This window comes from Gallinula chloropus (genome assembly GCF_964237585.1).
Source record: "Gallinula chloropus genome assembly, chromosome: 4".
NCBI lineage: Eukaryota > Metazoa > Chordata > Aves > Gruiformes > Rallidae > Gallinula > Gallinula chloropus.
This window is the reverse complement of record NC_140088.1, coordinates 29,794,062-29,938,240: the sequence shown is the minus strand read 5'-3', so window position 1 is coordinate 29,938,240 and position 144,179 is coordinate 29,794,062. Positions and strand designations below refer to the sequence as shown.

The 144,179-nt window shown below is 39.6% G+C and overlaps 3 protein-coding genes across 3 annotated transcripts; 2 read left to right on the top strand and 1 right to left on the bottom strand.

The window, feature by feature from the left end:
• Positions 1 to 37,297: 37,297 nt before the first annotated feature.
• Positions 37,298 to 38,366, top strand: PTH (parathyroid hormone; the record flags this gene model as incomplete). Its single annotated transcript, XM_084263756.1, has 2 exons — positions 37,298 to 37,383; positions 38,093 to 38,366. The coding sequence occupies 2 exons, from the start codon at positions 37,298 to 37,300 to the stop codon at positions 38,364 to 38,366; spliced, it is 360 nt and encodes a 119-aa protein (XP_084119882.1).
• Positions 38,367 to 43,430: 5,064 nt separating this feature from the next.
• On the top strand, positions 43,431 to 72,682 carry BTBD10 (BTB domain containing 10). Its single transcript, XM_084263518.1, has 11 exons — positions 43,431 to 43,457; positions 44,282 to 44,332; positions 47,395 to 47,437; positions 50,504 to 50,662; positions 63,383 to 63,567; positions 64,204 to 64,489; positions 66,688 to 66,790; positions 67,455 to 67,575; positions 68,613 to 68,810; positions 70,157 to 70,267; positions 71,593 to 72,682. Exons 4-11 carry the CDS (start codon positions 50,562 to 50,564, stop codon positions 71,901 to 71,903), a joined length of 1,416 nt encoding a protein of 471 aa, XP_084119644.1. The 5' UTR covers positions 43,431 to 43,457; positions 44,282 to 44,332; positions 47,395 to 47,437; positions 50,504 to 50,561; the 3' UTR covers positions 71,904 to 72,682.
• A 219-nt stretch (positions 72,683 to 72,901) lies between these two features.
• On the bottom strand, positions 72,902 to 98,761 carry BMAL1 (basic helix-loop-helix ARNT like 1). The gene is made up of 18 exons (XM_084264146.1): positions 98,723 to 98,761; positions 97,974 to 98,121; positions 94,917 to 94,937; positions 93,908 to 93,946; positions 93,553 to 93,594; positions 92,490 to 92,647; positions 91,277 to 91,356; positions 90,188 to 90,280; positions 89,174 to 89,291; positions 86,946 to 87,095; positions 85,392 to 85,638; positions 80,876 to 80,982; positions 80,394 to 80,544; positions 79,755 to 79,843; positions 77,754 to 77,862; positions 75,866 to 75,959; positions 74,169 to 74,271; positions 72,902 to 73,585 (listed from the first exon to the last, which is right to left on the bottom strand). The coding sequence occupies exons 2-18, from the start codon at positions 98,111 to 98,113 to the stop codon at positions 73,425 to 73,427; spliced, it is 1,902 nt and encodes a 633-aa protein (XP_084120272.1). The 5' UTR covers positions 98,114 to 98,121; positions 98,723 to 98,761; the 3' UTR covers positions 72,902 to 73,424.
• Between the last annotated feature and the right edge of the window lie 45,418 nt (positions 98,762 to 144,179).

Here is a 144,179-nt window from a genome sequence, read left to right as displayed (position 1 = left end):
CCTGTCACCTGGAGTCCATTGCAACAGAGAGATGCAGGTGCAGAACTGAAGTCAGTACACATCAACTCTTCAGAAAACTTATTTTTAAAATTCTCTATTGGGTATATGCATCCCAGGGTCCTGAAGGAGCTGGCTGATGTGGTTGCTGAGCTGCTCTCCATCATATTTGAAAAGTCATGGCTGTCAGGAGAGGTCCCTGGGGACTGGAAAAAAGGTCACGTCACTCCCATTTATAAGAAAGGGAGTGAGGAAGACCCAGGGAATTACAGGCCCAGGGAATTACAGCCTCACCTCTGTGCCTGGGAAGATCATGGAACAGATCCTCCTGGATGACATGTTGAAGCACATGAGGGAAGAGCATGTGATCCAGGACAGCCAGCACGGCTTCACCAAAGGAAGGACGTGCCTTACCAATCTGGTGACCTATGATGGAGTGACAGCATCAGTAGATAAAGGGAAGGCAACAGATGTCATCTACCTGGACTTGTGCAAGGCCTTTGACACAGTCCCCCATCACATCCTTATCTCTAAACTGGAGAGATGTGGATTTGATGGGTGGACCATCCAGTGGATAAGAAACTGGTTAACAGACCGTAGCCAAAGGGTGGTGGTCAATGGGTCTATGTCCAGGTGGAGGCCGGTGACAAGCGGTGTCCCCCGGGGGTCTGTCTTGGGACTGGTTCTCTTTAACATCTTTATCAATGACATCGATGATGGAATTGAGTGCACCCTCAGCAAGTTTGCGGATGACACCAAGCTGAGTGGTGTGGTCGAAACCCTGGAAAGAAAGGAAGCCATCCAGAGGGATCTTGACAGGCTGGAAAGATGGGCCTGGGGGAATCTAATGAGGTTCAACACTGCCAAGTGTAAGGTGTTGCACTTGGGACGGAAGAATCCCAGACACAGATACAGACTGGGAGAAGAGCTCCTTGAGAGTAGCCCTGTTGAGAAGAACTTGGGGATTCTGGTGGATGAGAAACTGAACATGAGGCAGCAGTGTGCTCTTGCAGCTCGCAAGGCCAATGGTATCCTGGGCTCCATTAGAAGAGGGGTGGCCAGCAGGAACAGGGAGGTGATTGTCCCTCTCTACTCTGCCCTCGTGAGGCCCCATCTGGAGTACTGTGTCCAGATCTGGGGCCCCCAATACAAGAAGGATGTGGAACTGTTGGAGAGGGTTCAGAGGAGGGCCACGAAGATGATTAGAGGGCTGGAGCACCTGCCCTACGAAGAGAGGCTGAGGGAGCTGGGCTTGTTCAGCCTGGAGAAGAGAAGGCTGCGGGGAGACCTCATTGCAGCCTTCCAGTACCTGAAGGGAGCATGTAAACAGGAGGGGATTCAACTTTTTAAAAGAGTAGACAATGAAAGGACAAGGGGGAATGGGTTAAAACTAAAGGAAGGAAGGTTTAGGTTAGGTATTAGGAGAAAGTTTTTTACAGAAAGAGTGGTGAGGGGCTGGAACAGGCTGCCCAGAGAGGTAGTGGATGTCCCATCCCTGGAGGTGTTCAAGGCCAGGTTGGATGGGGCTCTGGGCAACCTTGTGTAGACCCAGGCCTGAGGTTGGTGGCCCTGCCTGTGGCAGGGGGGTTGGAGCTCTATGATCCTTGGGGTCCCTTCCAACCCATGCCATTCTATGATTCTATGATTCTATGCAAATTAAAGTTTTCCAGACTGTTCCAGGAGTTAAATTTGGGGTGCATTTTTCAGCAGTCACTTTATAAAATGTGCCTGTCACACCTAATGGAAGTAATGGGGAAGATACCAGTAATGCTTGAATGTGAGCACAGCAGCGTATTTTGCGCAGTGTCATTTCTGAAAACGGCTAAAAAAATGGTGGGGCTTTAAAGGTTGTCTATAACAAACGTTGTATTGTCCAATGGATGTCATAGCTCATTAATGGTAAGTTATAATGTGCATTAACTGATGCATTTGGTATAATTTGTTCTTTTATAACAAGAATTAGGATGTTTCAGTATCAGGATTTTAAAGCTATTTTCTTGGCAGAATAGGGGAAAGCCAGAAAAATACATGTAAAAGTTAATGAATATGTATTCTCTAGGCTGAAAATAGCTACTCAGTGTGGTCTGCAACTGAGTGGCAAAGTACAGCATGAAAGTCACAGGTTTACTTTTTTGTGGGTTCTACAACATTTGTACCTCTGATGAAAAGATCATTGAGCCATCGTCATACATACATCAAATATGTGCATTGCCACAAGCACAGCAGAGCACAGTATCACAAAATTACTTCTGATGTCATCAGGACATTAAATATATTCAGAGCACAATGTGGTTTGTGCTGATCATCGGTGCAGTCAGTGCACGGTGCTGTTAGTGGACTCAAAGAATCAACATGCTGCAACGTACTATCATCTGTGTCAATCAGTCTTATTCTGCACTAGGACAAACTGTCTTGATAAAGCAGAGTATTGCAATGGTAAAGCATGAGTTCACAATGCCGTAAAACTTCTTCAGAATCTCAAGAGCCTCAGAAATTGTGGGGATACTGTGAGACATAATGACCTGATTTCTTTCCAGATTACTTTTTCAAAATTGCAATTAATTTATCCCTCTTAAATTATTTATCTGCAGGAAAACATCATAGTGACTTGGTATCACAATGTATTTGCATTTTAATGTAGTAACATATGGTTGCTTCTCTAAGAACCTACCAAACAAGTTATTCAAGGTAGCATTGTGAATTTTTCATCACAGGAAAAACTGAGAAGATATCAAGACAAATATGCTCTAGTCTGGGAACGCTGAATGGATTATTTTGCAAACCCTATAGACTTGCATTAGCTAAGACCTTTTTTTTTAAAGTATTTTAAATTCTATCACCCAACACAAAGAGGTCGTGTTGCACAAGGTTATAGAAATCTATAGGTAAATAACTACAAGTGTCTGCAAGGCCAAAAGTGGTTTGTTATCTGTGAGAGTATGAAGCAAACACCTACATACTCATAATCAGAAAAAACCCAGAGAGATCCAGTTCATGTCTTTAAATTTGTACATGTTTCTAAGCAATGCCAGCAACTGATTTCATTCACAGGAGTCTTGCAGAGATTACTTCATTGCGTCTCTCCAATTTTAAGCAAGGTCAACAGTTCTAAGAACTTTGTGCTTTTATTGACCAACTCAATTTCATCCATTGCCTGCACCAGGTTCCTCAGTCTCCCTGCACTGGAAACTGAAAGTGTGTCTCTGGCAGAAGTGAGAGGGGGGCAAGTTCCAAATCAAAACCATGAAATGACAGCCATGCTACAGGAACACAGTGTTCATATGGAAACTGTTTCTCTCTGCATAACTTCATAACTATGTACATCAGAAATAGAGCTATTTTTATGCAAAAATGTATATTCCAGTTGACTGTAGACATAATATGAAGAGCGGGGGATTCTGCATAAACTGCAGCATGTATTTAATAAGGTGGCTACTTGTGAGGGCTGTGTGGATGCTCACTTCTATTAAATACAACCCATTTAATGAAAAGATCAGTCAACAAAAATTTTACTTTCTGTGCTGCCAACAGTATGTGCATGAGCAGATTCTGTTTGGCAAACTCACACTTTGAAATATTTCATTTGTGTTCATGCTGATAGGAGTTAACAGCCATATCTATAGAAAGCGTTTGTAAAGGGTGTATTTTTGAAGTTATGAGCATCAACAACTCATATCCTCGAGTTACAGTGCAATCCAGTCACAGTAACATAGGCTGGAATTTGCAAACATACTTCTGTACATGATGCACAGAAGATACAGTTCAACAGGAGCTCAAAACCAGGGCTTTGTATGAGCGGTAACCGAGACAGTTAAAACTATTTGTTTTCTAGTTTGAGGTACTATGTATGGTTCAAAGATAAGGGTCTCACCAAAACTAGTTAAACCAGTTTAGAAGTCCAGGAACTTATTGTCACCTGTGTGTTAAAGCTAGTTAGAATGTTTGAAGATATCTTTGGATTCACAACAGAGCAAAGACCTTGTGAGAGGAAACAGTTTTACTCTCCAAAGAAGTACCATAGCTTTTGGTCAAGTGCTGCTTTTGTCTTTTAATAACAAATCAATTGATTGAACGTATTTATTTAGCAGTCTGGGTGGGTTTAAAATTTAATCCTGAAAAAATTTAATGCATATTAGGTATAGATGTACAAATCGGATGGGTAACGAATATATTGTTTATGATTGAATGCATTGTGCTACCTTCTGTATGTTTTCCATGCTAATATGTTAATTCCTTGGTCTTCAATAGCTACTGTTAAGATTACAATGTATGTTCAGAAAAGATTACTAAATCACTTAATCATAGAATGGAAGGAACTCTAGAGTTCATCTAGTCCCACCCCCCATGCTCAAAGCAGGACCACCTAGAATAGGTTCATCAGTGCTGTGCCCAGTTGGGTTTTGAGTATGCCAAACTGTGCACCTTCTCTAGGCAACCTCTGCCAGTGTTTGACCACCTTCACAGTATAAAAAAACCCAGGGGTTTTCTTTGGTGTAAATGGAATTCCCTGTACTGACATGTATAGCCTCTTGTCCAACAGGGCATGACTGAGAAGAGCCTGGCTCCATCTCCTTCCTTCCCCCTAACCAGGTGCTTGTATACACTGAGAAGATCCCCCTGACCCTTCTCTTCTTGAGGCTGAACAGTTCCAGATCTCTCAGCCTGTCCCTGCATGACAAATGGTCCAGTCACTTAATCACCTCTGTGTTGCTTTGCTGGACTCGCTCCAGTAAGCCCTGGTTACTCTTGTACTGGAACCCTAGAAATGTCTCTGCAGTGCTGAGTAGTCAACTCCCTTGACCTGCTGGCTGTGCTTTTCCTGATGCAGTCCAGAGGGCTGTCAGCCTTCTTTGCCAAGGGGGCACATAGCTGACCCATGGCCAATGTGCTGTCCACCCAGATCCCCAGGGCTTTTTCTACAAAGCCGCTTTCTACCTGGTTGGTCCCTGGTCTGTACTGGTGCATTGAGTTATTCCTTCTCAGCGCAGGGTTTTGCAGTTGTTGAACTTTATAAGGTTCTTGTTGACTGGTTTTTACCTGTTGCTGCATGACTACACTTCGATATATTTCCTCTTTTGTATTCTTGCTGTATCACTTAAAAGCAGCAGAAACACCTGACGTGAGATACAAAGTATGAAAACTAGTTTCATACTCCTTACTTTGAAAAAAACTGATTAAAACACCTCTTAACTGTTCTGGCTAGAGTCCTGTTAGCTTGATAGTAGTATTATTTGCACTTGATATTTTCTCTGTTCATTGTTATTGGAATTTTCTGATATAACTACATCTTGGCATATCAGTCCATTTAATTGCATTTTAGTACATTGAGTATATCGATACACCACTGGGTAGTAGGAACAGTAACTATGAATGGCTGATAGCTGTCAGAAGTGCTGTAGCATGAACTGATCTTTTAAGAGGAAGGATGGACCTTAGTTACAACTTGATCATGTGAGGCTTAGGTCATCGTACCATTTAAGAAATACATCTGTCTGGATCATATGATGAAAATAAAGCAGCTCAGTAAAGAACAAATTTTGTACAGGCTAGACTTGTTGAAAGGAACGAGATACTAAAGTCGTGAAAGTTACTCAATTGCACTTGCCTATTTATCCAATAATCCATTCCCACAGTGATACATCTGTAGAGAGCAATCTTAGCCCATTTCAACTTTGATCTTATTGGGCTAGAATTAGACTATCTGTTGTGTAGAGAATCTCTTTCTTAATCATTCCAGGAGCTCATCTTATCAAATATTTCAGATTAAATTTGTAATTTTATACAATATTCCAGATGAAGTTTCATTGAGATTGCACACAACAAAAGTATTTTCATACCTCTACTGAAGCCAGATCTCTTTATACCAGCTTAAACTTACATTTGTTTTTCTCATTACTACCTCAGGTCAGCAGTTCATAAAAAGTGTGACGTTCATGAGTATATTTTTATTTCATCTCCTGTCATGTAAAACTGTTGGGGTTTTAACACATAGTGTTGTTATTTGTTCCCAAGCACAAAACCACACATTACTATATAAATTTAATTTTTTCTTATTTCTATTAGTCTAGACTCTAGGCTATTTTAGTATTATTTCTAATTGGTAATAATCACTTATGTTGATGATATTTCTTGACTGAATTTCCTTAGCATATATCCACATGTCAACATCACTTAGAGAAATTTCCTTTTGTGTCAACCCATGTCATATTTCACTTTTCCTCTGTATCTTATTTATTAGTTTTCCATATCCAAATGTTGAAATCTGCTCTAGTTCCTCCACTTAGTAATGTCATAACATACCCTGGGATTTGATACCTTTGAATTCATGGTCCATTCTCCCTTGTATTTTAGTAACCTTTTTCTTGCATAAGCTTTATAATTTGTCCTCAAAGACTGATTGCACACAAGCAACTTCTAGCTCATATAAACAAGAGCAGTCATTTCTGTATAATTATATAAACAATACAAGTTTTTGTGCTATTGTTCACAATTATTGCTTTATAATTTTTGCTGTTGTTCTATTAAGCAGTTTAATGATATCCTTTAATATAAGCAGAACATCCTGCCTCAATGGTGATTTCTTTTTAGCTTAGAGTTTCTGATTTTTTAGGTTCTAAATAATTCATGTATTTCCTTCTGTTCAAAATAAGCCATTTCATGCTTTCAGCTGTGAAACAAAATAATGCCTCTTCCTCGATCATATAATCACTGTTTCAGAAGTTTGCGGTTTGTGGTGTTTATTGGATCTTTTATCCTTTGATTGATATGTTGCGTTATATTTATTGCAACTCATCATGACAGGGGCTGATCAGAAGTCTGAAGCCATTAGTGCTGAGACCCCTCTTCATCATAGGAATATTCAGAGGTGAGAAAAGCAAGCCTGTCAGATTCAAGGCACTGTTTTGTTGCCTGTGGTCTCCATCCCCACAGTGTCCAAGTTCTGAAGAAAAGGCTTCAATATGGGAAGAAATAGGTCAGAGCTATTTCTGCCTTGACTGTCTGATGAGGGGGATGAGTGAAGTCAAGTTCTGAAAATGACAGCCTACCTGCTAGTGATAAGTTTCCTCTATGCCATTGCCAGCATGGTGACCTGAGACCATGTCTCCTATGAAGTCTGCTGTAGATGCCTGTAGTAGGGCAGTGCAGCGTGGTAAGAGGCATCTGCAGGAAGAGGAGAAAGAACAAAGAATTCAGATCCCCTATTTTTTTTCAGCCTGCACTGAATGAAGAGTGGGTCAAAATGCTCCTGGTTCTTCAGTTGGGTTCAGAAGTAGTTTGCTCATACAAAGCTACTGCTTGTACAAACGCTGTGCTGATGGGATATTGAACTATGGATAGCTGTGAACATGGCAGAAGCAAGTAGATAAAGCACACCAAAAAGAAGAACAGCAATAAAATAAAGAAGGGCAACAGCAAGGGGTGAATGGCAACAGAAAGCAGGGCAGGGAAAAGGATCTCAAACATGAAGATGTATAGATGAATGAGGAAGAGCTGATGACTGGCCATCAATAGCAAATGGAGTTGTTGACATAACTCTTGAATGGGTTTGTGATGTGCTATTGACTTTTCAGTATAGCTGGAGAAAGGTGCTTGGGCAAGCCATCAGGCATGGAAATGAAGAACTGTGGAAACATTTGAGGAAAAATACCTGTCTTACATCACAACTGCATTCTCAGCACTCATGTGATGGGCAAACTTTTGTTACTCCCCCATCGAGATTTTCAGGCTGTCCTAACACAAATAGCCCATAACAACAGCCCCACACTTAAGCAAATCACAGCTTTAATAGATCCTAGAATCATTTAGGTTGGAAAAGACATTTAAGATAATCGATTCCAACCATTAACACTGCAAAATCCATCACTAAACCATGTCCCTAAGCACCGCATCTACACATCTTTTAAATACCTCCAGGCGAGGTGACTCAACCACTTCCCTGGGCAGCCTGTTCCAGTGCTTGGCAACCTTTGCAGCAAAGACATTTTTCCCAATATCCCATTTAAACCTCCCCTGGTGCAACTTGAGGATGTTTCCTCTCATCCTATTGCTTGTTGCTTGAGAGAAAAGATCAACACCCACCTGGCTACAGCCTGAGGTCTCCCCTCAGCCTCTTTTCCTCCAGACTAAACAACCCCAGTTTCCTCAGCCACTCCTCATCAGGCTTGTACTCTAGCCCCTTCAAGAGTTTGTTGTTGTTCTTCAGGTGCACTCCATCACCTCAGTGTAATTCTTGTAGTGAGGCACCCAAAAATGAACATGATACTTGAGGTGCAAGCTCACCAGTGCCAAGTACAGGTGGACAATCACTTCCCTAGTCTTGCTGGCCACACCATTTCTGACGCAAGCCAGGATGCTGTTTGCATTCTTGGCCACCTGGGCACATTGCTAGCTCATATTCAGCTGTCTACCAACCAGCACCCCCAGGTCTTCATCCATCAGGCAGCTTTCCAGCCACTCTTCCCCAAGCCTGTGGTGTTGCGTGGTGTTGTGTGAGCCAAGTGCAGGACCTGGAACTTGGCCTTGTTGAACCTCATACAGTTGGCCACAGCCCATCTCTCCAGCCTGTTCAGATCCTCCTGTAGACTCTACCCACCCTCAAGCAGCTCAACACTCCCACCCAACTCAGTGTTGTCTGCAAACATACTGAGAGTGCCCTCAAATCCCTTATCCAGTCCCTTGATAAAGATATTAAAGAGAACTAGCCCCAGTACTGAGTCACATGTAACACCACTTGTGACCAGCTGCCAACTGGATTTATCTCAATTCACCACAATTCTCTGGGCCTAGCTGTCCAACCAGCTTTTTAACCAGCAGACTATACTCATCCAAGCCATGAGCCACCAGTTTCTCATGGAGAATGCTGTGGGAAATGATGTCAAAAGCACTACTAATGTCTAGATAGACAACATCCATAGCCTTTCCTTCATCTACTAAGGGGGTCACCTTGTTTAGTCAAGCAGGACCTGCCTTTCATAAAACAATGCTGGCTGAGTCTGATCACCTGTTTGTCCTGTATGTGCCATGTGATGGCACTCAAGGTGATCTGCTCCGTAACCGTTCCCTGGCATCAAGGTCAAGCAAACAGACAATGGGAACAAGATCCCCAATAAAGATACTAGGTTTTAACACACATTAAAATATGTACAAATGCAAATCCTAACTTAGGAAACTACCTCATGATGAAAAGAATATTATATTGAAGTGATTCCTATTGCTATTTTGAAATGCTTACTTTGCCAGCATCTCTGGCCAGAGCCTGGAATCTATCCCTAAATAATACTGCAGCAGATAAAGCAGCACAAAGAATAAAGGACTCATCTTGTATGTGTTTATCCTTTGGCTCTTAGATGTGGTCCCAGTACCCATTCTGAGATCTTTTACTTTATTTCCACCTGCCAAAGACTGACTGTAGAAGCTCATGTGAGTCATTGAGTGATATGATTGGAAATGAAAAAGTAGAAAAATAGTGGTGGCAGTAGGAGAGAGATCACATTCAGAAACCGTGTAACTTCCAGTAATTAATTTATTTATTCATATAGAGCCACAGGTCATGGCCCTGAATACTGATCGTAAGAGCAGTGTCTTGTAATTTAACCGTGTATGACATATTCTTTTACCTGAATTTTACTTTATGCCATCAGTTGTACAGAGCAGGGACCATATATGGTTTAAAATACTATGTGATTCTAATACAATATTTGACACTGATTTAAAGCCACCACCAAAATGCAATATGCAATTTCCTGATTATTTATGACATGCAAGTAGCCCTGGAAGACAGAAATTTAATATCAAGCAGAGCAATACCATGCCTTTGTTTCTTATACTCTGTTTCCTTAAGTGTCTACTACTGGCCATACTTAGGGTAACATTGAGAAACAACAATATTGACTCACTTTAGTAGTCATTATCTTCACTAATATCCAGTGAACATATTTAAAACAATTGAGCAATGTAATATTAAGTTTATGATGCTGGTTGCAAGATGCTATGATATGGAGACACATCAAGATTAATTTCTCATCAAGCAATGAACTATATGTATTCTAACACCAAAAAAATGCATTGTTCAGATACGGTCAGTTTAGCTACATACTAGACAGTTTCTTCATCTTTACCTTTACAGTAGCCATATTAGACCATGACATTATTTGTCAGCAACACAGTAAACTTATAAACTTCACCAAATGCACTGTTGTAACAATTGCATAAAATTATTTCTTCTTAAGAAACTTGAATTTATAGTCTATGGTTTATGTTTTAATTGCAGCTGTAGTATTGCTATAAGATTGCTGCAACCTGCAACAGGACTTGAGTTTTAAAGCACAGTGATCAGATCTTCAAGTTCCCTAGGTTCCTATTCCCTAGGATACAGCCTTTTTTTGCAGAAAATTTTACTGGTCTGTAGTTGCTGAAGGTAGTTCCAGTTTCATCACTTCTGCACCTTCCTTGATTTCATCGAAGTTCACACTTCATTAGTCTGGATAATTCTTACAGTAATACCATTTTTATGGCATGTAACAATCATAGTAGGGATGACATGCAGTATCATGTAGCAATTACCATCATACAATTTAAATAATTGGCTGTTCTTACTCAAAGTCAAACCCATTTGAGGTTCACATTGAACTCCCCCATCCTTTGCATCACCCAGCAAGTACACCCTGGTCCTTTAGCAAAAGCAACCCCATGGATGGATTTGCCATTTCCCCAGTCAGGAATAACTCAGACTGTCTTCCCCAACATATTCTTCATGTGCATTACAGGGACAGTGTGTGGAAACTTTGATTGGGCAGGGCCAACTCAATTGGTGCACCCTCTAGTGTTAACTAACCAAGTGGCCTTTGCTAAATGTGTATCCAACGTTTGAGGGTCCCACCACCCATTGCTTTCAGTGCAGTCTTTAGCAGTCAATGTGTTCATTTTTCCCAGAGGCTGGTGTTTGACAGGGGATGTGATGCACCTACTCAGTGCCATGCTTTTTGGCCCAGGTATCTTTGAAGGTGTTTCAGAAATGAGTCCCATTGTCTGACTCAGTTCTTTCTGGGGTGCCATGTCACCACAGGACGTGTTTTTCATGGCTCAGGATAGTGTTCTGGGTAGTGGTGTGGGGCACAGGATAGGTTTCCTGTGATTGCTTCCACCATTGTAAGTACATAGTGCTTGCCTTGACAGGTTTGTGGGAGTGTGATATAATCTGCCAGGGCTCTCTATAGTTATATTTCAGCCATCGTCCTCCATACCACAGAGGGTTTACCTGCTTGGCTTGTTTGATTGCAGCACTTTTCACATTCATGGATAACTTGTGCATTAGTGCCCGTGGTTAAGTCCACCTCTCAAGTACAAGTCCATCTATGTGTTGCATCTCTTCCTTGGCAGCCTGAGGTGCATTGACTCACTGAGCCATAAATAATTCACCCTTACATTGCCAGTCCAAATTCACCTGAGCCGCTTCAATCTGAGCAGCCTAATCCACTTGCTGATTGTTTTCATGTTCCTCAGTGGCCCAACCCTTGGGTACATGGGCTTCTATAGTATGTAAAATACCTTGCCGCAGTGGTACAGCCCAGATCAGTTTGGCTCTACACTGCCAGTTTCTCTGCTTCTGTTGCTGTAACCTCCCCTACAGGGCATCTGTCACCATCCATGAGTCGGTATAGTTAGAGCACCAGCCAGTTTTCTCATTCAGCAATATCTAAAGCCAGCTGAATGGCTTTCACCTCTGCCAACTGGCTCCATTCACCTTGTCCTTTAGCAGCTTTTGCAACTTGTCGTATAGGATTCCACACAGGAGCCTTCCACTTCTGATGTTTCCCCACAATGTAACTGGACCCATTAGTGGGTCCAGGACATACTGCTTCCAAATTGTCTGGCAGTTTATTATATGTTGGGGCCTCTTTAGCACATGTCATTTCCTCTTCTGACAACATTCCAAAATCTTTGCCTTCTGTCCAGTGCATGATCACTCCCAAGATTTCTGGGAAACTGGGGTTTCCTATTTGACATGTGTGATCAGTGTGGCACACATCAAGCAACTGTAGCATCAGTTGCATGATGTGTAGAGGGGACCCTCCCTTTGAACATCCAGTGCAGCATCAGCTGTTGGGGTGCCAGGAAGAGCTGGGCTTCATGCCAACTACTTCTGAAGAAGCTCGAGCCCTTTCATATGCTGCCAATATCTCTTTTTCAGCTGGAGTATAGCAGGCTTTGGATGCTCTGTATCCCTGACTCCAAAACCTCAGGGGTTGACTGCAAGTCTATCCTGGTGCTTTTTACCAGAAACTCCAGGTAGGGTCACTCTCCCAGGCTTCAGTGTAGAGCACATTTTTTTTACATCTGGTCCTGCCCAGACTGGTCCAAGGACTACTGCATGGACTATTTCCTGTTTGATTTGTTCAAAGGCTAGTTGATGCTCAGGGCCCCGTTTGAATTTGTTCTCCTTATGAGTCACCTGATAGAGAGGGCTCACAATCAGGCTGAAATTTGGAATGTGCATTCACAAGAAACCCACAATGCCTAAGAAAACTTTTTGCCTTTTAGTATTTGGTGGAGACATAGCTGTTATGTTGTTGATCACATCTACTGGGACCTGCCCATCTTGCCACATGCAAAAAAACCCCTGATGCCCAGTCTGTTTCCAAGCAGCAATTATACCTCCCAGCTGGTTTCCCCAGTTATGTACAGAGCACAATGCTGCATGGTAGGAAATACTAGTGGTAATTCTTTTTCCCAAGGTCCTTGAGAGTGACCATGAGAGCAGGCTGCTGTACACCCTCAGTGTCAATCTTCTTTAATCTCTTACTTGCACTGTTTTGCTTTATATAATATATTCTTCAGAACAGGGATGTGGGTGAGATACAGAATGTGGATGAGAAAATAAATTCCTCCTCCTAACTAGTATCCCCCTAAGAAGGAAAACAGTTCATATTCTCCTAAGGAGAGAAGCAGATTTCTGTTATTTGTGGTGTAAATTACATATCTATGCTCTTAGCAGGACCAACTAGCAGGATTATACTTGAATGCATTGCTTAGAAAGCCAGGGTTTGCAATCAGGAGCTGAAACAGTCAGATGCCTAGGAGTTAAAAACCTTTACACCTTACTCAGATCGATTTGGTTTTACTTCTGTGAGACATTTTAACAGCTGTTTTTATTTGAAAATGGGTGAGGATCTCTGGTCTTCAGCCATACTCTGGATCTGACATTTGGGGCATAGTTGGAATTTTTTTCTTTCTTTTTTTTTCTTCTACTTAATGCAGAATGAGTTTTTGCTGAAAGTATTGTGGCCTAAAATATTATTTTGTACTGTGAATTAGTTCTACTGAATCCTGATTTCCCAAGTATTATATCAACTGCATTTAGCTTAACTATTTCCATTAGCTAAATGTCTTCACATTCCTTGGTATTTAATGGGAATGAAAACTATAGCAATTGGTTCCATTAATTATGCCTGAAGTATAGCATTCTGTTTGGTAGATAGAATTTGAAAGAAATCAAGCCTCCATATTGTCTTAGACAGACTAAACTTTTCTTTCATTTACTCCATTTCCTTTTCTTATTTCCTTACTCAACTCCTCCTCACCTTACTAGAGTGGGTGCTACAATCTCTTGGAAACTCTTGGAATCATAGAATCACAGAAAAATTTTAGTTGGAATGGACGTTGTCTGGTCTGACCCCCCCCACTCAAAGCAGAGCCAACTCCAAGGCTCAACCAACTTCAAAGATAAATCTGGCTCCTCTGGCTGCAAACCCCTCTCCTTCTATTACTTGAATTTGCACTAATCGCTATTGTTTCTATAACATATGCTTATGGATGTGGATGTGTTGGAATTAATCTAAACACACTATAAGCACTATAAGCACAGAGCTTGGGCGTTTCATTTTGTTCTTTGCCATGGTGTGTAGGTGGTGAGTTCTGCCATGCCTCTGTGAACAAGGTATCATGTACAACCACACCACTGTAGGGCTCTATAATTTCCAAACCCTAAATTACAATGCAGGTAAGTGCACCCACCAGTAATTTAGGACAAAATACACTACAGAGGTCTTGAAATTAATTGTCAATCCAAGTATTACAAAACAAGAAAGTTCAGAACAAAGGCTACCTTGAAATGAAAATCAAACTATGTCAGGATAGAGCAACGCAACTCTGGCACTCGGTGGTGATATTAGGCAGAAATTATGGGAGTGGCAGGTAAAGACATTTTAGGATTTGTGATCTCAGTTTAAATTTCATGTAGTAGCATGAAGTGTCTCCACTTGTCTGTTACATTGCTGACAAGAAGATAAGGATGCCTTTCTCAAAGCATAGCAACAGCACTGACCTAGTGGGGGTTTTACCGGGATCAGATGCTTGTCATTGAATTCAGAGAATAGGAGTCAGCTATGCTGAGAGCTACAAGCAGATCAGTATCTATTCCTTCCCCTTAGAAATGTCATTAAATGGAGCTATGCCTCCAGTTGAAGGCACAGGCAACCTTGTGCTCTTCTTGCACTTCTTCTTAGAGGCCTTTTCCTTTTCCAAGGCACTAAACAATCATCCAGGGTTGTTGTCTGCTCAGGGCCTGACAGCACCCCACAGGAGGTATCATGCAAAGATGCCTCAGCAAACTCCCAGCAGGCTAACAGAGACACATGTCCCAGAAGCAAGCACAGTGCAGACATCTAGCTTAAGCTATAATACATTACAAACTACACAGCAAGCTGGAAAAGGCCTATCTCTCATCACCCAGCTAATTAATTTGAGTGCAGTACCATGAGGATGCAGTGATACTGATTCCAGTTCCGGGGTTAGCACAGCCAGCTGAGTTATCTGATACCTCAGTAGTCTGGGTTAGACACACATATAGTTGACACTGGCCTCCTTTATTCAGTCAAAGGAGTACCTTTTGTCTGAAAGTCTGAAAAATCTTCAAGATTTTGGCTATCTTTTAATTGTGAATGCTGCAGCAGGAAAAAAAATGTTGCACTTCCAAAAGGCTATCCTCTCAACAAAGTCACTTAAACATGACAAAATCTAGAAAACCACAGATGACAGAGAACGAAGCACTAAGAAACAGTGCTAGGCTTTCTCCACTGATCAAACTTGCTGCCTTCTGGACATACAGAAGGTTTGGCCAGTGCTTATTCTTTATGTGTAGTTTGATGGTCTGGGAAGTCTTTTGGGCTCACAAATATATACAAGAGATCTACCTCTACCCTGATTCCACATCAGTGTGAGACTTGACTATACATTATCACTTCTGTCCTTTTCTATCATGTCTTGGTTTGCATTGCAATAAAATCAGGGGCTGTGCATTAGAAAGAGGCTGGGGTACTCATTCGCTTCTTTATCTATACAGTCAGGGAACCGTGACTCTGAGTTCTATCACATGTCTTTTTACAGCTTTTCTTCCTAGAGAGAAGCTCCTTTCTAGAATTTTTTACTGATTTCCAGTTTTCCAGAGTAGTTATGGGTCCTGGTTTCAGCTGAGAGTTAATTTTCTTCACAGTAGCTTGTATGGGGCTGTGTTTTGTATTTGTGCTGAAAACAGTGTTTTGATAACACAGGGATGTTTTTGTTATTGTTGGGCAGTGCTTACTCAGAGCCAGCAGTGCTTACTTCTGCTTCTCACACCACCCTGTCAGCAGGATGGCTGGGGGTGCACAAGGAGTTGGGAGGGGACACAGCCAGGACAGCTGGCTTCAACTGACCAAAGGGATATTCTATACCATATGATGCCATGCTTATAATATAAGGAGCTTGGGGGAAGAAGGGGTGGGGGAAGGGGTGGGGTGACGGTGTTCAGAACAGTGACGGTTGTCTTCTCAAGTAATAGGTAATGTGTGATGGAGCCCTGCTTTCCTGGAGATGGCTGAACACCTGCCTGCTGATGGGAAGTGGTGAAGGAATTCCTTGGCTTGTTTGCTTGAGTGCATGGCTTTTGATTTACTGATTAAACTGTCTTTGTCTCAACCCACGAGTTTTCTCACTTTCACTTTTTCGGTTCTCTCCCCCATCCCACCAGGGTGGTGAGCGAGTGTCTGCGTGGGGCTTAGCTGCCAGCTGGAATAAACCCCATCATTATGAAAGCCTATTTCCAGTCTTCATGCACCCAAAATTCATCCAACTATGAAACAGAGTATGTGTTTTTCTCTTCCCTTGTTTATACATATAGGGCCATTTTTTCAACATGAAAGAATTTATTCTTAGCCCTACTCTAATGCAAAAGACATGGAGTGTCTGTTACAAGGCTTCAGCTTGTCCAGGGTAAGAAACAGCTGGATTTTTAAATTTTCTCATTTTGTGTTTTGCATGTCAAATGCAACATATGGTTTCACCCATCCTCTTTCATGTACCTCTTTAATCTTCTTTTGGAGGAGCTCACAGTTACTCTTTGTCCCAGTCATCATGGTATTTCTTGAGTGTTTTCTGTTCCCCTCTTGTCAAAGTTGTTACTGCTTTTTGGTTGTACATTACTTTTTGACAGGCTAATCTTGTTTATAATTTATGCCCGGGGCCATATACTAATTCTTCATTTCTGCAAAATTTAGCAGATTACCCAAATTGCCAACACTTACGGCTTCATTTACTCCAGATTCTGAAGGAATCTTGCCACACACATTAGTATCCCCTGTCCTTTCCTCAACCGTCATCCTCAGTTTCTCCATGATACGACATTATTTTGGAGCTGAGTCTTCCTGTCTGCATTTCATGCTTTCTTACATACTGTCTTTTAACAAGTGCTATAGGTTGATTATTCTAGGCATACTCACTCCTCTAGTTCTTCAGACACATTTAGCACACCCTGGAGCTTTCTCCAGAATACTTTATTTATAAAACCACTTCATTTGCAGCTCCTGAACCCTTTACTATTGTGGTTTCCTTGTGACAGGAAATATGGTGCTTCTGAGATTCAAGGTCTGTGTTTTTTATTCCCAAGTTATTTCTACTGCCCAGACAGTGGTGGAAGACTTGTGCTCAGATAGAATTTAAAGTTATATAATCCCAACTGAATGCTGAAGGGTTCGTCTTTCAAGTAATAAAATATTTATTTGTTCCCACTGACATTTTAAAATACATTAAAGAAGCATTTATACTGTTTTTCCCATTTTTTAAAGTTTGTGTTGAGGAAACTCATTTCGATCATGTTTAATCTGATGATGGCTTCCTTTAAAACTTGCACAGTGATGGCTCTCCTGTGTGAAATGAACATGACAATAGAAATGGTGTGTTTTGTAAATGATTGTGATAATGATACTTAAATTTGAAAATATATGAGGATTGTTGAAATACTTCAGATGGCTGTTTCTGTCAAATAAAGCACTCCTCCCTTGAAATAGAGGACATTGCTCTTCTCCATGACTATGGAAAGCTGAGTACATTGAAAGGCTGCTGCTGAAAGTCCTACAGCCTTGGAGAGAAGATGCACATAGAAAAAAGAAATATTTATAGCATACTTATAAATCTTCCCAGTTAGAATGACCCTGGGTATTGTGCATTTTGGTGTACCCTGCAGATGTTAGAGTGCACCTGCTATTGAAATATTGGTCTGTATTTACAGTTATATTTGTTCTGATGCACAGCTGGGACTGTGAAGACAGAGTTTGCTTTACTTTAATCTTCGTTCTCTCATATTTGGGGTTAGCACATGGACCAGCAGTACCCAAAATTACATTAGAGGAGCTCTGTGAGTAAAACGGGTGCATCTACAATGATAGCTTTAAACCTTAATTTTTTATCACACTTGCCCCCAAAATTAACTATAGAAGATTAAGATTAATATGAAGAAGCCTAGTAACTTAACTGAATATCTTTGTCACACTGAACTTGTGTGCGCTGAGTGAACATTGAAACATTTTAATAGTATGACCTTAAATCTAAGGACTCGTCTGCAGAGATGGTGCAGCATCTGAGTTGGTTCTGCTCTGTGTGTCTAAAACTGACACTGTGTGTCCTCTCACAAGATGTGTGTTATTCTTTGTTTTGCCTGTCTGAAAGGTGATTCTTTTTGAAAACATTTGCTCTCTCCCAGCAAAGACTGAGAGTGCTGGGCAGCTTTTTTTTTTTCCAGAGAGCAGAAAAGTAGCCAGAATGTCAGTTTTCTTTAACTGATTTTGTTCTGTCTAGTTTATTATTGATAAGTTGTATACCTGATAGAGCCATCCACATAAAGGACTACTGTAAGTCATATTCATCAACGCATTAGTCACAGGTAGAGAAAAGTGTACCTTGTGGACTGTTACTGATGATGAACTCAATACTATGACAATAAATTATGCTCCGTACTACGTACTGATCATAGGAAAATAGAACCCAATGAAATGGCTACCTGAATATCTGTGTGAGTCATGTAAAATACTGACTACTAACAATGTCTTTTTCAAGGAAATTATTAACATCATTCTCAGAAGGGGGAAAAGAAACATCTTTCCATTCACTGAGATGACTCAGAAAATGACTAGGCATATCATAAAGCATGTTCATACAACTCTTAACATGGTTTACAGGCCTCGGCGCCTTCTTTCCTACTGACTTACAATCAACTTGTTAGCCTAACAGCAGTTAACTGCAAGAAACTGCCACTGATGACATGAACCATGCCATCTTTACCTAGATAATTGTATATATTTTGCATAACGTGATACATTAAGGCAAGAAGCTAGAGGAGCAACTCAAGAATGGAGTTTATGCATTAATGTCTCCTCTTCGTATGTCTGCAGGAAGACACAAGGAGTCTGTGTTTACTGTAACTTAAACCTTTAAGTCACCAGTTCGCTTCTGTCTCTCTGGGTTATATATATGAGCTTTATACTTCAGTCCTGTGCTCTTTTTCCCAGCTAGGGAAATGGATTACAGCTGCTGTATGATCGGCTCTGCCCTACTGATTTTGATGGAAGTGTAAATGCAGCAGTACAGAGCTTTCTACTGTCATTTCACTTCTCACCTCTGCTCCCTTTCTTCCTACTAGCTCCCTCTGCACACAGGCTTCTTGCTAGATTAGAAATATGTGACTGGCATTTAACCCTTTCAGCCCATGACATCTGTGTGATTCTCTGCTGCAGCTAAGAGGACAGAGAGGATGTGAAGACAGTGGGATTAATAAAACAGCAACCACTGTTAGAGAACCTATTCTTACTGATGAATAGCACCTCAGGCAGAGCTCTCTCTGGGAAGATACATGGAAGAGGAGTGGTGGACACAAAAAGAGTGAAATGTGGACGTGTTGCACAGCTGTACAAGCTGGTATTGCTGTGATAATCTGTAGTTCTCCTACTTCCCCTACTTAGCTGTGCTCTTACACTACACTCGCTCTCTGTGATGAAGCAGAGCCTAGTCATACTTCCTCCCTAAAAAAGGACATAAAGGAAATCAATAGCTGTGGTCTGCACTTTAAAAGGTAAATGTTAAATCACCTACACACATGCTCTTAGCACAAATTTTAAGACTTTGAGCAAAACAAGAAATCCTTTTGCTTTTGTTTTCCAGTTTGTAATGCTGGACTATTACCTGTTTGAAACTGATATTACTTAACCATGAAGGTATTCTTTAACTAATGCTCAGTACATGGTTTAAAGTTTTATAGAATTTGCACCTTTATATTACAGTATTACGTGGTTTCAATGTTGGTTTTCCCAGAATTAAGATCACTTCCTTATACAATCTGGGAGATGTCAGTTATTTGAAGAGAACATATGGTAACATATGCATTATATCAAGTTTTTTTCCTTGCTCCTTTGAGACAGTTTATGTGGGGTTTGAGGGAATTATGAAATTTGTCATGAAAAAGATGATGGAACTCTTTAATCTCAACGTGAGAGCACCATCTAGAGGCAAGTAAGATGCCCCATACCAGGCTAATTGCACTCAAATTCAGAATAAACTGACATACTGCTTTTGAATTTAATTTTAGAATGTTTTGAGAAAATTATCACAAAAGTTTCTGTATTAAGTGATATTGTTTACCCTACACTGTTTATTATTGTGAAAAGGAATAAATTGGTGTGAAATCTCCAGTGTCCTTTGCAGAGCAAAGAATGTCAAAAATCAACAGACAAAAAAGTATAAGCATTTCATGACACCCATGGTTGAAGAATGATGCAGTCTTTCTTCCAGTTCTCTGGAAGGTTGATTCTATATTCTCTGTATCCTGAAACGTATGCTATTTGTGTGCTCCACCCTGAGACAGGTGTTCATGCAAGGATTTCTTCAAGCAACAGTCCATACTAGAGTACTCCACCAGTAACATCCACCTAAGTGCATTTAGACATCCTTTTGCATGCAGTAAAAAAAAATTGTTTCCATTTTGATCTCTGTGCGATTGTGCTTTATACAGTTAATATCTGATAGAGGATTATTGGAGTTACTAGGTATTACAAGGTTTGACAGATCTTATCAATAGGAAACCAGTTGCAACTTAGTCAAACTGTAAAGTACCTTGGTTTAAAGTGCAATGAATTAAAAATAAAGCAAGTCCCCTGTGTCCAGAGCATCATATTTAGGAAGACTGGACTTGTTTATGACTTCTTAGAGGATTCTGATTTTCCACTGTGAGATATCTTAAGTATTCTATTTTATTTTCAAAATTCTATTCTAGGTGCTCTCAGAATCATGTTCAGTATGCTTTTAATAATTTGCAAACTCTCAAACAATCACATTGCTGTGTAAAATTTGCAATTACCCAATTACCTATGCCTATCCAGCCCAGAGAAAGTGTCATTTTAGTCAGCTGTATTATAGTTAGCTCAAGCCACACTAGCTTGGTTTTGGGTCCCGCCGCAATGAAACTGATGCCACTGGGGCTTCATCATGCTTGCTAGATTAAGTAGCTTAAAAAAAAGAGTTTGGATGTGCCTATCAACATTGCTTTGACAACTTCACATAGCTGTGCAGATATGCCCGAGATAGACATTTTATGGCATTACAGTCTACTTTACAAATTCAGACACAGTCCCCTGATTCCACAGCCCTTTTACTTTCCACTTCTTGCTCTTTCTCATCCTGTAGCTCCATTCCCTTCTACTTCTCTACATGCTTAATTAGGGGTAGATTTCTGTAAGGGACATTTAAAGGTGGCCAGCAAAGGACTTTCTAAACACTGTAATTATTTTTTAATGCATTTGCTAATGGAGAAATAAAAGACCTTTTTTGTACCAACTGAAAGACTTCCTTTCTCCTCCTCTTTCTCCCTGGCACCTCACTAAATTTTACCAACCTTGTCAAGTCTTGCTCAGTTTCTTCCTGGAGAACAGTGTGTTCCCTTTTCTTGATCATGCACCGTACACATGGGCAGTGAGATGACAAATCTCAAACAACTATTTCCTTCTCCAGCTGTTCAATGGTTGCAGTGGTTAAACAGGAGCTAAAAAAAACAACACAAGAATGACCTTTTAATAAAAAAGTACTTTCAATTATTCAGTTCTGTCACTCTCCCTTTTTCTGTTACCATGAAGTTTCCTAGGGTAGATAAGATCTTAATTTTATTGTTAAAATACTTTTTACACTTTGTACTTTTAGTACATCCTTAGTGTTTGCTCAGGAGGATAAAACCTAGGAAGTCAGAGACTACTTTTTTCTTTCAGGTTTATGTCTGGAAATCGTAGCCTGCACACAGCACCTGCATAGGGTCAAAAATGTAGCGTGTGTTCTCTGCAGCTTGATTTGATTTAGCTTCCTGATAGGAACAAATATCACATGACAAAATGTCACAAAGTGCAATTTTGTCTACTCCTTGTAAGTCTAGCAGAGGATAAAGTTAACTTTGAATGTTTGAGCAGAGTGAGAAATTTTCTGGGACTGCAGTTGAAATCTATTTGAAGGACAATTCCAGGTGTAAAGCTACCAGAAGATAATTGAAACCAAGTATACACTAAGGATTGCACTATGGACTTGAGGATATATGTGAATCCCCTTAAGGAATTCAACGTAAAAGATAGGTAAATAAAATTTTATTCTAATTGGAAAACAAGAAACTGTCCCTTCTTTTAGTGTACACCCATTACCCTTTGTCCTATCACTACACTTCCTGACAAAGAGTCACTCTCCCTCCTCCATGCTGGAGGTAATAGGCAGAGTGGGAAAATCACTTTAACGTCAATCAGTGGTTCTCAATTCTTATACGTTGGATCAAATGATATAGCCCAAGTCCTAAAAATGTGAAGGATAAATGTTTTCAGAAGTTTATTAATTACATTTTAAAATTATTTAAAGTTCTATTTCCATGAAAAGCATGCAACAGGTATGAATAAGGAACAGTTCAACAGTTTGTTTTCATAATGAACAGATCTTTGGAGATATGTCATTTTGGAGGCTAAGATTGTATTACTGCACTGGAATACTGATGAAAGTGCTGCTGTGTGAATAAGATGTTGTATGAACCACTATTACTACATTTATCTACTTGTTACTTATACCTGATTTATCTCAAATATCTACACACTTTGTTCAGATAGGTTTAGTATCTGTTGGTTTATTCTGGCTAGAAATCTGACAGTCTTTGCCCTGTAGCTGATTAGAAATGCTCATATGCCTTATTCATGCAGCTCAATATTTGTGTCAGTGACATCTAGCAGGGAGAAGGAGTCAACAAGTAAGGTGGTAACATCCTAGAGCATTCTTTCTACATCTGTAAACATTCATCTGTCAACACTTAAGCTGAACACAAAAATTAGCTACATCACAGTCCTGATCCAACCTTTGCACAGCCACAGCTCATTGACTTAATCATAATTACTGCAAGGTTAACTTAGCCCAGTTTTTCTTGTTAGCAGAGGAGATACCTTGGAAAGGTTCTGTCATATTCTGTAGCGTGTGTAGCAAATTGTTGAAATGTTTTTTCTTGAGAGTAAGCCATTTGGCTATCTGTTTTCTTCTCACACCCATGAGAGCTTTGCTTCTCAATAATATGAATAAGGTATCCCATATTTTTGGTTTCAGTAGCAAAAGCAAATGGGTGCCCACAGTTCAATTAAAGAAACCCTTTCCCTTCTCTGCACGAGGGGGCAGCGTTGCTAATGACATCCTCAGCTGCAGCACTCCCTGCACTCTGATGCTTTGTCCAGCAGTCACTATTTGTTCAGCAGCTTGTGTGTGTAATAAAGAAACGCCTTTGAAGTAAAATACGTCAGAAAATGTTTTCTCTTTATATGTATTTTACAACCTCTCACATCTGCTTATGCTTGATATCGTGCTAATCAGGCCCTGACATACAAAGTGACCTCAAATTTCTAATATATGCAAGAATTGAAGCATATCCCTGTAGAAATTATCAACCATTTCCCCCCAAGCTTCTTATGAGTTTTTCTAATTTCTTAGCAAGAGTAAACCTCTATCCTTGCTGGTAGTACATGAGACACTTGAATCTCTTATTGTGGATGCCATCAAAGGAAACAGATGTAGAAAAGAACGTCCCCAGGTCAAACATAATCTGACATCATGTATCAGAATTGAATTCAAATCAACTTCACTGAGAATAAGCTTCCTGTTGCACCTTCCTACCTTTATAACAGTAAAAGAACTGTCTTTGCTAGTGAATGCCTGGCTGCTTCTCAGAATGGAAAGCTGGTGGGAGCTAGGGAATTTGATCTGTAGGCCAAATTCTCCTCTTAGAATCACTGGCACAAGCGAAGGGAGTTTCCCCAGCAAGAACATTAGGCTTGTAAGAGCAGTGCTCTCTGAGCAGATTTGCATGAAGTTCTGTGCTTGTGAAACTGCACTGATAAAAGAAAAAAAAAGAAACATCCTGGCAGTCTGGTTGCAAGGGCTGCTTAAGAGAATTTGATCCATCTAATTTACACTGGAGGAAGCCACTCCCACTGAACTCTTGAAAGTGTTGTAAGAGCACTTTTGGGTTAGAAAACAAAAATATCAAATATATTATATTCTGTGTGCACACACTGAATGAACAGGAAAACATTATAAAGTGCTTCTTCTCCTTGTTACATGTGTGATTTACAAGTATGATAAGTTCAAATGACACCTCCTCCCACATAGCATTTTGTACCTTTGATTTGTTTTTCTGGTTCTAAGAAAGATATCTGAAGAAATCAATTACCTGTACAGATGTAATGATAACATGAGCCAAGGAAAACGCATGCTAGGCAAAGACTGACCTTTGTGATATATCCACCTCAGCAGATCCACCCTTGATTACAAATATTCCTGACTAATGGTATAGTTTTAATTATAATGGGGCACTTGTTGTTGTGGTGCTGCAAATATAGCAGTTTTTCAAGAACTTTTGTATTTTAGTGTTTTGCCAGTGCTTGCTGAAACCCCTTGAGAGGAAATAATTTTCTGTGAAACTTGCCAAAGCCAAATTGTAGCCAAGATATTGCATAATAAATATCCTAAATGAGGTAAAACACATTTGTTTAAAAAAAAAACAAAAGCCAAACAACAAATCAAATGCACAAGTATTCTATCCTTTCATGTAAATACTTTTTCAGTTTTTCTGGTTTCTTTTTCTGATGAAAACAGAAAGTGAGAGGACAAAATCCTTGTGGGAAACTCATGCACCAGTGGATGATATCTCTTGACATGTGATACAGAATAGAGAAATTATTAAATCAGGTCATTCTCAAAGGCCATTTTGTCGTCTTTATCTACTGCTTTATTAGCATATTCAAGTAATTCTGAGAGATAAGTGAGGTGGGATCTTCTTTGTTTATTTTGGTTAATCTTGTAATTTTTTGTTATTCCATTTAATTATTAAGACAACCAAAGTACCTAAATAAAGCTTACTATTGTATAATATACCAGATCCTCATACACCCCAGTGGCCTTTTTCAAAGACAGATACGACTGGTTCACTGTCATTCAGAACAGAGGCTATTCCTATTGAATGTTTTTCTTGCTTACTGTAAACAAAACTAAAACCTGAAGATCTTTTAACTATCTTACATAACATGTTTCTTTCTCCAGTTACTGTACCACATTCTTTGTAAATTAATGACATTTGAAATGCCTATTTGACCTTCCTTTGTACAGCTATAACTTTGTTATTTTCAATCAACGTCTCTTCATACATCTTTAAATAGAATATATTGGGGTTTTGTTCTTACTTTTTATTTTGCATAAGAAACTGGTATGTAACTACCTCATCCTAGAATTATTTTTTAAAAAATAATTTAAAAATGCTGCAGAGACATGGTGGAAAATGTGATCTAACTTGTCTACCTTGTATGTTTTTTCCTTTGCTTTGAGAAGGATGATTCTGGGAACTACAGGTCAGTTATCCTCACTTTTGTCCCTCTACAATCATAGTTTTGGAAGCTGTTTCTGGGCACATCTAGGGCAAAGAGGCAGGGAATACCCATCAGGGCATTAATCAACCTGATTGCCTTCTATAATGAAATAACTGTGGAATGAGGAGAGAACAGTGGATGTTGTCTACTTGGACTTCGCAGAGATTTTGACACAATCTCCCATAGTATTCTCCTACCAAGATGGGACTGCCTGGATCATAAAGCCGAAAGAACAGTAGTTAATGATTTGTACTTCACTTGGAGGTGGGGGGGTAGGGGGGGGGGGGTGGGGCGTGATTAGAAGTGGAGTTTTTCATAACTGTATCAATGACTCAGAGGATTGGACAGAATGTGTCTTCTGCAGACCTGTCAAGGATACCAACTGGGAGGTACAGTTGATAGCTCAAAGGCAGGTTTGCCATTCAGAAGGAGCTAGCATTAGGTTAGAGGAATGGGATTACAGGAACCTCATGAAATTCAGCAGAAACAAATGCACAGTCCTGCACCTGGGATGGACCTTGCAATAGTGAAGGTCCTTGCAATAGTGAAGATACCTTGCAATAGTGAAGACACCTTGCAATAGTGAAGACTGGGGATTGACTGACTAGAGAGAGCACTGCTGTAAAGGACCTCAGGGTTCTGCTGGCCAGTGAGCAAAAGGTGATTCAGCACTATGCCCTGGCAGCAGCACAGAGTAGCAGCTAATCATCCACAGCACAGCAAGCAGACTGAGAAAAGTGATTGTCCCCTATTACTCTGCACACACTAGATTGCACCTGGAATACTGCATCCAGTTTTGAAGTCCCCAGTACAGAAAAGATGGCCAAGCTGCCCATATCCAACAGAGGACCATCACGATAGCCAGGGCCTTGAAGCAGTTGCCTTATGATGAGAAGCTGAAAAAAAGCTTATTCAGCCCAGAAAAAGCCTAGGAGGGCCTAGTGACAGCCTAATAACAGCCTTCCTGCACCTAAGAGGAGGTTACCAATAAGGCAGAACCAGGCTTTTCACCAAGGTGCATTGTGAGAGAATGAGAGACAATTGTGACATACGAAATGTGAGCTTCTGACTAGGGAAAAAAAGTTTCCCCTTAAAGTCAATTGAACATTGAAACTGGTTGCTTAGAGAGCTTCTGGGATCTTTGTCATTACTGATTTTTAAGACTTAACTGGAAATAACATTGAGAACTTTGGTAAGCCCTTTGTATTGTTTCATGGTCTGTACTCAGAAAATAAAAATGCAAGATATTTCTTCGGAAATGCAAAATATTGGTGTGATATCATCACCTGGTTAGTCTAATGCTATTTACAATGCAGCCACAGAAGCTGAGAGACTTGTTAACACCTGTGTTTCACCATCACAGGAGGACTAGGATGTAAGTAAATGCCTGTAGCAAAGTATTTATCATACTTGTGCAGTGAGATAATACAGAGAAGTGTTTTATTACATGGAGATGGGGTTGGCACTAACAATAACAGCTGTCAGTGTGAGGCTCCCCAGAAATCCAAAAAATTACAACCATTCCATTCAGTGTTCATATTTTTGCAAGGAGCTTTTACTTCATCCTTCAAAAGTATAGCACTATAAACTAAGCAGAACAATACGTATTTGTAATTTTCAAAAATATGGTAGGCAGCACATTGTATGACTGATTGTGAATTAAGACTAAAAATCCATCAGTGAACTACAACAGAGAAGGATAAAATAGTAAAGGTTGATGGAACAAAAATAAGAATGTCTGGAGAGCACAAAACATGAGACACACATAGTGTGAAAAATCTATTAACACCCAAGAAGCTTATTATTTTGTGTAATACCTCTGTGAAGATCGATACCAGGAAGAAAATATGAGATTGTCACCCTAGCAGAGTGGGAAATATATGCTTCTTGCAGGTATTAGATCACTTGTGGCAAAGAGGTTGTAAACATTACATAATACAGAAGTAATATACTCACAGCACTGTGGTCTGTACAGGTGCCTGGAATGCAGGATTTCACATACCAAACAAGCTCAGCTTTTGGTCTCTGCAAACATAATGCTACACAGTGTGAAACACTTTTTTGGGAAAGTATCTCTACTTACATGCAGTGATTCAGGGGCCTCTTGGTGAGATTCTCTATCATTCTAGATAGACTTCAGCTCTGAAATTTGTGGACATAGCTTTTCCTATTTCTGTCTGTTCATCTGTAAAATGCGTAAAGTAACTCTTCCCTCAAAGCTGGTATGAGAATTACCATGAGTGAGAGAGCTATTAGGCATTAGTGATAACACAGCTGTACAGCACTCTGGAAGGATACTGTTCCTCTAAGTATATCCTTGATGTGATGAGGTCATATTTGAGCATGTGTGTCTTCAGATCTTCCCATTCCAATGCAATGCCCTCTCTTTACGTTATTAGGCTGCTAAGCCACTGTAAGAGTGACATATGTGATTGCTCAGCTTGAGAAGGCAGTAACTGGACACAACATTGCATGCATTAAGGACTCCTGTGGTATTTGCAAATACTTCTAATATAAAACTTCAATATAAAAGGTCTTTAGAGTTTTGGGGAGTTAGCAGTTGATCTGTGAATGACATTCCCTCCCACTGGGTCCAGATTTGTGTACAGTTGCTCATTTAAAGGCAGATTTCAGAACTCCAGAATGAGATATTCCCTTTAGTATATGGTACTTGTTAAATACTATTGTTTTCCAGAAGAAGAAACACTTCTCTAGCTCCTGTTGTAACCTTAAATTTAAGGACAGTCTTGCAAATGTGAATGATCTAGTCTGAGTATTTGCTCCCCCTCATATAAGTCAGCCATGTGCATCCACCCTAGTGCACCAAAAATATGCACTATTTTAACATTTTTTGCACTCTTTACCTATTTTAACTTTAGTGTTGTAGTCTGATATTTCTGAATTGTTCTTCTTTCAAAAGCACTTTTAACAAATATCTGCAGCCAAAGTCTAAATCCTTAGATGTTGAAAATTAGCATTTCTCCTTTGAGTTAGTACCACTATGTCAAGTGAATGACTGCCCTGGTGAGTACTGCATGTAAGCTAGAGGGATGCACTAATTTTACTGTGGTGCACAAAGAACCCAATTTGCAGAGTGAATGAGCATGTTTAGAGAACAGAGTTATGTAATTCATCTATTTTTGGGATTAGCCATCCCTGAAGTTCTGAAAAAGGTAACTGGGTTGGGCTATTTATAGAGTCTGTTCCTATAGTTACAGCACAGATGCTAGCATGGAATTAAAAAAAAACATAGCTCAATCCATCTCCTATGTCCACCTTGATAAATTTATACTTTCACCACTGTTTATATGTCTCTGAGATGCAAAGAGATTTGGGATCTAGGATGCTACTATTGCCTCAGCATCTGTTTGCACATTAGTATGCCCTATTTCCTATTAGCTTCTGAGCTTCTGCTTATGCCTTTGTTTTTCAGGTCATTTGTATTACAGAGATATACAGGGACTCCTGTTAAAGGAGTTTTATACTGTATGTGAAAGGAGAAGGGGCACTAATCTTGAATAAACCAATGCAGTGATTGCCTAAATTATTCTGATCCTTATTTTTACATGGCTGGTAGGAATGATGTCTCAGAATCCTTCCTATGATTCTCTGTTTTCTAAGATGCACTTGTAGGATCACTGTAAATCTACGCAGCCCATTGTAACTGCTACAGAATGGTAACCATGCCCAAGAATTTGTGAAAAAATACAATCTGTATTCAAAGAATTCACAATCTTGAGGTCATTTACAAGAAGGAAAGAAATAAACAGCTTGCAGTAGGATAGTATAGGTTTCGGCTGCTTCTTATTTTGGGGTTCTGCTTACTTTTGTCTATATACATATTGTTATATTTTATTAAATATTGAAGAACAGCAAAGGAGAAAAGAGGAGGAAAGTTATCTGGCTAATGAAGAAAGCCTGTTCCTAGCATAGAGGTTTACCACACAAAAAAATCAAGTTAGGGACAGGATTCTATAGGGATGTCCATTTCAGTAAGGACTAAGAAGCACAGAAAATTAAGTTACTTGCTTAGGCAGAATTAGTTAATTCTTACCTTCACTAGCCTATCCTGTGAGACAGGGAGATCCCAATGTAAAACAAAGGGTAGCAGAAAATGAGAGGAGAAAGATAGGATTAGATCCTCCTCTACTCAGTATTCTACATTATCATTCATGTACAGTGCAAGCTAAACAAATTTTGATTTGTTTGTATCCTAGCCCAAATTGCATAGATTAAAATGACAATGTGCAGTGCACAGAAATGAGGATCTGGGCCTTCTACAAAAAGCCTAGAAAATTAAGATTAAGAGTCTGAACTTCATATGGAAGAAGAGACACAGGCTAGAAACAGATTTCAGCAGACAGTAAGCAGAGAACTAAACAGTTTAGCAACAAAAAATTTAAATTTTGTCAGCTTTGTGAGAGAAGAGAAATATGTACTTCAGCAAAGATCTAAAAGATACATCCCAACTAGTATAGTCTAATTCACTGAAACTACCACTATAGTTTATAATAATGCTCTCTTCTCTTGGAGATCATAGTATAAAAAGGCTGGGTGATGACTTGTAGTACCAAACTCCCATTTTTTCTTCTTTTGAAACTCAGTCTGAACATAAGAGACTGAAACACAGAGAAACAAAGAAAGAAAAGCAAATAACTGTTAAGCACTGAGACCTGTGCATGTTACCATAAAGTGCATTTTCTTGTAGACTACATTGTCAAAAGAATGAAGCAAGAAGAACAAGAAGCTACTGATGCTCAAAATGCATACAAAGTCTAGACTTCTTGAAGAACTAGATTGTGAGAATCACTGTAAGAATTTCATGTTAATAATATTTCAGGAAGGTCTAAGAAGAAAAATGTGTTCTGAGAAAATTAATGGTCAACATAGAAGGATGCAAATATATATATATGTATTTATATATAAAAATAAATGTTTTATATATATGTATTTAAAATGTTCGTTGAGTTCTGTAAAATAAAATTACTAACTCAAGAATTTTATTTTGACAACTATTAATAACCCAGCTAACAATTTAGTGAAAAGGATGGATTACATAAAGCAATTAAAAATACAGAAAAAGCACTACTCCCTTTAGAAAATAGTATAAATATATGTACAAATATATTAAGATAATATCGTGAAGAAACTTCAGGTAAAAATATTTAACCACTGACTTAACCTCCAATTAGTCTTTTACTGAGAAGCTATTATTTAAAGTTCCTTATTTCTGGGACAAGGTCTTTAATATATAGCTTAAAACATTTTATGTGCTGTAATTAGTATCTCAAATAATAAAAAGCTTTATATAAAATACAGCACAGCTTTTGGTCCCCTTAGAGAATTTGCATCTTGCATGTTTGCATTGTACCTAGCACAATACCTTTTTTTCAAAACCCAAACAAAACAACTACTTTTGCCAGTTCTCATTGTTTTCAAGTTTTTCAGCTGACTATGAACGAAGATTTCTTCAGGACATTCACTGGATTGAAGGAAAGGTCTGAAATGTCATCATTCATTTGTAAATTATACTCGTCATTCCCATGAGATTTCATCAAGTTCCAGATTGCTTACTTGGATGCTATCTGCTCATCTGCAGTGACTGCAAAAAAATATGGGAATATGAACTTGAAATGTCTTTTCAGAAGAAACGATAGAAAAATATACGGCTACCTGCATAAAACATGCAGACCTTCCTTGATCCATCCTGTATCATCCTGAGTCTTCAAAGTTATTTTATGCAGAGTTAGCACATTCATTCTTATGACAGTTTTGTTAGGTCAAACTGGTACTTGCGGATATCTGCTGCTCCCTACTTCCACTTTCAGGATCAAGTGGACACTAATATTTAATTAATCAATCAAGTTTTAACTGAGGTGTTTCAGATTGGAAAAGGAGAAGGTGTTGGATTTTAAAATCACCTATTTCAGTGTTAGATGCATTTCCCTCTGGGATTATTTGTGCTCTCAAAACTGGTCTCCTTGTGTGGCTTGTTGGTTTCGAGAATGACAAAAAAGATGAGCCCTCATTAAAATGCATGTCATTAAAAGGGAACTCAAATCTGCACAAATTATTTAGAACCAGTAATAGGCCAATAAACACTCTGGCCTACAAGGGACTAGATATATCTGTGTGCATATGTGTATGCATAATTCTATTTGATATTGATCTCCAAAATCCAATGATCCAACAGCACTTGTGAGTACTGTACGCAATTTCTTTCTTCTGGAAAAGGTCACAAAATACTGTGTTGTTCATTATAACAATGAATTCAGCAAAGCATCAACAGCATGGTGTTTCAGTGTTATGAGGGCTAATATCCCACTAAGTAATTACTGACCGTAAAATAATTTACCAGAACTTTTACATCTGAAGTAAAACCTGGACTTTCACACAGAATTCTATATTTAGTTTACAATTCACTAACCATACTTTATAAATACACCGATATGTATGTGTTGAAACCTTGACTCTTCTTATTGATCATGGTACACAATAGGAATTTTTTACTGACCACTGAAATATGTCTCTCTAGAGACTAAAAGGTACCTCATGTTCATGACTTTCCTTAACAACCATTTTAGCATTCCTCCAGGCTGCTCTGGGCTGTTTTATCAAGCTTCAGATTCTTCTCATGAGAGAGAGATGAGGTAAGCAGGGCTCTCCATTTAGGCTTCAAAACAGCCATGTAATGTGAAATTCTATGCAACCATGGTATAGGGTGGCATGCAGAGAGCAAACGCTCATACATTCGTGATCATATCATCAAAGTCTGGTATGTCCATGATGGGTAGATAGACAAATTCCATGATAAACTGGATAGCTCTGTTAGATAACATGGCTAAGGTACACTGAGAGCAAAAGGGGGTGTCCATTCAGACATTCATGTATGTTTCACTTTATCAGTGAAAATTCTAGAAATCATCTGAATCACAATTATCATTACAGTGTCCAGTTGAGCTCCCTAGATAAGCAAATGTACCCAAAGTCAAGTGACTGGCACTAGAATTAATCAACTTCTGTTTTCTTTCTGATCTTTTTCTCAGTGTTCCTTGCATTTACCCTGTCTTTACCGAAATATCCATAACCTAGAATCAAACATCATGAGTATATACTTTCCTCGGAAAGAAATCTGGGAGATTTGGGAACATTGTGATTCTAAGATGAAAGATTTTATGTAACTAGAGAAAAATACATTGGCAAGAAATTATTTCCAAATTCACATTTGCCTGTAGTTGCTAAAAACACATTGTATGAGGCAGATTGGACACAAACTAAAACTATGATAGGTCATCTTTTGATTTTCACATAACTCTGTGCTTTTTTTTTAATCTAATTGGCAACTGGCATGTGGTTGAAGCTTCATCTAGCTGCAAGAACCCAAAAAACACCGGAAGATACCCAACATTGTTTACATAAATTACCAAACACGCTGCTGTGGCATTTGAAAAGCCACAAATCTTGTCAATCAAATGAAGTTCTAAAGAGTTTACTGAGTGTCACTTTGGGTTTTCATTGTGTCAAGGCAGAAACATTCCTTGGACACATTTAGAAAGGTTGCCTCACCAACCATCCAGTGTGTCACCAATTACTTTGTTCCCTTGCTCAATGATCTACTAATATTCTCTTAGCCATAGATGCAGTTAGAAAGCATTTCATCTGGACCTACCCACTGGAACAAGCAAAATGGCAAAAGCCTGGTTTTGTAAATAGCACAGAAATAATTTAACTGCAGTATTTAAGCCTGAGATCTGGAGGCTGAAGAATTCAGTAGGAATATTAATACACTGGATTACATAATTGATTTGTGAAAATATGCTTTAGTCACTTAAGAGCATAATTTTAGAAAGCTTTGTGTCCTCAAATTATATTCCAGTAATGTACTTCAGGATGTGTTAAATTTCAAGATGTGGTATAATATTTTTCCCTAACAAAATGAACTGAACATATAAACTAGATTATAAGGAATCCAGAATTTTTAGAGTATGGGCATTGTACACCTACCTGGCAGTAAAATCTGTCTAATGGCTATCTGCTTGTTTTCAGCCATGGAGTCTGATTGCATTCAATGGCACAAATTCAACGTAAGTGGCACGCCACCTGCAAGCAAAGCAACACAGGTATTTTTTCATGCACAGTTGATTCCAGTATCTGTACAATCTATAAGGGAAGGTCATGGAAGGGTGGTTCTCTGACTGATCAAGAAAAAGTCTTTTGAGAGGAAAAGGCTGTGGTCAGCTCTTCCCTCCCACACCTTGATTTCAGCATCTTCAATTCTTCAGCCCTCTCCCTCATCTTCATAAGTACCATGCCCTTGTTTGATGTCCATAATGCCTCGGGGCATTTTGGGGTATATACCGAAAACATTTAAGGGTTTATAGTTTCCTGACTGCTCTTTTGAGTTGTACCCACCGTTTCATGCATTGGCTCAATCACGGCCTGCTGTTTTCAGAATATGGAAACTCACATTCCATGCCTCCCCTCCTCTTGTTCAAAGAGAAGCAAAAATCATCTCCTGTAGGTCAGCCCTTATTTGTCAGCACTGGAAATGTACCCTCACTAGTAGAAGGCAATTTCTTAAGAAGCCTGGGTTTTTTTCACCTATATTTCAGCATTGTATTTATATTTACAGTCTCATATTTTATTTTTTCTTTCTGTTTTACATCTCTTTTTCATTATAGCGTCTATAAATTTAAACAGTTCCTACTGAACAGCATTTCAGCAAGTGTTAGCCCTGGTTTCTGGGGTTCACCTCTTCCATTAAATAGTACCCAAAAAAGATCTGCATTTTTTAAAGAAGAATTTTTTAAAGAAAAATTTGAAGTTCAGCAAATATAGATGACATGGGATAAGTTATTAGCAGCTGTATGAAAAAAAATAAACAAGAATTTCTAGATGTCAGGGATAATAATCCAAATCAAGTAAGTAATTTTTCTGCGTCTCTAGATAAAGCTATGCCAATTTTGAGCTGCAATTGAAAGTTTCTTTAATTATCATCACAAGTTTCATTTGTTTACAAATACTGTGATATACATTTAATATTTTTGTTATTTTTATTACTTGTGTATCTTCATTTATCTGAGGCAAACAGCTATTCTAATTTGTCTTGTGTATTTTTTCACATGTGAATATTTTTAAAGCATTGAGTTCAGCCATCTTTGAGATTTTAGGTACAACCTATTTAGTACCTTTCAACAAAAATCACAATGAATAAGAAATTTTATTTAGGTGCTGTTTTGAAGGCTAGTTATATGCAAGTAAATTTAAGGGCACCTACACTAACATACTGTAAGTTGTCTGAAGTGACTCAAGTATTTTCAATTGCAACATCATACACTGGTGTTTTTTCTGTCTCCATTTTATTCAAAGCTCCAGCCTGGGGTCTCTTCCAGATTTACTTCTGTGTTGTAAGGGATGCAACTGCAACTAAAAGATTAACATTGGCAACCAAGTCTGCTAACCCTCACTTTGCAATTGTTACTAATGGCTTATTGCCACAGTTTGCTATCAGTTGCTTCCAGTTTATATGAAAGCATGATTTTTTTTTGTATACAGACAGTAAATTTTCTAATGCTCCTCCTTTAGTTAAGGCTTCACTGTCGTATGCTAGAGGTTCTATGTAACATCCAGGCCTCTGCAAAAATTTTGCCCTAAGGCTTTGTGTTAAACGTTTTGTGTATATTTGTTATGGCAAAATATAAAAAATTGAGATTTTAATTGTCAATTCTGTAGAGAATTTTCAAATCCTTCCCTGGCATTCCATGTCCAATGTACATGTTTAGTCACCAAAGACTTCAGGTTAGTATCCCTAGCAGCCACATCAGATACAAATCTCCTAACAAAACATATCAACCCTATACCTCTGTATGCTTTCTTTTTGTGTAGGTGGAAGGATATTGACAACTGACAGAACAATGCTAGAAAGTATTGCTACCCTGTTTTCTTGAACTTAAGTGGATTATTTCTTTACTTCTCAATTTACTATTTAACAATGAGATCTCTTTAGAGATTTTTGGAGTTTCTTGCTCTTCCCTTCCTTTCCCCATGAGAATAGCATCTATGTAAATCAATATTATAAGATATATTTACCTCTTTTTGAAATATAAACGGTGTAAAGTGCTACTGAAAAAGCATCCATGGTAAAAGCAGTCATAGCTTCTAAATGGTTTCCTGAATTGTGCAAACTTTTTTTTTTTTTTTTGAGAAATATTCTGGAACTCATCTTTTGTAGAAAAATATTTTGCAGCCAAAAATATTTTTTCTTCATACATATGGGAAAGTATTGCTAATTTACGTATTTGATTTCTTCAAACGTAGGCAGAGTTCTATATTCCTTTTACAGAACTTATTAAGTACTAATTTATATTGCCTCCCTTTTATCTAACACATTTGAGATTTTCAGGCACATTCATAGGTATAGATACAGATATAACAGAACAGTGAGGGTCTAACACTGTATTTTAACAAGTTTTCAGTACCACCAGCCTGTCATTAAAAACATGATACTCCATCACCTTGGGGTTTCTGCTCCTCTCCAGTATCTTCTTTCACGAAGAAACCCAGTATTTGACATGACTGTTCTTATTTCCCCCAAGTTTATAGATTTTAGCTCTTCAATATTTTGTTTTAATCTTGCATTTTTAGATTACCAACCTCACTGCCTAATTTAAGCTTTACCTGCCTGCATTTAACAACAGAGTTTTCTTTGCAAATCCTTTCAACAGTTTCAGAAATCTGTTATCCTGAGCGCAAATCTATGAGTAATAGACAATCTGAATTTAAAAGTCAAACTTCTTCACAGACACCCAGGACATTTCCTTTTTGCTGAGACCTTTCTTTTCCCTGTAAATACCAGCATCTGAGGGTGGGTACATTGAGGGTCAGGAGGGTGTGTGTTGAGAATGACATCAACTGAGACAATAAAAGGGCTTCTAAGTTACTTAGAAGCTCTATTTTAAAGTTACATTTAAGGGGTCCACTAAACCAATTCCGTAGTCTTTAAATATACTTGACATCAAGAGACAGCCATCTGCCGACATACCCAAACCAGAAATCTCTTTAAGATACTATCTGGTAAGTATGCTCATTTTTATTTCCAAGTTCTCTAGAAGACTTATTTAGAAATTTTTATAATTTATTCTTTATTCATTTTTACATTAGCTTTTCAGACTATCTTAAAATTCAAGGGAACATAACATCAAACTGTTTTATTATCTGAGTCAAATCTTTGAAATTAAAAAATCTGAGACAGTGACTTAGAAATAAAGTGAGGTCAGTTCAACCCCTGAATTTATGATATTAGATTATACAGACTGCTAGGACCACGTTCATGCTGTCAAGTAAGATACTATGTAATGAATACTTTGACCTAGAGTAAAGCTGCAGGAAACAATGCAAAAATGTCATCGTGGTATTTCTTTAATTGCAGTTACTCTGAACCAAATTTTTAAAGCAATAGTAAAAAGATACCATTTTCTGGCTGCCAATACTGAAAAAACATACTGGAAACTGATATTTGGACTCTGTAATTTCTGACTGTTGTAGCATCATCAGTAATAAATTTTTTTCAACTATGTCCTAAGTGGCAGTTTTGCTGATGATATACAAAGCAGAGTGGAATTAATACTGGCAATGCAGGATTATCACCGAAAAAAATAAGGGGCTCAATTCTTATTTCTTCATGTAATTAAACTCAGTAGAGTTATGCCTCTGTGGGGAAATGTCAAGAAAAGTGTCAGCCTCTTCATTCTAAAATATATGCAAAAGAATTAGATAATAGAACAAAACCTTTCACTTGAATAGATATATGCAAAGATTTCAACATACTCGGAGTATATAAATCATATAATATAAACAACAACAACAATCAACACAGTGCTTTTTACCCAATTATCCAAGAGATGGATTTGCAAATTCATCATTTACATTCTTTAACCCATTGCACACACCAAAAAAAAATTCCAAAATCTCTTCTTTGATGTCTTCAAGTTTTTTTCTAAACTACATTTCTTTGGAATTAACAGAAGTTACTTGAAATACAGACTTATACATGTGTTCATTTCTATCTTGTAGATAAAATGACTTCAAAAAAAGTTCTGACCAGGACTGCAATCATTTTATATGCCATATGCTTTTTTACAAGCTCTGATGGAAGACCAATGATGTAAGTACATTATTATACACTTTCAAAGTTTGGTTTGGCTCTATGTAAGCTTCTATGTATCTGAGTCCTTCTGTCCCTGCTTTTTGTATCTGTCCTCTAGATACATCTGTAGGGATCTCAGATGCTCTGAGTTCTTACATATTTTTTTGAAAATAGGCAGCTGAATAGATGGAGAAAAGACATCTAAGTACTCTCTTAGGCATATCATTATGTAAGCGTCATCTCTCATTCAATGCTTGTCAGGGAGGCAGAGGTTCTACACAGGAAACCATCTTCTGTACTGTGTGAAAATCTAGCTGGAACCCACACTTAGACACATCAATCAGCACTGAGACACAAATCCACAGGAAATCATCCTTCCTTAGCTCTACTAGTAACAGAAGAGTACCACTGAATAAATGCCGTATTTTTATTAATCAGTTACCTATTATAATATAAGCCCTAAGCTCATCCACAACAGCTAAACCAAATGATATATAGAGTCAAAAAATTTTGTCACTAAACCGGACTACTTCCCATACTTGATGCCTTCATGCTAATATATCTATTATCAATAACAAACCACTATCCACACTCCTCCTCTCCAGATGCCATTCTATCCCTTGCAAATTAGAAAGGTAGGCTCTACAGCTCTGAGTGAACTGGGGTTTGAGTGATGACCTAGAACTCCAGAAGGGCCCCTAAGAGTCTTTGTTTTTCTTTTGTGCAGGAAAAGATCAGTGAGTGAGATGCAATTAATGCATAACCTTGGAGAGCATCGACATGCTGTGGAGAGACAGGACTGGCTTCAGATGAAACTCCAGGACGTGCACAGTGCCCTTGAGGATGCTAGGACCCAGAGGCCTCGGAACAAGGATGATATCGTCCTGGGAGAGATGAGAAGTCGGAGGCTGCTCCCTGAGCACTTGCGGGCAGCAATGCAGAAGAAATCCACTGATCTGGACAAAGCTTACATGGATGTGCTCTTCAAAGCAAAGCCATAATGAAAAAAGCCAGGTCATTAGGTCTGTTCAAGTAAGCACATGTCTGTATAGCGTTGATCAAGTAGGGCATTTGATTATTATTTATTCAAACTGCAATAAGGATTAAAGGCTCCATTCAATAATGTAGCCCCATTGAGTTAGACATTTCACAAACAAATAATAAAAGGTATTTACAGTCCACCCATGACCATTGCTGCTAATTTCTGGTTATCTCTTAAATGGCTAATGCTTCTTACAAATTTCCAGCATAAAAAGAAACCCAAACCAGTAAGAAAGTTGAAAAATCATTTAAGACCAGTTCTACTACTCTTACATGGACAGCATTTGTATGTAATCATGAGGCCTGCTCATACTGTTAACCAACAATGAACAAATGCAGTAGAACCTGTCTCCAGAATAGGGCACCATTTTGCCTAGGGTTACATTTTGTTTAACTTCGTACTAATGAAAATATGTAAACTTAAATCTACATTTATTTTCAGAATAAGGCCTAAAATCAGATGAACATTGATTACATAGCAAAAAGCTGCATGATAATTTAGGCTTAAAGAGTGCAGACACAATAAATGAAGGTAGGGTGGCAAACTTTAAGATTAAAGTAAAAAATTAAAACAAATTCTGCATGAAATAGAAGAATGAAATTTTGCAAAATGCTGAAATGAAGGGAAGGTTTGATAGCCTATAGGGGAAGGCTATATTAACTGCAGTTAACGGTGGGAGCAGAGGCAGTAGCACGTATCTAAGCATGGCCCTAATTATACAACTGGGAAATGATTATAGACCAGAAAAACACAATTGAAACAAAAATCTTACAATATATAAATTTTTGTCTCTCATTTTCTCTGTAAGCTATCTACCTCTGAATTCCTCTATGTTCTGTTAGGCCTCACCTATACTTTTTTTGTGAGACCAGTGGCTCTCATAGATAGAAATATTCATTTTCACTTGCAATTTTTTGTAGAATTGGGATCTCAGTTTGCCAAATCCCCTAAATGAGAACCATTGAAATTCAGAAATCAATTTGGGAGAGGAACCATTAACTGTAATACATTCAAACCCTAAGCAGGATACAGAAAGAATCAGATACAAGCATAGATGGGAAAAAATCAGTTGTGGCAAGAATAATTTTAAAAAGCAGCAAATGCAAAATTGTTTTGAATTGTATATGCATATACATGCTTAAGACTCTCTCATCATTTATGAGTAATATTTTCTCAGCGGGAATAATGGTGATTGCCTCCAGATTTGTCATTGCCAGGACTCAAACCTAAATGAACAGCTGCTTTAGTCCTGTCTGCCTGTTCCCATATCACTTCTTATTTGTTTGTGTGATATCTAGCACACCTTGGGGAACCTAGTAAAAAAGTCCTAAGTTATTACAAATATACACGCGATCTGCTGGATGTTAGAAAGGTACTTGTTATTAGTGAACTGTAGTTCATAATCTTGGCTGTACTTTTGGTAATGTAAAGGCCCTGATGCTGCAAGCAGATGGTATGCCTGTGCAAATCATGCACCCCACACACAGGCAAGGGTTCCATACCACTTGTGTGTTTGTAGAATTGAGGCCTTAAAGTGCACTTTCTATTTATTCTTTTATCAGACATTTGTGCTAACTTGAAGAAATAAAATGGCATTTTTGTACCTATGTCTCACTCACATATTACCAAATAAAGTGGACCAAAGGCTCTTGGATGTTATTTTAAAGCATAAGAACTGACTGACTTTTAACTGTTCTGATATAATTTAGCATTTGGGACAAGATTACTACAGCAGTATAAATAATAATAATAAAAAAAAAAAACCAGAAAAAAAAAAGAAAAAGAAAGCAATTTCTAGTTTTCCTGTACATAAAATCGTGTTGAAGGTTAAACAAAATGTGCTTACCTAGTGCAAACCCATTTATGTCCCCTTACCATAATGACATGTGCAGAAACTACACAATCTTCAAGCACCAAATTTGTAAACTTTCATTTTGATGTATGCCATGACAAGAGGGAAGAATGCTGCCAATCAATGTGATTGATGAAGCACTTCAACTTTATTGCAAGCACACACTTCCTTTTATACTATTACTACCACATGTCGCACTTATTGTATTTTAATTGGTTCTTAACTAAAAGTTACATTTACACACTCCACCCATCTTGCAGCCTGGGAATCATGTCTCTTGCTCAGTCCCAGGAACGCTGAACCCTTATCACACCTCCTACTCCCACATCTTGTGGCCATGCTGTATGATACACAAGAATATGCTGACCGATTGTTGACCCTTCTGTTCTCACCAAGACAGCGTGGGGCCTATCTTTGCTAAGCTACACAGGTGACTGCTTGAACAACTGCTCCACAGGCTCAAGGCCTTGCTTTTCAAGCCATTCTGCAACAGATGTAAATAAAGAATTCTATTATCTATAAACAACTTGTTCTTCCTAATCTTCAGCTATCCAGTAGATGAAAGGAGCTTACATAAATATTTAAACTTTTTGCACACTTCAAAAAATACTTGCTGCTTACAGAAGGCTTCAGGGTCAGAGGCAAACAATGCAACACTGAGCATCATTTAGCTAGAAAAATGGCCACAGAGGTACTATGCTCAGCACTGCCTCATTCATGGCTAAAATCATGTTTGCTTTGCCCACATACAGTATAACTCTTCAAAAGGACAAAAGACAGCACAGTGGTAGGTAATGCCCATTACAAAAAAAGATGTAATTTGAATTAAATTACTTACTAATGCTAATTATCTAGAAAAGAGATTTGTTACGGCTTTTCAGCTTAAAACTCTGATCAGCATAGCAGCAGTTAAAACACCAAAAAGTTCTATGACATATTACAAAGAGTCATCTTTACCTGGACTAACATGAGCAATTTTGGTAAAACTGGATGGTAAGAAATAGTGCCACTGAAACACTTATATATGGTCACAAATGGTAACAGTCTGAAAATAAAGAGGCATGATAAAGATGTAATGAATGAACAGTACAGATAGATGGTATTGCCTGTCTTTCTAAAAGAACATGGAAACAAAGGGGAGGAATTGAGCTTGTACAAGGCTGAATATGAAGGTTTTAACTAGTATGAGAGAAAAATCTTCTCTCTATTCAGCATCACTGGAGGAGACATTGGCATGACTCTAGGGTATGCTTGAGGTTTTTTCCCATGCATGCATTGGAACGTGTGTTAAGTCTATGGCAGGTTGTGTACTTGGATGTAAATGATGTAATGTCAAGTGAGCCTGCACTTCACAACAGACTCAAACATGCATGTGACTGCCAGAGGAGACTTCCTATGTCCCCTGTTACAGTGAAATATAGTTAGGAAAGTATTAGGTCCATACCCCTTCACATCCACAAGATCAGCTGTCCAAAGAAAGATATGGTGTCTCTAGCAGGTCTCCTTCCTCCCTGGAGAATGTGTTTTCTATGTATGTACTCCCTTTCAAGGCAGAAAGCCTTGCTTTATGATCTGACAAGGGCTTTTTGCTGAGACCTATGTCCTTGCAGACCTATCCTGTGCAGATGGATAACTATGGTACAGACCTGTTTTTATAAAATTCTCTGTGAAAAGAAATATAATCATGTCTCTTACTCATGACTCATTGAAACAAAAAGCACTAATACCAATACCCATCCTCAGTGGAAGTAGAACAGTAGCATGTGAAAAAAAAATCAATTCCATGAAAAATTAGCAAACCCAAAATCACAGGAACTCTAATAAAAAGTAGATAAATTGTAAGATCTGTAGGTAAAACTTACTGCTGGTGTTTGAACTGCTAGTGATTTGGCTTTCTTAGCTGCTTCTAACTTTATCTGCTGCAAATACTACTGTTTAATATTGCTCAGGTCACTGATAAACAGCACATAACATCTGACTCCTCGCCTGGTTAGCACATTCTAACAGCTTTTGTGCGAGCTGCTTGGCCATCATTATTCTACTGGTGGATTTCTAGAACTGTATGGTTTATCTCTGTGGCTATTGTTAAAGGATGGAAGAAAATTCATTTAACAGATTCATGTTTTGCTGTGCATTGTAGCAAAGCTTCTGTCTTCCAGGGGCAATTTGGTATAGCAAAGACACTAATCCTTGCTCTCTTGCCCCCTCTTTGCCCCCCTTTCCCACAGTGCATAAAGATGCACAACTTTTCTATCTAATATTCCCTACCTGAAGCAGTCAGACCTGCGAACGTATCGGGCAAGTTCAGAGAAGTACACTCATTGAATCTTTAGATTAATACTGTCCCTGAAAGAGGAGGATGCTCCCTAAGGTATCTAAGAAGCACCCAAGAGACATATGTTATACAGTTCTGGTCTCTGGAATCCAACAGCAAATTTGCCTAACTCCTCCACCAGAGGTTAAATCAGAAACTCTGCTCAAGATGAATGTCAGTAGCATATAGGTCCGTGTTTCCTTTTACCTGTGTGTTTTTGCTGGGAGGTCTGGTCCAACAGTGGGTTAGAATAGTATTTCATTGAAAAGCCCCCATACATGGTGACTGATCTTCACCGTGTAGCATATTCACTGTGCAACCAGACTAGTGGTCAAAGGAGGCAGCGACTTGCTCCTCGTCCTAAACTCTCTAATTCAAATTTCCTTCAATGCACTTATTGTCTGGAGTTCTACAGTCCTTTCACCTGACATGGAAGTCAAGCTCCACCTGCATTTAATAATGATGCTTTAGATAACGTTTTTAAGAGAGACAAATGTTTGGCTCATCTGCCTCATCCTTTTAATTCTCTCTCCTCGGCGGGCGGTCAGGTGCTGCTCTTCCCGCCGGCGGGAGGCGCTCGCTCTCCAGCACTGCCTGTCAGGCCCTGAGGCAGCACCGGCCTGGCCTGCCGCCGGCCGCCGACACGCCAGCCACGGCCGCCTCACCGTTCCCGCCCGCCCCTAGCAACCGCGTCGCCTCGCGCCGTGCCCCGCCCCGCCTCGCCCGGCCCCCTGCTCCGCAAGTCTCGTGAGACCTCGGCGCCACCGCCTCTTCCTTCTCTGCGCGCTGGGCTCTTCTCGCGAGAGGTGGCGGCGGCGGTGCCGGGCCTGGGTTTGGCGGCCGGTGGCGGCAGGAGACGGCGGTTTGGCTGCGGCGCTGCGCGGGTGAGTGGCGGGCGACGCGGGGAGACAGCTAAGGGCCCGGCCCGGTCTAGTCCGGTCGGGAGGCGCTCTCCGCGGAGGTCGTGTGCCGGGCCGCTTCCTCGCGGACAGGGTGGTTGTCGGGGCGGCCGAGCCGGCGGACGGTGCGGGCGGCGACGTGCCTCCCCGGGCCCGGCTCTTGGCCGTGGCTCCCGGGCTGTCCCATCTCTGGGCTTGCGGGAGGCCGGCCCGTCCGTGTCACTGCCGCGCTGCCGGCCCGGGCGAGACCAAAGCGGTGCCAAAGTGCCTCAGCCGGCCTCCTGAGGCATAGCATCAGTCCGCGGGCCTGGCGTCGGTTTCCCTGTCGCCTGAGACACGTCGTGTGCTGGAGCTTTTATACTTTAAAACCGCGGTGGAAAGAGTAGCTTCGTCTGGTCGCTGTGTCTTGGTAACTCTGTTACGTATGGTGTCATGAGTAGGGTGGACATCACTTAAATTTTAATTCTAACTGTATATTGGTATAAACCTTCAACTGCTATGAGTGCTGTACGGCTTAGGACTGCCTGACAGCAATCACATTATTCCTGAGCATACTTATTTTACATAATCCCTGAGCACTGGTTTACCTACTCAGGTGGTTTCATAATAAGTTCAGATTTTTTTCCCACATAACCATATTAACCATGTTTTATTTGCAGAAAATACCAATTGATGTGTGATAACTCCAGTGTAGTACAATTATTTATTGCAGTTGCCTGTCGTTATGTCTTCTTTAAATTCACTTTAGTTTCCAACTAGTGCTTCTGTGTCTTTTTCTATCACTGATCCCATCAAATATCTCCCTTCAGAAATCTTTTCTTTCAGAATTTGGATCCAGCTCAATCATAGACCTTTTCCAGGTTTGTTTCTGTCACTTACCTGTCCAGAGTACTGGGTGAGCATTGTACCTTGTTCTTTACTGTTGGCTGCCTCTTACAGATTCCAGTACATGCCTAAAACCTGGCTTTTCGGTACTCTTTTGTCTGTCATCTCCGTTCTCTATACTTCCGTTTGCCTTTTGTTTTTGTGAATTATCTTCAGTGATTCATTTAAAGAGTACTTATCTCTGTTGTCACTTCAGATATGGTGAGCCTTTTCCTGAAAGACTCTCCAATTCTTTAATTTGATACTGAATGAGATGATCCAGAAATACAATTCAAATCAAGTTCACGCTATTCACAGTTCATAACCTGATAGTTCAGACTTGTTTTATCTAAACTAAAAATGTGTCTATGCATCATCTTGTCTAGGTTGAATACAAGTACAGTCAAAATAAACTGGATGACTTTTTGTAAACCATTTTTCTGTAGATAAGGAAGACTGCTCCACTGTGTTTATTTTGTGGTCTGTCTGTGGTTTTATCTTTTACTAGGTCTCTTTCTTGAAAATCATCGTATGGATTTTTTTTCTATTGAGACATACAAATCTCTTACCAAAAGCTTTTGCATATTGCTTCTAGATTTGTACCATTTCTGTCTCAAAAACTCATTATGGTCTACTTCTTCCTGCCTGTTGTCATCATTGCTGTCTACCACTGATGCTGTTTGAGACTTAGGAGTGTTTTTCAGCACATTAGTTATTTGTGCTTTTGCCCATTGTGTTAATCTCAGGGAAACAGGGGGTTAAGAAAGAGAAGTTAAAGCAGCTGTTATATCACACGTTTATTCCTTTCTTGAGGCCCAGCTTTCCTTTTAGGTGCTGTTGCATTTGAAAATGGTAAACAGCCGACCTGTGCATGATAGTGGTCATTAACATACAGATGTTATCACCGTAGGTTTTTCTGTCACCTTACTACAATCTAGGAAAGCATACAGTTTGTATGCTTGGTGGTGGGGCTGTTTTGTCCTGCATCCATACATAAAAATCAAAATTTTGTTACCTGCTTTTTGGCACAGCTTTCCTTTAGCAGTGTTACTTACATCAGGGCCCAGTGCCATTGCTTATCAATAGAGTATATAGCTTTTGATTTTATACATATTTTAATTTAGAATTAACTTTAAAATGTGAAAAACTACTTGGGATTTCCTTGCTCACTGAGTTGTATTGTTCCTGCTGAGTATAATCACAGGTATAGCTCTTGCTTGTTTCTCCAAGAAATCCATGCAGTATTGCTGCATGGTCTTTGTCTTGTCACTGTGCTGAGTGTTACGAAGCTCTGCATCTGTCTGCTTTCTTGTTATATTGGAGGGCCACAGGGATGGGGCTAGTAGTAGTGTCAAGAAGCTAGGTTCTGCTCCTTTTTCCTGCAGCCATAGCAACGATTCTGCTTTTGTGTGGGAGAAGTTGCTCTATCCACTGAGCTTTTTACAGGTAGACCTAAGCTGATTTTACACGATGAATCCTAATGCAGAGGGGGAGTTCGGAATCATCTGCCTCTTGTTTTTTAGGCTTCCAAAGCCAGATAGGTGCTCTACTGTCATGTTCCTTTTAGGAATTTTAAAGTTAAAGCTTGCAGATAGTCATTGGATATCTATTGCTCACAGTGCTATGGAAATAGAAATATCTTCAACTTCCTATGACTGCTTGATTTTATAAAATTACTGCTTTTTTTACTTCTTACTCATTAAAAGAAGCTTCAATCCTGATCTACTTTGTTAATGTTGAGACTGTATCATAAAGGATATTTCTTCTCTATTCTTTAATCAGTGTCAGTTTGATAACATTTCAATTATGATAATTTATAAAGCTGCTTGGTGTGGCTGAATTATGGCTGTCTGCACTAGCTTGCAAGAAACTTACTTGGCAGGTGTGGTTTTCCATGATATATGGTGTTAGCATTATGACCACTTGTGCTTTGAACTTTATTTCTTAATTAGGATGTGAGCGATTGTGCTTGCATTCCTAGTAAATCTTAATTGTAAATTAGTTTTTGTTGCTGCTTTTGTGCTTTGACTGGAGGCAGCAAACAGCAGACTGGCACCCCTTATAGAAAGTCTGAATAATCTGAATCATGGATTTTCTGTGTCACAACAAATGCAATGTTTTGTTCTAGCTGGTTACATGGCTATTGCATCTGTCCCATTACCCTGGGTCACCTTTACAGTGTATTTCACGGATGGAGCAGGTTAGAGCAGATGAGCTTCTGAAACCTGCCCTACTTTAGGAATTGCTTAAAGCTGAGCAGCTGCTTGAAGTATTACGTGTTAATTATCTGAATGTTGTCTTCTGTACTGACAGCTGGAGCTGTCAGTTCTTTGTTTCATCTGATGAGCTCGTGTCCAGAAGATGACATCTTGGGCCTCTGACTCAAAACTTCAGGCTATTTAAATAATCTTTTTTTTTTTTTTTTTAAGATTCCAGAGCTTTGCAGATGTACAGGTATTCTCAAAAATACAGTGTGGCCGGCTCGAAAACACACTGATAATGGTTGAGATTAGATTTACTTTCTGAAAGCTTTGCAAATAACACTTCCCCCCACTACCACATGCAGTACCTTAAGAAGTGGAAGTCTTGCATCTCACAAAAGTGTATGTCCACTTTGTCCAGTATCTGATGGTGTCTAAATACTGTTTAATCTGCACATCTTTTGTGCATTGTATTTTGTCGTGGCACAGAACACAGTACGCTTAAGCATTATTTAATATAATCTGTTCTACAGCTATCACAAATTAGTGTATGACACGTCCTTTCATGAGCCCTTCAAGTAGTGGTATAAACATATTAATTACTCTATTTTGCAATGCCTGGAGTGGCTCTACCACATCAACTATTAGCTTCCCAAACCTACTGAATGCCTGTCTTTACAATTTCCTTGTATTTCATAGATTAGTGATGATGCTGGCTTCAAGTTGGTGTTAGCAAATCTGAAGTGTTCTGGCTGTCTGTGTTGAAAGCTTAGAAGAATCAAAGTCTGCTTTCTGATTTTGTATTTTATGCAGTTAATCCCTGTGATAATTCTCTGAGTATTAGCCTTTCATTTCAGGTGCACTTCCTTGATTTCATAGGAGGCATTGAGTAGTATTTGGGTAAGGTACTCTTGCATTTTTTTGTTTTACACCCTGTCCTGGCCAGAATGTTCTGAAAAAAAAAAATGCTTTGTCTGTTGCTGACTGAATCTATAGCAAAAGAAAAAAATTTAAAAAGTCATTTGAGCGACAGTTGAAACATACTCTTCTATTGTAGAAAAAAATTAATTTGCAGAAGTATCTAAAATTAGTCAGGAGGACTAGTTAGTTACTTCACTGAACTTATACAGTATTTGCTAATTAAATCTTATTTTCAACAGAGAATCACGTAAGAAGAAGAATCCTTATTTATAGTCTTACACATTTGTTTAAACCTGAAATAAAACTCTTAAATACTTGTTTATAATCCACACAAAATCATTAGCAACAATGGTTAAGAAGATAAAAAAAACCCCTGCCTACAAATTGTTTCTTGAAGTGTTAGTAGTTAAGATCCTGCTGAAGTGGAGGATGGAGGGAAGAAGACTGTTTCTTGATCATAAGTTCATAGTGTGACATGCTTGGAACTGTATTAGAAGTTTCACAACACATGGCTTTAGATACTTTCAGATGGTTTCTGTTCTGGTTATCACTCTGCTCTATCTAGCTCAGAGTTGTGTGCCAGTCTGGTACTTCAGTGGTTATGCTGCTGGGGTTCCTTGGATGCTTTAAGCTGGGAAAAGGGAATACTGTTGTTTGTGAGGAGCAGTCCTATTCATTTGCATAGCAAAACAGATTGAGGAACTGGTCCTAGCAGATTGAGGAACAGATCCTGCCTAAAACAATCTTTTTCTTTGAATTGTATGTGAACCTATCCTCCTGTTGAACCTGTCACTTCCATTAACTGAAAGATGGAGAGAAGGCAGAAAGTGTCAGACAATTTAAGAAAGTGAGTTTAAATCTCATAAAAACAGCCGCTTTTCCACATCTTTCCAGTGTGTGAAAGCCATATTTAAATACTGATGTCCCACTTCAATGCAGTAAATTGCTGCTGGATTCAACCTGTTTCTCATAAGGCACCTGCTTTGGTCCATACCTGAGAGGGTGAGGTGTTTTATAAGTCTTTTGAGTTGGTTTTAAAAGGAAGGGAGAATGTGTGGAAACAAAAGCGTGAAAAGAAGCATGTGGTGCTGAAGGAGCCCATCACTCTGGTTGGTGCTTCATCAAATGTAGGGGTTGAAGCAGGACCCTGTGTGGTAGTCAGTAGGTGGGAATGATTGCAGAATAGGAACTATGGTGTTCCATAGCCATTACTTTTTTGTTCTAAGCTGTGGTGTTGCCATGAGGAGTAAGGCTTGCTGTGTGTCCTGCTCAGGTGACTAAATATAACTCAATTTGTTTCCATTCAGGATTAAAGGTATCTTTATTTTTGTTGTATTCATTGCTTGTGCATGAAAATGGTACGTTGTAAATTCTGAATGACTGCTGCTGAAGTAACTCATGACTGGATTTATAAACCAGCCTTCCTTTCCTTTGTCTCCGTAATAATGCTTTTTCTGTTCTGAAATAGGTTGTAAGTTTCTCCTTGTTAAGCATCTAAACGCACTCAATCCATGTGTGCAAGTCCTATAACCTTCTATGCTTGTGTAGTATCATCTTTGACCATGCTTTGATAACCTGAATTTCCAGGTAATACATAATGGTCTTTTTTTTTTTTTTTCCCCTGCATGAGAAGTTGAACATTTCTTCTAAGTTTAAATAAAATGTTATTTTTTTTTTCTTTCCTGACTCTGTATGGACACCTGACCATTTGAATCTTCCAAACAAAGTCTGTTTAATTATAGAAACTGTAACAGGGAAAGAAACCAAACCCTGTGGTGGAGAATTATGTATTTGGAATAGAATCTGTTTTCTTCATTAGAAATGAATGTGAAGGAAATGCTTGCATGCAACTAAAATTTTTAAGAATCTCATTTTCTACTGTTCCCCTGTAATACTTTTTGGGGGGTCTAGCTTTAGCTAAAGGAATCTAAATTAGTCAGAAAAGTTTTCTATTTTCTGTGACTAGAAGGACGTTTTAATTAAGAAGCTAACTTGTTTTAAAGAAGTCTCAATTCCTTTGGGACTCACTTCTAAAAAAGGTTTTTTTCTAAAAAAAGTTTCGTTGAATGCAATAGAAATACAACAAAGGGGGTGGGTGGAGCTATGATGTTTCTAATATATTTAGCTTAAAATTTTAGAGAAACATAGTAGCCTTACCTTTCTCTTCCTTAGTAGACTTCTCTATCTGTAATTTGATTTATTTTTTTCCAGATGCTGTACAATCATCAGCTGTTCATACGTGGCTATTTTTTCATTTTGCTTGGTTTTGTTTGTTGGGTTTTTCTTTGTAACCAGGGCATTTTGAACTGTGCCACTCTCTTAACACAAGTGTCACTTGTAGGTATGACTTGAACACCAGTCATTTAAGGTTGGCTATCTTTATTGACAGTGACACAGTTTTTTTTTTTTACCTGAGTGAATTTTAGTGGGAGTTGAATATAATATCTGATTCATCCCGGTCAAGGAAGGGTAGGCTATGATGTCTATTTTTCTATTAATTTTTGTGTGACTTTTCAGCAAAAGTCAGTGAAACTGGGCTGCATTGAATGTTTCTAAGGATTGCGCTTGTTTCCGTTTTGGAGTGAGGACTCAGATATAACTGTTAACCTTAACTCTGTTTTCCTCTTGGGCAGACATAAAAACTGTAAAACTGTTGGTCTTTCTTCTACAGTTGGTATCTTTCTTTGAATTTACTGTGTACAGTTGAAAGAAAGCTATGATGTGTTTGCCCTGTGTTTTATAACCAGTGACTTTTCTGTCTGGACACAGTGAAATTAACTGTGGTAAAATTGAAATTGTCTGCCAACATTTATAGAACTGTATTGTTACAACAACATAATTTTTTTAGTGCAGCTATGTGCAAAACATAGAGAATACTATTGTCGTTCAGAAGCTGTGCTGCAGTATATCCTATTTTCTTTAATCTTTACTTCAAAAAAACCAAAACCTAACAACATTAAATTCTGCATGTCTTTTTTTTTTTTCTTTTTTTTTTTTGATCCTGTGTGACATTATTTAAAGGTAAACACTGCTCTCTTAATGTAGGTTGTGAGTGCTGCATGTGTGCTTTTCAGAGCAGTAGTGTGAGGAAGCTGGCAGTGGAATGGCAGGACGGCCTCATCCTTATGACAGTAACTCCAGTGATCCAGAGAATTGGGATCGGAAATTGCATAATAGACCTCGTAAACTTTGTAAACATTCAAGGTAGGTGCTGTGTACCATCTATTGCATCTCAAAAACTACAATGAAAGTCCATTCTAAAGGCTACTGGATCTGGTTGTGGCAAGTCCTGTCATGTTACAAATTTTGTAGTGCTTCTGAAAAGGAACAGTTTTTAAATCAAAAGATATTTTCTAACATAAATGATTTGTCAGCTTCCCTAATCTGTGCTTAGATATGTTTTGCTGTGGGTGGGACCTTAATCTTTTTTCTGAAAACTAAATCCTTTGTGTGCATATTAAGATGCAGCTGGAGTGACTAAATATAGGAATTTTTTGGAGGTGCTTACTAGGAGTTACTTCCTGTTCATCACTCTTAAGTTGTTGGAATTCTCTGTTGAGAAGGGTAAATAAAATGTGCGCAACTTGTTGACAATGATAACTAATAGTTGCATGCATGCAAGTGTCACTCTTTAGAACGCTTGCTTTGTGAAGCTGTGTGTCAGATCTTGCTTTTGTCTGCATCCCTCATCATAAGAATTTTTTTAATGCTTCTTAATTTGAAGAAGTTAAGTTAATTCATGGGGTTTTTTCCCAGCATATAGTGTTCAAAATTGTTCTAAGCAAAGCAATTAGTCACTTAGCAAATGTTTCTGAAGAGATATGTTACTGGAAATTGAAGATACACTGTATATGATTATATATATATTAAGTACTTTGCCCTTTTAGAAGTGCTAAACATAACTAAAACATCCCTAGCTAAAATTGTTAGTAGTTTAAGCTTTTCCACTTGCAAGATGATAAGAAAGGAGCTAAGGAGCACATTTAGTAACAGTGACTTAATGCACTTTTTTATTGCATAGATTGAGATAAAGTGGACTCGTGTTGCCCAAAGTATTCTATGGGCAATTAATATTGTGGGCTGTTTTCCTGTCATTAAGGCCTGGATAATTGTGAGACATCCAAGAGGGCAGGATAAGACAACACACCAATAATTAAAGGCTCAAGGGAGACCCACGTAATTATAGGCCTATCTGTGATGTGAATAATGGGACTGCTAGCACAGGACCACGGAGGGTGGCTGCTGCTGCTGGTCAGTATAGCCTTATGGACTAGAGCTTTTGGTGATTTTATTAAGATGATGGTATCTGGTAAATTGTTAATCTGTGCTTATTATTTACTGTCAGATGTAGTGCAGTATCAGCAAATGAATAATATAGATATAATAGGGCATTGTATGCAAGTTGAGGACTGTTCACTGTCAGGTCTCGGAGTATAACTGTAAACAGGTGATTCATTGCTGAGTCCAGTTTATATAGTTCATCTCTGATCCCGTGCTGCCTCTCATGAGGGGTCATCTGGAATAAAACCTAAAACTGATATTGATGCAGATGACCCAGTATGGGGAATGTTAAATAATGAAAAGGTTTCGTTAATAGCATGTGACCAGAGTGGTTTGATAAACTGTGTGCAAATTCCCATGCTGCCTTCATATGACTAAATACAAAGCTAAACATTTAGGAGCAAATAATATAGGCCATTTTTGTAGACTACATCAACTTGATTATTGGTAGTATTGACACTGTAAAGAACACTGGCTCAGTGGGTAGTCAGTTGACCATAAGCCTCCCTTGACACCATATGGTCAGAAGGGCTAACACAGCTGTTGGATGTATAGTGAAGTTATTGGAAGTTTGGTATTGGCAGTTCAGGGAAGGTATTTTGATTCGAGGGGATTCTGAAGACATGTATGTTACTGAAATCTTTTGAGACAAGGAAAACTCATAATGATGTCTTCGTCAGTCTCTGAAAATTCTTGCAAAACCAGCATTATGATGATGAGCTGTAGTCAATGAGCAAAGTTGTAATAAAGTGAAATAGCTGGAAGCTGAAGATAGGTAAATGCAGTCCAGAGAAGCAGTGCATGTGTCTTTTCTTGTGTGGTCTGTGCAGCTCTTGAAAGTAAATAGCTGTGCAGCTTTGCAAAAAGTATTTGATGCAGATGAGAATTAAGAAACTCTATGGCCCGTGCTTTTCATAAAGTCTGATGTTGATCACTTTGTAAATCTGAATTCAAGGTTCATGTTGCAGAAGGTACAAACTCTATACCCCTAAAATAAGCCAAGTTGGACACATTTCTGGCAAAACACAATTTGCATTTCCTATGAAATGCTGAACAGCCAGTGTTTTGTGGAAGCTTTTATTGTGTATGGTAGAGTATTGAAGCTAGCTTCTGGTTGGGTTTTTTTTTGCCAAATAACGTAGACCTATTTTGGAAAGCTTTGTGAATGAGAATCTACCTCTTAGATTTGAGGTCATAACAGAACAAGGAATAAATTAAGAAGAAATATTTTGTTACCTTGCTCCTTTGAGATACTCGATTACTTTAGAGAATCCAATTATTGGAAAATAGTGTACTTTATTCAAAAGACTAAACAAAGTAATTGGATTTTGTGTGGCTGATATAGACATATTACTATAATTTCTAACTTAACTTGTCTGAAGAAACACTGTCAATTAAAGTCTGTGTGAAAAATGTGGTTTGAGGGGAGGGAAAAATGCTTTTGGAGACAAGGATTTTAATGGTGTAACCCGAGCAGAACTGCTTCGTTAAAAGGTTTCAGTTCTTCAGTGTTTGTTGTCTTGCACTTTCAAAATATGCCCTGTTACTGTAAGGAAAATAAAATACTTCAGGTCTGGGAAGTGTAGTGGTGAAATAACAACTTTACTCCCTTGTTGAGATTTATTATAATATTTAAGACAGATGCATAGTTTGTCACTTCTTGTTCCTTTGGAGTGTTTAATCTCCAGCCTTAACATTCTTAAAATACCTTAGATTACTTTCTAGACTCATAAAAAACAAAAGCTAGGACTGTGAGCCATCCCATGTGTAAGGCTTATGGGACAGAGCTCTCTTCACTGAGCCATTTGTTTGAGGCAAAGGATGTGTGGAAAAACAGTTGTAAGGGGGTGCATGTGTTAAACAGTTACACAGGTTAGCATTCTATCTTTCTAATTTGGTGAGTGTTTGATTATTTTTTTTAAACCTCTGTCAAGTTGTTGCATTGTATTCTCTCCTTTTTCTCACTTGTTCTGAGATGGGAAATGCAATGGAAATCTCAGAAGGAATGTAATGCAAATTCAGAAAATAAAGACCAAAAATATAATAGAAATGATCTCTGGTCTAAATCTAGAAGTTCTGACAGGATGAAATGAGGTGTTAAATCTGACTGTGAGTAATAATAGTGTTCTTTGTCCAAGCTATTAGATGCTTGTTATTTAAGTACTCAATAAGATGGGAAAAGATTTTCAGGAACCATATGTTGACTAAATGGTGGTGGCTAAGGTTCAAGTAAATGGTCTCTGAAGTCATATTTTCATTACTAGATATTTCTGTTCTGTATTTTCTACCTAGTTTTTCATTGCCTACTGGCTTCCCATCTCTGTAGTGCGGTATTTTGTTGCTGTTGTTAGATGACTTTAATTATGATTCTGTTGTACTAAGTGCTTTCTCTGGAATTGTGGTGAAAAGTCTGTGACTTAAATTTGCCTCTTCCTTAATCCTATTCTGGATTTAACTTTCTAAATTTGTTTCTGATTTAGCCACATTTGATAGTTCCTTGTTTGTTCATTCCATTCAAATGGTACTAGATACAAAGTCCTGCATTGCCCATGCATTAATGAACAAAATGTGACTGCACTGTGCTGCTGCTGTCCTGACTCTTGAAACTCTTGAATCTTTGAAAATCTTTAGCTTCTTTGAAATATTTTCCATAGATGACAAGTTGTTGTGGAGATGCAGAATGCTGAGAAATTTTTTTCCTAATATTATTTTTGCATGCTGGGTGGATGTATTCATGGATTGTGAATGGAAGTGACACTTGCCTCAGTGTTTTGTTAGTGTGTGAAGCATCCCCAGAATGGTCCTTTTCTTATCTCTGGAATGATGTCAGAATGTATAATCTCTTTTCCATTGCAAGGATGAGTTTTATTTCTTTTCTCATAAATTGTGTTTCTGCAGTTGAACGTGGGGCAGGCCTGTGCAATGTACAACATGAAGAGCTGAGCCTGCTTTAACTATGGGCTCAGGTCACAGTCTATGAATTACTGTGCATTATCTGGTTTAAGTTATCTGCAAACATACCTGCTCTTAATCGCAACATGGTGTTGACAGATGAGGATCTATGTTTTATTGGCACTGAGATGTAAAGCCCTCAGACAAAACTGAGATGGGCTGGGAAGAGATGTTCTTGGAATCTAGGGAAGGGGCTGCGCTCAGTGATGACTTTCAAAAACATCAGCCTACCAATGTTTTGTAAGGTATCTGAGATACCATGAGTTGTCTCAGTGGGGTGACAACAAAAGAAAACTGTTTTGTGGGGTGGTTTTTCTTCCTTTTTGAAAACCTTCATTTCTGAAACAGCAGCAGTGAACACTGCAGAGATGGAAAACTTAACTGACTTTCTACCCAAAAGCACACACTAAATCCTCTTCAACTTGGCCGGCACATATATGACCTTTTCTAAATATAATCAGGTAGTATTTGCAGTAGACTTTGGTGTCATGCAGAACTCTATCAGACCCTGACTTCTAATTAAGATGCAAAGCACTTTAGAGGTGAAGCTACTATGTTCAGAACTATTATGCCCTAGACTTTTTTTTGGACAACTCTTCTGCATAGCTGTCTGCTCCTTTCTGCTTTGAGAGTAGAAACAGTAATGGTTAGATACAGGTTCAGTACGTGTTTGGACCCCGTTCTTTTGAATTTGAATTTCTAAAGCTGGTTTGTTGGGTTTTTTTAATAGATGGAGGTACTTTCCAGTTCCAAAGAGAAGACTGTGCCACTGAGTTTCCTAAGCTTTTATTTTTACCTGACATACGTTTTGAAAACAGAGTAGGAATTGGTACCTAAATAAAGGCAGCTTGAGGGAAGTTGTAAGGTCAAAATGTATACCCACCTTACAGTTAATTCCTTGCTACTTGAAAGAATCCCTTAGGCAAATGAACACTCATGGGGTTTCTTTGTCATTTCCTTCCCAAAATGGAGTGAATTACTAAGAAATATATTACTCAGAGCTGAGAAGGCCCACTGAAAACCAAAATTATGTGAATATTTTAGAATTTTGGAGGAGGAAAGTGTTTGCAGAGTTGCTGTGCTGAGCTGAGGGTAGATCCTGTAGGCATTCCTCAATTTAGGCAGAGAATTCTTTTCCAGGGCTTCCTTACTGGAGGTTGAGCCCCAAGTTAAGCATGACTGCTGGACATGTGGTTCTACAAGGTTTTGTTGGATGCATGTCCTGGCCTGAGGGGTAGTTTTGTGGGCGTCAGGAGCTGATACATTGATGACATCGTAAAGAGGAACAAACCAAGCTAATTCTGCTGTGGAATGAAGACCTTGTGTAGGGAGCCAGTGCTGAAAGAACCCTGGTTGCACCTGCACTTTCTTTGCTGCTGGGAAATTTTTCTTTTGCAGGCAAAAAAAAGAATGCCTGAGAGAGAAGGCTTTTGCAGTAAGATTTCTATACAGCTTATTATAGCCATGTCTTCCGTGGCTTATTTTGAGGGAAGAAAAGACTTATGAGACTGTGATGCTTATTCTACCTGTGTGCCATGAGGAGGGTGATTGTGTGAATCCTCACAAGACCCTAAAACCAGGAGAGAATTGACTAGGTCAGGTAACAAACTTCCATTTCAAAAGAGCTGACTCTTCAGTCTGGAACGCCAATGCCCTTGTGCCTATCTAGTCTCTTGTTTGTCCTACTGTCTTCCTCTTTTGCTGAACAATCTCTCTTATTCCTTCAGCTTTCATCATATTTTAATTTCTACTCTACTGCATCTGACATCTTGATTTTTATTTATTGTAAGACTTGCTTTTAAACTATTCCTCCAGTGTATTGTGGCTTCTTAAAACAGCCTACAGACATTCTAAAAAGAATCTTTTAAAGAAAGCTGTAGCATAATGGTTACCTATCCTGTCCCCCCACACACACCCCAAAAAAAGCCTTTAGGAAATTCTATCGTCACGCGTGTATTAATTTGCTTTGTTGCTTTTTGCACTCGGTGGGATTGACTTGCCAAGCATTCAATGACTTACTGATGTGAAGATGCACTACAGCGACGTGGTGAACTGATTTCTGATCAGTAAACATACTGATTAGTATAATTATATGCTAATATTTAAATTGTCACAAAGCATGGTACATTTTTCCTGGCTTAGCCTTGCTGGAAAAAAGGATGTTTGTAGTTGAAAAATGGAGGCTGTGCTGTCCTGTTCTCAAAAGACTGTCACTGTACCTGCTTATGAGCTCAATAAAAGGTGAATTAATTTTAAATATTAATCCGGGGAGACTCTATAGGAACAAATTAACCATCTCCTGAAACTTGCGTGGATTTGTCTGTCTTGAACGATCATGAACCCGAATGAGAGATGTGACAAGAGAAAGTTAGCAATAACCTTTTCAGATGTGGGGTGTGTGTGTGTGTGTGTGTGTGTGTGTGTGTGTGCTGAAACCCGACAAGCTGGCAGGACTAGAAATAGCTTCGCAGATGGTACTTGGCACGATACCGAGCAGCTCTCCTCTCGCACGCTCCCCACCCTGCCTGTCAGTCGCGGTACCCAATGGCTGCTGAGGGATGGGGAAACGGCAAGTATGAATTCAGCTCACAGGAGGCTGCGAGGTCAGACGTCAGGATTGCACTACGCATGGCTGAGTCAGTGACTGTGAGAAATGGAATTGAATTAATATCTGGAGGGGTTTGTGTCTTTGAACACTTAATGGACTGTATAGCTACAATCTCTTATCCTTGAGGGGAAGATGATGGAGGAAAAAGTAAGGCTCGCTGATGGTGCAGTGAACTACTGAAGAAATGATGGAAATATCAAATATGCTGAACTTAACAAGTAATGCCAAAGGATGCTGATCTGGCTTTCAAAGCTGCCTTCTTGGAAGGAACAGAATTCCTTTGTGCTCTGATTTCAAAATTATTTCCATGCTTTTGTGTTTCCTCCCTGATAGATACAAGAGGAAGGTGCGTATCGTTAACAGGAATAATCTGTGGGCATTATTGAGGAGAAGAATGAGGAAAAGTACTGTCCTTTGTGTGCACTGGTCAATTGAAATGTCTGCTGACAAAGAACAGACTTCAGGGGGAGGAAGAGGGGCATAAGCATTGTCATTGTGTAAGTCCTAGCAGTATCAGCAGAACAGATTTCTTTCCTAAAGCCTTGTGACATTATAAATGTAACTCTGTGTATAGATAAAGCTCTATAGCCCTATTCTACAAGAGTTGATTATGTGAATCATCCTAGGAGAGGATCTAAGTCTGTATTTTAAGAAGAGTTAGTTAATGGAAGATAAGGGGAGAAAAAAGGGTAAAATTCTTGGTTAATATTCTGCTGCCGTATCCTTTTAATTTAGATAAGGTTTTTGGGCGGGTTTGGGGGTAATAAGTATATTGGTTTAGCACCATAATTCTGTGTAGACAAAAGACTGTTTTATAAAACAAGTATGTTTATTGGCAGTATTCAGTAGGATGCACATGAAGTTTTTCTATTGGAATACATGATAATTGTTTTGGCAGTAGAATTAATTCAGTTTAATAATTTATTTTAATCATTAGTAATATATTCAGCGCAATATGTTGTTTTGTATAAAGACAAACTGAAGCTCTCCTTCTACAGATGACTCTAAAGCATCATTAAATTGAAGAGCATTTACATTTTTTAAAAGCAGCTCTTCCCTCACTGCAAAATTAGGAAGAATACCAGTATGACAAATGTGCCATTTTTCCTCCTCTCCATCACATTAGATTCACTTAAGTAAAGCCTTGAGTGTGTGTTGGGGTTTTTTGTGAGGCAGCTGCTTTTAAAGAAAATGCCTCTCCCCTTTACAAAGGCAGAGCTTCCTTGATCCCTGACTGAGGGGGAAAATGCATTCTATTGCTGACCTCAAGTTCTTCAATGGGTTTAGTGCTAGTGTCTCAGTGTTCCTTTGGAGACAGGTAAAACTGTGTATTGAATTTGTGATGGTTGTCTACATAAACATTGCGTGTTTCTTTTGGGTTTTTTCTTTTGTTTTGGCTTTGTGGTGTTGGTTGGGGGTTTTCTGTTGGTTCCCCTCCCTCCCCCCGCTGCCGCCTTTCCACACACACCCCCCAAAGTAATTGTTAAAGCAAGACTCTGTTAGCTTTTCTTTATAAACTTTTGGGGTTCTATATGATCTATGTGTGTAGGGTTCTTTCCAGCTTTAGTGAATAAGGTAATGAGACTGTGGGCTTTGTTTTAAGTTAAATGTAATATGCTATTAAACATGCAGGAGAAAATTTTGCTTGTAGGCTGGTGGGGTGTCTCAGTCATTGCCTGTGATTTCACCAGCATAGCTGGTGGTCATGGGCTGGGAATTAATAGAAAGTTGGCACTGCAGATATTTGGTTTCAGAGTGATATAGAGATCTGAAACTACAATGAGTTTCTTGGAGGCCTGAATGTACCGCACTGTGCAGAGCACTATTGACAGTAGTAGGCTAAAATTACAGATGAATATAGTGTGGCAGCCAGGTGCCACGTGAGACCAGTGGCTTCCTGGCAGTTGTAATTATCAGTGGTTTGCTGCTGTTTGAGAAGTGCCCATGTTTTATCTGGTCTCAGTAAAGCTTGTGTGGACCACGGTGCTTCCCAGCAGTTTGTCTGTTCTTGCAAATGGGGCAGCCCTGCTTCTGTCGGTCACTCTTCCAGTGGTGTAGGTGCATCGCTGCAGCGACACAACTGTGAACTCCTGGTCAATGAGAGTCTGGCCTGTCTGCATCACTGGGGACAGGTTTGTAGTTAGTTCTGTCTTCTGCAAACATCTTGAATAAAAAGAGCCACCAAGTCTTAGTTAACAACTTAAGAAATCAGTATTTTAAACCTATGGAGAGAGAGTGGGAATGTTTTGATCTTAACAAGCTTTTCATTGCTGGTATGAAGTGAAAGGGTTTTGTATTTTCCTGTGGAAACAACATCCTGTACCCAATGGCTTTGGGAGGTAAAAATTAGGTTAAGTCCTCCTATCAAATATTTAAAAAGTCAAAATTATTTGGTAGGGCTGTTTTTTTTTTTTTTTTTTGAACACTTGCAACTTCCTCGAAAGTCTCTCTATAGGAAAATAAAAGTCACAGGCTGTCTGTCATAGGTACTGGCCACAGATGTAGCTTCTGTTTCAGGCTGATAGGGCAGTTCAGTGACACAGTTCTAGTCAAATGTTGCTGGGTAAAACCAGTTTCTTCTTTATTTTCTCTTTGTTTGAATTTTAGCTTATTTTAGTTGTATTGTTTGTAGTAGAGCAAAGTTCTATTTCAGTAGTAGTATTTACCTGGGTACACATGCTATTGAACTAATGTAACTTCAGATTTTGTCAGGTATATATGTATCAGATCAAAAAAAACCTATTTTTTTGTGTGTACTGTGACTCAACAATGATGGAATTTAAGATTGACATTTTAAATGGCTGTTACTAAGATGAGTGAAGATTGATGATTCACATGGTGGTGTCTTAAGCCAAACTGCTTGAATTCTCAGAGATCTTGCAATTTTGGCTTGCATCTTGCATCTTGTGATTAGTAGATAATGTGCCAGTCTCACAGTTAGCATTAATCTGTACATTAAAGGGAGAAGAGTACCACATCGAAGCAGAGCAACCGAATGGTGTGGCCAGCTGCAATTTGAACAGCTCTTTGAGGTTATTTACGAATCTATCTGTTTCAGAAACAATTGATATTTAAGGATCCTGCCTCCTCCAGCTGGCAGCCTCTGCCTCTTTCCTAGTGCTGAATTGATGGTTTGTGTGTCCCTGTTCCGAAGGGATGGACATAGCTGGCAGCAGGAGGCAGGTTAATCTGCCTGAGCTGCCTGTCTCCCTCAGGCTTCTGGCTGTATGTAGCAAGGCAGAAGTAGCCCCAGTTCCAACACTGAGAAGGTATAGCTGAACCAGTCATGCCCAGCCTGTTTGGTCCTTCATTCAGATGTGACTAAAGAGGAAGCTTGATGGCAGCTGAATCAGTGTGGCTTCCTGTAGCACCTGTTTTTCTCAACGTCTGTAAAGAGATTATTAACTAGGGTTCACCTTCCTTCAGTGTGAGCTCTCAATCACAGTTTAGAGGGTAATGTGGCTTTAGATGGTTTTCTGGATTAAGAATCACACTTTAATTGCCTTCTCAATTAAAGGGTATTTCATGTCTGCTCGGCCAAAATGCATGATAAGCCTGCACATCCTCTCAGTGCTTGTTTCGTTCTCTAGTGTTTCCCTTATTTAAAGCAACTGGAGCACTTTAGCTATTGAGAGAGTGAGTCATACATTTTGATACTATAAAATGTGGCACCTGCCAAACTCCAGTTTCTTACAGCATGGTTAGAAATATTAGCAGGGTTAGGATCAAAGTGCTGCTTTAACAAAGGCCTGATCACGTGGGGCTTTATTAGGATTTGTGAGATATTTTGTTGCTGGACTGCTATGCCTGTGTTTGAGTAGTACACCCTCACTCACCCATGCCCTTTGTGGGATAGTTAGGATGTGATATACAAATATAAACATGCAGATGCAATAAGAGATTTTTACTGTCTTTTAAAGCCTGACCATTTCTTGGGAAGTTTTGCATAGTAGTAATGAGTATTGTTTAGACAGAGGTCAGACTTTGTTTCAAGCTAGATTTTAAATACAGGCTATAATCCAGATTTCTGATAGTAGGTATAAAATATGTCTACAAATTAAGATGGTTATGGAAGAAAAGTTGCAAAGGTTTTCTTAAATTGTTGATGTTCTTGAAAGGGAGATTTGCAGATCTCACTTTTGCAAAAGTTTACACATCTCACTTTTATAATACAGAATTTACCTTCCTCTAACAGAAGTACAAGGAAAGAAGACACATTAGCCATGATGAAATGCTGTATATCTTAATACACTCAGAATTGCATATGTATCTTAAATTCAGAATTGCAAGAAAAATCTGTTTCCTTTTAATGAAAGTGGTTGGATCTTCTTTGTTTTTGGACTGTGAATCTGAGTGTTTCCAGCCATAAGCAAGGCTTGCAGTTCTTTTACCTTATTCAATAGACCTTTGGCTGACTTCACCTCCTAAAGATGTGTGCCTTGTGCATACTTGCAGCTTGGCAGGAAACAGTATTGCAGTAGATTCTCTCTGCACCAAACTTCTGCTTTATCGGTTAGGAGATCCCTCCCTCATTGAGATGGGGTGGGAGAAGCTTGTGTTCCTTAGCTGAGCAGTGTATTTCTTACTCTTTGCATTGTACAGATGCTCATTTTGTGCCAGTGTAAGCTGCAGAAGATCTATCACAGCCTTTTTGTTCTGATTTCAGCTTCTCTTCTTGTCGGTCACTGAAACCTGAGGCTGAAACATGCTAGATGTTCACTTTTGGATAGTTTTGATTAGTTTTTCTTTTTTTCGGTTATTACTTCTAAGCAATCTAAAAAGAGGACATTCTGCTCAACTTGGTTGTACAGTTCATGCTTTTTAAAATTTGTTGTTCTTATCTAGGTCATTATGCTCACCTATGGCTGTTCTTGAATCCTACAGCATTCCTAGCAGTCGTATTTAAGGTCTCTTGATAAAACTTGTGGGATTTGTAGGCTATGAGCAAGTGGGGCATTGAGGCTTCTGTGGGAAATTATGACCCTTCTTTGTCTGTTGAACCTTGTAGCTGTGCAGACGTTTGTCTTGGTTACTCAGTACCTGAGGCTTTTGGAAAAGTTTTTCAGTTAAACCCATAAATAAGAGTGTTGTCATGCCCACGCTTGTAAGGCAAACAGCCAAGGAACTGATTTAGGAGTTTCAGTGAGGTGCAAGGACACAGATATCTGTGCTGTCCTGATAAAAGAAATTCTGTTTTAAAGAGTACACAACAAACGGCTTAAGTATTTTTAGTAAAATTTAACAGAAGTTGATAGTTAGTTGAGACTTAAGTTTTAGATTTCTGAGAATGATGGATCTTGAAGCTGATGTGTTGGTAGATTTAATAATTAATTGCAAAATGTAACCAGTATTCTAAATTAAGGAACATAGCAACTTAGTCTAAAAAAAAAATCTTAAACTGTTGCATTAGATTTTGGTAGGTAAGAACAAATGTCCTGCTCATTACTGATAGTGCTGTACATCTTGGCTTTAATAATATAGTTCGTGTTTGCTGCCTGGGCTGTGGTGGATTACCATTGTTCCTTCAAAGAGTAACTGAAATTTCAAAACATAATGGGTGGAAGTAAACCTTTGGCTGGTGTGTCTTGATGTATCAACTAGTTTAAGGCTGACCACCTTTGCAAGGGGCAAATCACCAAAAAAGTGAGGTCAGTATTAAATAAGAGCCCGTGTTCTGAGAAGGGTTTTCTAAAACAGGTTTAATTGGAAAAAATGTCCCTTTTAATTTTGTTGTTTGATTGGGACATATAATTTAACAATAAGAATCAAAGTAAAATGTTCAGTTGTATTTGACTTCCCTGACCTGGGTGGGATTTCTGTGATCGTGGGCTCACAGGCAGGTTCAACTGATCAGACTGTTTTCTGTAGATGCCACAGGACCAAAGAGGTAATTCTTGCTGTCTACTCAGTGTTCCAAATCCTTGTTCATGCCTGTAAATATAAACATGAGTAGGACAAAAGAATGGATGCGGATAATATTAGTCTTCAAAACACATAATGGAGTGTGAATGCCTTTAAAACTTAAATGTATGATGTTTCTGAAACTTTTTAATACTGAACACTTCTCTTGTTTCTGTTTCCAGCACCTCATCTCGTATTGCTAACTACACAAAAATGAGCCTCCATGGTGCAAGTGGTGGACACGAGAGATCAAGGGACAGGCGCAGATCAAGTGACAGATCTCGTGACTCATCCCATGAAAGGGCAGAATCTCAGCTAACTCCATGCATCAGGAATGTTACTTCACCAACAAGACAGTATCATTCTGGTGTGTTCAGATCTGTAGCGTTTCAGGACTGAAACTCTTAATTACTATTTTGTTAAAAGAACACAATAAAATGTATTATTTGCTGATGTTGCAACATACAGATTTCTTAGACGTGCCCTGGGCTGGGAGGAACCTTCTTCAGCCTGCACTGTGTTTTCCTACATGATGCTCTCATCTAGTTCAAATCACAAGAACAGTTTAATTTCTTGAAGTTGATAATTAACTAAATGCTTCCCCTTTACTGGTTAGGGTTGAGGTATTTAGAACTATAGGAAGCATTTATTTCTTTCTTTTTTTTAGTGACATAACTTGCACTGCAGCACTAAATGCCAGCTGTGATACATAGCTTCTGTATTCTGTTGAGTCTCTTTCAGTATTAGAACACTAAATTTTTCTTACAAAAGCTATGGAAAGGTGAGGTGGCTTTCATGTCTACGTGGTAGAGACTTCAGGATCTCATACATGGACAGGTTTTTTGGAAGGTTTTTTTAACTAGAATAGATATAATTGGAGGAGTTTGTTCTTAACTTAGCAAGTTGCCATGTTTTGTGCCTGGAAATACGTAAACTGCATAGAGCTCGTGTAAATGTAATTTAATTCCCTGTTTCTTCTCCTTCTGCCTCATCCCCGCTTAAGATCGAGAAAAGGATCACAGCTCCTCTCGACCAAGCAGCCCTCGTCCTCAGAAGACTTCCCCCAACGGCTCTGTTGTGAGCATGGGGAACAGCAGCAGGAACAGCAGCCAGTCGAGCTCGGATGGGAGCTGCAAGGCCGGGGGTGAAATGGTGTTTGTGTATGAAAACGGAAAAGAGGGCGCCCGGAACCTGCGGACTTCTGAACGAGTAACACTTATAGTGGATAACACCAGATTTGTTGTAGACCCTTCCATCTTTACTGCACAGCCTAATACAATGTTGGGAAGGTTTGTATTCTTTCTTTTCTCCTTAACCTCTAAGTAGAAGAGAGCCACAAATGCTTTGTAGATACTAAAGCTATTTAAATAGCTGTTGAATTCATCAGTTTGCAAAGGTCTTGGAAGCAAAAATCCGATGTGTGTTCTCCTCTGTAGTATTTGGTAGAGACAGCAACAGATGTCTGTTACTCAGAGACAAAAGAGCTCATAAGTAAATTAACATTTCATGGTGTACTTACTTCCTTCCATCTTGCTGGGCATCGCTTCTCTATTCGGTCTGCCTTGTTCCATCTCTTGTTTTTTAAAGCTAGTTGCTTCGTAAAACAAAGCAGTGAGTGTAGGTGGCCTCTTTCAAAATAGCAAGCAGGAGAACGTTGGAGAAATTTATTTAGCTTAATGCACCTGCCCTGACAGCACTCAGGCTCAGCATATTTGTCTTCTGAAAAGCTATTTGGCCACAGGAATGTCAGGTAGCCAGTATAACAGATCAGAGCGTTACAGCAGAGACCTAATACCCAAAATAGTCAATAGTTGAAGTTCACAATATGGCCTTAATATTTTCTGTAGGAGCTATAATAAATAACATGTTTAGCAGGTTTGCTTAGTGGGAAAAAAATATCTATACTTCACTTGCTCAAATACTGGCTGGTTTTGCATTATCCAAATAGAAAGCACTGTTTACAGGCTTGCAGCAAGAAAGAAGTGAAGACTCATGTCTCTCTCACTTTGGCTTTTTCATTAAATTGTGGCTTTTTCTAAGCCCAGAAGGATATAATCATACTTGTAATACGTGTAAAGCTATTTGCCAAGGTGCAGGTAATAAGTAGATTAAATAATTTCTGCTTTGTTTAAATGACCACTGTGTGGGATAAACAGCACCTTTGCCCTACTGTGTGAAAAGTCAGGGAAGAGTTACAGAGAAAGCAAAAAGGCTTCTCTGGGCAAACTGTAAGGGGAAATAAATAGAAGTAACAATTAATACAATTAAGTAGTTGATGTAAGACATTTGTATATGTATAATACATGCAAATATCCAAACTAACAAACTGGGAGCGTATCAGTGTGAAGATGTGTGGTCAAATAGCTTTTCTGTGCCCAGCCTCAGAGTAATTGGTGCTGGCTAATGCACTAGATTTATGTGTGCCTTTTGAGTTACTCTGCCTTTGGGATTGGTTCAAGGAACAAGCTTATTTTAGCTTCTGCTAATTCAAAAGTAGGTTAATAAAGATACAGAAATACTGCTCTAAAAGGCAAGTTATTTATAAACCCATTTCCCCCCAGTGTCAGTTCACAGGACGCTAAACAGGAACAGCTTAGCTAGTATGTTCTGGGAGGTAAAAGTGACTGTAATAAGAATGTACTATTTACTTTAAGCCTGTATCCTGTTAGACTACCTTTTGCCTAAGTAGTATTTCTTGTCTGGAAGAGTGGTCAGAAAACACATCAGACCATTAAGCGAAAAAAAGTTCCTTTGTTGCCCATTGTATATGGGTAGGGAACTCTTGTTTCTTGAGTTGTGTGTAGGGATGCAAAGCTTTGCCATCAGCATGTGTGTGTGTAGGGTAGATGGCAGTACTTTCTGCAAGCATAGGATGTAATTCTGTATTAGAGGTGTGGTTTTAAAAGCAGATTACTCTTTGGGGCTTGTAGTTTTCTCCATAGTCTTAACTTTCTTTGTGTAGTAGTGGGGAGAATTATGCTACCCAGGTACCTTCTATCAGAATGTTGTTTTATCTTGTGAATTTACTAATCTTTTAAATGAAATTGAGGTGAGTTGCATGTACTTGAACAGGAAGTTCTGTTCCTACCTCAGATGTCTTTAAATAATGAGAATTCTCCAGCAAACCCTATTCCTCTGCCATATTACCCCACCAATGCCAAAGACATCTTGTTTCAGGTTCCCCCACCTTTGGCACTGACAGGCAATGGCCTGGTGTAACTTTACTTTTGATCAAAGGATGTTGGCAAGTTAAGATTGAAGAGTAAACCCAGACTTTCCTGAGTTACACTACCCTGCTTTCTGTTTTCTAGTAGTCTTGCTGAACATAAACCAAACTGAGCAGTCTACATGCGTACAAGATAGAAGAGACTGGTTTTTTTCCCTGCCACCTCAGTACAATTCTTGACATTTTACTTTGCAAATTAAAAAAAAGACAAACAAACCAAATGTAAGGAATTCTAACCAAATGATTTGTATTCTTGAGCAGGATGTTTGGATCAGGCAGGGAGCATAACTTTACACGACCTAATGAAAAAGGAGAGTATGAAGTTGCTGAAGGAATTGGTTCCACAGTGTTCCGTGCTATTCTGGTGAGTTTTCAGGGGCAAGTACTGTTAGGACAAGCCCTCTGAGTATTAAAAGGCATAATTTTTTGACATAGCCTTACTTAACATATCCAGATTTTGTGGGTGGAATAAATGCTGTTTCTCCGTATTGTTCTCCAATGGGGAGAAAAATGCTTGTTATGAAAACACCCCTGAGGTTGCATGTGACAGCCTGGGAGGGAGAAGGAATCAAAAATCTACTGCCTGACAGAAATTTGTTCAGATACATTCATCCTTTCTTGTGCTGAACTTAGATGAAACAAAGCACTGGGAGTTCCTGTAGGTAACAGGAGAAAAGTGAACTTCAGTCTGAGAAGAAAATTGTCTTTTACATCTTTCGTATCTAAACAGAGTTGCCATACTGCTTTGTCAGCTGAATCTGAATAGCAAAAGCTGAGTGATAAAACATTATACACAGCCCAAAACAATCAGTTTTAATAGTTGTTACTTAAATAACAGTTTTAAGAGCTCTCTGCTCTGAAAGCTTAGAAAATTTGTACACTTGGTGAATTTGAGGACAATAAAATTCATGAAGTTTTACATATGTTGCCCTTTAGCGGGGTTGCTTGTGGAGAAAGCATTGTAAGTGAAATGATGAAATGTTTCTGTCACTACATGTTGAAGTTTTTTGTTTGTTGCATTGCTGTAGGATTACTACAAGACTGGAGTGATACGCTGTCCCGATGGGATATCTATTCCTGAACTGAGAGAAGCATGTGACTATCTCTGTATCTCTTTTGAATATAGTACTATTAAATGCAGAGATCTGAGTAAGTATGGGATTTATTAAAATAACTTGAATTATACAGACTAACAGATGCAATCTATAGGGGCTGGGGTAATTTCAAACAGTGTCCTTTATTGAAGTAAGGAACATGGCTGATGCTACACCAGCAAAATCTATCCTTTTTCATCTCTTCTATAACGGAGCCCCAAAGATAATAGAGGTATATAACTTTTGGGGAAAAAAATCTGATATTCAGGTGTTTTTCTGCTGTAGTCAGCTCTGTGGAGTACTTAAAATCTATTGATGTGTTTGCAGCACAGATACAGTAACATTAAGTGATGTGTTTCTGGCAGGGGATGGGGAGGTTTATTCAACACTGCCCTTGAGAGAATGAAGCTGTGTTGATAGCAAAAGTAGCACGGCTTTGCTGGTGGTGTAGGGTGCATTGTGGTTCCCAGTTCCTCCCCGAGCACACCCACAGTTCTGGCCTGTGTCTTTGCTTGCTGTGATCTCATGGTGTTTGTGCAGTGCAGGGACAAGCCATGGTGTTCCAGCTGTGAAATGTGTGGGGCACCACTGCCTTCACCTGCAGTGCTGTGACCGCAGGGTGTCACCTGCTGAGTCACACTCTCGGTGCACGTTGTCCTTAGGAGAAGGATTTAGCAGCTCATGCTGTTGAAGGTTTTGAGAGGCTTTGTTTTTAAGCTGCTGCTAATGAAAAGTGGGTTGTGTGCTCTAGTCTTTCAGCAGCTGGCATAAGTAATGTTTCTTTTAGGAGTCTTACACACAATCACTAAGTGTTTATCAGTAGTAAAACATGAAGGAGGGCTCCTCAAAGACACCCCTCTGTCAGCCTGATATTGTCCCAAGATCTGCAGGACAGTCCTGTTAGTTTGACCTTCTGGTGTGGCTTCTGGTCAACATTTGAAAAAGTTCTAATCTTAGAACTAGCAGGCTAAGTGTCTCCACAGCCATCTGCAGTAAATACAACAAAATAAACAGAACTGCTGTGGTTCTTACTCCTGCCTTTGTCTTTTTACCAAGCTTGCTAATGTGCTTGTGCTTAAAATTCTGTTCCAGGTGCTCTGATGCATGAATTGTCAAATGACGGTGCCCGCAAACAGTTTGAGTTTTACCTAGAAGAAATGATCCTCCCACTGATGGTGGCCAGTGCCCAGAGTGGTGAGAGGGAGTGCCACATAGTTGTGCTGACAGATGACGATGTTGTTGACTGGGATGAAGAGTATCCTCCACAAATGGGAGAGGAATATTCACAAAGTATGCTTATTTTCATTGTTTTAGAGGTAGCAATAAACCTGCTGATTTGAGGGGGTTTGCTAAGCACCGTTAGCAAAGTCTTTACAACATCTCCAGTGCCTCGGAAAAGAAACCCAATGACTTCATTTTGGTAGTTCTGAGTAATATTTTGCTTTACAAAAGCATATGTTGCATCTTCTGTTCAAATCTAATTGAAAAGAGAAGCCAATGTTTATTATCAACTTATTGTCAGTCAGTGAGGTAGAAGGAGATAATATTTCAGAAAGAGTTTGATGAGAAAAGTGGATTAGGAATTGTATTTACTGTGGGAGAACAACTAGGGAGGGTTTTTTTTGTGGGGAGAAAGTGTCCATTAGTATTTTGGAAGTGTAACAGCTGGTGTACAGATGAGCTGAAGTACCCGTGAATGGTGTGCCCTTCCCGGCATCAGTAGCTGAAAGTGTTGCTTCAGTGTGGAAATGTACAATTCAGGCTTTGGGGTGTGGGGGGTGTAGGAGCTTAAGATACTCTTTGTGCTCCAGTAGTAGAAAATCTTCATAGGAGCCTTTTCAAAGTGCTACAGTTTGGGGTTTGTTTTTTTTTTTTTCTTTTGTTATTTTTTGTTTAAAAAGAAACAAAAATCCTAAAACACCACTGAAAGAAACCCCTTACAGGTTTGGAGGATGCACACCTGAAGCCCTTCCTAAAGAAGGGGGGGTTGATGTGAACCTAGTTCAAGTGTTGTACTAAAGTAGTAATGCAATTGGCTCTGGTTTCTAGGACCTTTATGTCTCAAAGATGTCAATTAAAAATACCTCCTACCCTAAATAATTAGTGAGGCACACATTTGCCTTTAAATTAATACTTTTCATTAAGAGTTAATTTGGAACTCTCCAGCCGTATGGGGTCAAGGGCCCCAGTCCCTTGTTTTAAGGTGCTGTTATCAAAATTTCAAAGGTATCCCTCCTTTTTTCTGGTTCAGAGGTGTGTGTTTTCTGAAACTGGTTTGCCAAAATACCTGCAGGAATTCCACAAAAAGGGAGAAAAAAATCTTGCAATGTCATCTTTGGGGGAGTGGGGTACATCGTGGTTTGTTCTATGGAGTTCCTAAATCCAACAAAAAAACCCCAGAGTGTATAAACCAGACTGAACTGATAGGGACAGAGATGAGCAGCTGACCCATTTCACAGTCCCTTTAGCCATTTGCCTCCAATTCTTGGCTTGGCTATTTGGAGCAGTTCTTGAGTCTCTCCCACTATTCTGAAACAGAAATATTAAAGCAAAACAGTGAAAAATGTAAGTCTGTGTGGTTTAGGACTGGAAGTTTGATCCTTGAATAGTTTTTCCTCATTAAAATATCTTTTTAGTTATTTACAGCACAAAGTTGTATCGATTCTTCAAGTACATTGAAAATCGAGATGTGGCCAAGTCAGTTCTGAAGGAAAGGGGGCTCAAGAAGATCCGCCTGGGCATTGAAGGTAAGAGCAGCTTTGCTGACACTGCTGGAGGGGGGGGTGTCTGCTGGCCCTGCTCTGTGTCATGATCATCTCTGCGGTTGAAGAAAAGGGGATCAGAATAGTCTTCCCTTTGAGGGTAGATGATAAAGTGGCCTGAGGGAGAGGGGTACCCAATAAACAGCTGGGCCAGAGTAACTCAGGTGGTTTCTACTTAGGACTTGTATCTTACACTGTTTGCCCTCCAGTTTTCATGCAAATTATTCTCCGTGTTTTATTTGCAATAACTGCTTTGTCAAGGTCAGGTCTTGGTCTGGTGTCCTTTTCAGAGCTTGAAATGAACCATTTGGTCTTAAGTGGCAGGTAAATATTTTCTTTCAGGAAATATCAAATCATTAAATGGAGCCTTGACACACACAGAAAGATTGATCTGAAATATCTTGTAAATTAGGGGGCTGGTCTGTAAAGGCTCAGCTCTGGCTTTGCAAAAGACATTAAGTAGCCTTAGATTTTCATAATGAATGTAGCAACTGAGTTTCTTTGTGTTTCTGTTGACCCAAGTATTTAAAGCTCCAGCCTTTGTAACTTGCAGGACTTGTCATTCACCCTCCAAGCTGTCATAGCGAGGTTTGGGACCTGCCAACCAACAGGGCTTGTGTTCTCTTAAACCAGTAGGTGTGTTTGGCTGGACAAGGTGTGAGCCTTCAGCCTGACACGTCATTCAGCTAAACAAGTCCTGGGTTAGTGTTTAACTCAGGCTAGTTCCCTGCATTTCTCCTGCCTTTCCCTGTTTAGACAAAGAACAGCTGTTTGACTGAACTTCACTGCTGATGTCTAGTAACCACCATTAACTTCCTAGTAATGAAAGCTGTCACTTACACAGAGAGGAGACTTGAACACTGCGTAACCAGACTTGATAGCTGGTCTAACTGGATGTATTTTGATCATTTGGGGTGCTGGGAGGGATGCACGTGGATCCACTTGGGAATCTAAACCACAGATCCTGCTTCCTGCTCTCCAGGTCATCGTGTTTTAGATGAGCCAACTGCTTTTGGCTCAAGGCAGGAGTGCCTGGCCTTGCCTGCAGTGTTTGGCAGAGTTGTCTGGTGGCCAATACATTCCCTACCTGTGGTGCTGCAGCCTCTTCCCTTACCACAGGTTTGGCAGTGGAACGGCTGGCGGTGCTCTCTCCCTGCACTGATAACATTAAAAACCCCATGATGGTGTCTGCTTCCACGCAGGATGGTGGCAGGGACAAGGGCTGCTCTTCCAGACACGGCCTTTTTCTAGAAAAAGCCCTGACCGAACCAGCACGGGGACATTAACGTCCGGTGTTCTCTGCCCCTTAGGTTACCCCACCTACAAAGAGAAGGTGAAAAAGCGACCGGGTGGGAGGCCAGAGGTGATCTACAACTATGTCCAGAGACCGTTCATCCGGATGTCGTGGGAGAAGGAGGAAGGGAAGAGCCGGCATGTCGACTTCCAGTGTGTAAAAAGCAAATCTATTACAAATTTAGCAGCGGCAGCAGCAGATATACCCCAGGACCAGCTCGTGGTAATGCATCCTACCCCCCAAGTAGATGAGCTGGATATTCTGCCCATTCATCCTCCACCTAATAACAGTGAGATGGATCCTGAGGGACAGAACCCACCACTCTGATCTAGACTCTTACTAAAATAAAAGCATGCTACTTTAAAGTGACTCTGTACTCGACTCATACTACACTGCAAGTCCAGTTTTCTCCATTGTGTAACTGTTTAGGATATTGCAGTATGGACCTTTGCAGAGACCACGGGGAGCAGCCGCTTGTTTTGGAAAGAGTACAGATCAAACGTCCTGGGGTCACGGTTACATACGTGTATGTGTTTACCAGTAGGCTTGTGACATTGGTGATTTGTATGCTGGACTGTCCTCACTCTTAAGCCCATCGAAACCAATGGGAGGCTGGTGGCTAGTGTACGTCAGTGTTGTTACGCAGGGGTTAGAACGTGGAATTGGGATTGATAGTAGCACTTTACAAATGGTTGAGAAATGGAATTTGAAGCCATTTTTTATAAATGTATTGCACAATACTAACAAAGTGCTTCTATCAAAAGTATTAACTGTAAATAGTTTTGCTCTGGATAGATTGACCCTTTAAAGTTATTGTATATGGTTGAGCACAAAACTACTTACTCTTGGGTCTTTGGATTGAGGACACGATTCAATGACCCATGTAACATCTTGTTAAAGTTCTTTAGTGAATTTTTTCACTTGTTTGCAGCGTGAGCCATGTTCAAAAGTTGTGAACAAGGGAGAGGGGCTTGATCTTAAATTTTGCCTTACCTTAATCTGTTCACAAGTATTTATTTAATGCATTTTTCATAAGTGTCATGAAATAGGCAAATGGTTCATTCTTCATTAATGATTGTAAACAAGTTTTTTCATGCAAATAAAGTTTCCATTATTTTAATGGTTCTGAATTATTTGTGACTTTGGACGGTAGCTGCTTTTCTTTCCTCAGGGCCGGATAGTTAATAAGTGACAAGTGTTTCTTTACCAGATTTCTATGTCAGATGATCTTAACCTGCTGCATGGCAGCATCTTTCCTCCCTCGTGCCCCAAGGCTAAAGAAATGATAAATTGGCAACTGCTTCTAGCATGCACCTTCAGCAGGGTTTTATCAAATTTATTTATCAAAGTAAATGCTCCATCTTAGAACAAGGGAAACATTTATTTTAAAAATATTTAACTGTCTAATACATTACACTTTAACAATATTTATAGTAAAGGATTCTTACAAGAAAGAATAAACAGCTTTATGGTACAATTAGTATAAGAAATATCCACATGGGGACTGTTTTGCAGTGTAAAAACACACCATACATCTGAAATGGTCATTTGCATATAAAAGCTACCACTGATGCCAGTGAGTCGCACAGTGATTTAAAAAAAATCTCCAACAACAGAATCCAAAATATACAAGTATTGCAAGCTATACACAGCTAACCAAATCAACACAGAACACTGTAGCAGGTTATTCCACTTTGTCTGAAGTTACACATGGTAGGATGAGTTGCGTTCCAATACAGCTTTTATGAGACTTGTACATAAAAGCTTCAGTCCAACACGTTTCACAGACTGTAGAACTCCACCAGTAAATGCACTTTGATATTTGGATGTTGAAGCCAGGTGCATCATTTACAAGGGCCATGGCAAATCACTGAAGTCTACAGGGCCACCAAGGCCTGCATCTGCTTCAAGAAGGCTCATTATTACAGCCATCGCTGCTTCGTCATTGCTAGGGCTGCTTGATCCCTGGTCGTTGTCAATCATATCAATGCCAATATGAGAGTTCTCCCCTGTAGGCACAAATACAGGAAGCTGTCAGAATGCCAGTTCTACCTCATTTGCTTTACTTGCTAAGGGCCCTTGCTGCACAGCTGGAAGCAGAATGTTGGAACAGGCTCAACTGTTGTGGGAGCATTATTCTTGTATGACCAGGTTGCCACAGCTTGAGGGACACCACAGATGCCTGGGTGTCAGAACAAGGAATGCATGCCTAATAAGGACAGCCTTCAACACCTCAGTCAGCTGAGCCCTGCTTCTCACCTTCAGTCCTTTAAAAGCAGTCTCAAAGAGCAGGTGAGGAGTTCAGCTAACACCCCAATTCAGGGAGAGGAAAGCCTTTCCAAGTGCTATCTAAACCAGCTTACAACATGAAGTGAGCTAGCAAAATAGACCCCCAGGCTGCTGCCCTTGTAGCCCCCCCACCCTTGCTCCCCCAACACCTTTAGGCAAGCAGTGGTGACTTGTGTGCTTTATGCCTCAGCTATTGAAGAGTAACTTCCTCTCAGTGGCTGCAGTAAAACCCACCGTCTTTCACGTTAGAGTTTCTATGCAGTTAGTTGGCACGGAGGCAAGTTAGTGTGTGACTTCACTTACCAAGAATAGAGGAGCTGTCAGAATACGGGTAACCAGAGTTGTCTTGGATTTGCCCAGACAGTAACCCAGCTGAAGAAATGTCTGGAGTGCCACCATTCAAGATCTTGAAAGAAACAAGTAGCCATAAACCAGCAAGAAATGTTGCATTAAGTCTTAAGTTGTCCAATGTTGGGGTTTTTAATACCGAGAAGATAGACTTCCTGAAAAAGCACACCACCTAAAGCCCAGCCCATCAGATTAGTCAGCTAGGAACTACTACTTCTGTATTATGCCCAACAAGCAGCTGTCAGGTGGACAGTACATCACCACCAGAAAGGTGGAGATCAAGGCAGTACTACATGCCAAACTTCTTAAAGTAACTCCTCAAAAAATATTAGCAAAGGTCCTCAGGGGATTTCTGTGGGTCATCTAATTATTCCACCTGTAAGTGACAGTAATTACAGCTAACTACAGCACAGCTCTGAATTTACAAATACTGCATATGTGAAGTGTTGTCAACTCAGATCCTTCATTGTAGGAGCACTGTCCTCCCAGGTAGAGACAGGATGCATGGGCAGAGCACTGCTCCTGGATTACAAGCCTAAATGCGTTTGGTACACAGCAGCACAGCAGTACCATGTACACCAGAGCTCAGCAGGAACTGAAGAGCCTTCTCTGGGATTCTTACATTGTGAGAGAACAGCTGAACATGAGCCATAGCTCTGACCTGCTCAGAGGTGTGCACAGTCGAAGGCAAGTATTGTGAGCTCCCTGCTGAGGGCAGCATCGGCTGGAACTTGGCCTCATTTCTAGCAAACATAGTCTTTAACTAAGGAGAAGAATTGAGGAGGTGCCAATATCAGAAACTCCCAGCTCTGTGTTTTCCTTTATTCTCTTACAGTAGCCCTTACTAGATTATGTTGAATTATTGTAGGGCAGAAGGAGCAAGAATAACTACTACTAGAATAACTCTGTTCCAACGTCAAGGTTTACGTCAAGAACAAAGCCAGCCAGGCATAAACAGAAGTTGTTACTGTTATGCTCCAGCAGTACACACATTTTTATCTATAGTCATTAATTTCGGGGGGGGGGGGGGTGGGGGGTGGGGAGAAGGTAGAGTATGAGGCAGTGTGTGAGAGCACTGAATAAACGTTTGGGTAAGTGCTCTTTGTACCCTGAATACACCTACTGCCATAAGCACCAATTTACTAGATGACCTTAATGCAGCCAGTGCAAGCGTTCAGGTGGTGCTGCGCTGGGAATGGTACGTGAGTGCTCCTCAGGCAATCTCAGAACAAGGTATGGTACATGGTACTGACTGTCAATAATCCGTCAGCACGCTGCAAAGCCTCTGGTTGTCGTATTCTGTGCTACCGCAGCAAGGAAGTGTTGTGATTTCTTTGAGCACAGCCAGTGCTCAAACACCAGCGCTCCCAGTCTTCACCAGTATGTGGTGGTAAAGAGTTTCTGGAGCACTGTTTCCTGCACTCTGTTGAAAACGGATCTGAAGAGCAGGTGGAGTTCAAAAGCTGCCACGGTTTAAGAACTCCCGGTCTCTGCACTTCAGGGACTACTGTTACAGGATTCTGGCCACCAGAACACTCTGACTTGCTGTCAGACTCTCTCAGCCAGAAGTTCCACACCAGGTATGATTCTGTCAGCATGACCTCACGTTGCTTGCCACTACTGCTGCAAGACTCTGTAAAGCTAGTTCTTACCTTCTTGCCTCCTGGGGAGGATGTGTCAGGTGGGGGTGTGCTGGTAATGTTCAGCGGACTTGAACCACAGCTAGAAGGTGATGATCCCCTTATCCTAAAATAGGGATAAACAAGGGAATGAATTTACCAGCAACTTTGAGACTCTGGTGCCAGAGACATGGAGTTTCAAATGCCACTTCAATACAAGGCAGCAAACTAAAGGTGTTGCAAAAATGGAAGTTCATTTTTTAACTTCCTCGCTTTCCCAGTGTTACTGAAATCAGCAGTAGCAACATTCTTCTCTGCAGCCAGATGAACAGTTGTGCATGAACTGCCCGGCTTGCTCGATCTGCAAGCTTCACCTCCTCCCCCATTATTTGTTCCCATACCGCCTTCACAGAGGCAGAAGGAAAAGGTCCTGGATACTGAGGAAAGCATCTTTTTTTTCTTTGGTATTTTACTTCAATTTAGACAAGCAAAGAATCTGAGCTGCCTCAGTCACAGCAACCTCAGCTTCTTATGTGAGCAACTGCTACAGAAGCACACTGGCTACTTGACAGAGCTCGTTTTTTAAACAGTCTGAAGCAGCATTTTTCACTTCAATTTTCCATAGCCTGATCAAATATCTTTTTTTACATATTAGTGAATAATGTATTAACTGCAGAACCAGCAAATCTCTAGGCTGCACAGAGGAAGGGTAGTTACAGAGAAAAGCAATGGAAATGGGAATCTTATCCTTGGCAGAGTTCCGCTGGGAAAGCTGAACAGAAGGCAGCTTTGGAAAATAGTAACAGCTGCTGAAAAAGGACTGGAACTAACCCAGGGTCTTCAAGTGAAACAAAAGCACGGGCGGGAAGTTCTACTACTACGCTCGCTGATGCTAATGAAGTGTTTTCCAGCTACTGAAACGGGTGGTTAAGGTTCAAAAGTATCAGCCCAGCCTTGGTGGGGCACTTTTGGTTTTTTTTTCCTCCTTTTTCCTGTTCTCTCAGGCAGGAAAAGAGCCTTACAGATAGGGGTGCTGTTCCCTTACTCAATGATGTAAATGGCCTCCGGCCTGCAGCAGAAACCCTCCTATGGGAAAAGGCCAGAAGGCTTTCCTGAATTGCAGCTCCGTACGGTTAAGTTACTGCCACCAAGTATCTGCTGGGTGAGACTGCTTTTATGGGAAAGGGAACAACTCCCAAAAGGAAATTAATTGAACAAGAAGGATTGCTACCCAGAAGAAATTAAGTGATATCCACTGGAGGCTGCTGCTCACACGAGAGGGAGAGCTGGCTGTGAGAAACAGCCATGTAATACTCAGTCCCTTTCTGAAAGGTGCTACAAGACTTGTTTAGACATGAGACCTACTACTTGACTTTCAGACAGGCTGCTCTGGGAAGGCAGAGCCAGCTTAATCACTGTGTCCATGCTCAAAGAGCCACAGGAGAACCACACAAGCTGAACTTACACACCTGACAACTCTGAAAGCATCTGAGCAGAGTACATCACATGAAAACAAACATTGCTTTTTTGGCATGTAGCATTGGCATTGGAGGTTGTACCACTTACACCTTTAAGTCACTGGGAGAAGAATGGTCTGGAAGATAATTTGTTTCTGTTTAGCTGTTCTTTTTAACTATTGTTGCTGGTAAACAGATAATTATCACCAGTACAGTAACAGTTCCAATATCAGCCATCTGCAGTAGAAAGGTGGAAGGCTGGAACTTTTTCATTCTTTCACGATGGGCTCTGACTGCCTCAGGTATTCTGCACTGGCATCTGTAGCTATCTGCAGCTATCTGCAGCTATCTGCTTATAAAATACAACTGTATCATTCTGCATTCAGCACCAAGAAAGACTTCCTTAGGTTCCTCTTAAAAAAAAAAATATCAATTTCCTTTAGCTTCATCCCATTTCCCCTCACCTGTGAATCTCCATGATTTCTTCAGCAATCATCCTCCCTATTTTACCTGCCCCAGCTCTTGTTCCACCTGGAATTCCAGGTACAGTAGGATGGGTCCTTTTTGGGCCACCTGAAATGAGTAGATACCCAAAGGTCAGAGAAAAGCTTCCAAGTTTTTTCCAGAAGCATTTACAATTAGGCATATTTTGACATGCTGCAGGACCTTCTGATCTGTATTTACAATTCCACCAACCTGCAAGTACACTGAAACGTATGGAAAGCTCTGACTTGCACTGAGATACGTTAAGTCTCAAACACCCCTCTATGCCACCAAGCACACAACGGATCCTGGCTCCTGTCAGAATCCGGCTGCCTCAAGCATCTCGTAGTACCTCTTGTCCAGACTTGGTAAAGAACAGCTCATCCAACCTGCTTTCCTGTGTGCCTGAACAGGCTCATCTCCAAACACATTTGTTCTTTGCTTTGTATAAAGAACTTCCCAGCACGTATTCCACCGAACATGGGATAAGCCCAAGCTACTTGATGAACATAGATAAACCCCTGTAGGTAACTGCAAGTATCTAAAAATGTAAGAAGTGAGGTCTGAACAGGAAGGAGCTTGCTGCTACTTTAATGTGATTTGACACTTGCACAACACTTGAGAGGTAGCCAGGAAGGAGCCCCACAATATACTCCAAGGTGTTGTGAAGAAAAGATTGCACACTGAAAGGGCAGGAAAGCCCTAAGCACTGCTTATGTGTAATGGATAATGACCTTCTTTTAGAAATTCATATCTAACAATAGCAGCCCTCCGTATCTAGGGCTCAGACCCATCAGGAGGTAAGAAGGTTCACCTAAAAGGTCAAAGTCTTAGCAGAGCCAGAACAACCTGAAACTGAACTTCACTCAATTAGCTTTCTTTTCTGGGGACAAGAACTGTCAGTCTGACATTATTAGACATCTAGTTTCTTTTTGAAGGCTGTATTGTGGCAAAAGTAGGCTTACCCTATTGCAGAGCAGTTTGTTCTGTACTCTTCCCGTTTCTCAGAAGGCGCAGACACCACATCACTGCTGCTACTCCACTTTCAATCACTCAACATCATGCCTGCATGGCAGCACCTCTTCCTACCCCTGCCAGCTGTCTCGGGCTTTGCCACCCTTCCTCCTCCCCAGTTTCACTTAATGAACCTCATTTTCCAGAGCAGAGATAACCAAAGGAAGAGTCCTGCTTAGCAGAACTGTGCATGACTTCAGCCAAGGGTATTGTGTACAACTTGTGCTATCCTCACTCTGCAGCTATAAAGGCACCACTGACAAAAGTGGTATCTAGTAAGTAGGGTCTCTAAAAGCAGTGGTTCCCAGCTGTTTGGAAAGAATCTCAGTACTATCATCATGTTGTTCATCCACGGGCTGTCACTGCATCCCTCTATTCTTCCTCACTTCCACCCTGCTCCAGCAACACTGGGTTAGGAGCTCACACTCTGCTCCACATGATGCTGCATGCCACCGGTTACAAAGGGGGGATCGGTCACCTGTAGCATTCATAGCCAGCCCATGATGCCTGCCAGAGGCCAGTCTTCCTGCCCTGACCAAATCAGTCACGTGAAGGACAGGTGAGGGGCAGTAAGCTGAATGGCCAAACTGCACTTGCCATCCCTTTGCCCCAAGTAGTTGCTGCACTGGGCACAGAATGTGAACTCCACTCGGGGATCATGTACGATACCACCGCGCATGACAGCAAACATTTCTCCTGTGTCACTCCACCAACCCAGTTCATACTTGTTTCTTTCACTGTCTTGTTCACTCCTCTCTGACCAGCTCATACCCAAAGCTGATATTCAAATTCAACAGGGCAAGAACTGCAGTAGCCCTTTCAGAGCATTAGCACTTTTTTTGCTCTAACCCTTGTTTTTCTTTAGGTCTTCATATATTCTCAGTGCTAGTGTGCAGCAAAGTGTGTGTGCAGGATCAGCTGCTAACAAAGCCCCACTGCCAGTAGTTTCCTCACAATCCAGTAGTTACCTTCTCCAGCCTGAAGCACGCTGTCCATGCTGTGTGGAGAAGCCGCAAGCTGTGGGAAGGCTGCGTCTCCGCTATCAAGAACGTTGGTACTGCAGATTGCAAGAATTAAAAGAATCAGTGACAGAAAGCCCTGTGAAACAGCCACTCTGCCAGGGGGTTGGAGCTGAACACTTCAGGGTTTTAAGCGGCTGGTGATTCCCTATCACCTCTGTGAAAGAGCTACTGACTGACACTGAGGCTACGTAACCACCAGAAAAATCACGTCAGAACTCAAAGTTCTGATGCAGAACTGAACAGAACTCTGTCACTGTGCCTGAACAGACCCCTCAAGGAAACACAAACGGGGAGGGGAAGTTCCTACAAAAGCAAAGAAACACATCTCTCATAGGCTAGAACCCCAGGTTTCCCCCCTCCCCCTCCCCCAAAAAATTATTTCTGCAGGCTTTAATAAACACTTACTAAATTACTACAGTTATTAAATTGATATCCTTCTCCCCAGGTATGCAGTTCTGGGTGTTATCTGGAGAAAACGCCTATGTCATATAGGATATACACACTTATTTAGGTCAAATCTCATATGAAACAGGGCAAAGCAGTCAGCATTTACAGGCCTCTCTCTGCCAAGGGAAAAATACTTACGAAACGACTGTATTTGTTGAGACAATGTATTCTACTTCTTTGGTCCAAGGGTTCATGAAACTGAACCAGCGACTCCGCAATGTAATAAAAGAGCCATCTTTTATTTTAAACTTGTAGCAATTAGTTGTTATTTTTTCTCTTGTCTGCAAAACTGAAGACAGACAGAAAGCAAGTAACCTTGTGCCAAACTCCCAACTTCACTATACAAGTAGAACCTTTACCAGGGAGAACTCAAGCTAATTCTTCCCTCCATTCCCCAAACCCCCACAGTATTTCTGCAGTCATCCCCCCTCACCCAACCTGTACCTCAAGTATTCACTAAAAATCCAGAGAAGTCTAAAATATAAATCATATTGCTTGGCACATGCAGCACAACGTTCTTAACCGAAGCATTTGCAAACAGAGACTGTTTGGTTTCATTAATACAGGATCCCACTCAATATTTTTACAGAGTTTCTCTACTGGAGTATTAATAACCGTACCTTGTCTATGACATTCTGCAAGATGTCCTATATCATCTTGATGAAAATATTCGTAACACGAAGTACCTAGAAGTTCCTGGGGTAAGTAGGCCAGAATGGCTGTTGCCCTTGGGGAAGGGAGGTAGAGGGGAAGAAAAAACCCAAACAAACAAGGTGAAACAATTTTTTTTTCCCTGATTTAAGTATTAGCAACAGATTATTGACATTCACACTGAAGCTGGGCAAGGCTCAAGTAATGCAGAAAGGTATTTTCAGCTTAGAAGGTACAAAAATTAAGAATACTCTTTTTAATTTTCAGGTAATTAAAAGAAATATGTAACACCTACAGCCCTCAGGTATTATAGTTGACCTGTTGCCACTGGCAGGGCTCGAAGGCTCCCAACCTAGCTCTGGAGACATACCATAACTTTGGGAATTTAACCAGAATGAAGCTGACTTATAGCAGCCACAAGGTAATACACAACTTTCTGCCTAAGATGCCACTGCAGACACACACCAGCAGCCCAAAGAACATCCGTGTTGCTTTGTGCACGCACAGCGCTGCCGTCGCACAGCGGCCAAGCTGGTACGCTCTTACAAGTGTCTCAAGAGAATTTTCTCCCCTTGCATCACAAGTCTTTCAGAGTGGGACAAGCCAACCCAAAACCAACCCCCTGCCCCAGCCTGCACCCACACCTACACCGAAGTAGGTAAACGAGTAAACGTTTCCTGAATAATCTTAAGCCCTACTGGGTGTGTCTGGCTCTGGGGGGGGGAGAAGGGAGAATTTCTGTCAGCTTGTGATTTAGGGATGTGTAGGCTTGCCTCCAGCCCCCAGAAGACAGACTTCTGAGAGTATCTGAGGAGGTAGAGTACATGACTGCTACCATGGCACACAAAACACTGCCACCAACCAAAAAACCATCCTAGACTTCCTATTGACAGAATAAAGTTGAGAAAGGAACAACGCAGGACAAGGGACACAGGAAGACCCTAAAATGTACACCATGTCATTTGGAAGACAGAGAACACTGTCAGAATTGTATCTGCAGAAGCTATAGGGAACCTGCTCAAGACCATCGAAACAAAGTAACGTGGATGAATGATGCCAGGGCAAGAGTTCCTCACTAGTGAGCACACAAAACTAGTGAAGTCCGCTTCAGGCTTACACCTGATGTCCTCCTTGACAGGGAGCTCTAAGACATCTCTGCTTTGGAGAATCATTTTCCTGGAGAAACTGGCTGCTCACGGCTTGTACAGGTGTGGTCTGTGCTGGGTAAAAACTGCCTGGATGGATGGGCCCAGAGAGGGGTGCTGAATAGAGCTAAATCCAGTCAGCAACTGGTCACAAGTGGTGTCCCCCCAGGCTCAGTACTGGGGCCCATTCTCTTCAATATCAAGGATTTAGATGAGGAGATTAAGAGCACTCTTTGTAAGTCTGCAGACACTTGGGTGGAAGAGCTGAGCTGCTTGAGGGTGGCCAGGCTCTACAGTTGGATCAGGACAGTCTGGATTGATGGGCTGAGGCCAACTGTATGAAGTTCAACAAGGCCAAGTGCCAGGTCCTGCACAACCTTGTGCAGTCCACAGGCTTAGGCAAGAGTGTCTAGAAAGCTGCCTGGCAGAAAATGACCCTGGGGTGCTGACTGATAGCTGAATACAAGCCAGCAGCGTGCCCAGGTGGCCAAAAAGGCCAACAGCATCCTGGCTGGTATCAGAAACAGTGTGTCCAGCAAGACTAGACCAACTGCAATCGGTTTTGGGCTCCTCAGAGCAACAAAGCTGATGAAAGGTCTGGAGCATAAGTCTTATGAGGAGTAGCTTAGAGAACTGGAGCAGTTTAGCCTGGAGAAAGTGAGGCTGAGGGGAGACCTTGTTGGACTCTCAACTAGCTAAAAGGAGGCTGTAGCCAGGCGGGTGTTGGTCTCATCTCCCAAGTAAGAAGCAATATGACAAGAGGAAATAGCCTCAAGTTGTGCCAGGGGAGGTTTAGATTGGATGTTATGAAAAATGTCTTCACTACAAGGGCTGTCAAGCACTGGAACAGGCTGCCCATAGAAGTGGATGAGTCACCATCTCAGGAGGGATTTAAAAACCATGTAGATGTGGTACTTAGGGACATGGATTTGTTGATGACTTGGTGGTGTTAGGCTAAAGGTTGGACTTGATTATCTTAAAGGTCTTTTTCCAGCCAACATTGTTCTATGATTTTAACAACATTAAATATTCACATGAGAGAAATTTTCAAATTGGCTGCTGTCTGGTGAACCTTATCCCAGGTCACTTAAACTGCTGACAGCTCCAAGACTACTTTTATGAATTATCTGAGAGCCTGTGGAGAATCGTGAAGCAGCAAAACATAGGCTTTTATCTTTAAAAAGGAAGAGATAGGAACCAATTCAACCTTATTCAAGTACTTTTCCAAGAACTTTAGTAAGCAAACCTTTTAACAGCACTGCAATGGTGGGAAGCCTGACATAGAAGGGTAGCTACCGATATGGGCTCCAGTAAGCAACTTGTGAAACCTTTTACGTTTACTTTCACAGCAGGATAAACAGACCTTTTTGGAAAGGATAAGACCAAATTATAGTGGATGTCAAAAGACTCAGTGAATTCAACATGTGACCATATTCTATTAAGTAAGGAAGGAATTGTCCTTGTCTTTCTTGACCTTCACCCTTTATTTACTTTTTTCCTTCGCTTGCTTCTCTACCTTAAGATGGCAGCTTTAAATCCAGAAGTATGCATCATCTGCATGTAAAAATTTAATTGTCATTAATTTAAGAGTCATTAAAAGTACTGAAGTAGTAAGAATCAGGATAGTTCTCTTTAAAACTCCATTCTGTGTAGCCTGCCATTTTGTCAGTAAACTATTAAGCAGTTCTAACTCTGGTAGTCCAGCTACTCAGTACCCAATCTACAGCAGTTCTTCAGGGACCATGCAATCCGTAAGGATGTAAAGGCAGGACCCAGAGTTTAAGTGTTGCCTTCCTGAATTCCCTTGGGCAAATGACAAAGGGACAGTGCAAGTCTAAATGAAAAAAACCACCCCAAAAAACCAAAACACACCCAAAACCAACATAGAAATTAATTGGTTTCAAATTTAACAGGTGCCTAAATATCCTCCAGTGGAAGAAGGGATTCAGGAGATGCTAAGTTGAAGCCTGCTGGGAAGCTTTCTTCTAAAAAAATTCCCTTTCAAAGAGCCCTTTGCAGTAATATACACATTCCAAAGTCTGTAAACAACAGCTGGGAAACAATTAAATGAGAGCATATGTGTTTAAATCCAATGGGTCAACATTTTCTGAGTCAAAATTATCCATCAGGGGAATGTGTCTGATCTTTTGAAAATGAAACTCATTCAAAAGCTCCTGTACTTTGGCATGACAGAATGGCATGTTTTGTCAGCGACAGCAAGGCTGTGGATGCTCTCATAGCTCCCAGAGTGCTCTAAGCACCGCTGCTGAAGAGTTGGTATTTCAAAAAGCTTTCTATCCATTTAAAACCAAACACTCAGTCACCCCAAACACGTAAATAACACACACAAAGATTCTCCTTGCTGCACTTCCTCTCTGGACTATCAGCTCTATTTCCTCTCAAAGTCCACTAAAAATCAGCTGACACAGACACACCCTAGAAAAAAATTCCAACGGGCAGATTCCTGAGCCTCGGCTTTTGTACATTGTAAGCAACTGAGCCTGAGCCACAGGCAACCTAGAACAGCTTCATTTGGGCAGTTGCAAGCTATCCTGAGAAGGAAGGGAATGGAATAACCCCTCTCAACCAACCCAACAGAAGCTCTCTTAACTTCCTTCAACACCTTTTTTTTTTTCCCTTTTGATGATGTCGTTAATTTTAAAAGATGACCCAGGTCATGTCTCTGCTACTTAAGCAAATTCAAGCAGTTTCTTTTGAAAGAGATAAGAATTAGCCTTTTAGATAATAAATAAAATAGATGCTGGAGAGAAGATACCACACTGTTCTATAACCTTTTCTGCGAAGCAAAGCTTGTGGAAAAGCTTTCTTATATATACACAAGATGACAGAAGTATTAATTCAGCAGAACACGTTCAAGGGTAGAGTTAAACAAAGGTGCACGTTGCCAAAGGGTAGCACAGCCTGTGCAAGAACTTAGCCACGCAGTGTTTGCGCAAGTAAAGAGGTAGTAATTACAGAGGCTGGTTAAGCATAGGACAGCATAGTTTCTGAGGAACACATATACACATTCTCTTAAAAAAACAACTAGAAACAATCCCTCGATTATTCTGTCTAGTAGGTTCGTTTTGTTTGTTGGTTTGTTTTCTTTTTTGGTGTAGTTATTCGTGGGTTTCTCTTAATTTAATCAGTAACACTGAATAAATACACAGTAATAGCTTTGAGCTGGGTCTCAAAGACCAAAATAACCTGCAGGTAACATTTAGTAAAAAGCTGTAAAGAACACTCCTTTCTTTTTTCATTTACACTGCTTTAAGTGAAGCTGTTAGTAAAACAATACTGGACAGTGACTTATTGTGGAAGGTATCACAAGCATTCTTACCTCTGATCTACAAAAACAAATTTCCCATCTATTGCGTGTCGAGAAACATACTCTGTAGGTTTCACCCTGATCTCACCGTTGACTGGCTGTGGTACTACGTGAGGATGCAGCCGTCCAATTGCAACAAGACAGCTTAAATTACAGCCCTCGTTATCTGGTTCATTATCTTCATCTAGTCCCATTTTTGTTGGCGGCCAGCTTTTCAAATATCCTGTACTATGAATAGTGCAAAAGCTTTTGCGGTCTGCTGTAAAAAGAAAAACAACAGAAAAAGCAGTTAGGTCACGGATATTGCTTTGGAGGATTTCATCTCAGGTCTGCTAACAATGCATCTCCTCCTGGGTAAGGATCCAGGAAATTTAGGATACTGTTCTCTAAAGGATTTTTCACTACTGCTCCAATACAGCATGTCTGAGATCTCCCTCTGCAAAACTGCTGTTTATACTGAAACACTATGCAGTTCTGACTATTCGATAATTTTTAAGTAGGAATTGCATCACACTATTATTTCAGCAAAAGATGCAAATCATCTAAAGGAATGTTTTAAGAAGTCAGTATATTAATCAATAAGACGCCTTGTTCAGCTTAATGCGAGGCTCCTACAAAACAGCAGAACGGTTTGTTCAGCAGAACAGACACTGTTTGGTCTACACAGGGAACAGCTGTACACAGAGGTGAGGATGAAGATTCTCAGTGACAAGCAATACAGTCAGTACCTGTAAGGAGAACTCGGACTCCTCAGCACTGAGCAGGCCTTAAAACTGCAAGGAAAACTTCCAGAGCAAGAGGTGTACACCTAACTGCGCAAACTGGTTTCCTCAGGGATGAGGACTAAAGCCCAACCCAAAGCTGAAGCTGGAGTACTTGGGATAGCTGTCCCACCCAGAGAAAACACTGAGGCTGCCTTCTGTCCCTAGCTCACACCTGCCACTAACATCAAATGTATTATCCAAAGTACTCAAAGAAGAAACTTCCAAATTTGGACTAAATATATACATTCCAGCATGTCTACAACACCACCCTGCAGAGGAAAATAATATGACCAACTCTGATAACGACCAAATACTTCTGGTGTAGAAATACTGCTTCCAGTACTCAATATACCAAAACAGCAGATAAACTCAGAAGAAACTATTTTTTAAGAGATGGATATCCAACCAAATATCACTTGTCAAGTATGGAGCAGGGAAATAGAATGGGTAACAGCTCCCCTTTGACGGAGACACTGGCTAGAAGGTCAGGACTGAATACAGTAATACAATCAATGCCTGAAGAAGATGCAGTAACCACACCAGAACTGTCAGCACAAACTGCCTGCAAAAATTGCAAGAAAGCAGGGAGGACAATTTGGCTTTATAGCCAATACACTATGTAAAAGCTACAGTTGGAGCGGGAGGCGAAGTATGAAGTAATAGATCTAGATATAGTTCAAGATCTTAATAAGAAATATTGCCAGGGTTCAATAAATATAAACAAATTAACCACTGCAAGCAAGCAACTGTAATGTGAGTCAGGCTTTTTTATACATTTGGTAATAAAATGTGTAATTGTTACCTTTCTTCTTTGAACAGGTTGATGGAAAATCCTTGTCTTCTACTTTCACTGAAGGTCTATTGCACTTCATCCTACAAAAGAAGGACCGTCTTGCTCCAGAACATAGTCGTGATGGCCCAGGTGTTATATCAGTTTTAACTGGGAGTCCAGCTGTAGCAAACAGAGGAAGTGAGGAAGTCTTCTTTGTCAGGTAAAAAGTAAACCATACAAATGATTACATCATACAATCCCACTGTACGATGTTTCAGTTTTGCTGGGACTTGCACAGAAGTCCTTTCTTATACTTCTTCAGGAGAAGTAGTCCTGTTTTGGAGATTTTCAAAGTGATTACGTGCAGGACTTAACTGACCACATCAACATTAGAACTTCTGACTACAATTTCTAGCACAAAAACATTGATGCCAGCTGAGAACGTAGGGTTGTAAATACAAAGATTAGCAAAACATTGTACAAGTCCACACAAGTTTTTGCAATAAACATGACAATTTCTTTGACTACTAATCAACTAATTAAAAATAGAGATTATTTAGCCATAACCAGAGTGGTGCTTCATACATAGTAACTCAATAGACCCTGGACCTTTCAGACCTGAAGACTTTTCTACCACAACACCCACAAAGAAAGTACATATGCACATATATAGCAGAAGAGGCCCAGTGTCATTCCAGGTCCATTTCAACTGGTATGTTCCTAGACATCAGGTATTTTTCATTGTTCTGACAGATGGAGGGAAAAAAAAGGTAGCAGTGAACTACACAAATCCCCAAGACCCCCAGTTATGTGTAGAAATAAGTGCATACAAACACACCCTAACAAGTAGTCCTGATCTTTATCATATTCTTGCAGGAGATTCTTAGATTCTTTTCTGTACAAAGTATCCAAAGACAGACAGTACCAAAACACACATCAACTCCGGGAGCCAACAGCAGAGGTCTGGTACAAGCAGAGCTCCTGGTGTGCAACAGGAGCACGGGTATCAGCAACACCACTGATGCAGCTGGAGCTCCAGAGGACACTGCTCCAAGAGTAGATGGAGGATTTAAACCACACAGCAACTTTTCCAGAGCTTGCTGTCCACTTAAGCAAATGAACAGCTACGAACATGTACAAAACCTAGGGCTCTGTAGGCTTTTAACATGAGGAGGAAAACAATGATGCCAATGTTGTAAAGTGTGCCTCCCTTAAAATTAGAATTGAGCAAGGTCACCTCAAGGAGGTCAGACTGTCCTGCACCCCATGCACTCTAAACTACTGTTCAGTGGTGAGAGTACAAGCTGTGCTCGAGTCACTCATACAGACATACATACATACAAACTAGTACTCTTAAGAATACGAGTTCCTGAAATCCTACCAATCAGTCTATCATGGCAGATGGGAAGACAGTAATTCATAGTATTTATTTTTGCCTTAACTTTGTCAGAGGCGTACAAAAAAAAGGAGCTAGCACTGGATATACATGCTTGACAACCAGACAAAACCAGGAGCCAGAAAAACTTCAGTTGATCCAGCTGGAGCCTCTAGGCTCACTGCCCTGGAATGACATCTCTCAGCTTCAGTTTCTGAAGTTGGGCTGGCAGATTCTTTAAGATGAGATCCTAGAGATTTCTGCTCCTGTCAAGCATGAGACTTAATGACCTGGAAATCTGCAGGTGTAAGATATGATCTTCTACTTAAGCAATGCAGACTCCTGTTATCAGAGTGAATTAAACACCCACTCACCTCAAATGCAGCAGAGATACAGAACTACTTTAAAATACCAGAGTGGAAAAGAGCCAAGAGACATAATAGGAAATTATTCCAAAGATCAGGTTAGAAACCTTATAAGAGAAAGGTTAGATCATTGATGGAAGTGGCAGTAAGTAATGAAAAGAATCCGCTGCCTTGACTGACAGCTAAGGAATACCAGAATAATACTGAGTGTATTCCAACCACGAGAGTGGTGAATTAGAACAAATGCTTCATAGGTTTTAATGGGAAGAAATAAACCTTTGATGTCTGGGAAAGACAGGATACAGGTAAAGCCAGTGAAACCAATGCACCTATAACGCAGTGCATGCAAACCTATTCGTTTCTATGGCCAGGTATCTCCTCCATACCTTTCACCCTACCAACCTAAAGCCTCCACACAGCACGCCCCACCACCACACACACACTTGTGACATTGGACAAATACTCAGAAGCACTGTGCCTGGCTACATGACTGTTTCTGAAAAGGTGGTCATACTTACTTTTTGCATCTATAAGCCTTTCTCGTGGTGCAGTGTCAGAAGAAGAGAGCTGCTCCTTCACTTTGGCAATGTCTTTAGGATGAAGGTAATCAAATAAACTTTGACCAATCAAGTCATTCTGTAGAGATTGAATATTCAGTCAAAAATCAAACTACTTGTTCAGTATATTTTCCCAAGTTTATCATCTATTAGAAACAATCGTTTTCCATGTAAGTCTAACCAAGGAACATCACACATCAAAGATCCAAGATTTAATGGAATGTATGTTTCCTCTGCATGTTTAAGTTAATACTCCATAGTAATTCTTTTTCAGTATTTTTAGTAAGACTTTTACAGAAATAGGGTGTTCAATCCACTGACATTAAATATTCTGGTTTCTCTTCAAATGTGTAGCACATGAAGCAAGACTGAAGGCAAGAAGTCATAGCTGCAAGTGTTCTTGTTCAACATCTACATGATGAGTAGGCATTTAGGATATACCTCACTAAAAGGCTGGCTGAGGAAAACTTTTGCAGCTAATACATTTTTTAAATTTGGTAAGGAAGTTAGATGACAACAAGAATGAAGAATATTATTTATACAATACATGTTAATGAGATGTTAAAAACCTGGCTTTAGTCTAATTGCTTCCCTGTTTCCATCAGCAAGTATGCCAGCAAAACCAGAACAGACAGAAAGAATACGAAGACAAAAAAATTATGTGAAGCTACTGGAAGAACCTTAGACTGATTTGCTTACACTCCCAATTAGATAATGGTTTTACAAGCCTGAGAGTAAATCTCTGATCAGAATGCATCAATCCATGAAGTTTAGTTCCTTTTCACCTCCTCAGTTTGAATGGAAACCAAAAACAATCTTCTCTAGTGACATTGCAGAGAAAAGCACTTCCTTTGCACCAAATCTCGGTTTTCAAGACAGACTATTTACATAAATGCCCCTCCATATAAACATCTAATCAGAAAAAAGCTTTCAAATCTTTTAAGGCCTAACAGAGCTTAAAATGGAAAAGAGTACCTGGCTGTAGTTGAGGATCTTGAAGACAGATTCTGAAACAAACAGTATCTTCCCTCTGTCACAGCCCACAACAAAAAGAAACCCATCTGCTGCCTAATTAAGGCGGGGGGAGAAAAAGTAAATTACTAAGTTCTACATCCTCATTGCATCATTATAACTTTTTAAAACATTTTGTATACAGTGGAATTTCTACACTAGGAGAGCTGCCTTAACATTTAGAGATAACTGAGTCAACAGGCAAGATATGAAATTACAATAAAGGTTGGGTTTTTTGTATCTGCAAAGATTTTTGGCAGCATTCTGGGCATCATGCCCAGAATGTAAAATTACTTTTATGGGAAGAAAGAATTCATGTCTTGTCCAATAATATTATGATTATGTTTAATAATGCCTTCAAATTAGAATATTATTTTAACTGTATTTATTCCATAGTTCCTCTTTTAGAAACCAAACATAACCTGGGTATTTATTTATGTGCCTGTACGTAAGTAATTCCTGCTTCAATAGTACTCTTTCAGCTATGTACAAGGATGCAGGTTTAGGCCCCAGTTTCATAGCTTCAGAGTCACAATGCTACAGAATTTAAATTCTGCATATTCTATATATGCTGCATTTCGACACCGCAGTGCTTCACAAACTACACAATCTACTAGAAGAGCGTAACTATGAACAACTCATCACAGTACAGAAGTGGTATACAGCAAGCAGCCAAACATATTAAGTCATGTTACATCAGCAACCTCAAAAAAGGTGTTTGTTACATCACTGGATGCTGAAAATCATGTCAAGGTAGCCCATGGCAGAAAGTCTGCAAGAAAACTTGGTTCATTCCATTGAAGAACGAAAGATTTTGATGGTTACCATCACAATATCAGTTTCCTCAGATCTCCATCTTAAATCTTTCTACTTAAACTAAAAGGCACTAGTCATCAGTGGCTTTATGCAATAATCTTGCAGATTTCTTCACTATCCTCCACAATTAGAACATTCTTAATCTGAGATACAAGGCAGAAAAATACTGGTGTGTTTTGCTTTGGGAGAGTTATATTCACAGACATCAATATCTCTTAATTAAAAGCTGAAACATACCCTGAGAATAAGATGTTTTAATTCATCGTCTGATAGAAAAGCAGGCTTATAGTTTGCTTCTGTATATGGGTTTGTAGCACCTAAAGAAAACAAGAGTTCCCCATATCACAAATGGAACAATACAAACTTAAATGAGCACTTGTCCTTTGGCTCTTTCTTATCCTGTCACTCATTGCAGGTGTTCTTTAGAATGAAAGTTGCTTTTTGATTTTATTTTACTGTCATCTTGATCTTTGTCAGTATTCACTCTAAAAAGGATGAAGCGTTTGCTAGAGCACAAACACTGCATTACATAGTAATGCAAATCAAACACCACCTCAAATATAAGTGTTCCTCAACAAATTTAACCCAAATGTGGTGCTCAATTTATGGGCTGTCCTCAAAATTGGAAATGAAAAATAAGATATTAAAGAATAAAAGCCTTCAAATTATTTCTTCTCTTTATTGCTTCATAAAACTGACATGGTCATGTAAACAGACTGTCACTTGGTAACTTACAAATCAGTTCTCATACCCTGACAAAGACAAAAAAACATTATCATGACATCTCAATACCAAAAGCCCTAAAGTAGCAACAAACGAGGCTGCTATTTATTAAAGAGTACTAATTCTCAGTCTATTCCCTTCATAAAGGCAAAAGAGAGCCCAATTAGTAACCACTGAAGTGCTATGAAGTACTAACCTCATCAAGTGACAGTGGCAGTTAAACCTTTCAAAATGCTACAACATATGATTGGACAACATCAGGTCTCCTAGAAACTGGAACAATAAGTTTGTCTTTAAATCAGCTGCATCACTACCTTCTCTCAGGGGCATATTTCTTGAAAGCTTAAGCGTTCACCGTCATCACTGATTGTACCCAAGCACTGATTCACTCTCCCATGAAGCTTAAGGTCACACAGAAATTGCAACAACCCCAACTCTCCCCAACCTGTATGTTTCCCTCTGGGTGCTTGGAACAGAAACTACTTAAAAAGTCTGAATTTTCAAAATACTCTCCATTCCTTCCCACACAGATAAAGGTATGAACAAAAAGCCTCAGAAGTCCTGTAGGAATATCACTTAGACATAACGTTTAACCTCTCTGTCCAACAAGTTTCGCGCACTAAGTGTTGCTCAGTACTACAGAAGACTGAACGGTACGCTGCCACTTAAGCCCTTTATTCCTCTGGTTTTTGGCAAAAGGACTCCCCTCCACCCCCAGACAACTTACCACGTAGTGTTTTCATGTGCTGGACAGCCATTCTCAGTACAGTGAGTTTATCTAACTTGCGAGACATAGCGTTGCACGTCGGTACCAAGGATGCCAGTTCATCTATAAAACTGTTCATTTTATCTCTACGCCTTTTTTCAATTTGACTGTGAGCCTCCCTAAACAAGGTAACGAGGAAAACAGAAAAACATTACAAAAATAATGTATAAGAAAAGCCCTAAATCCAGTATAACAAACCCACAAAAATAACCTTGTGTTAACTCGGTTACCCTCCTATCCTTGTGAAAAAGACATCCACACAGAGAATTCTTCAGACACGCAATGTTTGTTATTTGGGTGAGTAACAGTTAAAAGCAGTAGGCAAGGCTGCAGCATATAGCACCAATGTACCAGAAAATACGTATCATCTTGGCCATAGTGTAAGCTGAATCCTCAGTTCTGAAACCCACTAAACAGTACAAAATTACCTGAGATTTCTACTGCTGTACAACACTGTTTTTAGCACTGTGCTTTTAGCACATACACTGAAATTTAACTGGAATCATAACCATTACAGTGAAGCAAATTCAGGTGTATAAAAATAAAGAGTAAAGCATTCAACTAAGAATTTGTAATCCCTACACTATTTGGACTAAGTATTTAAAACTACTTCTGGCTATGCTAATGTAAAAATTCTACTTCACCTACAGCTTCCCATTTGAACTATTTGAGATACCACTGAACTATTCTTAACCAGGAAAAATGATAAAACCAAGTTGGGGGTTTTTCTGGTTCATACTTACCTTTATTAGAGAGTCACAACACTCTTACATTTGAAAGAAATAAATGTAACGTTATTGGAAACACATAGACTTCAATTTCAATGATGATACTAACAGAAGTGACTAAAATAGAGTTTTCATAAAACTAGATGCAGTCTATACATGAAGAATGTTAACAGTGCAAATTTATAAAAAAATAATAGAAGGTCAAAGCCAGAAGAAGGGAAAAAAGGAAGATATCTTTAGGATAAGAAAAAAGGCAAGAGGTCAATTGTTTTCAGTGTATTTGTTTAGAGTATTACCTTGCATTTTTTATTCTGCCTTGTTGGTCTGTATACTCCAATCTGTTGAAAAATTATATCACAAAGTTAGTGTTGAAAAAACTGAAAACAAATCTCTATATGTACCTAACTACTCACACTCATTAAAATACTGTTTAAAAATAAATTTGAATATTTAACCTTTCTTCAGAAAATAACATTATTTATAAAATTTGGGCTCAAAATCTGGGTTTTTTTCATGTGTTTTAATTTGTTCAACAATCTTACGCCTCCGCCCAGCAAAGAAGCAATGTGGGACACCTGACCACAGTGACACTGAGAACAGGTCCCTATGCCAGTACCGTGGAACTAATGCTTTAATGACTGTCAGTAGTACCTTCCATGCTGGTCATCTTTATCTGTATCCATACCTTCCCTGCAGAAACAGAATAAATCAATATATTACAAATGAAGCAGGATTAACAAAATTTATCAAACTCTTGTAAAATTAGAATAAAGTATTCTTATCTTCAAATCCTAAATACAAAATATAATAGAAAAACAAGAACCTGGAAGGACTAAAGTAGTTGTGTGGTTTTTATAATATTAAAACATTTTCTTAAATTAGCAGGTCTCCTTTGGAGCTAACAAATGGCACAGTTTGATGTGTTTGACAGTAAAACATGCTGCAGTTCAAAGATATCATCTGTTATAAAAATGTTTTTCCGTTAACTAGAGGGGAAAAAATTGGCATATCTAAGCAGGTATTTTTTCATAGGGCTAACAACTTGTTTTTAATACAGTTAAAAGTTCAACCAGAGGCAGTTATCAAAGCATCTAGTACAAAATTCACAAATTGCCCTGAATTACTCTGTGTAGATGCCCACATTCTACAGTTTAGTTTGCCTTATGGTAGGATATTTTGGGATGGGAGATGGTAATGATCTCAATCAACCAACCATTGGAAAGGGACAAATGCACAGACAAAATGAGATTGTATGAAACTACCCAGGCAGATCTTAAATTAGTGCAACTTTCACATACATGGTTATTTTTGTCTCAACACAGAAAAAATGTAAGTAAGGAGGTATGCAGAATGAAAAGGATCCTCCTAATAACACTTTAATATTGTAACCATATGTACAGAAACAAGGAAGAGGAAAACACAAGTTTTCATAGCTGTATCTGGTGAAAAAGTTGAATGTCTAATACTACAGCACTGTCAGACAAAGATGATTAGGAAGAGAATGCTTTGATACATCTAAACCTGTACAACTCTGCTTGAAGACACACTCTTAAGCCTGGCTTGCTCTGGTTTACTTTAACTGCAAACTTTAGGGAAAGGCAAGGGAAAACACCAAGCATCTTTTTCAAGTGAAACTGATTATTAAAATATTTATACTTACTCAAAAGGAAAGCCATCAAGTCTGAAAAAGAAAAGAAAAAGAAAGTACACCATACATATGAAACAAGAATAACGTCAATTCAAGCTAATTTATATTCTATTTGAAAGGAAAAGCACAAGGAAAACAAGACAATAGCAGTGAACGTAATCTAAGGGGACAAACTTCTTCAAATTAATCTTTCTGAAAGAGCAATTCTGCTTTTTAAGAGATAGCATAGTTCATTATACTTCATGTGAAAGACTAGTAAAACAACTAACCTAAAATATGTTATGCAAATCATTGAGACATTGTTTTATATTCAGAAATGAAAGATCTGAGCTTTGTGTGTGTTGCCCCTGTGATTAGAAAAATGGGATTTCAGACGACTAAGGCCAGAAATTATTTTTTAAAAATAAAATATTTTTAAAAATGTATCCCAATTTTCTCATCTTTTGATTGTACCCAGTACAACAGATGAACATTTCCTATTAGTCAGTACTAAAGTCCTAATTCTGAACTTCATACAGACTTTATCATATCATAAGGATACCATAAGGAAACTGAACAGAATTTCTGCATGCAAGCTAACTGGCTGGCATTACTTCAAGACCGTAAAGTCATCTCAAATACCACTGAGCTTTAACATGTTAAGAAGCTATGTTTTATAAGACCCTTATGAAAAGTCTTCTAGTACTAGCCATTAAAACACTAGTTATTCCTATTCAACATTGGACATTAGGCTTCTTAAATATAAACATGCTAGTTTTTCATAGATTGTTTGTTGCACTTTTAAATCGTCTTTTTTAGAAACTAATCACAGACATTTGAATAATGCTAAGGGTCTCAATTTGTAAAACTGAGTTATTGTCAGTGGATGGCTCAAAGCATTTCTGATGCTCACAAACATGGAGGTCTAGAGGACTTAGACATGAGGCATCAGTTTTCCACTTCTGATGCCACCTTTAGCTGCAGGAGGTCTGTTGTGACAAAATTCATATAGATTTTGTTTTCTGGGATTTTCTAAGGCTAAAAAGAAGTGCAAGGTAAGTTACAAATGATTCAGGATAGTTTTTTCTTACCCTATATTTATTTCAAACGCTGCTCCAAAGAAAAGAAATTAACTGTTTAAGTTGTGTGCATGAAGTCATGGATTCTAGACTGACTAAAGCAAACTGTAATGGCAAACAGACAACCCTTACTAAAGTGACAGCAACAGGTTGGACAAATTTTCCTGGAGGAGTGGTAGGAGAAAGCATTGAAAAGAAGCTGGTCTGGAGAGCTGAATGCACATCTGATCAATATGCTTGCTGGTACTCAAATGGTGAACAAAGAACCACCCTAAAACAGTCATCTTCCTCCTTCCTTATTCCCTGACTTCACTGTTAAATGAAGCATAAAACTGGACACTCACACAATTTACGTAAAAAAACTGTTGTTAACAGGTGGGAAAAGCTGAACTGTAGCATTTCAGAACAACATTTACTAATACATACATATAGGAGGAATCAAGGAAGACTACCTTAAACTCTATTTTAAAATGGGATTATTTACTAGCCACCATTTCCATTGCAACACAACATGAACTGCGGGAGGATGACAGCTGTTGTAAGCTTATTTTACTTAGGATTTAAGGAAACAGTGTTTTCACATATTTAAGAAAATGCACACACAACCTAAAGGGCAGAATTATAACTTACAAGAGTAAGCTGTCTTTTGGAAAAGAGGGCTTGAGCAATGCTTCCTACCCAGAAGAATAAAGATGGAGAAATCCTTTCTAGAGAAGAGGAAGTTGGTAAGATTGAGGCGGTTCACTGAATTTTGTAGTAGCCAATTCAACTAGTGGGAGTCATGTACTTTTCAGGAAGACTAAACACATACTAGAGAAGGTATGTATGCCATAGGTTTGTGGCCTTTAAACAGTGCTTAACATCTGACACATGAGTTCTCCTAAAAAAAAATCCTATGGACACGAAACCTAATTCCTTAATTGTCATGTTCAGCATGGATTAAAAATTCTATCCCTCTCTGTAAAAAGAACTGCCAACAATGCAAAGACTTACTATGATAAAATCTGTGCTAATTTATGCCAAAATGGACTACAGTCTGATATTAATGAAGGGTGGAACCCATTCATAAGTTACCCTGCAGCTAGACTTTGTAAAGTTACGTAGTTCACATAGTGACTTAAGGGTAGGTAGGTTTGGTCTTGGTGTACCTAGTGCAGAAGTCATCACACACTGGGAAAACCAAGAGACATAATCACAACCTTTACTATTCTAAATCAGAGCTGGTGTGATTGCTTTCTATTTCTAACACCTGCCAAAGAAATTATGGTTTGGCCAATGCTTCTGAGCACTGTTATTAGCAAGCACTAATAAGGAAAAATAAAAAAAAAAATAATCACAGAATTTATTATTTTCTTGAAAGAAAATAACATTCTACCGCTGATTCAGACAGAATCAAGTTGGGTTTTTTGTCAGGAGTAGTGATGTACAGTCAAGGACCAACACAGGATTAAATCAGCTGATCAAATGAAAAACAGATATACTGCTGCTAACCAGAGACTACTCAGATTCACATTCAACTGAGAGACCAAAATAGCTTCATCAGGCAAAGGTTGGCAGCACACAGATAGGAAGTGACTAAAAAGGCAAAAGATAGGTGAAGAAAAGGAACTATTCCCAGTTTTGCTTCTGTTTTTTAATGAATACAATCTACTCTCCCTTCTAGTCATTCTATTTTTATGTAAATGGTCGATATAATCAACCTTCACACTGTACACTTGATTAGTATTAATTTTTCTTTCCCCCTTTCATTGGCCAAAGGTTTCTTTCTTCAGCCTTACCCCATTAGATAGCTCTCAATTCTAGCTGCACTGAGATGAGGGATTTGTTTGTACTATTAAATAAACTTTCCTCTTACTGCAGAGTGGCTTCTTTCTTCATTAGAAGCTTTTTGACAGGTTGTCATGAAAAGGTATTTTAAAATGGCTATAAAGTATTTCTATAATTTCTCCCACTGTATTGTTGTGTTACAACCTCTTTTTAGCTGTGTTAAATCAAGAGAAATCCAACTTACTGATAATCCGTAGAGCTTCCTTTTCTTTTCCTATTACAATCCATTCCTGAAGTGCTAAGGGAACTGGAGATCAAGTCAGCAGGGTCTGGTGACATAAAGTCACTAATTGTAGAAGATATGTCCATCCTTTGGTCTGCCATTGGATTGTCTAACATTGGGAAAAAAATAGCACCACATTATTCGGAGCGGAAGCTTACATATTTTCAAAAAAAAACCCCTAGAAACTAACAAATTTCAAACTTCACATTCTCAAACCCACAAAAAAAATAATTCTATTATTTCCTTTTGTGATAAAGCAAACAGACAAATCTTCTTTTTCCAAACATTGGCGTATTGAATGCATGAGCACTCTCAAATCATGTTACTTCACACAATTGTTTTTTAAAAGAACTGTGAGCATGATCTTTAACTCAACCAGGTTTACACTTATATAACCTGGCCAGCTAACTGCTTCTAGAAAATAAGGGCTAAGTTGTCTGTCTTTCACTGACTAATGAGAGCTCTAATTCCACTGAATTTCATGGAACAACAACACCTCCACCACAGCAGATCCTATAAATAAAAACTAATAACCCAGTGATGGTCTAAGAATACTTGTTAAAGATACAAACAGATCTAATAAGCTTTTTCATCCAAAACATATACATTTGAATCCCCTAGACTCAAAATAATTACACTGTTGGAAGAAACTGTGTGAAAAGCTTATGTATTGCTAAATGGCATCAACTGTGAAACAGAACTGTTTTTACCTGAAAGCCTGTCTTGGAAGCCTGAATCAATTGGGGAAAGACGACTCTCAGCCTGAAGCAGTTGATCACTTTAAAACTCTTCCATGCCTCATATTATGCTAGTCAAGTACTTTCGAAGACCTGAACAGGAAGAAAACCACCAAGCTGAAAAAACCCAAACACTTTCAAAACAAATTTGTTCAGAACAATTGCTTTTGACAAAGTTTACAACAGCAAACAGAAGTTTTCTACTCAAGGACTGAACTTTCATTTCCTTATAAAGTGTAGAGCTTTATGTATCATCAAAAAGGTTACACGTTGAGATGTGCATCTCCTATGGCCTGAGCTTTGGAACAGAAGGAGTCTCTTCAGTATCACTTCCTTTTGGGCCCTGCTTGTCATTCTTTGGTAAAAACCCTCCGCTCACAAACAATGATCAGTTCCAAATATATTTCTTGTCAGATGCTAACAGAATGAGTCAAACTGCTGTTACGGTGCAAGACAGACTCATCCCATCATTCCTGGCCACCTCATTTTTAAGGTGGCCATAGCAGTAAAAGTTTGGGCTTGGTTTACTGCTTTATTTTCCCTTGTAACAGCAGTTGGCATTTTCAAAAGAAAGGGGATAAAATATTATTCAATTCTGCAGGCTTCGCATTTTAAATAAAATCCACACTCCACACCATTAAGTCCCAGCTACACAGTAAAATTAGTGGCTGCTCTGTAGGTAGATGTCCTTCTCATCCAGATTTCTGTCACAAAACAAGATGCTCAGCAAAACTTATTATGCAAGACTTAAAAACCATTCTAAACCTGCTTCTTGCAAAAAACTTTGAAGGTCTTTTGGACACACTGTTTTCTGGTTAACACGTATATGAACATTGTGACTGCCTTTCTAACCTTCAGTGGTGCAGAACTTTCGCCAATTACACAGCTCAGAAAGCTCCCATGACACTAAGAAGTTTGCAAGTCAACAAAACAGTATTTTTTCAACATGACCACATAACCAATTCTACTGAATCACATATATAAACATATTAACAGTTATAAGCCAACAGAAACCTCACAAAATCTGAAGCCAGTGGTATAGTTTTCTTTAGCTCTACCAGAAGTGCAGACACAGAATTTACTTCAAAAGTTTAAACTATCTTAATTGCTGGTCCTGTTATGGTAATAAGTCAGATTCACAGCTCTTAAATCTAAGGTCAGGCAAGTGATTGCTTTAATACCACAACTTGTGAGCAGAGGATCACTGCTCTTCTAGAAGCAGAGCTTCCGAACTGCTGCTGAGGGCTCCTCATCCATCTTACCCACCAATTTCTCTGTGGTCACCTCTCAAACGTATTTACAAATGCGCAGACATCCTGGTACAAGCAAGTTAAGAGGCCAGCTGTCACCAGAAGGTCACTGACAAAAGCTAAATCAGTACGAATTTAAGTCAAATTATAAATTGCCAAGGAATCCATAGCCACAGTTTATTTTACAAGGCTTTCATTCATGCTAAAGTAGTCACTGTAGATCAGGCCTTACTTTCTTCCTCTCTCAGTCTTTGTGTAGTTGTCCGGTTTGTCTCTTACTCAAAGTAGTCCAACAACTACAAACTCAATTATATTACTGTGGTTTATGAGATTACTGCAGCTTACTTTCCAAGCCACTAGTTAAACCACAGTCACTGACCATATTTCTCTGTGCTTGGTTCAGATGCAAAAACGTCATCTTTAACTTCAGCTGATGTGCAGAAGTCGGTTATAGCTAAACCCAGTGCGACCTGTGGCTGAGCCCTATGAATCCAGTGATAGAAGTACTGTTATGCCAAACTACCTACAGTACCATTTTTCATGCTGTCCAGTTACTGCGCATCCATAGTTCAATCGTGCAACCTAATATAAAATAAGTAGTTCCTAAAACTTCTGGCCCAACCACTCACAACTGACTTTCAAAAGTTCCTGAACACGTCTATAATGTGACTGCACTTGTTGAACTCGCATTTGCTGCTTAGTATAATTTCAAGGACCACTTAAAATGACCTCAGACAGAAAGCTGGAATGAGCTGGAATTGGAGGAAAAACAAAAGGAAAGAAGGGCATGCAAGTTTATTTCAGTCCTTTTCCTTTAAGGATCCCTGCAACAGCATTTTAGTTTAATAACAAAAACACTGCACAAGTCACTGGTGTGCTTTAACACAAAAAAATTGCTTTGTCATTCACCTAAAAAGTTTCAAAGCTGTTTCATAGAAAAATGCTTGAAATTAAGTATCCATTCCTGTGTGCTATTTTAAATTATAACGAAGTGTATATTTGATAGCTTCAAAGCAGCTAGTTTTAGTGTCTTGACCATTTAAACTGAAAAAAAATTATACAGAAAACAAAACTCTCCATTTCTTTTCAAGTCAGTCTTTTGTCTACCAAATCCCAAATGCTCATCCCAGTTCTAACAACCACAGTCCTACATTTTTGCGTTACAGGAGTTAAGAATCAAGCATGTCTCTAACTGAGATTTGAAGTTAAGAAAATGTCAACACAATGATCACAGCAAAAATCAGCATGCCCCACTATAATAAATAGTGAGAAGTTCAGAAAAGTGTTTTCTTGTGAGGCTTTCTTAAAGTTCTGAAAAAACTAGTATCTTGCTATCTTTTCAGGCTCCAGCTGCTAGTTGTTCAAGGGCTCAAAGAAAATCCTCTATGAGAAGGAACACAAAAGTTAGCCATATATATAACCAAAGTTCAAATATTCCATTTATAACGCCCAGCCTGTTGCCAAAGTACTCCAAGGACCTACTTGAAAAAATGCCATGTAGTCCACTTCCTGATTAAATTCTCCTGTGGATGAGAATCAAATGGTATTTTGTCACTGTATTGCATGACCGTGTCTTTCCACAGCCTGTTCAGGACTACTTCCTTCAGGATTCCCCTCCCTTGCATTCAATCCTTTTCCAACTCCCTGTAACAAGGCTAATGAGACAGTAAAAACAAATCTTACTGTTCATCCCTTAAAAAAAAAGTTAGATGACACGTGACCAGCTTAATCATGCAGCAAAGCTGATCACGAGTACATAAACACCTCTGAGCAAATCAAGGTCAGAGCTAAAGTAGGTCAACTATGTCTGCCAAGAACCCATGCAGGAGTCAAGACCTCTTTACACAAGCACCACCAGTTTCAGTTACCACAAGACAAAAGTCAACTAACTCCAACACACAAAACTATTTATTCTAAAAGAAATGCAATTTGTAACTTTCTGAATCAGAAGTGTCTCATATCCTAAACACACTACTTCACAATGACAGAGGAAAATCATGGTGTGGTTTCCTTAATAAGTAATTGAGGAGATACTCATTGCAATGACTGAACCAAAAACAGCAACAAAAAGGAAATCATCTACTTCCCTTCACCACAATATTCCACCTCAAAAGTTAACTGTCACAGTACGAACTAGTACCCAACAGAAGAAAGGAATTATTTGTCTTCTCTCTATATTTCTTCAAGAGGAGTTGTAGATCTATGTGTGTATGTATACTGCAGGTGCACATGCAACTCTGGTGGTGGGAGATTTCTGCTCAGCAGCAAGTATCCCTGTGATGACTTCAAGATGCACTTCCTGCATCAGAATCTTTATATTAAATAGTCTGTACAAATCACAGGAAGATCTTTTAACTAAAGCAGTGGCATTTTTCCTTTTCCTTCAGTACTTAAGGACCACCCATGAAAATATTTCTTATTTGCCTGGTATAGTGATACTGCCTTGTTTCAATGGCACATTGGTATTCTTTGAATTCCCTGATACTATTCGCAAGAACATTTTGTTCTCCTAAAGAGAAGCACCCTGTGGCTTCCTCTCACATGCAGATGCATCTCGCCACACCCTCTAGAGCAAAGTAGTGATTTTTACTCTGTTTTACTTGTTGAGGTCATCCTTCTACTGCTCATTTATCAATGTTTGCTAACCCTGGCAGCCTACAATATACAGCTGGCATCTGAAACTCTTCCTGACCCGAGCAGTTAGTGACATTGGTCTTTCAATCCCCTTCTTCACCACACACACAGAGCAGCAGTGACCCAACAGACTCCTGCACCTCTCCTGTTAGTGAATGCTGCTACCCAAGTCCTCATCACACCCACACAAGTATCGCCTACTCTGTGTAGGCAGAGGCACAGGCTTCAGCTGCTCCCCATCTTTCCTAAGGGAAAAAGATGCAGGCTGGAGGAAAGCATACTATGGATTTTAACCAGCCACAACGCTACAGGACAAATAATTTTGATTATGGAAAAAATCTCCAAAAACCAGAAGGAAAATTCCACAGGAACAAAGAACATGTTTTAGCTCTGGGAAGTTAATGTAAAGGAGTTTCTCAGTAGATCAATATCCTGTCCACAAGCAGTCCTCTACTGAAAATGGGTCTGTTTATCACTAGTGTCTCCGAGAAGAGACAGAATGAGACTTATCACAGCATCCCTCCGCAAGAGTTTCTAGACTGTCATACTGACAATGAAGCCACAGGACAATATACTCAACGTTATCTTGTTCATAGAGCACTTCAACTTCCAGTTCAAGACTGCCATCAAACCCCATCTCTCTTTCCTTAAAAGGGAAGTACTTAAAATTTTTATTCCCAGATATTTTACCAACGAATTTCTCTTTCTCTAAAGCCAAAAATAACTTTCTCTTGCACTGGGGAGCTAGAACTAGACTCAACCCCAGAAGTGTCTCACCAGCACTTGGTAAATGGGAAGCATCACTTCCCCCACCCAGCTGGCAACAGTACTCCTAATACAATCCAGGAGGTTGTTGGCCACTTTTACTGCAAGAGCACCATTGCTGGCTCATGGACCCCCAAGAACTTTTCTGCCAAGCTATTTTCTAGCTGGTCTGCCCCTTATCTGTACCAGGGCATGGGGTTTTTCCTCTCCAGGGAGAGGACTTGGCATTTCCCTTTGCTGAACTTCATGCGGTTCTTGTCAACTCCTTTCTCTAGTCTGCTGAGATCCTGATGATTGGTAGGACACTGTATCATCATCAGAAACAGCATTGTAACTAATTGGTTTGACCCTTAGACACAGGCAATTTCACGTCCTCTCATGTCTCAAGATCATTTGCCTCTACCTAGTCAGGGAATCCCAGCTAAAAGAGTTTCAAACAAAGCTTGCTAGCTTGCAATCATTTTTGAAAACTTGATCTAGTATAAGCTTCTCCTCAGCCAAGATTAGACTCTTGGAGCTTATTCTCTGAAGTAAGCTTAGGTTGGCCTATGCAAACATTTCATTTTGGGCAGCCATCAAAAGGCAACATCGCAAGGGAACAAATCAAGCCCTCATGAACTTGCTGCTGTTATCAGAGGAACTTGGCCTACTTCAATAATAAATTCTCTGGTATGTATACTCCTTAAATTTCTAGAAACTATTACCATTCAGAAAACAAAACGGACCTGCCTTGCTTGGAAGACCAGGTTTCAAGGATTTCTGCAGCACACCTACCAAAACACAGCTGACACATGAAGCAAACTATAGCTTCTCTACAGGCTTCTGGAGGCACCAAGTGCTGGTCCTCACATCACCAGATACTGATCCTAGCTGTATCAGTGTTGAAATAAGTCCTAAGCTCAGACACAATGGTCAGAATGAGAACAACTACTTCAGATGTCTCTACTCAGAGCAAGAACCGAAGAGTTCTGCCTCAGAGCTCTGCAAACATTTTACTGGGTGCCTTGTGACATTTTGCAGACACACCAAGATCCCCACAGGTATTCTAGAAACATATTTTCCGATTTCACCTCAAAAAGGTTTCATGTCAAAAAGATGGATATTTTAAGGAGGCTTTTACAAAAAGTACAGATTTTTGTGTGACAGCTATAAGATAACAGCCAGTCTACAAAGAGTAAGAGAAATTACACTATTATACCCAGGTGTAATTATCAATGCAAGATCCACTCGCAGTTAGTACACTCCTTCATGCCTTAGGTGCCTTATTTCAACAGGGCCTGCTGATCAAAAAACACGCAGTTTTATTTTACTGGAAATGGGTACAAATTCTGAGAACAGCTGCTTGTAGCAAAAGGACTGAGCTCAATATCGTAAGAAACAAAACCAAGTTAAAACAATGCTACAGACATTTTGTTCAGCACAGAACCCCAGAACTTCTGTAGTGTATAGTTACAGAACAAAGTAATTGCATTTTACATTTAAAAATGGAGTCCTCCAGTGTTTAATGCTGGTAAAGGATGTTTCACAAAACCTATGTTAAGATGTAGAATTTAACATTCTTTTTTTTCAGTTCTTCAGAGGACTTTGTGCATGCGTGGCAAGGAACAAGGTGAATTTTTGACATGGGTGAGGGGAGGGGTGAAATTTAAGTCCTTTGGACTAGATATCTAATTCTACTCATTTTAAGAGTTATTCTTTGAGTAATGGCAGACTCATACCAAATTAAAGCAAAAAATCAAAACAAAACTCTACTCTTTCAGTGACCAAAATAGGCACTTATCTGCAGTTCTCAAGCCGCATTTCGAAGCTAGGTCCAGTCTCCAGTGGGTGCAGGATGTACTGTTTCACAATCACTGAATGCAGTCATTGTTCATCAACCCTAAGCCATCCAAGGGGTTTGGGGTGGAGGGGAAAGGTGTGTGAAAGACAGAGGGGAAATTCATCCTGCCACCCAGTATTAAAATGCTTTAAGTAAAAACCTAATCAAAGTTTTTGTTGAATTCTTTAGAAGCTTATGTATTTCCAGTGTGCTTTGATCAGAAACCTTAATAAAACCACCACCAAAACAATAAAAAACTCTCTCAATTGAGGTGGCAGCAGTTCAGTGAAGTCTGAGTTGTACACACTGCTTCTGATGTGTCAACAAACTAAGGTCTCTTATCTTGTGCTGCACTGTAGAGCCAACTTCAAAGCACAACTTCAGGAAAATTTCCTAATTTTCTGAAGAGGACTGTACTCAACCTGGGCTGACATTTCCAGAGCAGGAGAGGCATACAAAATAACAGGTAGGTAAGCTACTTAACTCACTCCTCATGCTTACACAAGCAGTGGGAATCAGTGCATCTTTCACTCATCACTGGGATGCCTAGCTTTTGCACTTACAGTCCAGAAGAATTAGCTTTCTGCTCCAAGAATTCATCTGACTCTCAAACATGAGTGCTAGCTTATAGCAGACAGATGATTTAGATATCCTTACAACATGTATCTTCACCCTTCAATTACCAAAACTTAACAAGCTAAGTTTCATGCAGTTAAATAAACATCTTCTAAATTAGAGCTTATGAATAAATGTCCCAGTGACAGTTTGCCTCAAGTATTACAACCACTATATACCCTGGGCAAGTTTAATTTCCTTACTGCAGCTAAGTGAAGCTCCTGTATGCTCAACAATTTGGCAAATAAGCTTCCCGTAGTTCATGGTCTCCAAAGTTATCTTTCAATGGGAAGGTGGCAAAATCCTCTCATGAGAAGTTCTAAGAAATGTGCCTTCTAAATAGTATCCATATGCAATACTTGCCTAGCAAAACGCTTTCTCTCATTTACTTCAAAGGTGGAAGTTGCATGTCAGGCCCCTTTCTAATACTTACGTAGTCTGATCGGTGATTTGGCACGCCACAGAGCCTGTTCTAGGATTTCTTCCTCAAGCTTATAACTACTGCTCATGCTTTAATATAACTTGCAAAAGGATGTCTCGATTTGAAGATGTCAAGGGAGAGCAAGCTTTAACTCAAGCCTTTACACTCACTGGCAAAGCAGTATTTTCGTACTCTATCAGTTACGCCAGCTTCCAGACACCAAATCCTTCTGTGCTTTTGTCAAGTTTTCATTTGCTTCTCTCCTCTTCATACTGGAGTATTGTAGGCATCAAAACTAGACAATACATTCAAGCTCTGGCATGACTAATACTATCCAAGTAATATTCCTTCACTTGACTTTTAAAGTTTATGTATTTAGGGATGTTAGTCATTTTCCAGTTTAATAGGTTGAACCACTACACACTTCTTTTAGTCCCTGAAGGGCATTTAAAATGACTAACCTAGTGTCCTGCATTCTCCTTTGGGTTGAATCACTTGATCCAAACATTGTTAGACAAACTGCATATAGTTGACACTGTTTTCCAGTCCCATTGTTACCACAATATGTGTGAGAGTTTTCATTCAGAGATCTATTGCCAAAACAAGCTGCAACTCAAGAGTCTCTATCTTCAGGGAACAAAGCACAGAAACAAGAGAGCTAAAAATCATGAAAAGGAGTGTAGACACAAATGGTTACATTTATACCTTCTACTTTCATTCCCAATATTTGCACACTCCAACTGGTCCTGCTAAATTCCATCCCTGGCTGTAAGAAGTGTCCCTTCTCTCAGCACTCTACCAGTCTGACAAAAAAAAAGTTGACACGCTGTCAGTTCCCCTTAGATCCTAAAGTAAGACTTGGGAAAAGGAAGATATTCTCAGCCTGCCTGGAACCAAGCTGGGGTATTCCCCACACAGCTGCCTCTCTGCTGTACCCTCTCGTGCATGTATCCCTGACAGTTTCATTTTCCCCATGAGTTTCTTGAAAGCTCTTTTTGACATAACTTTACCCCAAATCAGCTGTCAAACACATATGCATCACACCCATATGAACAGCAATACTCCTTCTTTCAGACTCAGTGCTATATTAGAGGTTCAACCTCAGTTTTGTTCTCCCACTATACCACTGGGTTTTGGATTGGAAAGCATCACAGCTTTTTGTTAAGTATATGAGTAGGTAGTCTGCTAAAAAAAGCTGCAGAAGAACATAGCTGCTCTACGTGTTAAAGTTTGTGTGTGGCAACAGAGACATTTACAACTTAGAATTATTTACAAACTTCCAGTTATAGGAAAATAACCCTTCCCCACACACACTCTTACAAATAGCCTCAGCACCTGGCATCCGCTTGATACATGTGAAGAAACAGTAACACTAACATAAATGGGCTCAGCAGTTCATTTTCCTGACGTAACACTATTTACCAGTTAAATACAAATCAAACTAGTGAAAACTAAGACACTGTGATAATTTAGCACTTCCATGTTTTCCATAAAACATGCAGAAACATAAGCATCAAAGAGAGACGCACATGCCATTTCCAGTCTTGTTCAATGCTTCAGAAATAATAATCTCCCCCATTCCTGAAATCCTGGTTTTTAAAGGAGCAATCTGCTGCTAACAGCGAGAAAGGCATCATTTCAGAGTTATGACAGCTCATACTGGGGCATTATCCAATACTCCTCAGAGGGATTCTCACAAAGCAGTTAGGAACTGCAGCACTAGTGAATGCTGAGAGTGGGGCAAGTTCCCAACCCTCGCCCAGTGCCAGCACCAATATTGATACAGCACATTACAAGCAGAATCGCACTGCTGAAAACTACCCCTTCAGCTGCCCAACTACACGTCCTGTCGTGCTTAGTACTGCCACAGGGTGAGGCAAGCATGACTGCAGGACAGCTTCTTCCAGCCACATCACACTCACCAGTTTCAAGTGACTGGGAAACCAAAATGAGAATTAAAAGTAGTCTTTTAACAGGGCATTAAAAGTAAAGTCAGATGTGTCATCATACCATATGCAGAAGTGATGTACTCTGGGCTGCTTCTGCCAGAGCACAGGCTACTTTTGTGTTTCCTTCTCTCTTACTTGGATCAACTGGAGTTTCTGTGCAATGTGGCACATCCCCAGTACCCTACAATGTGCACTTCACTAAAGCCTGCATCTGAGAAATTTTTGCTTCTGAAGTTTTGTAAATCAAAGCATTCAGAGACAGACTTGTTGGAGCAAATCATGTGGTGACTTTGGGAGAAAGCATGCATGGAATAATTCCAGACATACAGTCATGTCCAGAGAGATAAATACCTCAATAACAATCATATGGCTTGGAAAACCTCGTATGTCTAGCTCAAGATAAGTATGAGAATGTTGAAAACCTCACAGATCAGCTGCTCCATGGAACTTTGCTAACATCTTAATGCCATCAAAGGGGTGGTGTCACTCCTGGTTTTCTTTTCTTCCTTGTCACCCTTCCTCCAGATTTCCCTTCCACTACTCCAGCGCAGACTTTATACAGTCCCCAGAGCCTGCCTTTATGTACAGTATATCAAATCAATCTGCTCATCAGGCTGAATAACAACTCAACAGAAAGAACAATATTTGGGGGGGGGGGGGGTAGCAATCTCAGCCTTCTTGCTGAAGGTCAGATAACACTGAGAAGCAAGGGGGTGAGACATGCCAGAAGAGAGGAAGGGGCAAAACTGTCCCTTTCAATGACAGTGCATGGGTAAAACATTCCTGTTACATCCCTTGACTGCACTCTCAGTTTATTCACAGCAGTCCAGCAGGATTTGTTGTCAACACGCAAATCCCTGCATGGTTTGAGAACAGCACTATGTGCTGAAATCTTTCTACTGCTCCACACCTGCACTGTGGCACTTCCCAACTCAGTATTTTGTTCTTTTGTGAATGACAAGTTATGAATATATAGGAACAGTAAAAGAGCATACCTATCCACTCTGTATTCACTGCCTCAGTGGGAGTATAAGCTTCCTTTTCTCAAGAAAGGCCTACAGCAATAGGAAAGCCCTTTACAGAAGCAGTTGATAAAATGGATATAATGTTTTTTTGTGCATCTATGCATCAATACTGACACTGAACCACCAAATTTCCAAACCTGTAACATTCAGCTGCCAGAGATACATCTGGATACAAGGCACAGACTTGCATTTTTTCCAGGAAGGTTTTAAATCTATGTTTTCCAATGTAAATCAAGAGACAAGTTTGAATGCATGTGTTTACATTACAACTGAAATTGAAAAGTGTTTAAAACGGCTTTTGAACTTAGAACAAATATGTGCATTACCTAATCAAGACAGCCCTTAATAAAGGCAGAGTAACAATCAGGGAACACCAGCAAATCACTTAGTACAGTCCTTACAATATGCATGCAGATATCTCGACTGTTTTTTAAAATAAAAAAGTACAGCAAGTGGGGAAGAACACCATGTCATCCACAGAAAAAAAACAAAACAAAAAAATCAACAAACCCCCCACCAGATAAAAGATCCTGCCAACACCAAAACACATGCAAACGAGAAAAAACTTGCTTTGAAAAGAAGAAAACCAAACCCAAACAAAACACAGCAACACACAAAATGATTCTTGGTAGAACTGAAGGTTGTATTTTCTTTTTTTTTTTTTGCTTTCACTTGGATCAAGGATCCACCCATGCCACAACCTCTTCCCCTTCCAAATGAAGGAGCAATACAATATAGAACAAAGGGACATCTGACTAACAGTTGCAAGCAGAAGTTTTTCCAACCTGTTCTTTTGGAATCAAAGAGAACATTCCACAACCTACGCAGTCCAATCCCAAAGGGTCTAGGAAGGACCACTAGACAGTTCACATTCCTCCACAAAAAGTTTAAGTAGGTTTAGATGATCTTATTTCCGCAAGTAGCAGGCTTGTGCCAAATATTAATAATACAGTCCCTTAGTTACCACTTACAAATGCTCATAATTATTTACAGCTCCTGAACAGTACGGAGGACGATTTGGATATCATCCAACAAATCCACAGCAATTAAATTTATTAGAAAATGGAAAGCTTTCCAGTTTCCCTCAGTGGAACAAGACAGGCAATGAGTTCTGTATAAGGAACAATGAAGTAAGCTAGAAAACTGACAGGACCAAGACCTACAAAATCAAGTGTCACTGGGACAGCAAACAAAGATTGGTTGAAGTGTTGAAAATGGCACAGCTCTTCACACACGAGGTGGCAGGCTGTGGAAACTCTGTCAAATAACAAGGAGGCTACAAGTTCATGTGGTTTCCAGAAAGCAGTAGGACCAGTTCATGGAAACAAATTCTACTGCGGCTTACCACGATATCCAAACTGAAAATAACTGTGGACCAGTGTAAGATTTTGGCAAGCATGTCCTCTCACTCCTAGCTAGCAGCTACCCACAGCTACTACTCAAGACAGGACTCAAGGAACTAGGTCTTCGTTACAAGACGCACCAGGCACTCTTACCGTCTTTGAGCATGTTCTTTTCATTTTCTAAGCATTCAGAGAAAACTACTTACAAGAACAGCATATATGGAATACTCATGGTGAAAATGTAAAGCTAGTTTAAGTCAACTAAACTGGAGTTATCGTCATAACATCATTAACACCAGATGAAAAATTTCAATCCAGTCAGTATATATTACACAGTTTAGCAAGGCATGTGTAAAAACTTATCAGTAAAAAAAAAAAAAAGAGTCTAATATAGGAAATAAAACTTCTAGGTATCTACTTCCATAAATGGAATTCCAAACCCAGTTCAAACAAGTACATTCCTACTACACAGCCCCTAGAACAAACAGCACTGAGCCACATAAAAGTCATTAGGTACAAAGCACCCAAAATACACCCTCAGGATGGCCATTCCACCCTTCACCTTGTTAGGCACTTCCGTTAACACACACAGTTCTCCTCTCACCTAAAGTCTTGCCTACGGTTTATTTTAGAGAGATATCCTGGATGAACTGATATTGCAAGAATGTCTTACCCTTCTACCGTCTTTTCTGTTCCAAGGCTTAGCTCCTTTTGCTCAAAACTTCTAACTCTTCTAGACTGACTTCGAGTAGGTCATCTACCAGCTACTAAACCTCATTTCGTTTTTTCCTACCAGGTAACCTCATCAGGTCAGTAACCTGATTCTGTGAATTACGTTTTCCTCCTTTAACAAAGTTTAGCTGCATTTGTTTGATCTCTTACTGTACTAAGGTTGGGTTTGCAAAACACAGTTCACCCCTGGAATTCTTTCCAGTTTTCTATAAACAATTTATGAAGTACAGGGACGTATTAAAGTTAGGAAATACTCAGTGTTGTACATAGATCAAACTACTTTCATATTCAGCTTGATATCCTTGTTTATCAAGCAAAAAAATAATTTGTCCACCACTGTACCGCTGCACTTCCAAGGGCCACCCTCAGCTTCTTCAAACCTTCACCTTACAAGGGCAATACACAGCTGTGACTGGTAGCTAGTTAGAAATGGCACATCTATATCTTAAGCAAGATCTTATCAAGTCACATAGGCTGCTGGAGTAAGAACTAAACAGACCAACCCGCGTCGCTTGGCACTCTCACCAATAACTCTCTTCTGCCATCATATAACTGATCCTGACTAGCATAACATCAAGGACAAAGCCAAGTAGAAATTGCCAGAAACAATGCTACTGACTAATCCTTGCTTAGATCACAAACAGTAACTGTATGAATCAGTTTAGCTAATTTATTTAATATGGGGCTACATGGATTTCTACAGAGCTGCACAGGCTTCTTTGGAAGACTCAAATGACTGAATTCTTACTTTTTATTAGATGAGACATTGCAAATCTAAACATTTAACCATTTATAACTGCAAGAATTGTTAGCCTCCTAGCTTCATCCTTAACTGTGTACCAGCACTTACCTAAACCCAGTGAATAGAGAGACAAAGACAACTAAAAATTATCCTGCCAAAAAGTAATTTTTAAAGAAGCTACAAGATCACTGTAGTGTGATTCAGGGAGTCAAACAAGTACCAGCATTCTACAAAGGGGGCAGATGTTGAGCTCAACAGTGAACATACATACAGCTTACCTAGCAAGCACACCTGAACACAAGAACACATAGGTAATTTCTGTAAGGATGTCATTGCAAGAATAAGGCTACAAAACCTCCAGTGTAACAGGAGGAGTCAAGAAATACTCTGAAAAGCAATGTCCTCATCTGTGTGTGAGCTACCACTTTGAATAAATTTACTCCTTTTAACAGCAGCTCCTTTATCAACACCCGAGTTAAAATAAATCAGTCTTCAATACAAAGAAGCATAGTCAAGAAAGAACCTGTGTAAATGCTATTCAACATCCAGGAAAGTTAGGTTTAGGAAACATTTCTGTATTTGAACAGTACACAGAGTCATCAAAGTGTAATTGTACTGAGATGACTGATGTTTACAGATGAAGAAATAGGAATGTCAAAGCTATGAAGATAAGCAGAACCCAATAATGCAGGAAGCCAGAAGGATTTAACTGACCACCCCTCTTAAGACAATTATTAGCTCACATGTGGAAGGGATTTTGATGAGGGCACTTTTGGAAGGATGCATGGAAAACACAGAACTAACCATAAACAATGATTGAAAAGAAACTTGCATGCTGTTGCCAGACTTGGCCAAATTATTTCACAGGGAGGAGTTACAATACAACATATCCCTTTTATTTGAAGGTGGAAAACTATTGTACTTCACTATAACACAACCTGGGTTTGCTAGATAGGGAAATTAAACTTAAAGAAGAAACAGGGATAAATACAGTTAAGTAGAAACATGCTTGTCCATCAAGGTTCTTACAGGTGTTGGATAGTTCCTATTTCAGCCAGGAAATTCTCCAAAATCCACTCACCAGTGGCTTTTACCTGAGAACTTGTACCAATATTACTCTCTGACCTCTTGTTGCCAGCACCACAGCATTCCAAAACATCACCATCACCACAAAACACACACACAAAAGCAAACAAAGCAATCACAGAACCGAGTTAAAAGAATAACAAAAAGCCACCCAGAGGCAACTTATATTAGGAATTTTTATTGTTTCTTTTTTAAATGAAGTCAGAGACTAATTAGGAGACTTCTTACCAGGCTTTCTAAAGTCACTAATCAAAACTCAGCAGGAAAAAGGGAAAACAGGTTTCATTAACAAATAACAGAAACCAGTACTTTCCCAGGTTTGATGGGGACACCACCATCCCAGGACTTTTAGGGCTACAAGGAACTAGCAAGCTACAGAAACATCCTAAAACTAGAAGTCACATCAGACAACTAAGAAAACACTTGTTTTTAAAAAATAAGTATGCATGTGAAAGCTGTGCCAAAGGAAATAGATGACACAAGATTTGCAGCACACTATGAATGAATCCATGAAGGTTTAACTACTTGCCGGAGCAAATCCAGTTCTAAAAAGCACCTAAGTTTTGCCTAAAAAGCACTCAGAACTCTGCTAGACTCACTTGAGTATTTAAAGAAACCTCATAAGTCTTGTAAAGCCAAGTAATGATCAGCTCACCTAGGAACAGAAGCTCCACGCTAACCAGGTCTCTAACGAAACAACAAGAAGCGACTTTTCCTCATTTTCTTGTTGCATGAGGGTTGGGCTTTTTTGTCCTGCTTCTGAGATGTGCCATTACTTGGTCTACCTAGTGTTCATATGCTCTAGTAGGGGAAGAAAACCTAGTCATTCATCCATTTTAAGTAGAAGGCATGGATTCTCCTGTTATCTGCTGAGATCTATGCCAAGTTAGAGAATTACTCTTAAATAGCAGTTCAAGATTTTTTTTTCTGTAAACGGACAGCTCCCATGCCTAAAAGGGAGCAGAGGTGTGCACAATTAGTGGACTGAAGTACAAACCATGTATTGTCTTGCTGGAAAAAGGGAATTTTCTTCCTTTTAGCCTCCTCTCTATATTTCATTTCCTCCAGATTTCCTGGCAAGCTTAACTGGAGCCTTTGCTGGGTCTCTGCCATTTTGAGATAAATTATCAGTTTGACAACAACTTGGATGTGTGAGTGTTCAACTCCAGCAAAGTCAACTGATCATGGTGAATGAACCCAAGAGACTTGCATTTCTGAAACACTTGTACATTTGTTCACCTGGAAAGCCAGAAACATATGGGCCAGTAGGGGAAAGGGAAAAGAATCAGAGGTCTAGCTGAGTCACCCTTTCTTGTTATGAAGAATTTTTAAATGGTATTAAACCCAGTGAAAAGCTCCACTGTAGAGCTCTGGAGATGAAAGTTAAAAAGTTGTTTATTTTTCTGCCTTCTGGATATGAAAACCAGATTTCTTTTCAATTTTTATGTAGATTTATTGAAGAAATGACCCGACAAAGCTTAATCCAAAAATACTCTGTCATTAATCCTCTTCTTCCATGTCAAGCTTGCCTTGCAACATATTTAAAACAGTACCCTTCACACCTCTTGCCTATCCCATCTCTCCTTCAAGACTACTACTCATTTTGTTAGCTGTGCTCTTTCTTTACCTACAGAAGCACCACAAGGCATATAGTGTCAGTGAATTGAGTAATCTCAAATCAACCTCCGGGAGATAAAAAAAGTTGTCCTTGAGCTATGGCAGATTCCCCAGTTCAGTACCTTTCCCCAAACACATGCTACCACAGATGGACACGAAACATGGATGGCAACGGTTAGCCAGGAAGGAGTTGTAGTGTTGATGGGAGCTACTTTGTCCTCCCTACAATCCTGTTCAACAGGTCATCAAAACCACTGTCCGAGTACATCCAGCTATCAATGGACAACACAAAGGACGTGCCATTATAGGATAACATGAGGGTAGTAGAACACAAGAACAAGTTGCTCAGAGAGGTAGTGGAGGCCACACCCCTGGAGATATTCAAGGTCAGGCTTGATGGGGCCCAGAATGACCTGATCGAGTGAAGATGTCCCTGCTTACTGCAGAGGGGACCTTTCTATGACATGTTCTATGACAAACTGCTGGGCAACTGAAAGAAAGTTCTCTTTAGCTGTAAATTTTTGGGTTTTGTCCTGCCCAAGTACAGTCCTGGGATACTGCAGATCAAGATTTTTGGGAGGAACATATATCTATATATATATGTAAAGGACATAGTCAGAAAGCTTGCATGGTTGTACCTGCAGAATACAATTGCTAGAATTTGCTCTGAGCTGGTACGATGACAATTTCTACCAGGAACAGGAACACAGAAACATCAGTTCTTACAACAGCTGAATGCTGTAATGTTTTCTGGGGTTTTCCCCCTCATCATCTTACTCTTGATAACAGTGTTAAGAGTAAGATGAATAAAGAGCTATTCCAGCTTAAAAAAAAAAATAAATAAAGCAGGCGTTTGCTATGGAATAGTCTCATGATCACATCAGATAAATTAGGACATGAATTACTTCATTCAACAAATAATGCCAAATACAGTAATTGAGTACTCTATTGCCAGCTGGGATCTTTTAAACAGACTGAACTAGATTTTTAAATGCTGTAATAGGGAAATACCCATCTTTCTTCTGACTGTTCCCAGGCCAGAGACACTGCCCAAGTTGTCTATGTCCCAGATGATGGTGGGGTGGGGAAGTGTAAATATATATACACACATTCAAAGAAATCCTAGAATTTCTTACAGAGGTAAACCAGAAAATTCCAGCATAAACCTAAACTAGCATAAACTCACTGATTTTATTTCTCTCTTTCTATAAATAACAGGAATAGCCAATCACCGGCCTTATATTTCTAAAATAAAAATAACCTCTTGAACTTCTAGAATTTAGGCCCAAACTGCATGGAAAGCATTTGACAAGATTTTTAACAGGCTATTCATTAATAATTGGACAGCACTTCCAGTAGCTCTAATGTTTTTATGTGACAAGTCCCACTAAGAAATCATTGAACTGACTTGACAGGTTTCTAAAATAAACTGTACTATGCAGTGGCTAGTTTGGCCATTGCAGCAAAATAGTATGTTCAAAGGATAAATTCTAAACAAAAAAAGAGAAAGAGAGACTACAATATTTGTGATACAAAGGTTCCAAGATAATGCATAACTTCTCTTCATGTATGTTATTCCAGTAAAAACGGCACTGTGAGAATGAAGGGCTGGAACAGACAATTTAAAATATTCTAATTTCACATAAGAAATAACATAATTTAAATACTATGTAAAAATTGTTAATGCAAATAAAAGTTCTGTAAGTGTAAATTTCTACAGCATCTAATACCATAGAACTTCACTTAGATTTTAAAAGCTAAGGTGATGAAGACTTTTCAAAACTCAAAGCCACAGTGAGCTGGGTATAGATTAGAACTACAGTATAATGTTCCTCTAAGACAGCAAGTTTGCCTAACCTTCAGAGGCTTGATGACATCACTGAGGGAAAAAAAAATGAACTTATGAAATCTACATACCAGAGTCTTCTAAGGGCAAACTTAAGCAAGTTTCTGGAGTTACGAATTTAGGTCATATTCTGAGTACAACACAAAAATATTCTTAAACATACTGACAGCACAGTGTTAAAACTGACTTCTTTCCCTTAACATGGTGAATTAATAACAAACCAATTTGTAAATGCAAATTCAGAGATTACATTACTTGGCAGCAAAGCATATTGGAAAGGGAAGAAAGGAATAGATAGACATCCTGTTTCTCAGTCAACAATTCTTGAACCGCAAACTGGAAAACCCAAGAGAGTCAAGACATCATCAAAAAACACATTTTAACATAAACCCCAAAGACTGATTTTGGAATGTATTCTGAAAAAGGACTTGGCCATTCAAGCCTACGGGCAAGATTAACACGATTTTTAAAAGGTCATGCTAAAACAAATATGCTGGTAGCCAAACGGCAGCATTAAGCCCAAATCTCAGGGGAGTTTTAAAATAGGATTTTCAGAGGTCACTGAGTGACAGGTAGAAATAAATGGAGAACTCGGACCACAGCTATTTTTCTGTCATTCTCAACTCAACTACAACAGAAACATGCAACAAGTTTTATTAGTTTTTACTATACAGTTTTGCATCAAACCTAAAGTCCTAAATCTCTTAATGCTCCAAGAAATATCAATTCATAACAATTCAAGAAATAAAACCACCAGACCAGTTCAAGGAAACAATGAAACTAATAGTTTTAGAGACAGAAAAAACATTCTTAAAAAAAATTAAAGGTACACTAGCTTTATTTTCTCTGTTCTTTCTAGGAAGTAACTTTTCCTTCTCACTTCACTCCATTAATATTCTGCAGTATAGCATTATTTACCAATTCTACCGATGTCTTTCTGATCTTGCCCTTTTCCATTAGGCAAACCAGAAAAGACAAAGCCACTTCAAGGAAGTTTCCAATATAAAAAGAACTTCAGATCAAGAATAACACTCATTTCTGAGTTCTCCGATAGCCTTACTTCATTCTCCCTCCAAAACCTACATCAGTCCCAACTGGGTAAGACTAGTTTTATATTTTTTTCTGATTAGTCTTCTATCAAGGCTTTAAAATACATGGATCCCATCAACTTAGTTTTAGCTGACGCAGAAAGGAATTAATGCACATAGCTGCAATTTAATCAGCATATATATATATAGCAAGCATGACTTACTATAAAATGCCTTCCTATTAAAGTGATTTGAGAGACACCATGCCAATACATCACTGCTTAGGCACTGCCAAACATCTCCTTCCCAGTGTCATAGTAACTTCATGTTGGATGACAAATTTCCATCACAGTCACACCAAGCAAGGACTGTTGAGGACCTAGCAATACATTTGCTGTTTCCTTTACACAAGGTGCCACAAAGTTTTCTTGTACCTGTGGAAAACAGAGCATGTTCCACTTACAGGGAAAATACTGTCAAAACAAACCTGAAAACAATAAACATCTTCCTCAACTGCTTTTATGCATATGAATGTGTTTCTTTAAAATCAGTAGAGAATGACAACATCTTAGACCACAAGATATGTGACTTGCTATTTCACCATTCTAAAAATCTTGCCAACAAAACTTCTTGCTCTGTAAGTAGCCTACTGGCACCATTCCTACAGAAGACAAACCTACTGAACTACAGCATGGCTTCAGCTCAGGGTCACAAGTTGTTCTGACACCACCAGCTGACCTAGAAGCATGTCTGACATCAGAGACGTTGAATAACAGCTTCTCAAATGGCAGGAGGCTGAAAAGGTTACAAATTCTGTATGCCTTGGCTAAGAAATATCTTTTTGCAGCTCCAAGGGAGAAGAGACAACCTCAACACAGAGAAGAAAGATGAATCCTTACAGGCAAGGAAGGGGCAGGGGACCACAGACAGTCCTGCACTATACACATGAAGAAGGCATCATCAGCCAGTTCTTGAACTGAATTAAATTATACCAATACTACAGGAATTTAGCAACAGCTAAAATAAATTTGAAATAACATCAATCATCTTTGGGACAAAGACTGAGATGTCAGACTCTTTTCAGTTAATGAATATTCCAGACTACCAAAGCCTGAAGATTCTGTTTTGATCTGCGTTCTTCTGCAGAATGGATTAAAAACGAAATTGCATTTCTCAACATCTGGTGAAAGATCAGGTTTCCAAGGAGATGAAGTCTGGGCCTTGGATAAATAGCCTTACTGCATTTTTCCAACATAAAGGTAAAAAAAAAAAAAAAAGCAAGTGCAATATGCAGCTCATGCCAGTGAGTTACTCTCCTTGATATCCACTTCATTCAATGTAAAGTTCAATTAAATACACATCACAGGTTATTTGACAATATCCAAAGTGAGTCAATACAAACAATTTGATAATGACAACTGGCAACACAAAAAAGATTGCAAACAAAACTTAAATAGGCTTTCTAAATAACTCAATAATCTAAATACTAAGAAAAGCATTCTCATTTTCTAAGTGCATCACACTGTTGTTTCAGTGTCTTGAGTTTCACCTACATAACTCCACAGGAGTATGCAGAAGTCACCGGTTTGCATTTGGTGTAACTAAACCTGGAATATATTTACTACCGCAATGCAAGAGTGACATAGACATCTATGCATACATATATATACACACACAGCAGAGCTGGTGCTTTTTTTCAGTCCATTATCTAAAACCTACAGGAACTCTTAAAATGACTGAAAGACCCAGATTGAAAGACCTTTCACCACTTTTGAAAATGCCACAAAACCCTGTATTTGCATCTTCAAGCACCTCTAGAATCCAGATCCTAATTTCTATGTGCTAATCAAGCAAAGCTTTCAACAACTAACAACAAAACTTGGTGGCGAGTCCCAGCCAGTATCATCTCAGCTACTACTTTTATCAAAACCAGTTATTTTTAGTCTGAAGTTTTCCAAGTATGACAGCCAAAACCAAAATTTTTAAACCAAGCTTTAAAGTACCAAGAGAAACCGTAAGTATTCTGTGCATTCTGTAAACTTGCTGAGAACAAGGAAGCTACGCAAGCTTAAAAATATGCACTTATTTTGGACTCCTCTTCGCAATCATTTGCATATCATGCCTATACACATCTTTTCTTGAAGACAACTAACTTGAGAGAACTTCAAACTCCCTAATACTTTGAAATACTGGTAGCTGTGGCGATAAAGGTTAAAAATGAAAAGCATACAAGCTACAGAACTAAAAAAGAAAGCAACCAAAGGATGCACCAAATTTACTTTGTTTTACTTAACAACAGTGTGTTCTTTCGAGTTTTCCTGTACCTCCTGTCAAAGTGTAACCACACAGACAATTGGCTCTGTGCCGAAAACAGCTTAAAATATTCAATGTGAGCATGAAAAAAGCACTTCTGTATTCATCTAAACCAATTAACCTACATGTCTCTTGGTATTTCCAGCATGCTTGATACCAATTCATTTTGAAAAATGGTCTTACTCATCGGCAGCACACAGGCTGCAGCTATCATGTTAGGGCTCAGCTTTGTCATCATAGTCTTGTGTAGTGTTAAGGAACAAACTGTAACTTTAAGATCTATCAAGTAAATCCAATGACTGTTCAGTTGTTCCTAATCCTGGTTTCTCATAAGAATGTGAGACCAGGTATTTGAAGGAAAAAATTAAGATTTCCACTAAACTCTCCCTACAAACATCATCTTCCTGGCACATCCTTAGCAATGGTCCCCAAACACAGCAGGTCTCTTGGTAGCAGGTAATGGCAGTGACTTGGTAGCAGGCCCTAACATCAGCTCTGGTGTTATGGAATCCCAACTACAGTTAAGTTTGGTTACTAACAGTCCCCTCTCCCCCAAAAGGGCAGTGAAGGGAAGACCAAAGCAAGTGAGCTATCCTTCAGTCCACCATGTTAGGCACTTCTAGGCTACACAGCAGCATCCACCACAACTGTCACAGACAGACTGGAAATATGCAGTGTGGAAGCAAATACAGGATAAACCAACCTGTTAATCTAGAATCACAATATTTTATTGGTTTATTTTATAGTCCATTTCTACAAATAGGCCTAAAATAATGGTCACAAGAAACAAACCCACAAAAATAGAAGACTTTTAATATGCAATTGTGGTTTAAAATACTCAGATAAGGTCTATAGTTTCTGACACTTCAAACAGCTATTTACATTTGTATATTCCTAGAACATACAAAACATACATTCTTTCAAGGGCAGAGTTTAACCACAGCCTTCTGCAAGACCATGTACAGAGACAGTCAGTAATAATAGCTAATTAAAACAAACAACTCTCCCCCCTCCTCCCCCCCACCAACTGAGCTGCAGCCTGTTGCTGCAGTCAGTTGCTTCCATTCGAAAAAGTCCTTTTGACAAAAGATATACTAAACAGGCAGGACAGCTTTTTAATGCTAACCTATGGAAAAAGAAAATCTAGTTTCATTTTCAACATTCAAGGACCAACCTTTTGACGACGTTTCTACATAAAGACCAAATTAATTTTATAAAGATATTAGATTCAAAATTGTTTAAAAATTTGCTATGTCTGTAGTCAACCCTTTCTACCTCAGCTACTAGGACAATACTTCAAAACTGCTGTGGACGTATCTGCTTCAAAAGGAAGAACACACACCCACTTGTTTCTTCACCGTTATTTTCAAGTTCTAAAATCTTTCCAAAACTGTTATAATTGAGGCATCGGAGTAACAGAAACCTCAGCAACTTAAAATGCAAATTGATTCCCCGTCTCTCCAAGCACAAAATCCTGGTCTTGGGAAGCCACCTTCACATTGCCAGTATTCTACATGCACTGTCAAAAGAAAAACGTTCTTTCTCCTGTTGATGGCAAAGACGCACATACAGGTGTCAGCAACAGCCCGAGGAGTAACAGCACCAGGGAGGACTGCCTCAGGACCCTCGGATTCCCCTCAACACCGTCAGCAGGGAACGGAGCAGCAGTTCAGATGCAAGGAATCCTGTGACTGTTGTACTGGCAAGCAGGCTCTAGTTACCTACAGGTAGGACTGGCCTCCGTGCCACAATCCCAACCTACAGAAATTTCCAACTGCTCCCATAATTTTAGTGTTTCAGGCACACATGCTCCTCGGGCCTCCCAGCTGAAGCAGACTTCATCACAAGGCACCCGACCGACTCGGAAAGAGCCAAGGCATCAGCTGCAGGACAGCGGTCCCAGGGACCATCCCTGGTGCAGGGGAAGGGACACCAACATCTCTGCTCGCTGACTTACCTCAGCCTCCATATCCCTGAGGGGGCTAACGCACCCGGGAGCAGCCACGAACCCCTCACTGCCTTCACTCAGCTCCTCGACCCCCGGTTTGCCCCTTTCCATCCCCTCCACCGAGCCGAGGATGCCCCGACCGCAGGGCCCCAGCCCCAACTCTGCCCTGGGGGGCCGGACGAGCGGCCGCGCCGGCAGCGGGCCCGGGATCGGCTGCAAACGGCCGCGACTCGCGTCCGCCCCGCCACCTCCGGGTGCTGCCACACCACCGAGACAGTCCGTACCGGGGCCGCTCCGCTCGCGGCCGCGGCTCTAAGGGACACAACCCGGCACTGCCGCCGCGAGCGCAGGGGGAGTCCCAGCACCCCATCGCTCCCGGTCCGGCCCCCTCCCACTAGCGAAGCCGCAGCTCCCGACCCCTCCCGGGGCAGGTAGCTCCCCACGGCCTACAGGCGGAGGCAGCTCCGGCGGGGTGGTGGCCCGGGGCGGGGACACGACGGCACCCCGACCGGCCTCCCCCCACCCTCCAGGAGGGCGCCGTTCCCACAGCTGGGGCCGCGGACCGCCCTCACCCAGCAGCCCACCGCCCGTTAGCGCCCCCCCACCCACCCCCCAACGGTCGCCCACTGCCCGTTAGCGGCTCACCGCAGGCTCCGTGCGCCCCCTCGCCTCGCCGCGCCGCGCCCGGGGGGAGGAGGGGGTCGCTGTCCCTCAGCAACGCGCCGCACGCTCGGAGCAGCGCCCGGCGTAGGCAGCCCCCGTCCCTGACCTACTTTCCGCCTGGCTTGCCACCCAACGGCGCACCACTAACCTACTTTCCAGCCAATGGCACCCTCCTCCGGCCCCAGACCGGACGCGCCCGCCCGCCAACAGGAGAGCAGCTCCCCGGAAGCTCTGCCCAATAGCAAGCGAGTAAGCCAACAGCGCCCGCCCTCTTGAACGGCAACTAATCCTCGGGCGCCCCTGGAGTGGAAACCAATCAGAAAGGCGGTGGCGAGTTTTGGTCCCGCCCCCCGCCCGAAGGCGGAGCTGATGGGCGAAGGGAGGGGCGCGTGCGCCGTGGCGGGGCCGTTAGTCGGTACGGAGGACCCGGATGTGGCCGTGCCGGCGTGGCGGCGTTAGGCGTTGGTCTGGCTGTGGTTTCCCTCTGTGGTACGGCGGGCGGAGCGCCGCCGGCAGCTCGATCTCTTTCTCCATCCTCTCCTTGCCCTGCTGCCGCTGCTAGGGCAACTCTGGCCGCCTTCGTCATCCGTGTGACATCGGCCTGGGCAGTGACGTCACCTCGCGAGGCGTTAAGGCCGGCGCAGCAGCCCTGCCCCGGGTGTCGGGGTGGCAGCCGGTGCTTAGGCCTTGCCTCCTTCAGCAGCAAAGGCGTGGTGCCAGTGTAGGCTTGGCAGGGGGCTGCAGCTCTGCCGGCCTCCCTGCTCACCTCAGGGAGCTGGGTGCCTTGTTACCAAGGGTCCTGTGCCACACTGCCCTACTATGGGGGCACCACCGGTGCCTGGGGATGGTGTGTGGCTCTTGGTCCAGCACTACCTCAGCAGTAGAGTCACTGCAGATGTTGGCAACCTGCTTCAGCAAGTCCCAGCCCTTTGCCTCATGCTCACTGTATATGGTGGCAGTACACAACACCATGTCAGTTAAGCTGATGTTGCCTGTTGTGTGAGTCCTCAAAAAAGAGCCTCAAAGCACCCTTCACAACGTCTCGGAAGTATGTGTGTGATACTGCCATCAGTTTTGCTACAATAAATGCTCCATCATTTCCCAGCGTGACTGTGTGATACCACTGCCATGAGCCACAGTGATTTTTATTCAACACATGAAAAAGGCTAGCACTGGAACACTGTAAAGCTGTCTACTGCACCATGTTCTAATCTAAATTTAGATAATCCGTGCAACAGTGCTGGCACATAAAGAGGATGTGTTGCAAGAATATAATCACAGCATAGCTGCTTTCAAATGCAAACATTTTCTAAATTGTATTATTGCTACATCAGATTATCATTGCCACATTGTAATTACCTTAACATTTCCTGTCCTGTGATGCCACATCACAAATGGTTGGTTTACATTTGCTAATATAACATCACCGGAGCGGCTTGGATTGCAGCACTACCGCGTCACAATGTGGTTGTGGTTCTTCCCATCCACTATCACAGGATGTGTTTGGTTCCACCTAATTGAGTTGGGACTAAACACAGGCAACAAGTGGCCCCTGCTGGATGTAGACTTCCTGTTCACATCAGGATAGTCCTACTTAAGGAAAAACCCTCCAGCAGAGCAAGTTAAAAGAAATGCCATACATTGACAAGATAGAAACGTGTATCATGAAGCTCAAGGAGAAAATGCATCTTTTTTTCAGCATCTGTTTTAGTGGTGCTGCCTCAATTTGTTTCAGAGCACATAAATTATGGAGGCGGCAAAGTCTCCTTGACTACTACTTACTCACAAGTCTTTGTAGTTTTCATCTTTGTTTCTACTGACCTGTAGAAATAATCATTCTTATGGACTCAATCACATAGTGTCAGATTTAATGAGCCCAGTGACTATTGTAAGGAATGGTGCCAAGAGTAATGATCTTTAGTTATTTCTGTAGGAAAGCAGCTTAGCAGGCCATATGCCATATTTCCCAATAAATGATTGTTTTGAATAGTGTTTATACTGTAGTTTCTACTCATGAGATATTAAAGAAAACAGCAGTATCTGGTTAATCAAATTCTGATTTTCAGCATACGATGATATATATCAATCCTATTCTACAACTTTCTTTAAAACAGATTTTAAGTTCAGTTCAGGAAATTTCTGTAATAAGGGCAATAGGGCATCTTACAGGTGACTATTGTATCTTAAATTTTTAAGGATGCAAAGTTAATCACTATACAGCTAAGAAATTACAGTTTGAATAATGAGATCAGAGTTCAGTTTCTGTTGCCTTGGAAAAGAGTTTGCATCACCCTTCCGCCAAGCATTTATAAACAGAAAAAGCAAATAGAAGAGGTGAGGCTTGAGCAAAGGTAGACTACTTTCCCCTTGAAGGGCAGTACTTGAAGTAGCACTTGAAACTAAGATCACAACACAAACTGTGGAACCTACTAGAAGGACGGGCTCTGCTTAAGGCACAGTGCACAGGTGTGTCTGATACAATAGCAAAAGCATTTGCTCATCCAATTAGCTCTGACCTGATTCATTTTCAGATTTTATGCTTTTCCTTAAGCAGAAATGTAGCTGCCTCCTTAACAGTGTTATTAGGTTAATGGTAGCACCATATTTAACCACCAGAATTTAGACTAATTTCTGGCTATAAATTATTATTAAAAAACAGGAAGAGAGTGGGTTTTGTGGTGATTGTACTGAAAATTGTGTTTATTAATAGAATATTGGAACAAGTAGCCTATGTCCCAACAGATCCATTTGCTTTACTGTGTTCTCATTGGAATGTACAGTAGCCATTTGTCTAGTCTTATGGTTTCGACTTTGCATCAAGGGTAGCGGGTGTGATCTGTATCAACTGCAGCCTGCCTAAGGTTTCACTTAAAAATCTGCAATTTTTCATTAATTTTTTTTATTCTGGATGTCTAGTTACATCCACATAAAAGAATCTGGTTTCTCAAACAATAAACTCCAAAATGATGGCATTTCTTGGGGGTTTTTGGGGGGTTGCCTTCAAACAGTCCCTGATCTATCTCTGGAACAGCAGATGTTCAGAAGTACCTGCCAAATTTGTCCTTTGATGTTTTACTTTTTTTTTTCTCTTAAACATGATTCCTGACCCCAATTAGAGGGACAGAGGGACACAAATCTGAGTCTCTGGAGCACGAGTTTTTGTTAAATAGTTTGGAGACTCTATTTTACACGTTTATTCTTATATTGTCTTCCAAAATAAGTCCAAGATGTACTATCTACTTTAGCATCTAACTGTCTATCCTGCTGCTTTACTGCATTTCAAACAGCTTTTTTTTTTGTTCATAGACTTTCAGGCATGTGATATTAACTTGCCTGTCTTGTTCTTTTACACAATCTCTTCTTCCATTTGACTCTTGACATACAAGCTATGATCTTCCCCGCAGCAGGAAAATTTATAGCTCATATAAAATTAGCAAGACTGGGTTTCTTGTTCTGTCTATACTTTAAAAAACCCAGAGACATACTGAGCTGTATTTCTCACCCTGTTACAAAAGGTGGGTGCCATGCTTCAACCCAGTTAGGAGGACAGAAGAAACTGGAAACTGTGGCTTGGGACTGTTTGCAGACTGATGCAGAAACCCCACAGTGGTGGTCTGTTTGCTGTAGTCAGTAGGAGCTTACGTGTGGCTGGCTCAAACCTCTTCAAAACAAACGTTTTGTCTCCATGGGCTATTGCTCGCTCATTCTTTTCGGGGATCTTCAAATTCTTGAGATATTACAACACCTAAGCCAAGGGAATATTAGGTTTTTCTGCTTTTGTTTGTAGAAAAACTTGTTAGTTTACAGACTGTATGCTTACTCCTACCACATTATTTCCAAATTCAAGCATTAAAAATCAGAAATATAAATCTTGACTTTTTCATGTCCCTGCTTCCTTCTGGGCTTTTAAAAATCATTTCATTATGCTCACAACCTTTGTCATAATTTCAAGGACTAGAAGCTTATTTCAGAAAAAGAATATTCTTGTACAATCCATTGATTTCAGCCCTGTGGTCTCTAAGAACACCAATTAATATTCTGAGACTCGATGGGAACTCACAAGAGTTGGCATGCAATATCTGGCAGCATAATAAGAACAGGAAGAAGAATCTAATGAGGAAAATGAGGCAAAAGCCAGAGAAGTAAAAAATTTGAAGTACTTCTCTGCGGTATTTTTTTTTAAATCTTTATGGAAGGCTCAGAAGGAAAAATTTCTATCTTTATCTGGATTTGAACTTAATGGAGGTCAAAGCACCTTCAGAGTTTTTGCTTCATTAAAAAATATGGGATTTAATTACATTTTCAGAGACTGGATGTCTGAACTTGAAGTAGAGATGGTAAATTTTAATTAAATTTTGTGAATACAATATTTTAAATTAAAAATCTTGAAGGCTACAGCCTTTTCAAATAACTTTTGCTGTTAGGAGCTTGTCTTCCTACCTTTTTGCCTTTTTCTAAAGTTTTATCAGAATGTTTGCTAAAGTTTTATTTATAATTTTTGTTGATAAAAAAATCTATATCCATTCTTGAGGTAATTCTGATTCAAGATCATATTACCTTCTTCTTTTTTGTGGTTACTATATAAACCTAGACTTAATTGGTGTGAAATTCTTGCCTCCTCCCAGAAAAAAAAATAAAATATAGATGTCAGTTTTTTAAAAGAGAATTAGACTAAAGATACTCTTGAAATTAGTGAGTGTCTTTCTTCAAGATTCATTGAGGACACTAAGCTCCAGGGTGGGGTTTTGTTGCCTTTACTTGGGAGGGGGTGTAAAAGTTCTGCATGGTCTGTTGGCAACTGCATCTCTGACCAAGACTAATCTGTTTCTTACTAGTATGGAAAGCTACAGCTTTTGTAGCTCACTTTTTTTCTTCCCTCTCCCCCCACCCCAATCTGTCTTGTATCCTTAAAAGAGTGGTTGCAGCTTCACCTAAACGATGGTATGAGAAGGATAATCTTAGAACACTGAAAAAAAACCTGTTAGGCATTAGTTGTTGCATTTCAGGAGAGTAACAGCACTCCACTATGGTAAGGTAAAGCTTAATTTATTATTAGAATAAAGCTTCTTTTAAAAATAGCAAAATCGATCAAATCTGCAAGCTCGATTTCACAGAATAGCAAGACAGTACATACACAGATTTGCCTTGAAGTGAGGGTAAGAATCAGGGAGGGGAAAAAAAGCAGCAAGACTTTCTGTTTGGTAATGAAATGATGAGAGAAAGCTTTTCAAGCAGTCTCAATTCAATTCGGTTGTTTTAAGGGGTTAAATAAGAAGCAAATCGGTTGAACAAAAAGGGGTAGCTGGAATTGTAAATGTCATTTACATATTTGAAGAGTAAATCTTTTTTCAAACTAATTAACAACAACAGACTGTATTAATTAAATAAGTATAATATCTCCCCTTTTACAGATTGGAAAAACAGGCCTGGAAATTAAGTGAGTTGGCCAGGGTTACACCCACATACTAAGTGAGATGCAAATCCACAGATAGCACTGGAGTACCTGGCCAGCAGCCTTCTAAAGATTTTGGAAAGCCACGCAGCACCTCGTCATTTTTTCGTATCAGGTACACAAAACATTTTAGCTGTTTTCCAAATGCAAGGAAAAGATGATGTTTAGGACATACTATGAAAAGAAGCTATGAAATATTTAAAAAATAAGGCCTTGATTCTATTTTCAGTTTGTGCTGTAAAACTTAAGTTTTCAGTAAAGCTTAACAATCCATGTTTTTGTTAGAAGATGGTATAATTTGAATCCGCTCTTTTAGGATTTTTAAATTGACGGGCTGGAATACGACAGTGGGACAGTGATTTTATTTTTTGCCATTTCATCTTGTAAATATACCAGACCTTATTCTGACATTTTTACTTAATTCTTACACAGTCAAAAGTTGGCATCGATTTCATGCTGATTCCATTAGGCATTTGGAGTAAGGCCTGCAAGGTTAAGCACATGACATAGGTTGTACTTCCCCTCAATATTATGTATTAGTGTATTCCCAACAGTGTTTCAAGGTAGTGTGCTTTCAAAGTTGTGATTAGCTTATAGACAGGAACCATCTTTTACAGAGAAAGAGCAATGCCTCTGTTATGTTCCCAGTGAGCTATGATTTCTCCATTGTCTACAGACAATTAGTTAAGTAATCCATTAGTATTTTTGTTGCCAGAGAATATGTATGCTATTTTAAACCAAAGGAAAATCAGACTAGTTCTGAGGCTTATGGATATATAGACCAGTAGGTGTGCCTGGCATGTTATAAATGGGAAAGGTGGGAGGACTCCGTCTTGTTATTAGTACATGCAGAAAGACAGGAAGTACTTAGGGAAGGTTTCCCTCTTGTTCCCAGTTCCAGGAAAGTTATTCCGCCCAACACATGAATCACGAAGCAGACTAGAAGGGAGTTTCTGAGAGTGGTGTGAAAATAACATCTGCATTTTAAAGCCTGAAAAGTCGAACGATTTGGGGCTTTTGTTCTGCTGCACATTTTTCATGGAAAATAGCAACCCCAGGAATATTTGACATGAAAAGTCTTAGCGCATGAAATGTGAAGTTTATATAAGAGATACCATCTTACTCATCAGCTGCTCTATTTTAAGCCCTCCTCAGCATGGGGACTTTCATTTTGTGATCTATTTGGACAGCAGCTGGTACATTAGAGTTTTACATTAACTGACATCTCTACAATCTAAACGATACTTAACATAATCCTGTACAATCTATTCTCATAGTTGTTTGTGCTCAGTCATATTCCATCTTCCAGTGTTGTCTTTTCTCACATACATTTTTTGTCCATTTCATGTTAAAAAAAAGGTCAGTGTATCAACAGCATTAAAGTTAGTCCACAGCAACGATTTGCTGTCATGTGATCAAAATATATATATATATACAGCATATGCTGTAAAATGGATGTGCCATTTCAGTGACTGAAAAAGGCAACAACAAGGAATCCATAGTAACGTATGTTGGGGATAAATTCCAGTGACTAGCACAAATAACAGAGAAGACAGTGTGTGTTAATTAAAAAAAATATGAAGACAAGCTACATACATGTTTTAGATTCCCTTGGAAGTATTTACATTGCAGAAGTACAAAACGGATACCAGGTTGCAATCTAATACAAAAATCTAACAATTATCAAGTAGTTTGCCTGTTGCCATGAAGTCCTAGGAATTCATCTATCCGATCATGCATAGGAAAGTATCTTTGACGATTTTAAAACTCTGTCATCTCTAAACAGATGACAAAATACTCATGACAGAAGTCAAAGACACCTGCTTCTGAAGATGCTTGCGAAAAAGATTCCTGAGAAGAAAGGGCAAAATATGGGCACTGTTGGGGCATTGCAGACATTGGCCCCTTGCACACATGAAGTGGAGCTACCTGTCCAGCCAGCTTGCAGTGCTTTCCCCTGTCTTCCCCCATTTTCATACACCATCCCTGTGCCCCACCAGCCCTTGAGCACTGATGTCACCTGACTTAGATGCTCAGGAGCTTTGCAGTAGACTATGTGAAGAGTGGGAACTGAACCTGGGAGGTACCAGAATGTCACACTGATGAATGCAGGCACTGTAAGAGTAATTTGACTCTGAGCGGGAAAACTTGGCAAGGAGAGGCATAAAGCTTCTTTTCTTTACACATTTTATTTCACACATGAGTGAACTGGCATCCATTGTGCTCTGTATGTTTACCTGATCTTGGTTGTTGAAATCTTAAGCACCAATGTCATACTAAATGGATTCTCACCGGGACTGCTGCTACAGTCTCTTGGGTTTTAAAGGGAAGGATTTAATGGAGGAAAACCAGGGGACTTTAATCTCTGCTCCTTCACCATTAGTGGTAGCCAGGAGGTTCTGCATCACATGACTCACAGTGTGTTCTCACAGTCGTTCAGCTCCACTTTCATGCTGGACTTGAATTGGCCACTTGTTTCTCATGCAGTTGCCCAAACAACTGCAGCCCTGGACCAATCTGCACTGACTGATCTTGAAGAGGGAGCCCAGAATTCCAGCCTGCTTCTTACTGTCTGTAGTATGTGCTTCTGAGTCTGCAGGTCACATGAAATGAAGTTTACTGTGAGTCTTGACCTTATTGCGCTGCAGTAAATTTGTACTTTGTACAAAGCTACCACATCTGATACAGGACCCACCCTCTCCACACCCACTTCAGTGACTTCAGAAATCTCATTATTAATTATGTGCATGTCACTGGGAGTGGCATAAATTTTAACTATTATTGTATATTATACTGCTTTGATACCCATCTGATGTTTATATTTCTATATGTAGCCACAAACCTGAAAATCAGGGCCTTCAGAGAGTGATTTCAATTAATATAAATTATTTTGCTATTCTTTGTAAGCAATTCTTTTTTCTTTAAGTTCTCAGACAGCATGAAGAGCAAAAGCATATTCAGGTTCAGAAAAGAGCGTGAAAGTCACCTGTTATAGTATTCATCTTAGCCATAGCACAGACCGAATCACCCATGAACATGTGTTTGGAGACAGGCAAAGAAGGGAATAGAAGGACTTGTGTGAGTAATATTCACACTGTTCTTAGGTTGAAGTTTCTTGGAAGTGCAATAGGGCAGCTGGAACATGGAGTCAGTCAGTGCAAGTAGGGGGAGCACAACTAAAATTGCTGCCAGATAGATAAGGGGCAGTTACATCAATGATTTACACATAAAGCTAATACAATTTAACATATTCTACATACTCATTTATTATGTTTATTTCCCCCACCATTTCTTTGCTTGTTTAGATGTGTGAGAAGTTGTCTATATTTATTTAAAAGGTTTGTGTTGTCTATGGGTGTCCTACGGATCAGACCAGAGTATGGACCAGAGTTTGAGAAGCAATGCATGAGATTACAGGGGAGTCCTCACAACTTTATGAGAGACAAATGTGCAACACTCAACCAAATAAAATCCTGTGCAGTGGTTCTTGACATGCTCCTCCTGCAGGCTGTCTTGGTCAGAGTGCTGTACCAAGCTGAGCCTGTCTCTATGTTAAAGTTGGTATGATACCCAGAGCTCTTTTCTTTCTATGGAAAGAAATTCTATGCTAAAAGTCCTCTGGCTTTTTAGGCTTTTAGGTATGTGGTTTTATACTGTTATTTTGGACTTGATTGTTTAATTAACTCCAAGTTGGAAGTAGCAGCTTGGGGTAACCAGTTATTTTGAATTTTCGTGATTTTTTTCCCCATAATCTTTATGTTATGTCATTCTTAATTATGTTGATGGCATAAAGTAGTGTACAGTTTGTCCCACATAAGTCTTTTAATTTTGTCTTGGAAAATGCTAAGCCTGTCATAAATAAGACCTGTATCTTTCTTAGTATAATTTTACCTAAACATAATATAGCCATTAAAAGCATGGTTTTAACAGGATCCATCTTGTTCAGATTTTAATTGCTGCTCCCTAATGTATTGGTTATGGTTTAATGTCAGCTGATAGTTATGTGACTATAAAATCTATGCAAAAGAAAGCCAGAAGATATACTGCATGTATAAATTCCAAGCATGAAGGGATTAGTAAAGGTGGATATTTGTTTCAACATACACTTTCCTGAAATCATGAATTGAATGTCTTCTTTTTGGAAAGGTAGCTCTGAAACTGGAGACTCAAATAAGATTACAAAGTTCAAGACATTGTCTAGACAGTACCTTTGTTTTTCATGGCATTAACCTGATCCTAAATTTAAAATTTAATGAAGAAACAGTTGTGGTAAATGGGGAGCACAGATGGTAGTATGGTGAAACAGCAGGTAATGCACGTGAGTAACAGTCAATGTGCATTCAGCTAACACAGTCCCAGCAGATCTCCTTATTTTTGGCATACAATTAGTCCTAATTTGGTGTCTAGGATTCCCAGCATCTAGTTGAAGACATTTTATTACATATCGTACAAGTCTGAAGAATTTATCATTCTTTTCTTTTCCTCAGCAAAGTAAAACTGATATATCTTACATGCTATATAGAATCCTGCAGACCTACTGAAAAAAACAGAAACAGGGTTTTCCTTAAGGATGTTAAGCACTGTTAAGCTCATGATTTTAAAGCTTATATACAGTTTGTGCTGAGCTCAGTTTAGGAAGTGTGGTGTTCTCATTTTTATCATCTGGACATATAAATTACTGTACCTCAGAAATATAGCTGGTGTAGTGGTGAACTTGGCCTTCCTGAAGCCAGGAGGGGAGCTGGAAGGAGGGTTCTGATTCTGTAGTTTTCACTGGGCTAAAGAAAAGGAGGGTAAAGAGACAGGTCTGATCAGTTTGTCTAATGATGCTAATTCTCTAAGAGTTAGAGAGTATCTTTTTGATCATTCTGTCACATTTTGGCACTTTGAGTCATCACACACCTGTGTAATGTAAGTAATGTGCACATAAATTGCATTTTTTTGCTGTGTATATTTCTAATTTTATTTTCCAAGTAGATGCAATGTGTTGAGATGTATTACAGAAACAAATTTACTTCTGATGTGGGTCATAGTTTCCTTATTACAGCAAGTATATGTTTTCTTTCTTTTTTTCCAAAGTTGTCTCTTTTTGAGGATGACTGTTCAAGGATTGTAATTGTGGTTGGTTAAGCAATGTTTAGTGGGTTTGGCCTGTCAGAGAGAAGGCAATTAAATATGCACATGCCTTATTATTATAAGGCAGGCAGACAGTTTGGTAAATAAATCATCAGCTGAGTGATTGCTTGTCTTGAGCATTTCTGTGTGTGTGTTAAGTTTGAGGCTTTCTCCAGATGATGAGAAAACAGTTTTGATGATGCTTGGTACAGGCTAACTCAGATGTCATTGGTCATTAGTTGCATAACCTCTGTAACTAGAATCTTACTCTAAGAAAACCTTTCTTTTTCAGTGGGGCCTTTTCATGCATGTTGCTACTGTTCCTATTCACATAGTAACCTTTTTTTTACCTCATTTTGTCTCTGCTTTTAAACTAGTTCAGATGCACTCAGTATTTTAGAAACAAACCTTTAAAGGCATTTCCCTTTGTTTTCAGTGAGAACCCATAGCAAATGTTACATGCTTTTAAGCATTCAAGAGGCTTTGTGGACTTTGCTTTCTATGCTGTTAATGCAGTTGGTACAGATTCAGCTAGCTTTCATGTGTAGCAAATTCATCTTATATCTATTTTCTGTCTCTCAGCACCTCTGTTAGTTTGATGTTGGGCTCTGACTAGCTCTTTATATTGCCATGGTTACAAGTAGTCACAAGGGTTCTGTTAACCCCCAAAGGCAGAGTGACTCTGTCTCTTTTTTGCTATAAGAAGCTTAAAATTAAATTAAACTACAGATATATGAAAAGATTAGTTTTAACATTACAGTAAAAACTTTGAAAGTTCATTTTCATTCACTGAAAAATCATTGAAGGCTTTTGCCACAACTTTGTTTATGTCACATTTTTTGTAAAGACAAGTTTCTATTGAAAAACCTGGAGGGTTTTCTTTTTTCCTCTCCCTTTTATTTTTGATTGAAATTTGTAATAAACTTTGAAGGTAGTGGGTTTAGATCAAATGTCATTTCAGATCTATCTTATAATTAAATAATCACTGGCAAACATTAATTATTAGCATTATTATTAGTGCTATTGATTGTTTTTAAAGATGGAACAAATGGAAGTAAAAAGCATGCTGTCTTGCTGAAGAGCACACATGTAGACACATCCAAATCAGACTAAGAATTTCAGGTCTCAAAATGCTTTTTTTCTTTCTAACAAAAGACTGATGGGAAGCCCTTTCAGACTTTCAGACCTCAGCTCTGGTCAAAGCTTCAATTCTTCCCAATAAATTAGGAGCAGAGAGTTGCACCTTCTATGAGTGGATAAGAGATGTTACAAACTCTCAATAGGAGAAGGCAGCTGGAAGGAGCACTGTTTTTCTGAGAGGCTTTCTTTGGATAAGATTAAAGCAGTAGTGGGTTTGAGGATTTTTATACGGACTAGACTTACATAGCTGTGATTTGTTACAGTCTCTTGTGGTGAAGAGCTCTCAATCAAGGAGCAGTTTCTGGATCTTCCCTGAACAGAACAGGTAGTGAGCTGCTGAGGGCAGAGAGGTGAAAGGGAGTGATAAAAGAAAACTGGAGAACAGTCTCTAATAAGAGGAGAAAATCTTGTGTACCAGAAAGGTTTTGTACGGTGATAGAAGTATTGACTGGAATTGCAGAAAGTAACTGTGCTAAACAGTGGAAACATTCTCTGCCAGGGGAAGAGAATGAGACCCTGTCATCACCTATATATTACTGCATCATTGCATACAGCAACAGCGCTCAAATCTTCCTAACTGAAGAGCAGAAAACTTTCCCCTTTTCCTTTCTCTTTGGCAATTTTCTTTTTAGCTGTAGATACTGGAATTGCTGAATTTCCAAATCAGTAGAGGCATAAGCTGCTCTGTGGTAAAATAACTAGTAACACTGTAAAATAACTGGTCATTTAAATAGCACAGCCATAGGAGAAAGAAGCATATTAGTAGGAGAAACGGATCAGGAAGCACATATCTTATTCTATCTATTAATTTAAAAGATAGGGAATAGTAATGGCGCAATATTCTTAATCTTCAAAGTGTGTTATGAGTGTTCCGATTCCCAGTGGAGTGCATGGGCACAGTGGTTATGTCCAGATATAGTGTATGAGAGATGATAAATGTATTATGATGTATCTAAACACAGTCCAAGTACACATATGAGCAATAACTCAAAAATGGCGTGATAGTTGTGCTGGCTACTCCCCATTGGTCAGGAGTGTAACTGTCATACTTACAGATGTGGGATCGTTGGGTCATGTGTGCGTGTCTTTGATGTTTTAGGTGGCAAGGATGATTTCTTACATGAGTGGAACAACAATAATTATGTATAGCAAATGTCAAGACTGTGTTTCCAGAGGGACAGTCAGCTGTGGTGTGAGCCCAGTGAGTAGGATTTATGGATCTGAACCTGAGTGACTAAGTTGTAGCAGGATGTCACAAGTGCCACCAAGTAAAAGAGAGGTGATCTATAAAGAGAGCAAATAAGGAGAGGCAAAGAACAGTTTGCTGGTGTGGCTTTTTAACAGCCTGTTTCAGATCCACCTGTGATTTTAACAGGTAGTTTTGCACAATTGGATGCCAGGAAATGGTGTCTCTCAGACCTCTGGATTTTTCTCTCTGCCATGTTCAAAATTCCTCAAACTGTGGATGCATTAACTTGCTCCCAAGAATCATTTGGTTGTTTTTTAACTGAGGGTTACATTTCTTAAAGCTGGCAGCTACTACTCCCTTCGTCATAGAGTTTTCTCCTAGTAGTGCACTTGCAGAGAGATGAAAATGTTCCACCACTTTTCTGTGACTGTATTTTCATTGAAATCTGAGCAATCTGGTTCAAACTTAATGTGAGTACATCTGTAAGAACAGTCTGTAAGAAACAATGCAGGATACTGAAAATGTTCTAGTCAGTAATTGCCAAGATAAAATAGCTAGAAAAGGAAAGTAGTTGGTAGGTGTGTAATTAGTGTGGAATCATTCTGGAATCCTGTAAATTGGCATGATAAACTCAAATTATAATAAAAGTCTGGTCAAACCAATTCTTCTGTCTCCAAGGTGGGAAAATTACATCTCTTTGGAATTTAAATGGGACTTTGAAATGAATTCTTTCTAAACTTATGATGCAGGAAATTAATGTTTGATTAAAATAATAATGTATTTTCTAATATTCCATTACATCGGTGTGTAGTGCTTCTAAAATTATGATTTTCACCCAAATTTTTCATTTGCCTGGAAAAAGACACGTGTCTCCCTATGTATCCCAGAAAGTATTTTTTAAAAACATAATTGTTCAGGAAGTGAAAGAGGAAATACTACTTCTTAGTCCCATCAGAGCCTATGCTAGCAGAAGTCCTGACAAAGATAAGATCAAGACTGTTTACTCTAAAAGCAAGTGCCCACAAGAATGTTTGTTCTAACCTGTCCTCTCTTGTCCAGTTATTCTCAGTGTTTGGAAACCAAGCTTTTCAGTTAGTTAGTTATTTTATTATGAGCCCTGATTTCAGTTGGGATAGGGTTAATTTTCTTTCTAGTAGCAGTTAAAGTGCTGTGTTTTGAATTTAGGATGAGGATAAAATTGATAACACCTAATAGTTTGGTTGTTGCTAGGCAACATTTACACCAAGTCAAGGACTTTCCAGCTTCTCCTTCTGCCCCACCAGTGGTGAGTCTGCGGGTGCACAAGAAGCTGGGAGGGGGCACAGCCAGGGCAGCTGATCTAAACTGGCCAAAGGGATATTCCATACCATATGATGTCATGTCCAGTGTATAATTGGGGAAGCTGCCTGGGGGATGTGACAATGGGATCAGGAACTAGATAGGCATTGGTGTTATGTGGGTGGTGAGCAATTGTGCTGTGCATCACTTGGGTTTTTGTTGTATTTATTATTATCATCTTCCTTTTCTGTCCTATTAAACTGTCTTTACTTCTGCCCACAAGTTTTACCTTTTTTTCTTCTCAGTTCTCTCCCCCATTCCACTGGTAGGCAGTGAGCAAAGGGCTGTGTGGTTGTTTTAGCTGCCTGCTGGGTTAAACCACATAATGAAATCTTACTAAGGTTCTAAACTCATCTGCAATGTTCTGAGGCCCAGATCCAAGTATGATCCCTTCTCAAAGCTGTCTTCAGAGGAGCAGGAACAGAATATACAGAGCCCTTTATTGTTATAGAAAAATTTAAAAAGTAGATTTTTCTTGATATTCTGCAGTTTTTTACAAGTTTCAATTAACATTTTTCACTCTGTGTAAATATCTTAAATGCAGTTAAAGCAGACAAGTTTCCATCTTGTACCTTAGCAGTGCTTATCCTACAATTTCACTGTGCCTTTGTTTGCAGGAACAATTTTTGAGCTCACAAGGACCAGATAGTGCAAAGCAATCTGCAATATTTCCTTGTTCATGCAGTCTGGTTCTGGTGGTAAGGGTGAAAAGGCTGTAAGAAGCTAGTAGGGAGGGTTTTGACAAGTTTTATTAATGTTTCTGACTCATGAGGAACTTCTTTTTGTATTTGTATGTTTGCATTTTTGTTTTGGGCAACAAGCTTAGAGTTTAAGAATTACTAACAGTAATCATTTTAAAGGAAGAGATATAGGCAGGTGATATCATCATGATGGGATGAAAGAAAATAACAGATGAACTAAAACTTCAGATTTTTAACTTACCTAAGCTGTAGATTCTACTCAGATATCTAATAGGCATTGGGTTGTCTGAAAACTCTTTCATTAGCGATAAGTGTTTATTCAGATTACACAGGGAAACTTAGATCAGATTAGGAGAAAAGAATTAGTTAGCAAATATAAAACATTATTGAAGATCTTTCTGTGAATAAAACAATAGCAAAAACAACTGCAGTTTACTTTGGTTGCATAAATATATGACTATGATTCTCTATAGTTTAGAAAGATCTCTTCCTATCCGTAAACTCTTAATGAGTGATGGATGAGAACCCAGAGAAGTGATCCTGGAACCTCCAGCGAACTAGCCTATGGTCAGCCTGGTAACTTTCCTGCTCAGTTACTTGTGTGTAAATGTCTCCTGCATATGTTGACTAGGCCAGGAGGGGGCAGAACTGCATAACTGTAGCCTCTTGCATGTGGCTGACAGGTGTGGTTATATGAGAGTGAGTGGAAAACTGATCTATGAAAGAGATTTGATGATAATTGGAGTTTAATGTTCACCTAAAATCAATTACTCAGGTACTCGGAAACTACTTACATGTATTTTCTACACAGGTCTATACTATCAGTTGAACATTTCTGAAGGAAATGCTTCCTGGGTTTTAATAGCACTGCTATTAAACTCAAGCAAGGGGCATTCAAGCATTTAACTAGAATATTCAGTGTGGGCCTGAAACGGAGTTCTCCTTTTCACTACTGCAGGTTACCATGAATTTAGTTCATTTTTGCTTTCTTTTTTTAACCTTTTCTCCTTCTAACTGCTTTCTCTTGTGGTTTCTAAAGGGATTAGTTCTGTTACCTTTTTTTGCCTTTTCATGTTTAGAGTAAATGATTTTAAACCAAAGTGCTTGTTTTCAAAATATAGTAAAATATTAGCCACATTCACTATAAAACAGATTAAAATCAGCGTTTCTCTTTAAAACTTTAATGGAATGGAATGCAACAGGTATTTTTTTTCTGTACAAAACCTGATTTGAAGGCCATTCACTCAGAGTGGTTTAAATCCAGTAATGTAGTTTGGGTAAACCGGGCTGTTGATACAGACCAGTGTGTTTTTTCTGAACAAAGGTTGAGCTTCTTCCCAAACAGTTAGTGTCAAGTGAAGAGACAACAGCATGGAGCAGGTCTTGAAGCAGAGAGGAATGAGCGGGTAGAGGACAAATTGGGAGACAATGAGATGTACTGTTTGCAACATAGTTGACTTAGCCATCTCATTTTGTACGTATATTGAAGTGGTGTGACTATCTTTGTAGTCTGCAGGTAGAGTAGGCAGAAGGATTCTGGAGACATTTAAATCACTCACAGTAAAAGCAAACCAATCTTTTGGAGGGTGATAATGCCAATATCATGTCATGTTATAGAAGTATTTTTGTAGGAATTATGAACAGCCAATACTGACCTCTATCTAAACTAAGAATGATTTGGATTTTGTTTAAAATTGTGGATCAGAAATGCAATCTTTGATATGAAACATGCTTTCCAGATTGCACGGGGGCTGTCTAAACTTAACAGCTGTCCCTTCAGAAAGCTGGAAGATAGTTTGGTCTACCAAAATCTCTGCTTCAAACGTGCTGTCAGTTCAGATCCTTGCATCTGGGCTTACTGGGGCAGTATCATGTCATCTATATAAGCAATTTTGTCTGCATTGCTGTTCTACTAGATAATATCTACTAATTTGGAATTATACAACTGCCATAATGCCTTAAAGCTACTTTTTTCCTGAGCAATAAAAATATTGCTAGAGTTGTGACTCGTATCCTTCTGGGTTTTTTATGGGTCATGTGATTCCTGTTCTTGAAATTCATATGAAACTCATAGTTATGTAGTATTCCGACACTGACCCCATTGCAATACATCTGTATCCATGAGATACAAACCCAACACATACCTGATGTGAAACAATTAGGATCATTGATACATTGCAGGCACACAGAATGCACATTTTCCTGTAGAACCATGAATCAGGATCCAACTGGTCACTTGATCAGTTTTGTTATGGGGAAGACAAATCTTGAAAATCTGAACTGAGTGTAAACAGTGTGCCTGAGTTTTCAAGCCAAACATTTTGAAAGGGTACCCTCCTTTGGTTCTCAGCACATGAACTTGACAACCCAAACCTGACTGTTCCTATGCCCACACTTATTTTCACTTGACTTCAGCAGAAGCATCCAGCTAAAGTTTAAAAATGCCTCTACTATTAACTCTTTTGCTTGGCAATTTCACCTGACATAACTTCCAGCTTCCTGTTTAACATTTTCAACAGGGAGTTGTATTCTGAAGGCCAGAATAGCTCTGTATTAAAATCTGTGTATGGGGATACAAATAAACACAGCATCTTGAGCTCATTTTTAGTTGTTTGAAATGCAAATAAACACAAGCTTACTCATCAGTGTAAACTTGCTGGATGATTCAGATGAACAGATGAAGCCAAGGCAGTAATTCTCTGAAAACATTGAGAACTGAATCTGATAATTTTTTAAAAGCCTTTTCTGCATACCTAGGACAGTATTTGCTAATCTGTGTGCGTGTGTGTTCACTGAGAGCATCTTAACAGATTTAAACACAAAGTGCATTATTAAACTTTTTGAAGTAAAAAAATTGCTAGAAGTAATATTATCAACCCTAAAAATGAATGTTTATATTTCAGTCACTTTCACTGGATATTCATAATACTAGAGTAATGTGGTTCTTGTATTTGTGGGGGGTGTGTGCATGGGAAAAAGTGGAACATAATATCTAGTAATTATGAAGGCTTGCATTTTCCCCCTCAATTAAAATCATGGCTTCTTTTTTGCAAGTCATCTATATAGTGAAACAGTACATAGATTTACAAATGGTGGTTTCATGTCAGGCATTATATATAGAAAAAATACTGAGTAATGATTTCTGCTCAGATTTATCTGCTTTCAGAAACTGTAGCTCCTTGCATATGGGTGCCACAAACCTCTTAAGTGATTATATAGTTATTACTTGATCTTATCTCATGACAGATGTGGAGAAAATTATTAGAATGATAGGAAGGTGAGCAGAGTTGAGCAAAATTTCAGTAAACCTGAACGAATTGGTGGCTTTCTTTAGGAACTTCGGCTTCTTCAGAGAAACAGGATCACTTCTGCTCTTACTGGACTTCACGTAACCTCAGAATGATGAGAGTACTTTTTCTATAACTAGCTTTCTCACCTTGTCTCTGAGTCTCAAAACTGGGTGACAGTGACAAATTCTCTTTATTTAAGACAAGACGGTCATGATTTGTATCCTGCTTCAGCAGAAGCAGGTTTTCTTTCCTTAGTAAGAAAGTCACAAGATAAGAGTTTCTCATTGCTATTTACTTTGCCTCCTCCCATCTGACTATAATTTTAGTAGCATAATAAGTAAGTAAAGATATTCCTTTGTAAATCTTTTTTTTGATTCATGACTTCTAATTCAAAATGTTCCTCTAATATACATTGTTAATGAATGAATAATGTTTGAAGCCATGAATAATTATGGTTGATTTATTCAACTTACTTTCACCTGTAATCTGGCATATTTTATATTACCTGTTTGGAATTTTAAAATCTTATGAACTGCCTCAAGCATTTCCTCTCATGTTCTCCTTCTCTGAAAGATAAATTGCCATATAAACTAATGAACTTTAGAGAAATCAGCTTGCTGAGACCTTGTTTCTTTCATAATTCCCAAGATTTGTACTACAATGAAGTAGACAATTAACTTGTCTCTCTACCAGAGTAAAAAATTAATTACTAGCCCCTATCAGTGCCCTAGCCAATTTTCAGTCATGTCTCCAAATTAACTTAACCTGGAAATGCTTCTTGAATGAGTGGAAATTGTGGGGTCTTGTGGTTTTGCCCCAGCTGGCAGCTAAGCCCCACGCAGCCACTCCCGACAGTGGGGTGGGCGAGAGAAGTGAAAAAGTGAGAAAACTCGTGGGTTGAGACAAAGACAGTTTAATAGGTAAAGCAAAAGCCATGCACACAAGGAATTCCTTCACCACTTACCACAAACAGGTCAGGCAGGGTTAAGTCATCAGTTAAGGCTTCAGCCATCTCCAGAAAAGCAGGGCTTCATCACGTGTAACAGTGACTTGGGAACACAGACGCCATCTCTGCATCACTCCTTCCCTCTCCTTCCCACAGCTTTGGGTGCTGAGCCATACATGATATGGAATACCCCTTTGGTCAGTTGGGGCCAGCTGTCCCGGCTGTGTTCCCTCCTTGTGCATCCCCAGCCACCCTGCTGGCAGGGTGGTGTCAGAAGCAGAAAAGCCCTTGGCTCTGAGTAAGCACTGCTCAGCAGTAACATCTCTATATTAGCAACACCGTTTTCATCACAAATCTGAAACACAGCCCCATACCAGCTACGGTGAAGAACATTAACTCTATCCCAAACAAAACAAGCACAAGTTTTTCTTAGATACAGTGATTTTGTTGTATACCACATTAAACCTAATACACGTTACACTTAGAATGAATTTCTCTTGAATATCCATCAGTGACTTTGCAAGAGTTGATTTAAAGGTGTGAACAATAGAGAGTAGCTAGGTTAGTCCTTTGTCATATGAAAATGTCAACTATTTTCTTCATTTGGGAGAGATGACTTTCTATAAGAAGACTTTTTCTATCTTGAAAGCAAATAGAAGAGAGGTCCTACTCCTAGAGATTGATATGAATATATATCCCAGTTTTAGAACATCTAGCATGTTTTAGAAAGATCAGAATTCTACCTGCATATTTCTGCTATTTCTAAAATGCTGATTTGTTCCCTTGGTGTTATGGAACGTACAGAATTCTATTTAGAGGTACAATTAAAAAAAAAAAAAAAAAGCAATGCATACATACTGTATCTAGAAAAGTTTCCTCTAAGACCTTTTTTTTTTTCTGGCTGTCTAGCTTTTATTTGAGTTGAACTTCTGAAGCTGTGGAATCTATGTAACTTCATACTACTTCAAATCTTACATTTTTAACACTAATTGGGAGATTATTTTCATCTTAATTTTGTGGTCACTACTTAACCTGGCCTTTTAATAGGCAAGATGCCCTGTTCAGCTTCTGGCTTATTAAGAGTTACAAGGATAAAAGTTTTCTAAGACCAACTAGAAAATCCTTTAGGGGATCCATCACCTTTTGTCACCCTTTATTTGTGGCTATCTGTAATTCTGCCTATTGACGTATCATCTCACACAACGTCTACTCACACTTTCTCTCCATTTGTGATCAGATATTCTGCTTCCTGAGTTGGCGTTGGTTTTAGCTTGAGACAATATTCAAGGGTCCATTTTTGAGTGTTAAGTTGCTTAGAGTTTTGTTGTTTTAGAGCAGCTCCAGTTTTGTGTATGTTCAAAAAACAAAAGCTTTTGTATAGAGCTTTGTGTTTGCTATGAAACTCAAGGAAAGGATCGTGCCCAATTTGTGATGCTTTACCAACTGAAAAAAAAAGCAGCAGGTTTTTGGAGTTTCCAGGTTAATTTGCATTAAGGAGGTAAAGTCCATGGTGGAGAACTCGGGCAGTCTGCAGAGGTATAGGAAAGTAGTTCACTCTGTTTCCTGCCCTATTTAGCCTTTGTTTTAGTTTTCTCCATTCTTGCTGACTTCCCCTTTTTCATCGTTTGAAGTTCATTCTCCTCTGTTTTGTAGTACTTGCCCATTTCTGGGCAAGTCCATCAGTTTCTGCTGTGCCAGGTTTTATGGATGGGATGAGATGTCAGAGGGACCATTTCCACTAAGATGCACTTCCTATTGTTTGTTGGAAGAAGATGAGACTTAGGTTGGTCAATTCTACTTCGACACAGATTCATTTGCTGTTGCTTCAGTGTGGTGGGGATACAGTGTGAAGCCAGATAACAAAATGGATGATGACAAAATGAAGGCTGTGTGCAATAAGTGAAATCGTACAGGGAGAATGTTGTCTTCTATGAGATATTCCTGCTTTAGGGAAAAGGATCAGCAGCTTCGCTAACCTTGTTTATTTACTGAAGTAACTTTTGACTTAGCAATCTGGTTAATGTGCTTAATTTAGAACAGTATCTAAATACTTGTGAAATGTTGATTTCAAATTTTCAAAACCTTGAACTGTTGTTCTTTTTGTAAGCAACAGACAGATGCTAAATCTTTTTGGTGTAGTTGTTTCTGTGATTAATATTTATACTAGCTATTTACCAGCAGCAGGTCTTATTTTGGCCTCTATCCACCTGAATACTGTCTAGTTACTTTTGTTTCAAACACTGTGTAGCAATACTGAAATCTATCTGTAATTGGTACTATGACATTGTATATTAATCTGTTCAGTGCTGAACAATTTTTTTCTTAATTTCTTTTTGGTCTTCTCAGTTTTGTACTGTTACATTACATTGATTATCTCTTTCTGTTTCCATTTTTTTAATGTAAACTACCCCTTGGCTTGTGTGTGTGCATGTACGTGCTGCCTTTCCTGGGGAAAAAATGAAA

Excerpts from the sequence above, each read along its gene's own strand:
- BTBD10 (XM_084263518.1), top strand. The coding sequence starts at position 50,562 with ATGGCAGGACGGCCTCATCCTTATGACAGTAACTCCAGTGATCCAGAG. Across the intron at positions 63,568-64,203 it reads AACAAGACAGTATCATTCTG|ATCGAGAAAAGGATCACAGC; the intron begins GTGTGTTCAGAT and ends TCCCCGCTTAAG. Across the intron at positions 70,268-71,592 it reads GATCCGCCTGGGCATTGAAG|GTTACCCCACCTACAAAGAG; the intron begins GTAAGAGCAGCT and ends TCTGCCCCTTAG.
- BMAL1 (XM_084264146.1), bottom strand. The coding sequence starts at position 98,113 with ATGGCAGACCAAAGGATGGACATATCTTCTACAATTAGTGACTTTATG. Across the intron at positions 94,938-97,973 it reads GGAAGCTCTACGGATTATCA|ACTTGATGGCTTTCCTTTTG; the intron begins GTAAGTTGGATT and ends TTTCTTTTTCAG. Across the intron at positions 80,545-80,875 it reads TGCAGAATGTCATAGACAAG|TTTTGCAGACAAGAGAAAAA; the intron begins GTACGGTTATTA and ends GTCTGTCTTCAG.